The sequence below is a fragment of the Amblyraja radiata genome, chromosome 12 (assembly GCF_010909765.2).
Source record: "Amblyraja radiata isolate CabotCenter1 chromosome 12, sAmbRad1.1.pri, whole genome shotgun sequence".
NCBI classification, from domain to species: domain Eukaryota; kingdom Metazoa; phylum Chordata; class Chondrichthyes; order Rajiformes; family Rajidae; genus Amblyraja; species Amblyraja radiata.
In genome coordinates, this window is record NC_045967.1 from 20,716,288 (window position 1) to 20,823,911 (window position 107,624).

The 107,624-nt window shown below is 44.2% G+C and overlaps 1 protein-coding gene across 11 annotated transcripts; it reads left to right on the forward strand.

The window, feature by feature from the left end:
- The first annotated feature begins 19,228 nt into the window (after positions 1 to 19,228).
- LOC116978992 (ensconsin-like) lies at positions 19,229 to 97,200 on the forward strand. 11 transcript variants are annotated; one of them, XM_033030338.1, is made up of 20 exons: positions 19,246 to 19,317; positions 46,524 to 46,628; positions 48,200 to 48,280; positions 48,998 to 49,161; positions 49,746 to 49,860; positions 50,733 to 50,825; positions 51,767 to 51,877; positions 56,909 to 57,010; positions 58,967 to 59,092; positions 63,092 to 63,243; positions 66,496 to 66,695; positions 75,299 to 75,552; positions 81,248 to 81,359; positions 82,919 to 83,099; positions 85,982 to 86,086; positions 87,764 to 87,817; positions 89,638 to 89,716; positions 90,468 to 90,618; positions 94,028 to 94,290; positions 95,379 to 97,200. In XM_033030338.1, the coding sequence occupies exons 1-20, from the start codon at positions 19,248 to 19,250 to the stop codon at positions 95,384 to 95,386; spliced, it is 2,526 nt and encodes an 841-aa protein (XP_032886229.1). In that variant the 5' UTR covers positions 19,246 to 19,247; the 3' UTR covers positions 95,387 to 97,200. The 11 variants fall into 11 exon arrangements, with proteins under 11 accessions (XP_032886234.1, XP_032886229.1, XP_032886230.1 ...); XM_033030339.1 differs by having other exon boundaries at positions 63,116 to 63,243; XM_033030344.1 differs by lacking the exon at positions 19,246 to 19,317 and adding an exon at positions 20,031 to 20,052.
- Positions 97,201 to 107,624: the final 10,424 nt, after the last annotated feature.

A 107,624-nucleotide genomic window follows, 5' to 3' on the forward strand; every position in this document is an offset into this window, starting at 1 on the left:
CTCCACTGAAATCACCACCTACCCTCCCGGTCAATACCAGCTCTCCCCTGATCCCCCTGTACACTGTACCCCTCCCCACTCAACCCACCCCGAACTGACGCTTCCCTCACCAACCGTTTCATCACTCCACACCCACCTTTGCTTCAGCAGTTTCACGTCGAGCAGCACCAGCTTCGGCCGGAAGATGTTGCGCAGCTGCAGGGGGCAGAGAGAAGGTTAATAACTGCAGGCGTCTCCGACCTAGACCCGCCTCTGCGGCCCCACATCGGCTCACTGCACGCAGGGTGCCCTGCGCTCTTTAGCCCGTTCTAACGTGGGCCGGTTACTAACTGTACCCGACAATGTACCGTCGCGTTCATTGTATGTTTATTCGTGTGTCCGTGCGTTGTCGGGGCCGGTAAACAGCAGCAAGTAATGCCCCTGTCCCACTTAGGAAACCCGAACGGAAACCTCTGGAGGCTTTGCGCCCCACCCAAGGTTTCCGTTCGGTTCCCGGAGGTTGCAGGTGGTTACCGGAGATTGCGGGTAGTGGAAGCAGGTAGGGAGACTGACAAAAACCTCCGGGAACCGCGCGGAAACCTTGGGTGGGGCGCAAAGTCTCCAGAGGTTTCCATTCAGGTTTCCTAAGTGGGACAGGGGCCTAAGGATTTCACTGTCCATGTGACATTTCAACACTCTCGACCTTCTGACTGCAATGTTCCAGTTCAGTTCTGAGGGGGGAGGGGGGGGGGGGGGGGGGGGGGGGGGGGGGGGGGGGGGTTTGAAGCGGGGTTGTTTCCAGCCCGTGTCCCAGGCCGGCCTGTCTCGCCAGTGTGGTTTAGATTTAGTTACTACTGTCGCCTGCACTGAGGTGCAGAGAAAAACTTTGTTTTGCAGGTTATGTAATTAGATCAGATATATTATACGTAGGTATAACCAAGTCATACGCGAGTGGTGCGAAAGGGGGAGATAGGGTGCAGCGTATAGTTCTCACAGGAGTCCTTCTCTGGAAGTGCGGCCGCGATCCCGCTCCAACGTTAAGGGTTTGCTGTGGGTTCCGGTGGAGCCCAGGGCAGGGTTTGGGACGTAGGGATGCCCACGGCCCGGGCACCCGAGGTACTCACCCAGATTTTGGTGGCAGCCTGCACATCTGCAGCAGCCGGCGATCCAGCCCACGAACTCACGATGCTGATCATCAAGGCCCTGAAATAATTCACTGAAAAAACAATCAGGAGGTTCAGTTTCCGAGAGAAGAGATCAGGGAGACCGCGGAGAAGCGCATCTCACAACGCGGCCAGTCCCACCCTCAGCCGACAGTTAGTTCTAGCTCGGCGAGGGCACGGGAGGCCGTGGTTTGGGTGGGACGAGGGAACCAAGGAGTTGCGGAGCGAGCGGTCTCCGCGGAAGACGGAAAGGTCTAGGAATGAGAAGATGTGACTGGTGATGGGATCATGTTGGAGGTGACGGAAATGTTTGAGGAAGCGTGTTGGATGCGGAGACAGATGGAGTGAGAGGTGAGGACCAGGGGAATTCTATCCTTGTTCCGTCGGGGGGGGGGGGGGGGCAGAACTACGGGACGCAGAGGATACACGAATGAGGGATCCATCTATGACAGAAGGGGGGAAATCACGTTTACTAAAGAAATACATCTTTGATGTCCTAGAATGGGTAGCCTCATCTTCGGAGCACAAGCGGCACCAACTCGCTTCCCTCTCCCCAAGAGCCGTCTGACCCGCTGAGTTTTTACATATTTTATTTCAGGTTTTCAGCTGGCGATAGATTACCATATTTAATGACTCAAAAATCACTCTTATTGTGGGATTCTGTTCCTGAGACTTTGTTATCATTCCTGTGACAGAAGGATTGACTAGTGCACCATGTGTGTTTGTGCGTCAGTGGAGAGGGAGAATGGGAAGAACTGGAGCCTCCACACCAGCACCGTCACTCAACGCCATGTGTGTCAGCGAGAATCAGCTTTCTCAATCACACTGGGGCTGAGATAATGACTTCACAGGTGAGTTCAACACTGGTTCAATGACCAAACCTGAGAGAAGGCTTGAATTGTTGACTGCATCTGAGAACGTTGGCGATGAGGTGGTCCCATCAACGGATGATGTTGGTGACGTCCTATCAGACAACGGTCGCAAAGAGGTGGGCCTGTTAGAGGAGGTTGGTGATGAAGTCCTATCAGAGGACCAGTTCGGTGAGGTGGGCCTGTGAGAGGAGGTAGGGGAATGAGTGGTCCCTGCAGATGAAGGTGGCGGTGAGGTCGTCCCTTCAGAGGCAGTTGGTGCTGTGAACAAACCTAAGACAGCAAAAAAAGTCATGCAGTTCATTATATTATAGTGAAAAAACAATTGTATTACTTACACTTCATAAAGCATTTATTGATTATGCCATGAACGTTATACGTGTGTTTGACTATTTTGTGTGTGTGTGTGTGTGTGTGTGTGTGTGTGTCTGTGTTGGGTCTGTATGTGTGTGTGTCCGTGTGTGCTCATATGTGTGAACCTGTGCGTGTGTGTGCGTGTGTGCCTGTATGTCCCTGTGTGCATGTATGTGTGTGTGTGCCTGTATGTCCCTGTGTGCATGTGTGCATGTGTGTGTGTGCGCGTGTGTGTGTGAGTGCGTGTGTGTGCGCGTGTGTGCGTGAGTGCGTGTGTGTGCGTGCGTGTGTGCGCGTGTGTGGGTGTGTGTGCGCATGCGTGTGCGTGCGCGTGTATGTCCCTGTGTGCCTGTATGTGTGCGTGTGCGTGTGTGTGTGTGCCTGTATGTCCCTGTGTGCCTGTATGTGTGCGTGTGCGTGTGTGTGTGCGTGCCTGTACATCTCTGTGTGCATGTATGTGTGTGTGCCAATGGTTGGACTCTGGAGAGTGTTGTGGGGCAGAGGGATCGAGGAGTGACGGTCCATAGTTCCTTGAAGGTGGTGTCACAGGTTAATATGGTAATATAAAGGAGTTTGGCACTTTAGCCTTCATCAGTCAGAGTATTTAGTATAGAAGTTGCAGTGATATAAGAAGTTGGCGAGGCTACATTTAGAGTATTGTGTTCCGTTCTGGGCACCGTGGTTTAGGAAAGATGTTGTCAAGCTGGAAAGGGTACAGAGAAGATTTACGATAATGTTGCCAGGACTCGATGGTCTGCGCTTTAGGGAAAGGTTGAGCAGGCTGAGGCTCTATTTTGGAGCGCAGGAAGACCAGGGGTGATCTTATCGGGGTGTATAAAATCACGAGAGGAATAGATCGGGTAGATCTTGCACATCGTAGGGGAAACGAGAACCAGAACCAGAACCAGTCCTATCTTCGCGAACCAGAGGACATACAGTAGGTTTAAGGTGAAGGGGAAATTAGGACTCTGACGGGTAACATTTTTACACAAAAGGTGGCGAGTGTATGGAACCAGCTGTCAGAGGAGGCTGTTAAGGCAGGGGCTATCGCAATGTTTAAGAAACAATGCAGGTACATGCATAGAGGGATATGGCGCAAATACAGGCAGGTGCGACTAGAGTGAATGAGGTATGTTGGGCGGTGTGGCCAAGTTGGGCCGAAGGGCCTGGTTCCCTGCTGTATGACTCTATGACATGCTGCCTGACTCCGTATCAATAGTACTTTGCACAACGACCTTCCGAGGTTCCGCTCTCCGGCCAGGCCCAGATGTTGGTGAGGACTTGGACTGTCTCTCGATGGCTGCGAGCTACTTGTCGCCTCTGAATTATTGACCTGTCCACGCCAGGTGGTCCATATGTTGATCTTTGTCCGTGTGAACTCTGGGCAATGACACGATTGCTGAGGGAACCCTTATTCAGGCGGTAGTCCAGCCATCGCCATTGGGTGGATCCAGAGGTTGGATTGCCTGGACTAATGGGAATGTAATGATACCAGCACCCCAGCCAGGGTCAGTACATGGTCTCAATCCCTGCCAATGTTGATTAATCATTTACTCTAAGCTCGAGGTGTCCCTCCCACTCGCCCACACTCTCACATCTCCGGGGACTGCCTGTCCCCAGCCAATCTTCCTCACCAGGTGAGACTTCACGTCTGCGGAAATTAACTTTTCCCATCTGCAATACTTCCCTGACCCCGAAATGAGAAGGGTCTCGACGCGAAACGTCACCCACTCCTTCTCTCCATAGATGCTGATTGTTCCGCTTAGTTACTCCAGCATTTTATCTCTATTCACGAAATGACAGTGTTCCTTGAAACATGAGAACTATTGCTCCCAGAGTACCCGGATTCCTGGACTATCTGGACGTTTAATGCTCACTGCTCGACTCCGGAATTGTTGTGTTGAGAATGTACGCCGTGAGCAGCTTGGCTTTGGCCATAATGACAATCAGGGAAGAGTGATTATCAATGGCCACCTGCAGAGATTGCCGGTTGTGGGATAATGACTTTCTCCAGCTCACTGCAAGCTCCGGGAGAGTTCGTTCCCACTGCGCCAAACAGCCGATGGCCACGTCAACCCAGATACAGGTGGGCGAGTAAGAGTAAGAAAGATCAAGATATCTGATCTTCCACACATAGGAAAACTCAAACCAACCCTAGCACAGAGGTAACTGGAGCCTAGATTTACATGTGAGAGGAGACGGATGCGAGGTGTTTGGAGCAACAGCTGGATTCATCCTCCCTGTGGATTATGCCGCCATTAAAGAGGGAAGGGTGGTGGACATTGTATTTATGGTCTGCTGTGGTGCTTTTGACAAGGTTCGGCTGGTCAGTAAGGTTAGATCACATGGGATCCAAGGCTGGCGCCGACTTGGTGGAAGGAGTCAGAATGTGACGTTGCAGGGAGGGTATTCTGATGGAAACCAGCGACCAGTGTTGGACTCACTATTGTTTGTTATTTATATTGATAATTTGGACAGCAGTGTATCTAACATTGTTAGTACATTTGCTAGAGTCCTTATATACATCGGTTCCATACAACCATATATACCTCCACCCCCCCATCGCACACGACCTCCCCCCCCCCTCCCATCCCGTCACCTCCCCGCACGCTCCCCCGCCAACCCCACTCTCCCTCCCCCACCAACTCCACTCTCCCTCCCCACCAACTCCACCTCCCCACCAACACCACTCCCCCTCCCCACCAACACCACTCCCCCTCCCCACCACTCCCCCTCCCCACCAACACCACTCCCCCTCCCCACCAACACTACTCCCCCTCCCCCACCAACTCCACTCCCCCTCCCCACCAACTCCACTCCCCCTCCCCACCAACACCACTCCCCCTCCCCACCAACCCCACTCTCCCTCCCCACCCTTCCCCCCGACACCTACCAGCTCCTTCCCCCACGATCACCGCGTTACATCCCCCTGCCCGCTCCGCACCCTCCTCGCTCTGGCTTCACGTCCCCGGCGCCCCCACCCTTGTACTCACCGCAGCGCAGCGTTGGGTCGGGCCGCAGGGTGCCGGGGCTGAAGCTGAGGTAGTGGGCGGACCAGGAGAGGACGTTGCCGGGGGAGCAGTCTGGCGCGGCGAGCTCGGCGGCGGTACGGGCTCGGTCCCAGAGCCGCAGCAGGTATAGTTGTCCGAGGAAACTCCAGGACAGGTCAAGGCCGGGCTGCGTGGTGTTGGCGGGCCAGAGCTGGCGGCGACCGAGGGCGAGGGAGCCGCCGGCTTGGACGTCGCGGGCGGGAGGCCGGGCCTCGGCGGCCCACGACTGGTTGAGATAGAGGACGAGTAGGCGGGCCGCCGAGTCCCAGCTGAAGCATACGGTGTGCCAGGCGCGGAGCCCCAGGCGGCCCGGCAGCTCGGTGGTCGTGCCCGACAGCCAAACCCGCAGGCTGTCGCCCTGGCCGCCCAGGCCCAGCTCCAGGGAACTGCCCGCCGCCGGCAGCTGGTAGCTGAAGGCCGCCCACTTGCTCAGGCGGTGCGTCGGGTAGATGTCCAGGCAGGCGGTGAGGTTGCTCAGCGCCGGCAGCCGTAACCCGTCCCGCAGCCTCCCGCTCCTCGACAGCACGTCGAACGTGGCCTTCTGCCCCCGGAAAGACGGGCCTGTGGAGAGGGCGGACAATACCCGGTCATCGCCACCTCAGGCCCCGGGTTACCCCCACTCAGCCCCGAACTATCCCCGCCCTAGCTCCCACACACATCCCGGGTCAACCCCACCCCTGTCCCTGGTCACACCGCACCAGGCCTAAGAGAGACAGGGCTGTGGTCAGGGCGGTCAGTCCCCGGTCACCCCCGTCCCCACCCCCAGGGTTACGCCCTCTCTTCCAGCCCCACAGAGACAGCGCCACAGGACTGGGCTCATTCACGCATCCTACCACCGGCCTGTGTTTGTTCTCTTACCCACACAACCCCCCAAGATCCTCAACACCCCTCTCCTTTGCGGTTCAGTCCACCCATCGGCTGCCTGGACATCTACATGGGCCTTCCTCTACCCCATTTGCTTCTTGCTCCATCTCCCCATTCACCCTGCTGGGAAGGAGCATTGCCAGTGGAGGGACATCACCAGTGGTTGCCAGTAGAGATGCTCTGCCAGATGTGGCACTGCCAGTGGAGGGCTGCCGCCAGAGGAGCTCTGCCAGGGACGGATGCCAGTGGTGCTGTGGGGGCAGCGCCAGTGGACGGTCACCTCTGTGGGCACTGCTGGGGATGGGCACTGTCAGAGGCATTGCCAGTGTAGAGTTACTGCCAGAGGAAGGGGATTACTGGGGAGGGGTACTGCCAGAGGGATCCTACTACCAATGGAGGGAGCTGCCAGTTGAGTGGGGACTGTCAGGGAGGGGCACTGCCAGAGGAGAGGCGTTGCCAGAGGAGTGGCACTGTCGCCAGTGGAGGGGCACTGCTGCCAGAGGAGTGTAACTACCGCCAGTGGAGAGGCTGTCCCCTGCTAATGCATTATGCGGTGGGATCATTGCATCACACAGGTCGCTCACCAGCACCCCCCCCCCCCCCCCCCCCCCCCCCCCCCCCTTATCACCCCCCTCCCCCGAGCATGAACACAGAGCATCCAAAACCGATGCAACACACTTGTTCTCCATTCTGAAAAACTACCTGCTAGCGCTGGATGTGTGTGGATTAAGATGAGAATTCCAAGGATCAGATGCCAACGGAATGAGTGGCGAGTACGAAACATTTCTGGTTCTTCACCGGCCAGGAGACGCTGTTGTCAGGGAGTGAAATGTTAAACTATAGTGAAACAATGCGGCGCTCATTCAGTACCACCCCTCCTACAGCGCGGCGCTCCCTCAGAACTGCCGCCACCCCCACCCCCTCCCCCGACACACACACACCCTCACAGTGCGGCGCGCCATGCTCTGTAAACGAGTGATCTTTGCTGTCCTAACATTGGTTATAACCGGTTCAGATCAGTCAGCCTAACATTCACTCACCAGATGTACCGTGGTATCTGGGATGTGCTGGCTGTTCACTGCCACTGGCCGCAGGTCTGAAGGCGATGGGATCTCAGCTCCTCTGAGCCATCCCCTACGAATCCATTCTTCTTAAAGCCCTGTCGTGTGTCCCCGGCTGTTCGCGACTTGATTGGTATATTGTGGCGTGTGTAAATATTACAGGGTTGTCTTGGATCCCCGCACAGCGCGGAACAAACGTCTCATAAAATATCCCAAAGTCTACATTTGCTTTTCATAAAACTGCACACATGTGTAAACATAACTGTATCACCATAATTCCGTTTGAACGTTCTGAAATATACATCTGATACTCTTGCAGATTAGGTGCAATGGAATATATGTAACAATTGTGCCAATAGTTTAATTTAGACGAAAGATGGCCCTTCGGCCCACAGGGTCTGCACAGGAAACAACCATTTACCACTATTTTTACGTTTACCAAGCCAATTAACGCAAAACCTGTACGTCTTTGGAGCGTGGGAGAAAACCCATGCAGGTCACGAGGAGAACCTACAAACTCCGCACAGACAGCACCCGTAGTCGGGATTGAACCCGGGTCGATGCGCTTGCATTCGCGGCAGCAGCTCTACCGCTGCGGCACCGTGGCCGCCCAACTTTCTTCAATGTTTAAAGGGATTCAGCATCGCACCAAATATTCAACCAAACTTTGACAGATGCTCTATAGAAAGTGTGCTGAGCGGTTGCATCGTGGCTGGGTGCGGCATTTTTAACGCACAGGAACGCAAGAGGATGCAAGAGAGTGGTGGTCTCAGCCTTCCCTACCATAAAAAAGCATCTACACCAGGCTCCACAATACTCCAATTTGGGCCTGACCAAGGACTTGTAGGATGTACTACATGCGTGAAAAATTATTTTGAGTAGGCCGAGAGTTCTATGCCACAGAGGGCTGTGGAGGCCAAATCTCTGGATGGATTTAACAGAGAGTTAGATAGAGCTCCAGGGGCTAGTGGAATCAGGCTTCTCAAGTTCGCCGACGACACAATCCTGCCTACAGACAGGAAGTGACACAGCTATAATCCTGGTGCCACTACAACAACCTGGAGCACAGTGCTGTTAAGACAATGGAATTAATTGTAAACTTTAGGAGAACTCCCCCTCCCCTCCCAACTCATCATCAACATCGCCATAATCACATCTGTGGAGTCATTTAAGTTCCCTGGAGCCATCATCTCCAGGGAGGCCACCATCGACTCCCCAGTCAAAAAGGCCCAACAGAGGATGTTACTTCCTGCAGCAGCTGATAAAACATTATTTGCCACAGGCAATGATGGTCCAGTTTTATATTATACTGCCATCTTAGAGTCTGTCCCCACCTTCCCCATCATGGTCTGGTTTGGCTCAGCCACCAAGCACGACATCCAAAGGCTGCTATGCATCATTTGATCAGCCAAGAATGTTGTTGGCTACAACCTTCCTCCCATTGACGAACTTTACACTGCAAGGGCCAGGAAGCGAGCGGGTAAGATCATCTCTGACCCCTCTCACCCTAGCCACAAATTATTTGCAGCACTTACCTCTGGAAGACGACTCAGGGCTGTCAAAGCTGCCACAGCCATTCATAAAAACATTTTTTTTCCATGAGCAGTAGCTCTACTCAACAACCAAAAGTATGTAGCCTTTTGCTGTGGTATTTTATTTAATTATTCGCATTATTAAATTATGATGTTTCATTTTTAATTGTCTACTGTATATCATGTTGTTACATGCGAGCAAAGCACCAAGGCCAGTTCCTTGTATGTATACATACTTGGCTAATAATATTTATTCAATTCAATTCAATTCTTCAACCAACCTTCACAACCCTAATTCCATCTTCGCAATGGAACACTGTTGATCACCTAAAAACACACAAAGTATGTAGTAACTTAGCAGGGAAGGTAACAACTCTGGAGAACATGGATAAGTGACGTTTTGGGTTGAGACCCTTCTGTGGACTATCACTTGTACTAGCATGGACATTTTTTTCTGATTGTGTTTTGCACTAATATCTTGTTTTTGTTTTGCACAGTATTCTTTCCTTTAACTGTCTTACAGAATTTTACATACTATTTATGTTTAGTTTCTGGTTCTATTTTAGACTGGGTATTGAGTAATGAGGAAGGGTTAGTTAGCAGTCTTGTTGTACGTGCCCCCTTGGGCAAGAGTGACCATAATATGGTTGAGTTCTTCATTAGGATGGAGAGTGACATTGTTAATTCAGAAACAATGGTTCTGAACTTAAAGAAAGGTAACTTTGAGGGTATGAGACGTGAATTGGCCAAGATTGACTGGCAATTAATTCTAAAAGGGTTGACGGTGGATCTGCAATGGAAGACATTTAAAGACTGCATGGATGAACTACAAAAATTGTTCATCCCAGTTTGGCAAAAGAATAAATCAGGGAAGGTAGTGCATCCGTGGATAACAAGGGAAATCAGGGATAGTATCAAAGCGAAGGATGATGCGTACAAATTAGCCAGAAAAAGCAGCATACTAGAGGACTGGGAGAAATTCAGAGACCAGCAGAGGAGGACAAAGGGCTTAATTAGGAATGGAAAAATAGATTATGAAAGAAAACTGGCAGGGAACATAAAAACTGACTGCAAAAGTTTTTATAGATATGTGAAAAGAAAGAGATTAGTTAAAACAAATGTAGGTCCCTTGCAGTCAGAAACAGGTGAGTTGATCATGGGGAACAAGGATATGGCGGACCAATTGAATAACTACTTTGGTTCCGTCTTCACTAAGGAAGACATAAATAATCTGCCGGAAATAGCAGGGGACCGCGGGTCAAAGGAGTTGGAGGAATTGAGTGAAATCCACGTTAGTCGGGAAGTGGTGTTGGGTAAATTGAATGGATTAAAGGCCGATAAATCCCCAGGGCCAGATAGGCTGCATCCCAGAGTACGTAAGGAAGTAGCTCCAGAAATAGTGGATGCATTAGTAATAATCTTTCAAAACTCTTTAGATTCTGGAGTAGTTCCTGAGGATTGGCGGGCAGCAAACGTAACCCCACTTTTTAAGAAGGGAGGGAGAGAGAAAACGGGGAATTACAGACCAGTTAGTCTAACATCGGTAGTGGGGAAACTGCTAGAGTCAGTTATTAAAGATGGGATAGCAGCACATTTGGAAAGTGGTGAAATCATTGGACAAATTCAGCATGGATTTACGAAAGGTAAATCATGTCTGACGAATCTTATATAATTTTTCGAGGATGTAACTAGTAGCGTGGATAGGGGAGAACCAGTGGATGTGATGTATCTGGACTTCCAGGAGGCTTTCGACAAGGTCCCACATAAGAGATTTGTATACAAACTTAAAGCACACGGCATTGGGGGTTCAGTATTGATGTGGATAGAGAACTGGCTGGCAAACAGGAAGCAAAGAGTAGGAGTAAACGGGTCCTTTTCACAATGGCGGGCACAAGGCTCAGTGCTGGGACCCCAGCTATTTACAATATATATTAATGATCTGGATGAGGGAATTGAAGGCAATATCTCCAAGTTTGCGGATGACACTAAGCTGGGGGGCAGTGTTAGCTGTGAGGTGGATGCTAGGAGACTGCAAGGTGACTTGGATAGGCTGGGTGAGTGGGCAAATGTTTGGCAGATGCAGTCTAATGTGGATAAATGTGAGGTTATCCACTTTGGTGGCAAAAACAGGAAAGCAGACTATTATCTAAATGGTGGCCGATTAGGAAAAGGGGAGATGCAGCGAGACCTGGGTGTCATGGTACACCAGTCATTGAAAGTAGGCATGCAGTGAAGAAAGCGAATGGTATGTTAGCTTTCATAGCAAAAGGATTTGAGTATAGGAGCAGGGAGGTTCTACTGCAGTTGTACAGGGTCTTGGTGAGATCACACATGGAGTATTGCGTACAGTTTTGGTCTCCAAATCTGAGGAAGGACATTATTGCCATAGAGGGAGTGCAGAGAAGGTTCACCAGACTGATTCCTGGGATGTCAGGACTGTCTTATGAAGAAAGATTGGATAGACTTGGTTTATACTCTCTAGAATTTAGGAGATTGAGAAGGGATCTTATAGAAACTTACAAAATTCTTAAGGGGTTGGACAGGCTAGATGCAGGAAGATTGTTCCCGATGTTGGGGAAGTCCAGGACAAGGGGTCACAGCTTAAGGATAAGGGGGAAATCCTTTAAAACCGAGATGAGAAAAACTTTTTTCACACAGAGAGTGGTGAATCACTGGAACTCTCTGCCACAGAGGGTAGTTGAGGCCAGTTCATTGGATATATTTAAGAGGGAGTTAGATGTGGCCCTTGTGGCTAAGGGGATCAGAGGGTATGGAGAGAAGGCAGGTACAGGATACTGAGTTGAATGATCAGCCATGATCATATTGAATGGCGGTGCAGGCTCGAAGGGCCGAATGGCCTACTCCTGCACCTATTTTCTATGTTTCTATGTGCCTGTGTTGCTGCTGCAGCTGGATTCACATTGCACCGGTACCTCACCTCACTTGACAATCTGACAATAAACTCAATTACTCAAATCAGCAATATTGATCATAACCTCCCACATTTAGAGACAAAATGGCGGAAATCCCCATTCTAAATGGGGTGAGAATCCAGAAACCGGAGGAGCAAAGGGACTTGGGAGTGCTGATGCAGGATTCCCAAAATTGTTAATCTGCAAGTCGAATCAGTAGTAAAGAAAGCAAATGCAATGCTAGCATTTATTTCGAGAGGGCTTGAATACAAAAACAGGGATGTAATGCTGAAGCTCTATGAGGTGCTGGTCAGGCCACAATTGGAATATGTGAGCAATTGTGGGCACCATATCAGAGGAAGGATGTGCTGGCTCTGAAGAGGGTCCAGAGGAGGTTTACAAGAATGATCCCAGGAATGAGTAGGTTAACATATGATGAGCGTTTGACGGCACTGGGCCTCTACTAGCTAGAGTTTAAAAGAATGAGGGGGGTGGGGCTCTTTGAACCATACAGAATAGTGAAAGACTTGAATAGAGTGGACGTGAAGAGGATGTTTCATGGGTAGGACAGTCTAGGACTAGAGGTCGTAGATAGCTTCAGAATGAAAGGACATTCATTTAGGAAGGAGATGAAGGGGAATGTCGTCAGTCAGAATGTGGTGAATCTGAGGAATTATTAGCCACGGGATGCTGTGGAGGCCAAGTCAGTAGATATTTTTAAGGCAGAGATAGATAAGGCAGGAGAATGGGGTTAGGAGGGAGAGAGAGATCAGCCATGATTGAATGGCAGAGTAGACTCGATGGACCGAAGGGCCTAATTCTGCTCTTATCACTTATGACCTTGTGAAAAGACTGCAGATCATGAAATCCTGATCAAAATACTATCTGTGGAGGTAATGGGCAGACAAGATGAGAGGAAGGGATGGTGCAGAGCTGGTGTTTGTTTCCATCTGCTTGTCTCAGAGTGTCTGTGTGCATGCATGCCCCCAATGAACTGCATCTTACCATCTCCGGGTGATCTACCAATGAAAAGCAATGACAAGGAAACCAGCGGTGAATTGAGTTGCAAAGAGGGAAGCATGGTTTTGCAGTTTACATTTATAATTGATTTTCCAATTCAGTTTATGTATGACAATAGACAATAGACCATAGGTGCAGGAGTAGGCCATTTGGCCCTTCGAGCCAGCACCGCTATTCAATGTGATCATGGCTGATCATTCCCAATCAGTACCCCGTTCCTGCCTTCTCCACATATCCCCTGACTCCGCTATTTTTAAGATCCCTATCTAGCTCTCTCTTGAAAGCATCCCGAGAACCTGCCTCCACCGCCCTCTGAGGCAGAGAATTCCACAGACTCACCACTCTCTGTGAGAAAAAGTGTTTCCTCGTCTCCGTTCTAAATGGCTTACTCCTTATTCTTAAACTGTGGCCCCTGGTTCTTGACTCCCCCAACATCCGGAACATGTTTCCTGTCTCTAGCGTGTGCAAGCCCTTAGCAACCTTATATGTTTCAATGAGATCCCCTCTCATCCTTCGAAACTCTAGAGTGTACAAGCCCAGCTGCTCCATTCTCTCAGCATATGACAGTCCCTCCATCCCGGGAATTAACCTTGTAAACCTACGCTGCACTTCCTCAATAGCAAGAATGTCCTTCCTCAAATTAGGGGACCAAAACTGCACACAATACTCCGGGTGTGGTCTCACTAGGGCTCTGGACAATTTGCTCCTATATTCGATTCCTCTTGTTATATTGGAACGGGGTACTGATTTGGGATGATCAGCCATGATCACATTGAATGGCAGTGCTGCCTCGAAGGCCAAATGGCCTACTCCTGCACCTATTGTCTTTTGTCATACATAAAATGAATTGGAAAATAAACTATAAATGTAAACAGCATCTTCCAAACCTGAGAATCTCACCAAGAAGGGCAGGGGTAGCAGGTGCATGGAAACACCACCCTGAGTCGCATACCATCCCGACTGGGTAATATATCACTGGTCTCTCGTCCACAAAGGGTCTAAAGCATGAAATCTCGCTCGCCAACCTCACAGGGAAGAAAAGGATGAAAGCTGTTTGTGGCGGCAGCTCAGGAACCAAAGCAAATAGCTGGAGAAATTCAAACATCTGCAGAAGAAAAGGGTAATCGGGGCCCTATATCAGAACTGAGAGTACAGAGGAAAGATAGCTGGTGCGAATGAGTGTGGTGGAGGGTGGAGGAAGTCTTGTGGAGGTGGTTAATGCTTAAAACCATATGAAAGGGGTGATGAGGGAATCCTGTGCTGAATGCAGAAGCTGATGGGGTGACAGAGGGGACTGTCTCTCTCTCTGTGATCTGTCTGAGGATGGGGGCAAATATTTAGGAAATGGAAGGACCGTGTGATGACCACCACATCAGCTGCTGCAGAGGGGAGCCGTCCACTGGAGGGAGGAAATGTCAGCTGCTCAGTATCACATTCCAGAAGGCAATTAGACGAGAGCAATAAACGCTGACCGTGACAGCGATACCCAGCCCCAGAGACATGAATAAACACAGGAGCAAGAACATCCTACAAATATTTAATTTCTTTCACAATAAAGGTTCATGTAAACAGCAGCAAATTGGATTTTGTGGCAGATGCCGGAGTTGGCTGTGATTATGGCAGCAGGGTGCAGTCACTATGTTTGTCAGAGTTACCTTTCAGTACCTGGGTTCAGCGGCCCCTCGCCCCATTTTGTGGTGTCAGTCACTCGGGGTATGTGGTCAGTTGACTGCATCTCACAGCTTCTGCTTTTATTTAAAATTGGGAATATACAAGGAACTGCAGATGCCGGTTTACAAAAGAGACACAAAGTGCTGGTTTAACACAGCAGGTCATGCAGCATCTATGGAGAACATGGATAGACGACTTTTCGGGCCGGGACCCTTGTTCAGACATTGTGGCGGTGGGGATAGAAAAGCTGGACTAGAACGCCTTTTCTCTTGTCCACTTCCCCTTCCAGCTTTCCCAGTCCCACCACAGTCAGTCCGAAGAAGGTCGCGACCTGAAACGTCGCCTATCCATGTTCTCCTGGGATGTTGCCTGACTCGCTGAGAATCTTGCGTCTCTTTTTTTGATTAAAACTGACTTGTGAAGTTCGCATTAAATTTTCACCACTCCTCTTGTGCGAATGTTTCTCAATGTGACAGCTGAAACCGTGGTTCTAAATCAAAGACAATGCCCATGATTCAGACTCACCGATCCTGATCAGTCCCAACACACGTCCGTGAGTTCCCTCAACGTGTAACCTAGACTGTGGCCAGAGTTATAAAGGAGGTTTCAAACTATCAGGGAGGGAGTGGGGGGTAGATAAGGTTCGTGAATTTTACGAGACAAGGACAAGGTGATATTGATAATCATAAGCAGAGTATGTTGGGAGAGGACAGTAATGGTGCGGTGGACTTAAAATCAAATTAGGGAGAATGGGGAAATGTTCAAGGCTATTCTTCTATATAATGGCCGTTGAAATAGTGCCTGGATGAAACATTCATAAACTGCGCAGCTGAACTAAAGGCAAAAAAAATGCGAAATAGGTTTGTTCCAACTACGGGTGCTGTCTATACGGAGTTCGTACGTTCTCCCTGTGACCGCATGGGTTTTCTCTGGGATCTCCGTTTCCTCCCACATTCCAAAGACGTACAGGTTTGTAGATGAATTAGCTTCTGTAAAATTGTCAATTGTCCCTAGTGTGTAGGAAAGTGCTAGTGTCGTCAACGCTGACTCAGGGGGCCGAATGGCCCGTTGTCGCGCTGTATCTCTAAAGTCTAATATTCTAGGAAAAAGATATTTCGGAAGGACAGGCAGAATGGAAAAGGATAGCACTGAGGCAGGGAAGGCTGATGGTGGCACAGGAGATCAGAACGTGGAGTCGGCTTGGGTGGCTGGAGGGATGGCAGAAACCTGGTGGGGGTAGTCCGCACTACTTATAAATAGTGGCCATGGTTATGGACCCATCACTAGAAAATAACGGTGCTTTGTAACAAGGACTGTCATGTGGACTGGGAAGGTCAAATTGTCTGAGCTAATCTTGAGAATGAGTTAATGGACCATGAAGTCATCTCAACCATTATGGTTATGGAATATCACCAAAAAATTGTCATGGTCCAACCACACCACACCACTACTTCATCAAATATGGAGGAAATGTGATATCTCTCTTACCAACTTCTACAGATGCACAGTGGAAAGCATCTTATCAGGATTTTCTCCCTCTTTCATTGGGCAGAAGGTATAAATGCTTGCCAGATTTAGAAACAGCTACCCTGCTATTATCAGACTTCTGAGTGGACCTCTCATGAGCTAAGGGTGTCATCCTCATCTCCCAATCTCCCATTCGACCTCCAATCCAGGCAACATCCTTGTGAATTTTCTCTGCACCCCTTCTTGCTTAATCACATATTTCCTGTTGTGTGGTGACCAGAATGCAACTCGATACTGCAAGTGCAGTCTGACCAATGTTTTGCACAACTATAATGTGATGTACCAGCAATTGTATTCAGCACCTTGGTCGAAGAAGGCAAGCATGCTATGTAGCTGCATTTCCACTTTCAGGAATTATGTACTTGCACCCTGTTCCACCCTGGTAATTTCTTCTTCTCTCCGCTCCCATCGGGCAAAAGATACAGAAGCTTCAAAGCGCGCACCAGACTCAGGAACTGCTTCTTCTTCTGTGTTATCAGGATTCTGAACGGTCCTTCCACAAGCTAGAGTACTGTTCAATTCACCTCTACCCAATTGTGGACATTGGACGTTGTCTATGGAATGGAAGCGCTAGTATGCTGAGAACTAAATTCTGCACTCCGTATCTTCCTCTTTGCTCTATCTAATGTACTTGAGTTTGGCTAGATTTTTATTTATGTCTAGTATTATCTGATCTGATTGGATAGATCTGATTGGATGAAACAAAGTTTTTCACTGTACCTCGATACATGTGACAACTATAAACCTAAACTTACCATATGGCAGCACTATGCACTTTTCTGAGTTAAATTCCATTTGCCATTCTCTCCCCCACTTTCCCAGTTGCAACCTCAGACACCAGGAACAATGCAATTGCTCAGAACGGTGCATAGTGCATCCAATGTAGACAGGCAATTTCCGATCTGGTCATGTGTAATGAGGCAGGAATATTTTGTAGACAGAACAATTAACTTAAAATGAAGAAATTACACATCCGGTTGTCAAGTATAAAGTTCAGTCTCAGATAAGATTCTTAATCTTAACTAAAGACAATTATATACGCATGGCCCCTGTGGTTAAAGTGGATCAGAAAATTAAGTAATAAAGTAATAATCAGAATTACAACCACGCCATAACTGGGATATTGTATTCAATTATGGTTAGCATACTTTAAGTGTATCAAAGTCCAAGAGAGGATGCAGAAAGGACTCAGTAGAATGGTTCAATGGATGAGGGATTTCCGTGACAAAACCCTTCGCATCACTGTTCACAATGTGACATTGGAGTATTATATTCTGTTCTTCATTGCAGTGTACTTTGAATACATGAAGGCTGAGCTGTGAACAGTTTGGTCGACCACTTCACCATAGACCAGACATAGCACTCCTACTTCCTGTGCCCTATCCATCAACCAACTTTAAATCCATGCCAGTATATTAACAGTATATAAAATGCTGGAAGCACATAGCAGGTCAGGCAGCATCCGTGGAAGAGAAACAATTAATGCTTTTGGTCCAAAACTCTACATTAGAACTGGAAAAGAGAGAAACAAATGAGCTTAAGGATTTGGTATTGGTTTATTATTGTTACACGTACAAAGATACAGTGAACAACTTCACACGCTAACCAATCAAATAATACTATACATGAGTACAATCAAGCCATGCATTAGTACAACAGGTACTGCAAGGAGAAAAATCAAGCTGCAGAATATCATGTTATAGTGTCCAGTTACAGTGAGAGAGCAGATTTAAAAAAATGTAAGGGCGGCAATGTGTAGGTTGAAAGAACAAGACTACACCCGAGCTTATGGGAGGACCATTCAGTAGTATGTGTTTTCAAGATGGAAAGGGAGATGGGGCTGGATTACCCCGATAGGATGAGGTTTGATGACCTAACGTGGCAGTTAAGGAGCAGTTAAGATCAGAATACGCTTGTCAGTTTAACTTGTTGCTAATGTAACATTGTGTGGCATTATATGACTAAGGCCAGACTATATATAAACAAGTAACTGAGCAAAAATGATGACACAAGGAACTGAAGATGCTAGTTTACCAAAAAAGGACATAACGTGTTGGAGTAACTCAGTGGGTCAGGCTGCATCACTGGAGAACATGAAGAGATTCGGGTCGGGAAGCTTCTTTAAACTGATGAGTATGTTAAATTGTCCCGACCCGAATCTTCACCTATCCATGTTCTCCAGAGATGCTGCCTGACCCACTGAGTTACTCCAGCACTGTGGGTCTTTTTTTGGGAGCCAAAATGATCATCAGCAAACGCAGCCAGTCCTGATACAATCAGAGAGTGAATTACTTAAAGTTTGTAAACTTGATATCTAGCCATGGAGATTGGAACATGCCCAGATCGTGGATGTGGTGAGGTTCTCAAGCATGCGTTGGGACTCAGTGCAACAGTGCTTTGGGTCTCCTCTGTAACAGTGCTTTGGGACTCAGTTTAACCGTGCCGGAGGCCACAGACCAAATAACTCACCCATTCTGCGTTGAGTTTGCGCTGTGTCGAGGAGACTAGATTGTGATGGAGTACAATGGATTGGAAGAAGTGCAAATAAATCACTGCTTCAGCGGGAAAGAGTTTGTGTCCATGGCTGGTGGGAAGAGGAAAGGACAGGTGTTGTACTGTTGTTGCATGGAATAGCATCGTATTACAGGGAGTACAGTCATAATCATACAACACAGAAACAGATCCTTTGGCCCAACACATCCATTCCAACCAAGTTGAATACTGAATAGGTGTTATGTTGGAATGCATGTAGCATATGGAACAAAGTGGATGAGCTTTTGCTCAGTTAGAAATTGGAAGGTATGACATTGTGGCTAAGAGAGGATCTGAGCTGGGAGCTGAATATCCAGAGATCAGCCATGATTGAATGGCGGAGTAGACTTGATGGGCCGAATGGCCTAATTCTGCTCCTGGAACATGAACATGTTTCCCTGAGCTAATCGTATTTGCCTCTGTTTGACCTGTATTCTTCAAACCTTTCATATCTATGTAACTGTCCAAATGTCCTTTTAAACATTTTAATTGTACCCACCTCTACCAATTCCTCTGGCAGCTAGTTACATACATCCACCACCCTCTGTCTGGAAAATGTTGCCTCTCGTATTAGAATCCATGACCCTCCCCCTCCCCAGGCCCCGCCCCTCCCGGCCCTCCCCCTCCCCAGGCCCCGCCCCTCCCCAGGCCCCGCCCCTCCCCAGGCCCCGCCCCTCCCCCTCCCCCGCCCTCCGCGGCTCTAGACCCCGCGCATGCGCGAACCGGTCAGTGACAAGATGGCGGAGGGCGCGACGTCGCTGAGGGAGTTGCGGGCCCAGTACGGTGAGAGGATGTGGCGCCGACTCGCCGGTCCCCCAGCCCCCGCTCGTTTCACTACTTTCCCAGCTGGCGTCTACTCCAGCAGGATAGCCGCTGCCGGAGGCCGGAACGGGGAGGAGAAGGATGAGTGAAATGTGTCAGATTGATGGAGGGTGAACAGAGGGGTGGGAGGTGAGGGCCGGAGGCGAGGAGAGGGAGTTGGGGGCCTTATGGGGGAGGGAGGGTGCTGAAGGCCCGGGGGGAGAGGGAAGGAGAGGGAGGGAGGGCCGGGGAGGGTGGTGAGGGCCGGGGGTCAGTGGGGTTGAGGGGGGGGGGGGGGGGGGGGGGCGGTGAAAGAGGTGAGGTCGCCGGGTGGGGAGGGTACGGTTGAGGAAGAGGTGAATACTGGGTGATGTGATGTTGAGGGTGGGGGTTAAGGGTGGAAGAGAAGGGGGTGGGTGGGGTTGATGGATGGGGAGAGTGGTGAGCGCTGGATAGGGATGGAGTGGGTGGATGTGAAGGTGGGTGGAGGGAGGGAGTGTTGTGGGAAGGGCTGGTGTAGGAGAAGGTGGGGAGGGAATCTTGGAATGGGGGTTATGCTGAGCTATTTGTGCAGAAGGGTGTTCTGAGGGCTTATTGATGGGGATAAGAGGCTTGAGGGTGATGGGGTTTAAGCAGATGCCTGGCTTGTGGTTGAATGTTGCACTTTTCAACTGGTCTTCATTCCTCTTGGAATATAATTGGATTTGCCTGAAGCAGGTAGAGTTGCAGTGTTATTGTGTCAAACTGGATTTATTGTTCTCTGGCTTGCATCTGTAATTATCTGTTAGAATTTGTAAGCTTGATGTTTTCCTAGTTTCTTTAAATGATTACTCCCATTCTGAAAGTAAATTGGATGCTCCAATGGCTTGAATTTTTCAGTGATGTAAAGGATGGTGAGAGCTAACCTTGATGTCATAGGAAGCTTTAGATAAATTCTAAACGTTGCTTACAGTCATGAGAACCTGGTCTTTGCACAGGTTTTAAATATTTCATGGTTGTACTGTGCTAGTTCATAATCTGAGCTGTTGATCATGATCACGAGTGTAAAACACTATTGTACTGGCATGGGAACTTGCATTTCACCTGTTTCTTATTCGAAAGGAAATAAATTAGGATTCTGTAATCTTGGGCAAATGCCATAGATCAGATTTGCAAAAAAGATTAATAATTCAAGAAATGAAAGTGCATTGTAGCCTCATTCAAGACTCGCTTGAAATATTTTATTTAAATCATACAGCTGAGATATTTCAGGTAAATATATGCCATGCATTAGCTACACTTTAGCATACAACAGCAATGCTTGCTGCATGTCACTTAAATGTGCTCCAAAATGTTTATTCATTGTGTTAATTTCACATAAACCAACTAGTATTTATATCTGTCATAAGTAATGTACAGCATACTTGTCATTCAAATAAATATTTGTAAAAAGTATTCTCTCTTGCCCTTCATGTCATTGTCGGGATGTTCTGGAGGTCTTTGTAAGTGCTGCTGTATTGTAGGAAATGCTGCAGTCAAACTGTATCTATGAAGTTGAGTGAGGGGAAAAAAATCCAATTTGGTCCAAAGGGACTAACTCCCTGCTGTCCTCTGAGATTGTGATGGGATTTTGTATGTCCGTGAGAGAGCAGTCCTGATTTATCATCCACTGAAGGGCAGCGTGTCCAACATTGCAGTCGCACCTCTACACTGCAGTGATGCATCCACCAGGAATTTTGCATTCAAGTCTTGCAATTTGAATTTCAGTCCATACTTCCTAGTTTACTGAGCTGTTATTGATATTAAAGTTTCAGGCAACAAGTTTAGAATTGTATATTAACCACTGACCTTATAAATTCTACCAACTTGGTGATGCCCCTGTTTGTAGGAGTTACTATTATGCCAAAGACTGCTCATACTTTAATATATTCAAGTTTATTGGAAAATAATTCAAGAAATGTTAAAGTATTCATAATAAAGACAAAGACTAACTAGGAGTCAATTCCACAATTTTCCACCATCTCTTGTCTCTTCCATCCCCTTTCTTGTCCACTTTCATAATTCTTAAGGTCACTCTAGTTCAGCATCTTCCTTTCCCAATGTGTCCTGACTCACTAACAACCCCCTTTCACCACTGTTCACATTTATCTAGCTAATGTACACCCTTAGTCCCCATTTCAGCTCCTATCTGATACATTTAAGAAGCTACCAGGAGCAGCTGCAAATCATTTGTCCTTTGTTGCAGTTGGCTGCCATTCAGTAGGATTAATCTGTTCCATTTTCCTGTAAGAGTAAGAGTAAAATTGTGCATTGCTATAGTTGGTACACCAGTGCCACGTGATACGAATGGCTGTTGAATACAGGTGCCATTGAGGAAATAAGCTTGTGTAACAGTCTGGGATGTTCTATCAGAATAGTTTAGCAAGATGTGGCAGAATGGGTAGACTGGCAGACAAAATGCAGAGCTGTGAAGTGATGCACGTGGGCAGATGGAGTGATGAGCGAGAAGACTAACTAGATGACGTTATCCTAAAGGTAAACCAGGTCATGATACAATCCAATACAATATTTATTCAATGTCACTTGAACCTCAGTGAGGCTCAAACGAAACTCTGTTTCTACAGCCATACAAACAAAACAATTCCTACAAGACACACAAACAATTCAATTCACACAAACATCCATCACAGTGAATCTCCTCCTCACTGTGATGGAAGGCAAAGTATTTTCTTTTCCCTGTGCACCATTTTTCTCCCGATGTTGAAGCCCCAGGCGGGCGATGATAAGTCCCACGGCCATTAAGGCCACGCCGGGCGATGTACGGCCCCCCTCCAGGTCTAAATGTCACAAAGTTGGAGCCCCCGGCGGGCGTTGGAATGTCCCGCGGCCATTAAAGCCGCACCGGGTGATGTACGGCCCCGCTCTGGGTCGTTCCAACCCCGCGACACGGGCTGGGGAAGTTGGTCTCGAACCCGGACCCGAGAGCTCCCGATATCACAGTCCACCGGAGTTCCGGAGTCGGGCCGCAGCAGCGAGCCACCACCGCTCCCCACACTCCTAGGCCGGCCAGCCCCACGATGGTAAGTCCGCAGCTCCGCAGGCGCCGCGACTGGAGCCCCCACGTCAGTCCGGTTGGAGGCCGCTCCACGGTGCTAGGCCCCAACGACAACGGAGACCCGACAGGGAAAAGGTCGGGTCTCCCGTGCAGGGAAGAGATTTTAAAAGTTTCCCCCTCCCCCCCCCGCCCCCCACATATACACAGTTAAAAACAGTATTTAAAAAACACGATAACTACATTTGACTAGATCAAAAAAAAAAAAAGAAAGACAGACAGACTGAAGGGGCCGCTGCAACGCGAGTCGCGCCGCCAACCGGATGGGTTTGGTTAGGATTAAGGATAGCAATATACAAGAAACTCTCTTTAGTGGTTGGTACCAGAAGCAAGAGGGAGGTTGAAAGAAATGGATGAATGATGTGAGGAACATATCACAGAGAGGGGTTATGATTCTGGAACTTGCTCTCTCAATGGGTGTTGGAAACAGTCAGTGTCTTATGCAGGGCTATGAGTGGAAGAGTGAAACTGTAACAATTAGCATGGAGTTAATACGTTGAATGCTCTTGTGCTGTTGGCGATGCAGACCCATCAGCCCACTGAGTTGTTCCAGCCATCTATTTGTGCTGAACTAGGGGGACCTGGCGGGGGGCTGCCTGCTGCCACGTATGGCGGCAGGCCTGGTTCACAGCGGCGATAAGACGGCTCGATTAACATTTGTAACTTTGTCGGCATCAGCAATGTGACGACTCTTTGTGTGCTGCTGAGGTGAGGTCTGCTGTGTTTTTTACTGGTTTATATGGAAAACAAAGAATTTCACTGTACCTAGATACATGTGACTATAAAGTATAATTAAATCATTGAAGTTGATGTTTCAGAAGGTGAAATGTTCAGTAAGGTGAAGGTTTGAGCAGGTTAACGTTAGACCAGACATGATCTCCCAGGAGTAATACACTGATGTGGACATGAATGACTAATGAACAGAAAACAGTAGAATAAGGGTAATTTTTAGCTGAGTGCATCACATGGGGGGCCACAGTGATTGGTGCTGGGCCTTGAGCATTCACTATCTATAATCAGCACTTTGTTAAAAGCACCCAGTGTAATCTTACAATGCTTTCTGATGAAATAAAACTGGAGTAATTGTGAATTGAGAAGAATGCACTGAGTCATTGAGGAGGATAGAGACAGAATTAATGAGGGCAAGGCAGATGGAATTTATGTGGAAAAGCAGTGATGTCGTTCAAAATAAGTGGTTGCCGTTTAGGACAAAGATGAGGAGAAATTAACCCCAAGGGCAGTGAGTATTTGGAAATGTGTACCAGTAGGCTGTCCAGCATTGAATGCTGAGTGCACTGAGGCAGAGCTTCAGTTTGGATGTTTGGTTACATAGTGAATCAAAAAACATGCGGCTAATGAAGGAAAATATTGAGTAAAAGGTTTAAGCATGATCTTTTGAAATGTCAGCGCATGCATAAAAGGCTGAAGGGCCTAGCCAAGCTGGGAGAGAGAGAGAGAGAGAGAGAGAGAGAGGAGCAAACAAAACATTGAACCAGGTTGTTTGGGTTTGGAGCCGTGGCATGGCCCTAAAACCCTTCACTACATCACAGTAGTCACCAGCAGAGAGAAGTGGCAGAGCCTGATTGACAAAGTATTGTAAGCAAAGCTACATCTCTCCTGCTAGCCGCCTCCTATTCTGGTCTATCGACCCTATGCCGGTTTTGGTAGAGCTGCTGCCTCGCAGCGCCCGAGACCTGGGTTCAATCTTGACCTTGGGTGCTGTACGTGAGTTTGCTCGTTCCCCAGTGAAGGCATATGTTTCCTCTGTGTGCTCCAGTTTCCTCCCAAGAAAGTGGAATAACATAGAACTAGTACAAATGGGTGATCTATGGTTGACATAAACTTGGTGGACCAAAGGGCCTGTTTCCATGCTGTATGTCTAAATTCTAAATCTGTTCCCTTTGACTATGATTCCCCTTTAATCCCTTTGATTATTAAATTCAACTGCTTTTCTGGACTTCTGATATTCTGCCTGGGCAGGTGGTAGAAGCAAACACGATAGCATAGTTTAAGAGGCATTTAGACGTGCATATGAATAGACAGGGAATGGAAGGATAGACCATGGGAGCCAGGCAGATGGGATAGTTTAAGTGATCAATGGGGGCTGAAGGATCTTAACAATGCTGTTCTCTGAAGATTTGGAAAGGGCTGTTTTGAACACTTTCTCAACATTGGCAGATAATTCCGAAGCCATAGCAGTTGTTATCGCTCTCAAGATTTAGAAAGTTATTGTATTTTATTGTAAACATTTTGATTAAGGGACTCTGAGAGACAAAAACTGGAAAACCGAGGTGATAATTCAGATCATGCATAAGAATACTTTTGTCTAGGCTAGATCTATTTACTTTTTTCTGCCAATTTGTCTGAAGAAGGGTTTCGGCCCGAAACGTCGCCTATTTCCTTCGCTCCATAGATGCTGCTGCACCCGCTGAGTTTCTCCACCATTTTTGTGTACCTTCGATCTTGAATACTTTTTTCTGCTGTCAGTATGAGGTCTCTGCTGCATTTCTACTGTCTCCCCCATTTCTGTTGTGCAGCAGGGATCTTCGGCTGTTGGAATCATGCAGGCTGGACATATCCTAGTGTTTACCCTAGGAAATGCAGATGCTGGTTTACAAAAAAGACGCCAAGTCCTGGAGTAACTCAATGGGTCAGGAAGCATCTCTGGAAAACATGGACAGATGTCTTGGGTTGGGACAATGCCTGGCAGGTGATAGGTGGATAAAGATGAAGGGCGGTTTTGACAGATTGGTAGACAAGGGCCAGAGATGAAAAGACAAAATGTATAAGAGAAGGATAGAAGATGTGAAGCAAGAGGAAGGAATATGGAAGGGGAGGAGGCGAGAAATGGGTGCGCACCAGCCAGAGCGAAGGGAAGGGGTGGGGGGTGGGGGTGGGGGGGAAGGGAGATAGAAAAGGGGATGTTGGTAAAATTGGAGAATTCAATGTTATTGAATACTAGCTGTTCCTCCATTTTGTGCATGGCCTCAGTCTGGCAAAAGAGGTGGCCCAGGGTAGTCAGTATGGAAAAGGAAGGGGAGTTAAAATTGTATTGCTGTGTCTGCGAGATACAACTTGGATTAAGGAGCATCTTGAAAACAGGACATGTGGGACAAGTTTAGATGGGGCATCTTGGTTGGCATGGGCAGGTTGGGTTGAAGGGCCTGCTTCCATGCTGTGTGACTCTATTACATTGAGAAGCCTATTAAAGATAGAATGGTGGAAATATTTGAATGTCATCATTGCTGAGGAGAGCAACCAGAGTTAATGTTTCAGGTCAATAACCTGTCATCAAGGTATACTGGATTCCTAGCATAATTAATAAAGAAGTTATGCTCAATTGTTACTGTTTTAACCTTCTTTCAAGTCGAGCACCATACCTCAGAAAGGATGTCAGTGGAGTGAATGCAGAGGTTTAATTGAGTGGTCCCAGGAACAAGAAACTTGAAAGAAATTTAAGGAGCATGGCGCAATGGACCAAATAGCTGCTTTGTGTTGAGTGATTCTAATGATTGCCCGGAGATTCATTAGAGCTCCCAGGTAGTTCTTTGCATTGAAGATAGAAGGGTTTTTTTAATCAAATAAAGTTAATAGATTCCTGCAGCAATCCAGTGTGTCCAGGCATCCTGTTGCCAGCTGAAGTTCTATTTTTACATCTATTTGCCTTGGGTTGATTATATCTCTTCATATATTCAAAGCGAGAGCTCTTACGGCGAAATGAATCAAGGGATATGGGGAAAAAGCAGGAGCGGGGAACTGATTTTAGATGATCAGTCATGATCATATTGAATGGCAGTGCTAGCTTGTAGTGCCAAATGGCCTACTCCTGCACCTATTTCTCCATGTTTCTATCTTTCATCATGGCAAACAGCTGGAATGCAGCCCTCAATAAGCTGCTAATTGAAGAATTTGTTAGGTAATATCAAGATTAGGTTGTTATATTGAGCATATTTCAAATCATATCTAAATAGTATTTCAGTAACATTCAGTAGGAATGGGATCTACATTTTGACATTTTGAAATATGCCTACAGGGTTGAATTGTTAATGTGGCTTTTGTTGATGTGCGTGATTAGTGAGTGTAGAAATAGACTGTTTTTGTAAATTCAAATTCTGACATGGGTTCACATGCTTTACCACAGTAATCAAATGTACTGCCACAGTTAAAGGGCATTTCTTGTTTGATTTCCAATCTAATATAAATACTTCTTGTGCTTTTTTTCCTGGGTTCCTTTATAACTCATGCATTATAGCTAATTAACAGCAATACAAATCATCGTCCCCCAGCCTCCCTGTCATATACTCATCTCTCAAGGGTCAAACAAAATCCCGAATTCCACTACTCTGGGTGAAGAGAACAGCCAGATATCCAACACAGGACAAATGATGGATCCAGTGGAGACATGGGGAGATGGTGGGCTGTGAAGCATGGTAAAGCTGCGGGGAGGAAAATAGTAGGGAGGTGGTGGTGGAGGACGTCATTTGGAGTCCATGTGTTGGGGGGGGGGGGGGGGGGGGGGGGGGGTTGCTTCGTATGAGGTTACCTCAAATTGAAGAATTCAGTTTTCATAACTGTTGGGTTGTAAGCTACCCAAGTGGAATATGAGGTGCTGTTCCTCCAGTTTGCGTGTGGCAATGGTGGAGGCCCTGGACAGAGGGGTCAGAATGGAATGGGGAATTAAAATGGTTAGCAACCGGGAGATGAAAGGCTGCCTGTCGTTCCCTTGTTTCTGAAGCACCGTGCTGCTCTGTACAGTGGATGATTGTTGTAATCTGAATGAGTTTCCAAGCAGTCTGCCTGTTGTGACGGGAGTGGAGCTGAATGTTTGTAAAGTTTCAGATTAGGTAAGCAAGTCTTCCACTGAGGCAAGTCTGAGCGGTTCAATAAGGCTTGAAAGGAAGAATTAATTGGAGATGCAAGGCAATTCAGATGCAGGAAGGGCCATGACTCTAAGCAACCTCTGTCCATTTCCCTCCTATAGCACTTCACTTTTTTTGACTATAAAGTATAGCTTGCAATTTATATCCTAACTGCTTTGAAGTGCTACTTGGGAGTCCTTGAAGATTGATGAGCTGAATGAATGCACTTTTTTTGCTGATTCACAGCATTGCAACTAGTCCCATACTGATCCTTACTTATTCTCTTGCAACCTAACTACATTAGGAATAATTTTGCAATGGGCGATTAACTCGCACTTCTTTCAAAGGTGGGAGGAAACCAGAGCACCTGGAGTAAGCTTGCTTGATCATAGGGAGATCTTTTACACATTTCACACAGCTAGCACTAGAGTTCACACACTGAACCCAGAAAAATTATGCAATCATCAGCAAACAGCCCACTGTCGAACTTGCCATAGCAGGAGGTCCATCAATAAGAAGATGGTAGTTGGGCATAGAGCAGTGTCCTTTGGAATTTATGCAACAATCCAACTCAGTATCCTGTACCTGCCTTCTCTCCATACCCCCTGATCCCTTTAGCCACAAGGGCCACATCTAACTCCCTCTAAATATAGCCAATGAACTGGCCTCAACTTTGACCCCCTTGTTCTGGACTTCCCCAACATCAGGAACAATCTTCCTGCATCTAGCTTGTTCAACCCCTTAAGAATTTTGTAAGTTTCTTTAAGATCCCCCCTCAATTTTCTAAATTCTAGCGAGTACAAGCCGAGTCTATCCAGTCTTTCTTCATATGAAAGTCCTGACATCCCAGGAATCAGTCTGGTGAACCTTCTCTGTACTCCCTCTATGGCAAGAATGTATTTCCTCAGATTAGGAGACTAAAACTGTACGCAATACTCCAGGTGTGGTCTCACCAAGACCACACAACTGCAGTAGAACCTCCCTGCTCCTATACTGAAATCCTTTTGTTATGAATGCTAACATGCCATTAGCTTTCTTCACTGCCTGCTGCACCTGCATGCCTACTTTCAATGACTGGTGTACCATGACACCCAGGTCTCGTTGCATCTCCCCTTTTCCTAATCGGCCACCATTCAAATAAAAGTCTACTTTCCTGTTTTTGCCACCAAAGTGGATAACCTCACATTTATCCACATTATACTGCATCTGCCATGCATTTGCCCACTCACCCAAATCATCTTGCAGCCTCCCAGCATCCTCCTCACAGCTAACACTGCCCCCCAGCTTCGTGTCATCCGCAAACTTGGAGATGTTGCATTCAATTCCCTCGTCCAGATCATTAATATATATATTGTAAATAGCTGGGGTCCCAGCACTGAGCCTTGCGGTACCCCACTAGTCACTGCCTGCCATTGTGAAAAGGACCCGTTTACTCCTACTCTTTGCTTCCTAATCAATGGAATCCGGAGCAAAGAAAATTGCTAAAGAAATCTGCAGTCAAGCAGCATATGTGGAGCAAAGGGATGGTCAATACTTCGGGCCAAGACCATGCATCAGGATCCTGGTTCAGGCAACAAACTGAATCTGTCCTGCTTTTTATGGACAGGGCTACCTTGGCATAGTCTCTCATCTAAACAGATTGTCCTCCTTCAAGGTTGCTATCATTTAACTGTGCGACTCCCATTCTGCCTTTGTAGTTCCCTCTGACTGGGGGCGTTCCCAACCGCCACGGGTACCATGTAATCCCATGCTACCGGCTCCATGGTCGGGTAGTTGGTGACTAAACAGTCTTCCCCCACCTGATTTGCCAGGTGAGTAGGGGGCTGTGGACCCCCAGCAGGACCAAAAACAAGACGTGTCAAAGGGCGGATGAGCTTCTAGTTAGCCAATGGCCATCTACACTTCAGTAGAAGTTGCGTTCACTGTCATACATAGCATTGTAAGGAATGATGATAAAGCACATACACCAAAATCCTATACTTCCAGCGGTGGAAGTCCGCAGGAACTGGAGGACAGAGATGTGTGGTGCGTCCGTCAACTTTCCCGTTTGAAACCAACACCACTGCGTCGCTAATGTTTTCCATGATGATGATAATGACTTTGATAACTCCACAGGTGAATGTGTCTACAATTGCCTGGATCCTGAATTTGTTTACAAGGGCTATTCATAAATTGTTTTATCACTACTGCCCAGCTTTCGCAAAACTTTACTGAATTGACCATGAATCTTTTGCTATTCGCCTGCATTAAGACTGTTATTTGAAGGAATGGGAGAAATGTTTTTTTTAGATTTAGCTCTTTGGAACGTTAATCTTAGTGAAGAAAAGATGAGCCTGGGAGGCTATGGAAGCGAATGGCATGTTGGCCTTTATAACAAGAGGAGTCGAGTATAGGAGCAAAGAGGTCCTTCTGCAGTTGTGCAGGTCCCTAGTGAGACCACACCTGGAGTATTGTGTGCAGTTTTAGTTCCCTAATTTGAGGAAGGACATTCTTGCTATTGAGGGAGTGCAGCATAGGTTTACAAGGTTAATTCCCGGGATGGCGGGACTGTCATATGCTGAGATAATGGAGCGGCTGGGCTTGTACACTCTGGAGTTTAGAAGGATGAGAGGGTATCTTATTGAAACATATAAGATTGTTAAGGGTTTGGACACGCTAGAGGCAGGAAACATGTTCCTGATGTTGGGGGAGTCCAGAGCCAGGGGCCACAGTTTAAGAATAAGGGGTAAGCCATTTAGAACGGAGATGAGGAAACACTTTTTCTCACAGAGTTATGAGTCTTTGGAATTCTCCGCCTCAGAGGGCGGTGGAGGCCGGTTCTCTTGTTACTTTCAAGAGAGAGCTAGATAGGGCTCTTAAAAATAGCGGAGTCAGGGGATATGGGGAGAAGGTAGGAACGGGGTACTGATTGGGGATCAGCCATGATCACATTGAATGGCAGTGCTGGCTCGAAGGGCCGAATGGCCTACTCCTGCACCTATTGTCTATTGTCTATTGCTGCTTCAAATTAAGGAACGGTGTTTAGATTTACTAGGTTTATTGCATTTGTGGAGTGAGATTCTTGGTGGGCCAATGGAGACGGATACGTTACATTCATTTAAAAAAAATCCTGATTTGTTAAGGTAGAATTGTGCTTCTGAATGAACAGTAGAATGTTTCTTAATGGTTGAGCTGAGATGAACCCGAATGGCCCCTCTCATCTGTATCAACCTTGGTGGTTGCCAGATATGGAGCACTAATCTGTTTGTGAAGGTAAAGCCTGGAGCCTTGGTGTGAATAAAACTTACCAAAAGACAGCTGTGTAAATCAATGTGAAATTGTTAGCTAATGCACAGACTAAAAGCCGCAATAGTGTACTTGCAGATCCATTATTTAAATTATTCTTCTCCTTCCTGCAGCTGATATGTTGGTTTTTAAAAAGGTGGGTCTGTAATCGGTATTGGCAGCTGAAAGCGGCTTTTCATGCAGAGGGATTTGGATTTGTTTACGGAGCTTTCCATGAGCTATTAATGTTTTGGCAGCAAGGCATTTTTAAGAAGGCTAATAAGTCTGTTATATGCAGCCCATCATATTTACCAGACACCTGTTGAAGGAAAGCTCCCTGCACACTTTTCTCATGGATTTCCACAGATAACTGTATCACATCTTTGCTCATTCCAATACATATTAACACTATTTGCTATTATGTTAAAAAATGTAGCTATTCTGTGTACATGCAACGATACTAATCAGATTGGTTTGAAATAACTTTTTGTTGGTTTCTGCTTCCACACATTGTTTTTAAATAAAACGGCAAACTATGGAGTTTGTGCTTCAGAAACTGGCTTGGGTAATTCAATGCAAAGGGTTTGGTAATGGGGACTTGGCATGCTGGAAACAACTTTTCCTGAGACGTACAGTGCTGTTGTAAACTCCTTCCTATTAATGCAAATTATTTTTATATTGGTTCAAGTGTGTTTAGTTGCTTGCACATCTAATCTTGCAGATCAGCCATTGATAGAGCCTAAAATGACGACTAGTGTAGAGGAATTGCTCCGGTCAGTTTGGTGATCTGCAGAGATGAAAGGGGTTTACCAGAGGTGGGGATGTTTTTGCTTGCACAACTACTGTATGACATGGATGGGAATGTAGTACAGCAGTGAATGTTGCTACCTCATGGCAACAGGGGCTGGATTCAATCCTGACCTTGGGCGTGGTCTGTGTGGAATTTGCATTTCTCCCAATGAGGGAGAATTGCAACCCTATAAGGTGCTCCTGTTTCCTCCCACATATCAAAAGCAAGGCGATATGTTAATTGGATACTGTAAATTACCCTTGGTGTAGTTATATGGCAACGGGGAGTTGATAAATATGACGTGAGACTGCAGATGCTGGAATCTTGATCAAAAAAACAAAATGCTGGAGGAATTCTGTATTCCCTCCACAGATGCTGCCTGGGCCTGCTGGATTCCTACAGCACTTTTAAAAAATATAAATATGATCATTAGTTGTTGAGTCATTCACCATAGAAACAGGCCCTTTGGCCCTCCCTTATATATGTCTTCATCAAGTACTTATTTATACTATTCCTACTTACACACCTGGTCCGTAGTTTACTATACCTTAGCCATTCTGGTATTCGTCTAGACAGATGCTCCTCAAATGTCATGAGTACATGTCTCCTTCACCTTATCAGTCTGTGCATTAGACCGAAACACCTCGCTGTATGAAAATCATCTTGCTCTGATCTCCTTGGAGCCTCATACTCCTTATGCTCCTGTCCCACTTAGGAAACCTGAACGGAAACCTCTGGAGACTTTGTGCCCCACCCAAGGTTTCTGTGCGGTTCCCGGAGGTTGCTGGTAGTGGAAGCAGGTAGGGAGACTGACAAAAACCTCCGGGAACCGCACGGACACCTTGGGTGGAGTGCAAAGTCTCCAGAGGTTTCCGTTCAGGTTTCCTAAGTGGGACAGGGGCATTACTTCATAACTTTAACGTTCTTGATTAGATCACCTTGCGGTCATTCTTTCTGAAGAAGAAGGTGCAGTCTGTTTGTCTGTCCTGATGCATACAATTGTGCTATTGTGTGTGTAAATGCTCGTTCCTACCACAGTATTGTCTCTGCAATGTTACAAACAGCACCCCTAGACCATATCCGGTATTCTGAGTGGTTTTACAAAGGCTTGATGAAGGTTTACCGTAGGACTCACTGTATCGTGGGGATACAGTGAGTCCTACGGGTGGGTCAATATGATTCAAGATTAGAAGCACGAGTAGACTATTCAATCCCTTGTGTCCTATCAGCATTGATCATGGCTGATCTTTTACTCTGTGTGACATGGGGTCTGTCCAAGGCTCCACATAATGTTACTGAATTATCTTGGCCTATTATTGTCACATGTACTGTGATACAGTAAAAATCTTTGATTTGCATGCCAGCCAGTCAAATTATGCCCTCCATGAGTACATCAGAAAATGCAAGAGAGAAACATAATGCAGAAAAGGAACATAACGTAGAATATAGTGTTGCAGTGACAAAGTTCAGGTAAACAGTGCAAGGGCTGAAATCATTTTTTTGGCAGATCAGGAATTCATCCTTAATATATGAGAGATCCATTCAAAAATCTGATAACAACGGGATAGAAGCTATTCTTAAATCTGGTGGAATGTGCTTTATACTTTTACTTTCTGCCTGATGGGCAAATGAAGAAGAGGGAATGACCAGAGTGTAAGTGCTCCTTGATTATGTTGGCCGCTTTCCTAAAGCAGCGTGAAGTACAAATGGAGTTGTCAGTTGGGTGGGGAAAGTTAGTTTGTGTGATGGACTGGGCTGTGTTTACAACTCAGAAACGTCCATATCAAGTGTAGGAAAGAACTGCAGATGCTGGTTTAAATAGAAGGTAAAGACAAAATGCTGGAGTAACTCAGCGGGTCAGGCAGCATCTCTGGAGAGAAGGAATGGGTGACGTTTAGGCTCGAGACCCTTCATTTTGAACAAGTTAGAGCCATTGGCATTTACACCTAGCTCTATCTCCACTTCAACACCATTGACAGTTGGGGGAGTGTTTTCCTCTGCAGTTTCTGAAGTTGATGACTAGCTACTTTGTTTTACTGACTGAGGGAGTAAATTGAAATTCGTATATTAAGGCAAGCAGATCTTTTATTATCAAAACTTGTATCAGACCAGTCGGATTTTTGAGTGCTTTGTTATTTAGGATTATAGCTAATTTTTATTGCCACTTTCCTCCTTTTTCTTCATATCTCATGATGTGTTTTCATGTAGAAATCGATCTATTTCCTTCTTAAATCTACTCAACTGCAAGGCCACGGCAGCCTTCCATGTGGACTACCCTCTGAAACCGTTTTACCTTACCTCAGACCTAAATGTTTTGCCCCATATCCTGAGACATGTCTCATCATTGAAATAATGCAGTATATTTCTATTTTTTTTAAGCACAACTTGCATTGTCCGCATTGTATTCCATTTACCATTCATGAGTCTGTCCACTATTGCAATCGTATTGTAATCTCTGCATCATCCTCACTTTCCTTGCTACCCTTCATATCTTCAGTAGATCTTGACTGGATATATTATTCTTGATTCCCTCAACAAAATTACTAAGCCCTGCACCTCCAAGATTTAAATCCTCTGAACACATAAATCACTTATTTATTCCAATCCTCATAGTCTGCATTCCCATGTTTTAATTTTACTGAATGGCTTCCAGTGGTGTCGAAAACATTCAGATGCGCAGGTCCACTGGTTCACCCGTAGCTATTCTACTTGGAACAATCTCGGAACCCCGTCAATAGATCCTAAAACTTAAAATGAAAGAATAAAGGAAGAATTGAGACATGAAAGTAGGGGATACTGTAAGGAATATTGATGATGAATTTACTGCAGTAATATGATCTGAATTAGAATTGTAAATTTATCTTTGTTCTCAGTTTACTGTCATCTGAAGCACATGATTGGATTGCATTTCCATTATTCATTAAAGGAATCTAATTTTATCATGTATGCCTGTTATTAACAGGACTTGTAAGAGTGATTTTGTGCTGGGATGTTGTATGATTGGGCTTGGGTGGGGTGGGAGGGGGTGTGCTGTTTAAACTAGTGGGAATTTTAAATGGACAAACATTTGCAGAGGCTAGAGCTAATGAACAACTGGGCAAGTGAAAGACAGGATAGAATTGACAGCATTTAGGGTAAACTGGAGTTTAGTAGGTAATAAGAAGCCAGCAGGAGGACACCAGAATAGACTTTAGAGATACTGTGTGCCAACAGGCCCTTCGGCCCACCGAATCCCAACTGATGAGCAATCGCCCCGAACACTCGCACTATCTTACACACTAGGGCCAATTTACAGAAGCCAATTAACCTACAAACCTGTACGTCTTTGGAGTGTGGGAGGGAACCGGAACACCCGAGAAAAAACCTACGTGATCACATGGCGAACACACAGATTCCTTGCAGACTACACCAGTAGTCAGGATGGAACCCGGATCTCTGGTGTTGTATGGCAGCAACTCTATCATTACGTCTCTGTGCCGTCCTTAGCTTGAAGATGGCAATGCAGAAATTAAGAGTTTCAGCAGTATTCCATTATGTACAAAATGGGTTCATCTACTGTTTACCCTCTGAAACAAAAAGTTGCCCCTGGGGTCGCTCATTAATATTTCTCCTCTCATCTTAAGGCTGGCTGTTCACTTGATCCATGTCCCTCATAATCTTGTACACTTCAATAAGGCGGTACCTCAGCCTTCTATGCTGCAACCAAAAAAGGCCCCAGCCTATTCAACCTTGCCGCAAAACTCAAGCCTGTCAAGCCCAGGTGACATCCTGGTGAATCAAAGGTTCTGCACCCTTTGCCACCTAATGATGTCCTTCCTATAGCTGGGTGACCAGAACTGCACACAGTACTCACCAATGACTTGTACAGCTGCATCGTGATGCCCAACTTTTGTACTCTACCCTTCCCAATGCAGGCAATCGTGCCAAAGGCCTCCAGCATACTGTCTATTTTACTCTCCAGGTTTAGGGAACCATGCACATGTACTCCCAGATCTCTGTTCTGCAACATTCTCCAGGCTCCACCTTTTACTGTGTCAAGTCCTGTCCTGGTTTGACATACCTCTCACTTTGCAGAATTAAATTCCATTTACCATTCCTTGGCCCACCATCCCAATTGATCTCAATCCTGTGGTAAGCTTGAATTATAGATTGTACAAGTCAAGGCTTTTTTTTTTTTAATGCACAGCATATGTAGTGCAAAGTTAAGTTCCACTAAATATGAACTCTGAAAGCTATGAAACTCAGGATTTTGGTATGTGAAGCCATGAAATATGTTGGAGGGAAGAGGAGCCATATCTATATTTTGGAGAACAATCAGAGTTGAATTAGTACGAATCACCAGTAGCAGAAACCGGAATCGGGTTACAAATTGGGAAGTAATCAAAATGTTACATCACAGGAAGTCAAGAATTAATTGGCTGGTGATTACAGTAATTATTATTTCTTCTAGGAGGATTCATACTAATATCATGAGGAATCTGTGCAAATAAAATTAGTTTTTTTAATTTAATGATAATTAGATGGAATTATTAATTAATTGGAAAACTTGTTGAAGTTATGATAGACGCAACAGGGCACGGCTTGTGTTTTGGTAGCATGTGGAACCTGGTGGTGATCACAATGATCTTCATGGGCCATGTCTACATGAGGTTTCCACTATTTGAGGAAATTAACTTCGAATTGATGCGATGGAGCTCAAACTACGAACATGAATGTATTAGGGAGTAAAAGGGTCACCTGGTTACTTTGTTCCAGAATGAAGTCACGCTCCTTGGATAAAGTACTGTGGGTTTAGTGAGTGCAAGGGTTTGATTATGTATGAGCTGGAATTGGAGGAGCCTTTGCCTTTGTACTTGTCAAACAAATATGAGGTTCTTGCAGACCGTGTAAATTAGAGACTTCAGAGAGAGTGAGCATACTGGCCTCACACATAGTACTGGGCATATCAAAAGCTGGGTTGGGGGAAAGAATGTAATGGTAATAAGGGGAAGTATAGTTCAGGGAACTGTATTCATGTAAAGCCAAGCAAGAGTCCAAAAGTTGTGCTCCCTCCAGGTGTCCTTGGGCTTAAGAAGAAGTTGGATTGGAAAGGGAAGGGGTCCATGTAGGTACTGATGTCAGATGTTCAGTTGAGGGAGTGTGAACAACTATGTTGTAAATTATAGTGCAGAACCACAGAGCTAATAATTAAAAATTTCAAATGTTTCAATTGTGCGACATTGCCATCAGTACAGAGGGAAGGAGGAACTGTTCTGTGGCACAATTTGTATCAGACTGTGACTAGTTTATTTTCAAATGACCAGGACTGCACCTGGTGCTTTAAATAGTTGGAGAGTGGATTCAGGTGAGTGAAAATTTAGAGAGTTAATGGAATTGGTAACAATAATGAAATGTATCATTAGGAAGGTCAAAAAATCAGACTGCATATAAAAACAGGCATTGAATGACTGAAAGATTAATTAAAACATTACTTTAGTAAATCTATCAAAAATATAAAAAACAGTAAGTGTTATAGGTATTAAAAGAAACGATATAAACAAAGAATTCCATCTGCCGCTCCTTTGCCCATCGGCCCAGCTGTGTGTAGAAAGTGAGCATTATAGAAGGCGAGTCTTGTTAACAATGGAAAATGAGAAAGTGGCATATAAATTAAAAGTGTATTTTTCACCAATCTTTAGTCTTAATGCAAGTAACATCCCAGAATTACCTGTAAATTGGGTAGAGAGGGAGGAATGTGAAAATTATACTGATCATTGTAGTGATCACTGGTACTAATCAAATTGTGAGGTAGATTTGGAGGAAACATGGAAAGAGTTTATTTTTTTGAAGAGGTAACCAAGATGATAGATGAGGGAAGTGTGATAGATGTTGTCTCCATGGACTTTTACGGGGCGTCAAAGGTTACGAATAGTAGGTTGGTCAACAAGGTTATTGTAAATGACCCAGTCGTTCTCACAAACATGGTACAGCAGTATTTCTTGAAAAGCACTTACAATACACTACAGCATGTTGCTTCAGCTGTGTAGCGGCAATAGACTGACAGTACAAATTGGGTTAGGATAATATAAACAGTGTAGTAGGTGGAGCTTATAGTAATATAGTAATAATTGGTTAGTGTGAAGTAACCAATCTAAATCTTTCCTTGTAGAAATAAAAGTGAAGTACATCTAAATGCAAGTGACCTAAAAGAATAAACACGCTAATATGTGATGGCTGAATAATACATTACCCAAAACGCTAATAGCGCATACAGGGACGTACAGATGGTTTAAACAAAATCCCGTACCTGAGGGGTGGCCTACAAACCCATCCCGCGCGCGTGCGGTATAGATCCGCGTCTCCTCCCTTCACCTGTGAAGTAACCGGGGACTCATGCGGGAAGAGCACCGGAGACCAGGGGGTTGAACACGGCGAAGCCAGCGAACGGGGCGCCGAACGTTGTGGTGAGGGCGCAGGGGGCATGGCCAGTGGCTGATCTGCAGCAGCAGAGCACGAGGGAAGAAACAGTAGGAGGGTAAATCAGACGCGTGGCTTCTGGATATGATACCGCAGGACGTGGCTGCAGCAGCTGCTGGCGCATGGGCAGGGCAGCACGGGTCTGCTGAGACATCAGGTGTTGGGCTGGAGACCCCAGTATTGGGTCATGGGCGATGTTCCTTAAGTTAAGCAGGTCCAAGAATACATCGGATTTAGCAAGGTGTGAGCGCTCCATTAATTAGAGCACCGTTCGATAGATCTCTGTGGCAGTCGAGGTGGTGCGTGGGGTTGTGAACGGCGGTTACGATAGGTGGTGTCGGTAGCATTGACACGGTACGAGGAATGTGGCCCAGGGCCCAAAGACTTTGTGTAAGAAAGTTAGTTCAGCAATCCTGCAAGCATGCTCAGCTCGGGCTAAGGTCAGTTCAGTATCGCGGAGTAGTTCGTCTCATACCGTATCACTAAGCAGACCTCCCACCAGTCTGTCGCGGATGAGATCTTCACACAGAGCCCCAAAACGGCAGCGTTCAGCCATGTGTTTCAGATCACTAATGTAATTTTCTACAGGTTCTCCTTGCCTTTAGTAGCGGGCAAAAAAATTAGTACTTTCAAGTATGGAGTTGGCACGAAGGTCACACAGCTGTCTGAACTTAGTGAGTAGGACTAGTGTCATCAATAGTTTCACAGGTACCACGATCTGGTTGTTGTGATCGAGAACTGCGGGCGCGTAGTTGAAACGCTCGGCGCGCTTCATTGCTTCAGGGCCAGCGACGTTGAGTAGTATAGAGGCACACACGTCTGGTGCAACGTTGTGATGAGCAGCACGAATGTAATGGTTGCAGTCGCGCTCAAATGCGCCAACGTTCAGCGATGGCCGAGTCAAAGATAAGAGTGTCTGGATGGCGAAGTGAGCTGGCCATGGTAGCGCGAGTGAATAGATGAAAACAAAACTCGGTGGACAAAATAAAAAACGATATACTTAAACATGGAGTGGGTTACCAACCACTTCTGACACCATGTAAATGACCCAGTCATTCTCACAAACATGGTACCACAGTATTTATTGAAAAGCACATTACAATGCACTACAGCATGTTGCTTCAGCTGTGTAACGGCAATAGACTGACAAGTCAAGTTGGGTTACGATAATATGAACAGGAGCTTCTAGTAATAAAGCACTACATTGAAGTAACCAATCTACAATTATATCACATGGGATCCAGAGCAAGCTAGCCATTCGGATACGAAATTGGCTTAAAAGTAGGAGAGAGGTTGCTTTTCAGACTGGAGCCCTATAGCAAGTGATGTGCCACAGGGATCAGTGCTGGATCCACTATTTTTTCTTTTTCATATTGCCGATTTGGTAATGAATGTAGATGGTGTGGTTTGGTAAGTTTGCGAATGACACCAAAACTGGTGGTATGGTGGGCAGTGAAGAAAGTTATCTAGGATAACATCTGGATCTTGAACAGCTGGGCTAGTGGGCTAAGAAATGGCAGAAGGAGCTTAATTCAGATAAATGCAATTTATCTTGGTGAATTGTAGAACAGGGAGACCAAGGAGTGCAAGTGCATACGTCCATGAAGGTGTTTGGTATGCCTGCCTTCATTGGTCAGGATATTGAGTACAGGAGTTGGGACATGTTATAGTGGTACAAGATGTTGGTACGGTCACATTTGGAATACTGTGTATGGTTCTGGCTGCCCTGCTATAGGAAGGATGTCATTAAGTTGTAAAGGGGGCAGAAAATATTCAAGGATGTTACTGGAACTGGAGGACTTGCGTTATAAGGAGATACTGGATAGGCTTCGAACACGTGTGCAGGAGGTTGAGGGGTAAAATTGGAGCCATTTCAAATCATGAGTCATGTAGATAAGGTACAATTACCAAAGGCAGGATAAGCAGATTGGGTAGCGTTGATTGCTCAGATTAAGAGGGTGCCTTTGAAAATTTTAATTATGGGTAGATTAAGGGAATGATGGTTTCTTTCTGAAACACAAGGTTCTGAGGACATGGAGGATATTTCTCCTTGTGAGACAATCTAGAAATCTGGTCATAATTTCTGTATCAAAGGTTGGCCTTATGAGATGGTGACGAGGAAGAGATTCCTCTCTCAATGGATTATACATCTTTGAAATCTACCCCAAAATGATCTGGATGCTGTCATTGACTATATTTAGGCCAAGACAGACAGATGCTTGGTCTCTAAGGAAACAAAATGTTTTGGGGATAGACACAAAGCTAGAGTAACTCAGTGGGTCAGACAACATCTCTGGAGAAAAGGAATGGGTAATGTTTTTGGTCGTGACTCTTCAGAAGTGTATTGGGGAACAGATAGGAAAATGGAATTGTGGCCGAGATGAGGCATGTTCTTATTGAGTGGCGGAGCAGGTTTGTAGGGCCATATATCCTCTTTCTTTGGTTCACAAGGAATTGGTAAAAAATAATCAGAATTATTATTTTTTTGCCAGTACTTCATCGATTTATGTGCTCAAGTGTGAAGCAAGGCGTTTTCAAGAGATTGGAGTTTATAGAAATCACTAAACTGTTGGCCGATGCAACAAATGCAATAGCTTCCTGGAATGTTGGTTATTTTCTCTGGGGAGCTGGAACACAAAGAAGGAAGTTGTGCTTTAGCTGTTGAAAGCTTTGTCTGGAATGTATGTGTTCAAAAATGGGCTCTGCATCTTGGGAACGATTGGCCTTAAATAATTTAAACTGGGGTTGAAATGGATAAATTACAGGAGTAGGCTACGCAGATGAGATTTGTAATGGCTTAGAATTTAGATTATGGGCTGCAGAGGTTATACAAATGCTGGAATTTGAAGCACAAAATAAAACTGCTGGAGGAACTCAGTGGGTTGAGCAGTATCTGTGGGTGGCGGGGGGGGCTGGGGGGAGGTAGGAATTGTCGACATTTCCGATCAAGACGGCATCAAATGCCATGTGTGATGGAAATAAACTACTACCTCCAGTTGTGAAAATCGAGAAAAAGGGTATCCTTGAAGTCAGAGCTGGTGGATGCAGTTCTTCAAACAAATGGTGGAAATTGGAATTTTCTTCAGAGGAGCAAGCATTTTGAGGATATTGCATTATTGAAGTCGCTGAGTGAATGTTTTTCCTTCCATTACAAATTGTTAACAACGCAGCACTGGATTGTTTTAGGTACACAAAATTGCTGGAGGAACTCAGCGGGTGCAGCAGCAGCAGCACTCCCATAGATGCTGCTGCACCCGCTGAGTTCCTCCAGCAATTTTGTGTACCTTCGATATTCCAGCATCTGCAGTTCCCTTTTGAACACTGGATTGTTTTAACTGGTTGAAGTATTGCTCAGTTGATACTACAATGGTTAATGTTGTTGGATTTCCTCCCAGCCTTTCCAAAGCTCACCATTCAGTTTAATTACAATGCTATATTGTGCTGGTGGCCCAGTGTTTTGTGTAAGCAGCTCTCATTCTGTGTAATGCATGGATATGTGTAGTTGGTGTGGTCAGTCATCATGTCTGTTTGTTTACCTAGGATAATAAAGGAGTTAATTAGAACTCATTGGGGCTTAATTTTAAGTATTTTTGGTTCATTGGCTTGTACCTACAGTGCCCTCCATGATGTTTGGGACAAAGACCTATCTTTTATTTATTTGCTTCTGTACTCCACAATTTGAGATGTGTAATAGAAAAAAAATCACATGTGGTTAAAGTGCACACTGGCAGATTTTATTAAAGGGTATTTTTTATACATTTTAGTTTCGCCTGTTAGAAATTACAGCTGTGTTTATACATAGCCCCTCGCATTTCAGGGCACCTTAATGTTTGGGGCACATGACAATTGCTCAGGTGTGTTTAATTGCCTCCTTAATGCAGGTATAACAGCTCTCAGCACCTAAAATAACTGCAAAAATAGGATTGTGAGGTTACAGTTTGCCAAGAAGTACTTAAAAGAGCAACCACAAGTTCTGGAAAAAGGTCTTGTGGACAGATGAGATGAAGATTAACTTATATCAGAGTGAAGGAAAGAGCAAAGTATGGAGGAGAGAAGGAACTGCCCAAGATCCAAAGCACACCACCTCATAGGCTGTGGGCCGAGCATCAAAAATGTGTCTAGAAATGGGATTTTGTGACCCAAGCCACCAAACTACATGAAATTTTCACATATTGTGTAAAAAAAATTATATAAATCACCCCTGAAACTCGATATGAAGAAGACTTGCACATTTTTTATTAAATTAGAGCAAAACCTGAAAATTTTCGGGTAATTTTTAGTCCAATCAAAGCACGTTTAACATTGAGTTGTCTGCCAGTTGGCCAATCACGCGTTTTGTTTCAGGCTAGCACACAAAATGGCTAAGGGGGCTTCACAGATGCCTGTTTTACTGGAGATTCCGATTTGTTGTTCTGTGGAATAAATGTCGTGGAAACTTGCAGCAGGTAATTGTATTTAGTGGGAAAAGCATTAAAAAGGCTGAAGTAAGTGCTGCGAAGTGGATTAAAGTGCAAGAAAGCCTTGAAAGCAAAGTCCCTGCTGAGGTCCTGGAACACAAAGATTTAGACAGCCAGGGACCAACTCTAACTAAAAGGTAAGATCTAAAGTCTGAATTTATGAAAATCTATCTGTATGGAGTTTAATTAATTTAATTGCACCATTTTATAATGTGAATAAATTCATTCATTCACTTACTTCATTCATTCATGAAATTGAGGGCCTAAACTATATGTATCCATAAGACAGTCAATTAAACATTGTCACTAATACCTGCCAAAACAAGCTTAAGCTAAAGATGGCTGCAATGCAGACCTGGCAGAGCATCACCAGAGAAGACACCCAGCAACTGGTGATGTCCATGAATCGCCATGAATGTCCATGACTTCAAGCAGTCATTTCATACAAAGGATATGCAACAAAATACTAAACTTTCATTTACATGCCATTGCTGTGTCCCAAAGATTATGGTGCCCTGAAATGGGGGGGGGACTAAGTATAAACACGGCTGTAATTTCTACATGGTGAAACAAAAATGTATAAAAATTGCCTTTATTAAAGTCTGACAATGCACTTTAACCACATGTGATTTTTTTTCTTATAACAAATCTCAAATTGTGGAGCACAGAGGCAAATAAATAAATGATGGGTCTTTGTCCCAAACATTATGGAGGGCACGGTATTTTCTTCTATCCTTTTAGACTTAGTCATTCAACACAACAGTCTTCCCACTACATCCAAACACCCATTTTCACTAATGTTAATTTACTCTCCCCACATTCCCTCAACATCTCTGATTCTACCACTCTTCTGACCAAAATATAACACTTCACATCACTCTGCCTAAATTTCATGTGCCACCCATCCACTCATTCCACCAACTTGAATCTATGGCTATCATATGCTCTTCCACATTTCGGAAATGTGCTGTGCACTCAGGACCAAGTCGTCATAATAATATAGACAGGCAGATGACATCCTCAAACAGACGATGCTATCTGCAAACGCAAACATTAAGGAAAGCAGTCAACAAAATTCGGAGCCCCAAGTCAGATTTGGGTTCCTGCATTTTTTTGAACGTTCACAAGAAGCAAACTCTGCTAAACACTGGCAATGCCTGTTGCATGGATTGTGAAGTATGAATTGTACAAATGAAGTGACAAAGCCTGGAAAAGCACAGCTTAATTCGTAACCATGCCTGATAATTCACCATGGCCAAATGTTTTGACAGATCAAAATGAATGCAAACAACTTTTATTATTATTTATGCTAAGAGAACAGCGGTAATTACAGGCCCTTCCAAGCCTACAGATGCCCGACATGTACAGCTTGCACATACAAGCTGTTGAGAGACCGCCAGCTGCCTCTAGGCTGTAGGCATCTTCTGCTATGTGGGAACTCTATTCATGGCTACATTTACAACTTAGGAACTGTTCAGGTAACAAACAATATTGAGGAACAGAACCCTGCCCTAACTTGGGGAGGATCTGTACAGGGAAAGAAGGCTATGAGGAAAGCAACGGAAAGTAGTGCTGATGGAACATTTGGACCATGCTGACACTGTGCAGCCCATCAAAATGTTGCATAATGTACTTCTCTAGACTGCAATTACTGCAACTGGTCATAAAAGAATTACATTGAAACATCAGTGATAACTAACATCCATGGGGTATTCAGGGTTCCTAACTTCTCCCTCTGTGAAGTGCTTCTTGTCATCATCGCAGAACTCTTGCCCCTTTAAAAAGAGGAATTTTATTTTCTGTATTTAATCTATTAAATTCTTCAAACATTTCACTATATACCAATCCATGGCTTCCCTTCTGCCCATGCAGTCTAGATAATGGACTCTGCTCCTCCTGTGGTGAAGTTCAAACCAGAACTTCCTGCTTCAGGTGAAAGCTGTATCATAGATATCATAGACCAAGTTAACACTTGCCTGCAAGAATTGGCGGCATCAGCTGAACATGCATGTCCCCCAAGGATCGAGGGACAATGCGTAACATTTTGACGAAAACATTCTGAAATGGTGAACTGACCACGGGTACGCCATAAAGTTCACAAACATTCTGTGTGTTGCTTTGTGAAAATGAATAATATCTAAACACGTCTTGAAGTGAAATTCCAACATAATTTCCCTTTGAAAAATAAAGTACACATTTTAATCTTTTCCTTAAACAGAAGGAAGAAGTCCATCCATCTTTTCTTAACTATTCGTCCCTACGTTGCGTCGACTGGTTGATAAGTATGGGACATTCCAAGATTGTTTACGATAACAAGAAAACCTCAGGGGGTTAATAGCATCTGTACCATGTATTTCCAGCAGTTCTGCTTTGATTCCAGATGTCCTGCATCTGCAGCTTTTTGCAAGCCAAGATTGGGAAGAATGCTATAGAATTGTAATAAGGGAATACAATGCCCTCCATAATGTTTGGGACAAAGACGCATTTATTTATTTGCCTCTGTACTCCACAATTTGAGATTTGTAATAGAAAAAAAATCACATGTGGTTAAAGTATATCGTCAGATTTTGATAAAGGCCATTTTTATACATTTTGGTTTCACCATGTAGAAATTACAGCAGCGTTTATGCATAGTCCCCCTCCATTTCAGGGCACCATAATGTTTGGGACACAGCAATGTCATGTAAATGAAAGTAGTTATGTTTAGTATTTTGTTGCATATCCTTTGCATGCAATGACTGCTTGAAATCTGCAACACATGGACACCATCAGTTGCTGGTTGTCTTCTGTGGTGATGCACTGCCATGCCTGTATTGCAGCCATCTTTAGCTTATGCGTGTTTTGGGAGTGCTTGCTTTGGGAGCTAGTCCCCTTCAGTTTTCTCTTCAGCATATAAAAGGTATACTCGATTGGGTTCAGATCGGATGATTCACTTGGCCACCCAAGAATTTACTTTGTTGCTTTAGTAGTATGTTTGGGATCATTGTCTTGCTGTAGAATGAACCGCTGGCCAATGAGTTTTGAGGCATTTGTTTGAACTTGAGCAGATAGGATGTGTCTGTACACTTCAGAATTCATTATGCTACTATCATCAATGAAGATAAGTGAGCCAGTACCTTCAGCAGTCGTACATGCCCAGGCCACAACACCCCCACCACCTTGTTTCACAGAAGAGGTGGTATGCTTTGGACATTGGGAGTTCCTTCTCTCCTCCATACATTGCTCTTGCCATTACTCTAATATGTTAATCTTCATCTCATCTGTCCACAAGACGATTTTCCAGAACTGTGGTTATTCTTTTAAGTACTTCTTGGCAAACGGTAACCTGGCCATCCTATTTTTGCAGCTAACCAGTGGTTTGCATCTTGCAGTGAAGCCTTTGTATTTCTGTTCATGAAGTCTTCTGCGGACAGTGGCCATTGACATCCACACCTCACTCCTGAAGAGTGTTTCTGATCTGTCGGACAGGTGTTTGGGGATTTTTCTTTATTATCGAGAGAATTCTTCTCTCATCAGCTGTGGAGGTCTTCCTTGGCCTGCCAGTCTCTTTGCGATTAGTAAGCTCACCAGTGTTCTCTTTCTTCTAAATGATGTTCCAAACAGTTGATTTTGGTAAACCTAAGGTTTGTCTGTAACAGTTTTATTCTTGTTTCTCAGTCTCATTATGACTTCTTTGACTTACATTGGACGACTTTGGTCCTTACGTTGATAAACAGCAATGAAGTTTCCAAAGGTGATGGAAAGACTGGAGGAAAGACTAGGTGCTGAGAAGCATTTGTGGAAGCAAAAAATGGAAGTCAACATTTTTGGGTTGTGATGCTGCATCAGGACTACTGCTGCTTGACCTGTTCATTTGCCTTCAGAAGAATTTGAAGAATTGGGATTGTGTGTGTACTTTGAAAGTGGCATTTGCGGAAGTGCTTGTAAAATCAAATGGTAACCTGGGCCACTATGAATTCTCAGAGCAGACTCAAGGGGCCAATTGGCCTAATTTTGCTCCCATGTCTTTTGTATTTCCTTCTCAGCTGCTGGATCTTCGAAATGTTGGCAGTCCTGGCTCGCTAAGTTATTCTAGTAGATTGTTTGTTGCTCCAGATTCCAGCATCTGCATTTGCTTTTGGCTCTAGAAGTTTCAAGTTCTAATTTGTGGCCTGGTACTAGAAAGTAGCTAGATTGTATTTCAAGGAGGTACTTCAAATGGCCTTGCTGCTGTATGATTGATTTTTCTTTTCTCTTTCTCTTACCCTTCCCTTCCTCTTATTCTGATACAGTTGCTGCAGCCCAAGCACAAGCAGATGAAAGAAGAAGCCAAAGTGTAAATAGTCCAGTACTTGCTGATCCACCACCAGTCATTGTGAAGGCACCAACCAAACCAGGTACCTACAGCACTGCTGAACACCGATGGCTACATTCCTGAGATGGCAATGTCAAACTGTGGGACAATGTACCCTCTGTGGCACTTTCATCCCATGTTTGTAATCCCCTTTGTAGTTGGGGAAATTTGAAAAACATGTATTTATTAATTTACATCATTTTTGTTTTAAACGTACATATTTCTGGGCTCTTGGCTTCGCAAGCAAGGCCAGCGATTATATCCTATCCCTAACTGCCCTTGAGATGGTGGTGGTGAGCTGCCTCTTAAACCCCCGCAGTCCTTCAGAGGAAGCTGCTCCTAAATGGCTCCTAAATGGGTTGATTTTGAGAAGTTGCATTGATGCACAGTGGCACAGCTGGTAGACCTTCTGCCTGACAGCGTCAGAGACCTGGGTTTGATCCTAACCTTGGGTGCTGTCAGTGTGTGTGTGTGTGTGTGTGTGGAGTTTGCATGCTCGCCTTGTGACCACGTGGGTTTCCTCCGGGTACTCCAGTTTCCTCCCACATCCCAAAGATTTGCGGGTTTGTAGGTTAATTTGCCCTCTGTAAAATTGTTGCTAGTGTCTAAGGAGCAGATATGAAAGTGGGATAATATAGAAATAGTGTGAAAGGGTAGGAAAGAACTGCAGATGTTGGCTTAAATCGAAGGTAGACACAAAAAGCTGGAGTATCTCAGCGGGTCAGCCAGCATCTCTGGAGAGAAGGAATGGGTGACGTTTTGGGTCGAGACCCTTCTTCAGTCTGACCCAAAACGTCACTGCGGGTCAGCCAGCATCTCTGGAGAGAAGGAATGGGTGACGTTTTGGGTCGAGACCCTTCTTCAGACTGAAGAAGGGTCTCGACCCTGAAAGTCACTCATTCCTTCTCTCCAGAGATGCTGCCTGACCCGCTGAGATACTCCACCTTTTTGTGTCTAGTGTGAACAGGTGATTGGTTGTTGGCATGGACTCGGTGGGTTGAAGGGTCTGTTTCCATGCTGTATCTTGAAACTGAACTAAATACAAGAGGAACTAGTAACAAAGGATCTTAGTTAGAACTGAGGTGCATTGGAGTTCTTTCTCAGCTGCCGGGTCTCTGGAATTCTCTATACTGGTGGGTAGTGGAGGTTTTTAAAGAGGTTACTGATGAATATTTGAAAGATTGGGGAATTCTAGGCTAAGGGAAATTGGCGCAGAAGAGAGCAGGGACAGATTGGCATGATCATATTGAATGGCGGGGCAGGCTTGAAGGGCCAGGTAGTCTTCTTATTTTCTTGTCTGAGATGCCATCCATGACATTGTACCTTTGATCTGATTGCTCCTTGGAAAGCACAAACATCTATCGGTTATTTAAAATAAGTAAATATACATCCTCCATCCAACTCCATGCATTGTCTGATCAACTATTGTCCCAATTGGATTTCTCACCAGAGTTTCATTCACCACACCCACTCTGATAGCCCAGTGATTTCTAATGACATGAAGGCATGTCCAATAATGCAAATATTGTGCGTACATTTCTACTGTTAAGACTAAATCAAATCTTAATTGAACAGATTATTCTTTCTGTATAACACACTGTCTTCTCTTAACAGTAATAGATGGCTCAATGTTAAAGACTGTTGAGAGACAGAGATTAGCCAAGGCACGGAGAGAAGAAAAGGAAAAGGAGATAGGTAAGTGATAGTTCAAATTCTCATCAGGGGAATCTTTGGCTGATCTCCCACATCTTTCAGGAGGAGCATACCACTGCCCTAACTGCTATCCTGACAACAATCAGGACAACAGTCCTGAAGTTATTTAGATCGACTTTGCCTTGTCTTAAACTGCTCGGCCTTATCGAAAGCTCTCGGTATAAAGCCTCAGCACTTACCACTCAAACACTGCACTTGTAACTCCAGTGTTTTCTCCCAAGGATGTTAAGAGTCTGAGCACACTGCCCAAGAGAGTGGTGAAAGCAGAGACCCTCAGAACAGTTGAGGAGTATCTGAGCAAGAACTTGAATTGCAAGGCCACAGACCAAGTGCTGGTAACTGGAATCTTTATAGATGGCTGCCCGATGGCCTGTCTGGAGAGGATGTCCCAATGAGTCTTTTCCTATGCTGTATGATTCTCAAAAGATTTCTTCCATCAGCTTCCTCAAAAGATCTCTTCCATCAGCTTTTAGTAAGCTGTCCTTGAATGACTCTGTCCCGGTTTGTTTTGATGACGCCCTGTGAAGCCCTTGAGATGTTTGACTAAAAGGCAATATAAATAATATTAGTAATAATAGTTGTGGAATGTCTGTTATGCACTGATCTTAGAAGTGTGGAATGTATCATTTTAGCATTTATGCTTCCTTAATATACTTAGTGACTTGTACAGTAATGAATTCCTTACTCCTATGTCATCAGCTGTGAAAGAATATCAACTGCTAGAGAAAGAGAAGAAAGCACGACTTCAGTACGAGAAGCAAGTGGAAGAACGACAGAAGAAATTGGATGAACAAAGGCAAAAGGAGCAACAGAAGAGAGTTGCAGTGGAAGAGAAGAGGAAACAAAAGCAGGAGGAGGAAAAGGTGAGTCACAAAGCTGTAGGTTGAATGTGAGGTGGTCCACCAATGGTCAGGGACCACACCTCATACTGCACCCACCCTCCGTCTCGCCCAGTGTCCTCAATCGGTGAGTGCCAGTGATGTCAGAGGCAGAGGGGTGACCTGATAGAAGTATATAAAATTGAGAGGAATAGATAAGGTATATATTCAAACTTTTTCTCATGCTGGGAATGTCAAATATTTGAGTGCACAAGATTAAGATAGGGATGGAAGTTTAAAGACGGGTTCTAGAGTGTTTGGTGCTTAGAATTCGCTGTCTGGGAGGTTGTGGAAATGGATATAATAACAAATGTTAAGAGATATTCAGATGGACACATGAACGGGTGGACACAGGACACAGAGAGAAACAGACCTCGCATAGGCAGATGGGATTAGTTTACATTGGCATCATGGTCGACACGAACATTGTGTACTGTGCTTTCTTGTATGTGTTCAATTTAAAAACCTATTTCCGCCGTGCATTTCTGTAAGTGGATTCCCATCAAAGTAACTCAGAAGTATGTAGTTTGTCAGCTTGTGCATTTTCACCCTCTTCTTGAAACTTATAGGAACGCTATGAAGCTGTGTTGCGACGCACATTAGAACGGAGCCAGCGCTTGGAGCAGAGACAAAAAAGGTGGTCCTGGGGAGGAGCTATGTCAACTGAGATGGAAACCTCAAATGGTAAATGCCCCTTTTACATGGAGAAACCTCTGGAGAAATACTTTCCAGTATTTTTTGCCAGATGTACAAATAACCTCAAGTACTGTATAATATTTGCTTGAACTAACTAATAGCCAGTAATATGAATTTTATTTGCAGGATGTGTTTAGTTCTCAAATACACTTGAATTTATATGGGAAGATTAGCTTGTCCTTGGCCGAAGTGAAGGCAGAATCCATAATTGAGAAAGGGGGAATGCTGGCAGTTTGTTTTCCCTGGAAGGTCCATCAGTCTGACCAGTTGCAGGTGAATCTTACTGTCCCAGAAGTGGAAAAATCCTGGGAAAGCTGGAAAAAATATTCATTTGCTAGTCATCGATAAGTTTTTTTGTTTATCACTTTATCAAAATAAAGTATTGCACTGTTGTTTATAAAATCAGCCCAAACTCTTCCGTGACAATTGACACTTGCACAAAACAATTTGGTTTATTTTTCACTCGTGTCTGTTTCAGCAGGCCGAGAGCTTTGCTTCTCTACGTGCAACACAAACTTATCTCTGTACAACTTCTGTCAAGTACAAGAAAGCATGTGCGTGAAGTTTGGGATTGTATTTATAGGGAGGAGGAGAACAATCAAGTAAAGCCGGAAACCATGACTTTGTCTGTGGGGGCTGGGGAGGAGTAGGGAAGCCGTCCTCTGTAACATGGGATAGGGTTGTTGAGCAATGCGGAAAGAAGCTAGGTTCTCGGGGTCAGAAACGGCCATCTTGCTCCCAATCCTGTTTCCCTTGTTCAGTTCTTCCCATCACTAATCACCTCATTCCCAGTTTTTATGCCACTGATATTTGTTTGTCTTGGTTACCTTTTCTTAAATTATGAATTCTCTTTTGTTTAGGTGTTCCTACCAGTTCCTTAACTCCATTTCTCAGTCTGTCCGACTGCCCCCCTCCTTCCTCAGACTCTCAGACTTCCACTGAAGATGGTTCTGGTATCAGAAGTTTGAACCAACTTTCTGAAAAATTATATTAATCTTTAATGTGCTAATGGATGTTGCAAACTAACGTTTTTAGTGGTGGCTGTAAGGGGAGGCCTATCTCGATCACTGCTGGCATGTGGTGCTTGCTTCATTCCTTTGACATATTTGGGCATGGATGTGTACCTGGTGTGTAGGAATTGTAAAGTGAGATGTTATCCTGGAAGTATTGACTTGGATTTGCATGCAGCTGTTGGCAAAAATGTACAGCACAGAGGAAGGCCATTCAGCCCCTCTTGTCCATGCCAACTTAAAAATGGTTAGAAAACCTCCCCCATTTCCAATAAAATCAGATAATACTATTGGGTTGAGGGTTATAGTGAACAGGAAAGTGGTGTGGACAAGATCAGCCACTGAAAATCAGAAAAGTTGCTGATGCTGGAAATATGAAGAAAAATGTTCAGGAAAATACTCAGCTGTCTGGCAGCATCTGAGGAGAGAGAAACAGTTAACATTTCGGGTCCGTGATCCTGGTCTCCACCCCATTACCAGCATTCCCCTTCACTCCATACCTACTCCATCTACAATGTAAACAATTATTATTATTTTGCCATTGTGATTAAGTGTCCTTGATGGATTGTCAACTGCTTTTCTCAGATGTTGCCTGGCCTGCTGAACATTTCCGGCATTGTTTTATGTACAATCAGCCATTAACTTATTGAACAGCGGTGCAAACTACAGAGGCCATCAGTTGACTCCTGCTCCTTTTTCCTCTGTTCTAAAACCATAAACTGCACTTCACAAATCAACTAAATTAGTTTGGAGAAATTTACCTGTTGCAAGCTGCTTCATCAAGAGTGTGCTTTCAGGATAAGATTAATCTCTTGCATGCATGGTCTGTTTTAAAATTCCAGAAACATTTTTTCTTGACTCAGTTGGACTCTTCTTTCCTGTAGCTATAGACAAACACTCCACTTCCAGTGGGAATCTCATGAAGCAAGCAGGGCCAGTAATGAGTAAGCGATTGTCTTCCTCCTCAACAGCTCTCCCAAGTTCTCCTGACAAAGGTGAGTGCCCTGTGCCTGTCTAGCAAGTGCAGATATTCCAAATGTGTCACAACCTAGCTTTAAAGCATGGTATTGATTTTCAACAGATGGGCGTCATGAGTTTGGAATATGTGCCTTTGACACTGGGTGGCACCGATGAACAACGGTAAACTGCGTCCTCTCAAAGTCAGGCTGAATCGTTAAATCAGTGATTGCAAAAATTGATCTGGTTGCTTGGGATGAGTGGGCCAACATTAAGGACTTGCACTGGGCTCCTCCATCCATATAAATGGGTGAAACGTTCTAGTTTTTGGGACGATGAGGGCTGACTGGAATTAGCTTCTGCTGATGTTTTAAAAGGCAAATATCTTTAAACTGTTTCCCTAACTGATACTAAATGTGCAAGTCACTAATGATGGACCTATTTGCCTTTACCTTAGGGGATGAATCAGTTCCCATATACTGTTGACCATTTTCTGAAAGTATCGACTGCTGTGACATTGAGTAGTTTATATTGGCTATAACCCCAACATTCTTGCTATTAAGGGATGCAGTGTAGGTTTACAAGGTTAATTCCCAGGATGGCGGGACTGTCATATGCTGAGAGAATGGAGCGGCTGGGCTTGTATACTCTGGAGTTTAGAAGGATGAGAGGGGATCTTATTGAGCCACATAAGATTATCAAGGGTTTGGACACGCTAGAGGCAGGAAACGTGTTCCCGATGTTGGGGGAGGCCAGAACCAGGGGCCACAGTTTAAGAATAAGGGATAAGCCATTTAGGAAGGAGACGAGGAAACACTTTTTCTCACAGAGTTGTGAGTCTGAGTCTGCGAGTCCGTGGAATACCCTGCCTCAGAGGATGGTGGAGGCCAGTTCGCTGGATACTTTCAAGAGAGAGCTAGATGAGGCTCTTAAAGATAGCGGAGTCAGGGGATATGGGGAGAAGGCAGGAACGGGATACTGATTGGGGATGATCAGCCATGATCACATTGAATGGCGGTGCTGGCTCGAAGGGCCGAATGACCTACTCCTGCACCTATTGACTATTGTCCATATAGTTTGACCCATAGACTTTCCTAAATCTTGAATTGTTTAATTTTCCAAGCGTTGCTAAATGTGCCCTTAAATTAGGACAATGATCAGTGCAGTTGTGCTGATTTCAGTAAAATGGTTCAAGTATTTGTCCTTGCTGCTGTGGTGTAAAGCTGTTTCTTTTCAATCTTTCAGATTTACAGGCGCTCGCTTGGAAAAAAAATACTAATTGACTTTAAAAATCTTTAGCACATCTGATTACCAACCATGAGTTTTCTTTTTATCTAACAATCTAATTAACTTGGAATGAGCACTTTGTTTTAAAGTTATTGCCTTATTGTATTCAAACTAATTCAATCAATTTTTCTTTGCATTTAGAACTTTCTATTTGAATACAATTTACTTTAATTTTTTTAATCTTATTAAAAACACACCTAATACTCTAATCACACCAATGTGTACCTCAAACAGATGATCGATATTGGGCATCATTGTACTGATTAGACAGAAGCATGTTCATTAGGATTGTGATTGGGTTTACGTGGTGGTTGTGGGAGCCTGTACTGATGTGCCTGCAGAAAACTAAAATCACTTGGTTAACCCCTACTGTTCAAAATGTTGCATGAAAGTCAGAGATGAGCATTTCTCTGGCTCTTTATATATCCCTTTCATAATGTTCCAAAGTATTTCACACCTAATTGTGCTTTTAAGATGGAGGCACAAGGGCCGACAGATGCTGGAGTCGGGCAGCAGCCATGAAAGCAAAGGAATGGGTGACAGTTTGGGTAAAGACCCGGCATCAGGTCTTCAGTTCCTCTGGTAGTAAATCATCTATAAGATGATTTACTACCCTCACATTCTTATGTTGCAGGGAACCAGTCCCACCTTATCCAGACAATATTCCTGTGAATTGTTTCTATATTGTCTCTCGCTCAATCACATCCTTCCTTTCACATGGCAAGCAAAACAGCACATACTCCACGTGCAGCTTAATCGAAGATTTGTACAAATGTAGCATGACGTCCCAATTCTACACTCAATGTCATGGCAGATAAAACCAAGTGTACAATAGGCCTTCGTCAACACTATCTACCAGCATTGCCATCTCCAGGGAGCTATGTACTTGTCGTGCAAGGTCTCGCTGTTCAATAACACATCCCAGGGCTTGACATTTTGTGAAGGGAAACCGGTTAAACTTCCCAGTTGATTTAGATCTTGTAGCTTCAGCCCACCACCACCTTCACTGTCCATCACACACCTGTTTTGATGTCTTCTGTTAGCTGTGCTAATTATTGATAGTACCTGTATTCCAGGTTTTTGTGAGTCATGTGCCGGGCACCCTGATCCCTCTGCATCTCATAGCTCTGCAAAATCTTACCATTCCGTTTAGAGATACAGCATGGAAACAGGCCCTCTGACCCACCAAGTCCACGCTGATCACTGATCACTCATTTACATTAGTTGCATGTTATCCCACTTATCAAATCCTTACATACTAGGGGCAATTTTATAGAGGCCAATTAACCTACGAACCTGCATGTCTTTGGTCTGTGGAAGGAAACCAGAGCACCCGGAGGAAATTAATGCAGTCACATGGAAACTCACATGGCAAACTGTGCAGAATCCAGCCATTCAAAGAGCTTCACTTACCATGTCCCCATTCACTGAACCTATCTGTTTTCTTCTGCAGCATCCTCATGTTCTTTTCACAATTGGCTTTGTTATTAGCAAATTCACAGCCACACCTCTGGTGCCGCCTTCCAACTCATTTAATAAATTGTGAAAAGTTGAGATGACAGCACTGATCCCTTTGACACACCCCTCATTGCTCTTTACCAACCTGTGGAGTACTAGCTTGTGCCAGCTGTCTTCTGTTCAACCAGTCTTACATAAACATCGAACAGTCTTTCCACCCACAATTCCATTCTGTACACGATTACAAGTTAAACTAAGCTCCCCTGTCTCTGAGTTTTATCCACTGTTGCCTCCTGCACCACGGCATTTGAAGAGCTTCAATAAATTGACCAAGTATGATTTTCCTTTCTCAAACTTTGACCTTGCCCAATTATCTTGATACTTTTGCTAACTGCTGCTATAGCATCATTAATACTAACTCACCCCACCAGGTGGCTCTGGCCCCATCTATATCCGAGTCTACAGTTCCCACAATGACCTCATTGGTCACCTGAGAATGCACAAACTGAAATGCACACGTCGCCCTCTATCATGAGGTTATGTCTAAGATGGAGAAGAAGAGCTTCTAATGCTTCTGCAGGGCAGATGCTAATTGAACTGGCCTGAAGTCAGTCATGGAGCCAAGCAGCACGGAAACGGGCCCTTTGGCCCATTAAGTCCATATCAACCATCATTCCCACCAACAGGTTCCAAGAGTTCTGCATCCCTCCCTATTTCTGAATCCATATGCACAAGATGTGGAACAGTGCTATACAGCTGTAGGTAGTAGCTACAGTGAACTTCAAGCGTAAACAGGATGAACCAAGATCATTGGGCTCCTGATCTCAAATGCAGGGATGTGCAGAATTCAGCTGTTTAGGAAGTGAGCTTCAGGTACTCACCAAGGCACATGAAGTAAACCTTGGTGAACACTGCTTTTGTCAGTTTGTCATTTGTGTTTTAGTGCTGACATACCCTGGCCTGCATGGACGAGATGGGCAGAAGGGCCTGTTTCCGTGCCTATGAGTGGTTTGCATTTACCCTAGGCCGTGGTCTGAATGCTGAACTAGCAAAGCTCCTGTAGTCATCCTGACCTCTGGCATAGTGTGGAGTATACTCCTCTTTATGACTCCATGTGGTTCAGTTTCCTCCCACATCCCAAAGACACTCGGGTTGATAGGTTAATTGACCACTGTAAATTGTCCTGGTGCGTTGGTGAGTAATGGAATCTGGGGTGATTTGAAGGGAACGTGAAAAGACTAAAGTGGTATAAGTGTGGACATGATGCAGATGGGTGCGTATTGATCAGTGTGGACTGGGTGAGTCAAGAGAAACTTTCAAAAAGTTTGCTTCCATAAATCTATAAACTAACCCGATTTTGGGGATACATGGGGTTTATGGTAGACAAACAATGTACTTTATCACCTGTTGCTGTTTGAGCTGTTGCTGGACTATTGGGTGCAATCTTCGGACTGCCCCATTAGCGCATTCCCTTGGTGCATCATGAGTGTGTCGCTATCTCTGCACTACCCCTCCTACATTGTGGATCTCACAGCACATTACTGCCTGCAGCATAGCACAGCGCTCCCTCTACATATTGCTCCTCCGACAGTGTGGCACTCACTGCATTGTCCCTGTGACAGTATGGTGCTCTCCCAGTCCTGCCCCCATGCCAGATTGTACAATCCTGCACAGTCCTACGGCATGTGTGTGTAACTCCTCCTGCACTGGAGCGTCAGACCAGATCTCTGGAGTCACTTAAACATCCCATGTCCTCACTCAATGCTGACAGTTTGGCATCTTAGGCTAACAGCCGAACTGCGATTCCACAGGAGATTGATGGTTCTTTCCTGATAACAAAGTTTTCACTGTATCTTAATATGCATGACAATAATGAACCAAAACCAGTGCCAAGATGTGTTTTCATTCGGTGCATACATTATTCCACTTCAGCATTATCTTCAGCAAATTTTCAGGAATCGCACTTGATTTGATGTTTATTTGAGAGGTGCAGTGCTGTATTAAAACAATGTGTCGTTAAGCTTCTCGGCTGCCACAAGAAGTGCCAGTCGGGGCCAGCAGGTGCAGAAAATGCTTTCTTGCCTTGTTTAATATGCAAATGTGTTATGTCCAGCCTTCAATAGTCCTTTAAAGAAAAAACATGTTGCCTGGAAGGCAATTCATCGTTGGGCGGATGTTTCAATCGAGCTTTTATGTGCTTTTCATCAAAATTAAATCAAAATCCGGCAAGTTTTAAGTTTTGGACATGAGCCCAGAACATTTGGATGCAATCTTTGTTGGTTGGGATGTTTCAATAAATAATGGACAATGCCCTTGATTCTTAGGAGATTCAGCGGAGAAGAAGAGGAGTTCCTCGTTGACTAGATTGGCCAGTAACCCTCGATCGTCTACGCAAGTAGACAAACTCCCAAGAGAAGATCATCAAGGTGGCTGATGATTTGCATCAGGCGTTTCCCCCTGTTTTGTGTCCTAAATGTGAAACATGTCCATGAGCCTAACATTTAATTAATCCAGTATTAATCCCTTATTGACTTGTGTGTCTGTGATGAAACATTGCACCTGCTGAAGTACATAACATCTCCCATTTCACCAACTATTGCATCTGCTCCAGTGATGAGACTTTCCTTTCCAGGGCCTGAAAATGTTTTCCATTTTCATTCACCATAACGTTCCTTTCACATAATTAATGGAGCACTCAGTGTCCCCTCGATTTCCTCACACCTCAGCACACACATCACCTCAGCCAGAGCGTAGAGTTATGGTTTTCTTCTCGTGTCGCCTCGAGTCCATATTCATTGGATCAAGCTCCATTAGTTCCGTCACTACCAGTAGAATTGCAGCAAGATACACATCTTCCCTTTTCAATCGGGCCATTCCCTCCTGGTCCATTCTTCTATCTCCATTAGCCATTCCCCTTCTCATGCCACTTTCCCATGCAACTGGGAGAAAGATAGCACACATTACTTTCTCCATCCACGGACCCCGTCGCTCCAAAAGCATACTTTTGCTTGCCTTTCATCCATTTTACATATTGCACTCCATTTTCCATCACTGGAGTAACCAAAAGCCGATTGGAGATTTATTTGCAGGATTTCTATGGTCAGTATATAGAAATACCCCAGAGCTTCCAGTCTCCTGTCACTGAATGCTCTGCTCCATTCCCCAGACTTGTCTTCAGCCACCTCCTACAGTGTTCCACCGATGCCAGGTGTGAGCTTGAACAGCACCTTATCATGTGTTATTGACATTGGGACTCAGTGGTCACCTGAAATTGTTAAATTTACCATTGTTCTTTTTCTTTCGCCTTCAAGTGCTGGTCTTTTTTAAAGTAATTGTTATCTTAACAGCTTTGGTCTTCATTAAATTGCAGGCATTCCCTTTATTTTCTCCCAGTCCACATACTGCCACACACCCCCTCCCACTTCCAAAATTCAACATTACGCTTGTTTTTCTCAATTTCTTGTTGTGTGAACAGTCTTCGACCTGAAACATCCACCGTTTCTCACCCCAAGGTGCTGCCTGACCTGTTGAGTGTATCCAGCATTCACTGTTTTTGTTTAGTAAAACCTAAAATTCACTTTCTACTGGAGAACCTTAAAAAATGTTCAATTGTTGATCATAATGGCAATGAAGGCCATAGCATTGCCAACAATCTGGCCAGAAACCACGATATAGCTTTGCAAGTGAAAATTAACCACCTTGAGTTTGAGATGTAATTGCACACCACCCTGTTCAAATGTTAAATATTAAATTCTCTAACGGAATGTACTTGCTAATTGATACAGGAAACGGTCCTTAATCAGAGTAATTCTCCTTTAGCTTGTTGAGATCATTTCCAATTTCACATGCAGACTTGTCTGTTGCTGCTTTCTCTAACTGCGTTTTACCATTTGATCACAGGAGGCTGTGGCAAGGTTGTGCTTACTGCAGAGTCTCTTGGATTCTGATTGTTGGAGTTGGTCATATCTCCACCCACTGACCCGCAGGTTAACATCATGCATCCACCCCCCTCACGCACACAATGAAGTGTTTGGTAGTGTATGTACCCCGTGTGGCTCTTGCTGTCATATTAATGAGATGCTGACTTAATCACCTTCAGTTTGAACATGTTTAGCTAGCAGTCATGCTTTTGTTTATTAATGACCAGGCTAGTGTATTGTGTTTGGGCTCACTGCACCCAATTAATTACCATTTCTTGGCCCATTATTTGCTTAGACTTGTATTGCTTCAGGCGGTAACTTTTTATAACCCTCTCTAGGTTTTGTTTTCAATTAGCATTCACTAACCTACTTAACACATTTTGTCACTTGCATTAACTCTTCTCCCATCTAGCTTCTTTAGCTAAACCATGTTGACTATTTTGATTAATTCCTATCCCTCAGCTCGACGTTCCCAGAACAGTCCCGTGGAGAGTAGTATAATCAGCCGACTGCTGACGCCCACGCAGGCCTCCTTAGCTAGGAGCAAGAGTGCCACTGCTTTACAAGAAACTGGACAAGGTTTTGCAGGTAATTCTCTTCAACTAAAGACTACATCCCTAATATCCAGGAACTTGCTTCAGGTGACTGATTAACTTGCTTGCCCTCTGACCTTTTGTGCACTTTAGTGCGGGCCAGGCATGAACGACACTGGCATGCACTCGTACTGATGATGACTCTCCCATAAACTGAGATGTCACTTATGCCAAATTGGGATGGAAGGAAAGGGGAAGTGTAGGGCAGAGCAAAGGTGACAGCAGAGGCATAGGCTGCTGAGAGGTGGGGTAGAGGGGAGTGAATGGGTAGATAGGGCACTGCGGCAGAGAGGAAGCAGCTAGGAGGGAAATGCGGCGGATGGGGGCCGGTATTCTTTTGATACTTGATAGCTGACGAGATAGGGAGGTGGTACCTGAGAATTATGTTTAAAAGTCTATAAAATCATTGTGTTATTGTCTTTAACCAATTGAAGGTTCATTTTAAATTTGTTGACTGTTCCTTTTCTCATCCTACCACTGTTTAATATGGTAAACTTAGAATGTAGCAGGCGTAGGTCATTTCTTCCCCCCTCTGAGGCTGTGCTCCAGTTAGTGCTGCCATCCCAGAGGTCAGGCTTGTGCAGCTTTCCTTTCATGAGCCTATCCTTTCTTGAGTAAGGAGATGAACATGGTACATAATAATCTAGAAGTGGTCTTGCCTAAACTCCGTATAATTGTTTTACGACATCCTCACTGCAGCACTCAAACATCTTGCAATGAAGTTCAACACGCTTCTTGCCTTCCTAACATCTTGCTTCACCATTTGCTTTTAGTGCTTGGTATCCAAGAACTCCTGTCCCTTTGATATTAACTTTTGCCAGTAGGTCCTCCCGTTATCTGACTAAAGTAGATGATTCGCATATATCCCCATTAGACTGCAGCCATCATCTATTTGCCCACTCACTCAATTTGTTGAAATTGCATCCTTGTTATAACTCTCCATCCCACTCAAATTTGTGTCTGTGGCAAACTCATTCAAATTATTGATTGGTATTGTGAATATCTGTGGTGCAAGCACTGTTCCTTGACGTACCCAACTAGTGCGACCAGAGAAAGCAGAGCAATTTTCGGTTCATTACAGGATATTTTCAGTAAACAGATGAGCTGTTAAAATACTGAAAATCCCAATGCAACCTGTTCAGTTATTCGAGCAGTTAAACCGTCATAAAGAACTCTGATAGGTTTGTCAAAGATGATTTCCATTTCATAAATCTGTTGACTGTAATCTTTGCTTTTGTTTTAAGTGTCCTGTTCTCACATCCTTCATAATATGCTCTAATGTTTTTCCTACTCCATAATTTTCTGTTTCCCTTTTAAACCACGGGGTTACTTTGCCGCACTCTAAGCTGCACGGAACGTTCTGTAACCAGCTGAAATTTGGAAGGTGACGACAGAGGTATCCACAGTTTCCATGCCTGCTGCTTCAGATACCTTGGATGCAGATCATCAGGCGCTTGGGGGTTATCAGTTTTCTCACCATGCAGTATTTTAAAATTTAATTTCCCCTTTTCGTTTAACCAACATGTTTTCATACTTATTTCCAGTTATTCATATGATGGAATATTTGAGAAGATAATTAAGTAAATGTGGACGCAGCTAATAAAGGAAATGTTATTGGTAACTGTTAGAACTGATCAGTGAGCTGCAGTTTGCAGCATCTGCCCGAGTCATTACCTGCTCCTGTGGACTGCATCCCCGGCACATAAATCTTGTATTTTCCCTCTTACAGATGCGGAAAGACTCTACCTTCTCCATTCCCTGCTTATGTTTCATAATTGCAGTATTTACTTTTCTTTCAGATGATACGAATTATTAGTTAAATGTGAAAATTGGAGAGGAAAAACATGTTTTGAATTGTGAATCTCTGCTTTGTTTTATAGTTTCATGCTGGTATGGCGTTAATGCATTCCCAGAGACATTTGGTTCCAATATGTTTTACTGCATGTTATATGGGCTCAAACCTGAGTAACTGAGTTGCCGTCAGTGCTTCCTTAGGCCCAGCTGTATGGAATGAGCATATGGCTTTCTTATGCACAAAGGTTTTCAGTGTATCTGCCATCTGTCTGAATATGGATGGTAGACACAAAATGCTGGAGCAACTCAACGGGACAGGCAGCATCTCTGGAGAAAAGGAATGGGTGACGTTTTAGGTCGAGACCTCCCTTCAGACCCTTCTTCAGACTTCAGTTCAGTCTGAAGAAGGGTCTCGACCCGAAACGTCACCCTTTCCTACTCCAGAGATTCTGCCTGTCCCGCTGAGTTACTCCAGCATTTTGTGTCTCCTTCAATTTAAACCAACATCTGCAATTCTTTCCTACACATCTTTCTGAATATTCTGATCTGATATGCCACCCCTCTTTTTAAAAATCGTTTTGCTTCTTTTTTCATTTCGGATAGAAGACAGATCGCCTTAATGCGTGTTTAGTCCAAGCTCTGTTACTTTGTTAAAATGGCTTCCCCCCCTCCCACCTGGCATTCTGTAGTTTGTAGCAGGAGGTAAATGCATGTGCCTTTGGAACTCAGCCTGATAGTAATCTGATCCAGCCTGATGTAGTCACTTTCTCCCCTGAGTCTTCATCTCTGTCTGGCCTGTAATCTGATCCTCGGCAGGCTAATGGCGTTCCTTCAGAATGTTTAAAAATATTCCTTTCAAATAGTTTCATTACAGGAAATAACATTTGCAAAAAAACCCGTTTAAGCTGGAAAAGGCATTTATCAGTCTATGTTCACTGATGTTCCACCGTTAGCTGCCATTCTTTATTTTTATTTCATATTTTTAAGATCCAAAACTAATGCATGAAAATTAATCAGATTTACCTGCATAGATTCCATTTCTCTCTGACTTCTTGTTCAAATACCTGTCCAGATACCTTTTAAATATTGTTACTGTTCCTGCCTCTGTCACCATCTCCGGCGGTTCATTCCAGATGCCAATTACTCTGTGTATGAAATAATTGCCTCTCAGATCCTGTTTAAACCACCTCCCTCTCACCTTAAACCTATTCCCTCTAGCTTTGGACACCCATATCATGCGCAGCACACTTTGGCCATCTATTCAATCTATGCCTCTTAATTTTATATACTTCTGCCGTGTCACCTCTCAGCATACCCTGCAGAGAAAACGCACCCAACCTAACTATCCAGTCTTTCTTTATACCTCAATCTCTCCAATCCATGCAAGATCCTTGTGAATTGTTACCATGAACTGTAACTTAATCACATCCTTCCTATTGTGTGTATCTGACTCTTCTAAATTGCAACCTAGTAGAAATATTAGTTAAGGAGATTGGAGTAGATCTGCCAAGATCTTTGCTCTACAGTGCACTCATCTTGGAGGTTAATTTGATTTGTTATTCTGATCTGTGTTTGATGTCTTTTTGATGTTTGGATGCTTTAGTTTTTATTGATCGGAGATCTTCCTTGTTTTTTTTAATGTCTTCAGCATAATTTTAAACCTTTTTTCCAGCTTGGATTTTTAAATTGCTTTACCTATACTGCATGTGACTTTGGCTGTAACATGGAGCCCAACTCTTATACAAACAGTTCAGCTGCTTATTTCTTCCTTGGGGTAGAACTTCTTGAACTGGAATGATTAGAAGCTGTCTTGGGAGGAGTGCATGGTAATGCGCACAAAGGGCTACATCAGTTGCATGTCCTCAGTGAGAGCTTCAATGGTTATTCACTCATTGTGAAGTTAGCATTGAGCTTTTCATTCAACTATATGGCGATCCTGCAATTTAACATTTAAATATCACTACTCGCTGTTCACAGGGTGACATGGATCACTTTAGTTCTTGAAAGCAAGTTCTCTAATTGCACTTTAATGTCCTGTTTCTTATCTGAATTACTAATCATAGCTTGGTATTTCTGCTGATATTAAAATGTGGCGGTGTACACTTGGCATTTCATTTGTCCTAATGTACGCAATTTCTTTCTCTTCTCCACTTTTTCTTGGACTTTTCTTGCTTTCATGCTTCATATTCTAACTTTTTAGAGTCTCATCTCTGTCCTCGTTCAGCTTCAGCTGGCCCTGTGAGTTCCCCCATCAATCCAGCCAACAAGCCTTTGCGTAGCCGCAGTTCTGATCGGCAGAAGTCGATGCCAGGCGCCGATGCTGGAGTACTAACATCGGGCGAGACCACACAGGTACGTCTGTGGGGAAGTGTCGCGCTGCCGTAACTCAAAGCATTTCTATGTGGCCGATGTTCATGCTGTTCATAAACTTCATTAAACTTTGAGTTACTGAGGAAGTTCAGCCAATATCAGACTTTATGGGTCAGCAAGTAAATATGAATATGAATTTCTGTAGCCACTTTATAAATTCCCACTGTTCCAAATTAACTTTGAGAGTATTACAGCCAGTGCAGTGCTTGTGAAATGTAGCCATTGTTATGGCCCTGTCTCACGGTGCGAGTCCACCCACAAGTGATCCTGAGTTTAAAACAAATCAAACTTGTGGTAATCACGTAGAATTAACGTAGCGGGAACGTCGGAACTCGTAACGCTAACGTCAGGTACTCGGGAAACGTATTAACTAGTGAAAATCTTTCAACATGATGAAAGATTTCCACAAGTCAAATTTACTCTTGAAGTAAACATTTTTAACTTTTAAACTCGTTGTAAGAACGTAGTAGCCTGTGAGTTTACCGTAGTGACTCGTGAGTCTACCGTGGGCACTCTTTAACTCAGCAGGCCAGGCAGCATCTCTGGCGAGAAGGAATGGGTGACGGGATGACGTTTATAAAATTCTGCTGCGTCTTTGTGTTACTCCAGCACTGTGTTCACTTTTTGTCAACTAGCATCTGCCCTTTCTTGTGTATGACATTATTTGTATCCGTGGCAGTTGATTGTCGCTCCCTTCAGTTTCCCAGGGGGTCGGGACGGGACTGGAGTTGGGCGGGAAAGGTGGGGTGGGGGGGGGGGGAAGAAAAAATATATGAAACACCTAAAACGGACAGCAGAGATGTCTTTGCTATACCGCTACAATAATTTTCACTTCAAGAGTAAATTTGACTCGTGGAAATCGTCCATCATGTTGAAAGATTTTCACGAGTTAACAGGTTTCCAGAGTACCTGCCGTTAGCGTTACGAGTTCCGACATTCCCGCTACGTTAATTCTACGTGATCACCACGAGTTTGATTTGTTTTAATCTCGGGATCACTCGTGGGTGGACTCGCACCGTGAGACAGGGGTTTTAGTTTAGGCAGAAAAGTCTCTGAGGGAGAAATTAACGAGCAGACAATTGCTTTGTTAATATTGGTTGTGGAATAAATATTGATTGGCAAGTGGAAGAGCTCCTCTGCTCTACGAAGGGTGTCATAGCATATATGGCATCTATTGGAGAAGGTATACAGGATTTTATCTGAAGGACAATTCAGTACAGTGCTTCCATTGATGGGATATAAATCAAAGGCTAGAACATAGCTGAAGGTTGGCATAGGCACTGTGTGTGGGCTTTAAAGATCTGTTCCTGTACCATATGATTCCGTGAAATTTTACCTTTGTACGATAATATAAGCTCAGAAATAAGGTTAGTGCTGGGTGGCAATGTGAACTGTGAAGAGGATGTTAGGAGGTTGCAGGGTGACCTGGACAGGTTGAGTGAGTGGGCAGATGCGTGGCAGATGCAGTATAATATAGATACTGGCCCTGCTGAGTGCCCCCCATCCCCCCTGGACTGTCTCCCTCAGATGGTCACGTCGCAGTTTATTATTATATATTTTTTTTTTACATCGGTTGGAAGCTGCATACCAAATCTCGTTGCACTGATATGCAATGACAATAAAATATATTATTATTATTATTATAAATGTGAGGTTATCCACTTTGGTGGGAAATACAAGGGGGCAGATTATCTCAATGGGGTTAGGTTAGGTAAGGGGGAGGTGCAGCGAGACCTGGGTGTCCTTGTACACCGGTCACTGAAAGTTGGCGTGCAGGTACAGCAGGCAGTGAAGAAAGCTAATGGAATGTTGGCCTTCATAACAAGAGGATTTCAGTATAGGAGTAGAGAGGTTCGTCTGCAGTTGTATAGGGCTCTGGTAAGACCACATCTGGAGTATTGCATACACCTTTGGTCTCCTAATTTGGGGAAGGACATCCTTGTGATTGAGGCAGTGCAGCGTAGGTTCATGAGATTGATCCCTGGGATGGTGGGACTGTCATATGATGAAAGATTGAAAAGACTAGGCTTGTATTCACTGGAGTTTAGAAGGATGAGGGGGATTCTTATAGAAACTTATAAAAGGACTGGACAACCTAGATGCAGGAAAAATGTTCCCAATGTTGGGTGAATCCAGAACCAGGGGCCACAGTCTTAAAATAAAGAGGAGGCCATTTAAGACCAAGGTGAGAAAATACTTTTTCACCCAGAGAGTTGTGAATTTGTGGAATTCCCTGCCACAGAGGGCAGTGGAGGACAAATCACTGGATGGATTTAATAGAGAGTTACAATTACAATACCGTTTATTGTCATTTGAACCTCAAATGAAGTTCAAACAAAATTTTGTTTCTGTAGTCATACAACAAGAAAAAACAATTTTACAAGACACACAACAAACTCAATTCACACAAACATCCATCACAATGAATCTCCTCCTCACTGTGATGGAAGGCAAAGTCTTGTCTCTCCCCTGCTCTCCATCCTCTCCCGATGTTAAAGCTCTAGGGGCTAGTGGAATCAAGGGATATGGGGAGAAGGCAGTCACGGGTTATTGATTGGGGACGGTCAGCCATGATCACAATGAATGGTCGAAGGGCCGAATGGCCTCCTCCTGCACCTATTTCTTATGTTTCTATTAAAAGGGAAGTTGAGGTGGGTAGGTGACGAGCAGAAGGAGGAGGTCAAAGTCAAGAATGCAACATTTACCAGAGAGTAGATATTCTAGATTTAGAATGTCTGGAGTGAGGCTGATGGGTGTCAAAAGTCAAGTCAAGAATGTTTCATAATCATATATATACTGACAGCAGAACAATAAAATTCTTGCTATGACATAACAGGCCTGTAATTGCAAACAATAACACACAGATAATATATAATCAAAATAAAATAAATCAATAACTATAATACTAGGTGTACATAATTGTGCAAAAACTAGTCCATAATCTACACAGTCTGACACAGACCACATAAGTCATATTTGCTGAGGTTAGTGTTATGTAGTGTTCAAGAGCCTGATGGTTACTGAGAAGAATGTGTTGTTGAACCTGATGGTTATGGTTTTCAGACTCTACCACATTTCCGTTGATAGTAATGAGATGAGAGCAGGGCCAAGGTAGTGTAGGTATTTGATGTTGTCTGTGTTTTTGAGGCAGTACCTCCTTTAGTTCCCTTCATTGGTGGAAGGAGAGTTTATTACATGACATAATGGTAAATGATTTTTGTTTAAAATTAACAGAACCAAGTCAAAGAAAAGCGCCCTTCATCTCCTGGTTCTACATCAAGCCGTAGACGTTCTCCCTCTCCAAATATAGCAAAGAGACCTGTGTCACCTTCGACTACAGGAACCCAGAGACCCCCTTCACCATCGACCACAGGAGTAGGAAGATCCCCATCACCGACAACAGTCAAGAGATCAAGTTCGCCGTCAACAGTCAAGTAAATATTCTACATATTAAGAAATTAATTTCTAATGTATAAATATTGCTCTGCTCTCCAGGTATCTTATAATTCAATGAGCAGATGGAGCTAGTGGGTTTGGAATGTCAGGGGTAATGGCTGGACTTTATCAGTTAATCCCTTTAACATGCAAGGAACAGTACAACATGGGAACAGGCCCTCAGCCCACAAGGTCTGTGCCAACCATGATGACAATTTAGAGTAATAGCATAAACGGGCACATTGGCCCCACCAATGGTTCAATCATACTTTATTGTCACATGTACCAAATAACCTATTGAAATTAATTTTTGCATACAGCTTAGTACGTATAACTATATAGGCACATCTTGGATGTTGTACATGTATAAAAATAGCACACTGAGACAGAATACAAGAGTAGACAGATTTTATGCCATTTTCAAGTCCCAGTTGTAAGTGCAGAGGTTGTTAACTTGACCGTGAAGGCCCTTTGTCCTGGCTGTGCTGCAGGGTTGGTCTGGTCAAACCTGGCATTTCTGATCCTCCCCTGCTGCTACTCCGCTTCGTGCAGCTGCAGGTTATGTCCTGTCTGTGCACCTGGCCTCTTGGTGTGACGCCTAGTCCAGTCAAGCCTCTGGCTGCTGTAGGCCCTCCAGCGGCCCACACCACCGTCAAGGTGCACTGCACTGCCTCCCTCAGCCGGTCCACTTACTGAACCTTTGTTCGGACTCCCTCCTCTCAGGGCGAGCAGGGACCGAACTCAGCGGCTTCCCTCTCCGTCGGGTTCTCAGTTCCAGGGCGGGCGAGTCAGGACTCCTGTCAGTGTTTGGCTGCGGCACGCCAGGATCCTTCTCGCAGAGTCCTCACCGACCACCAATCACACGTTCATACCAGTTCTATATTATCCCACTTTGTCATCTGCTTCCTACACACTAAGGGCAATTTACAGAGAGCAGTTGGCCTACAAACCCACACATCTTTGGGATGTAGGGAGGAAACCGGAATGCCCGGAGGAACAAACACAGACAGCACCCGAGATCAGGATTGAACCAGGGTGTCGGAAGCTGTGACGAAGCAGCTACACCACTCCACGGCCCTCAAAGGAATGGGGTTTTTTTTTCTCTCCAATGTGGCCCAACTAATGTTTTTTTATAACTGCAACATTCATTCCTGACTCTTTGGTCCATTCCCTGGCTCATGAAGGCAAGCAAACCAACTTCAGCAAACTATGGACTTGCATCCAAAGATCCCTCTGTACATCTCTGCTCTTAAGGGTGGTCCTGCCATTCACTGTGAACTTTCCTCTTGCATTTGATCTCCCAAAGTGTAACCCCTCACTCGTCTGGATTAAACTGCACCTGCCATTCCTTCACTTGTTTCTAATTGAACTATCCCGTTGCATTCTTTGACTACCTTCCTGACTATCCACAACTCCACCAATGGTTGTGTCGTGTGAAAACTTACACTTTAATTTTCGGCCAGATTATTTGTATCAAAAACAGATCCCAGTATTGATTCTTGTGGAACGCCACTGGTCACAGACTTCTGATCATACCGACACCTTCAGTCTGGTATGGCCAAGACAATTTTGCATCTGATATATCAACTCGCCATGGATCACATGTGAGTTATTCGTCTGGATTAGCCTAAGATAGGGGACCTTGTCAAATGTTTTATTAAAGTCCATAGAGATGACATCCACTGCACTCCCCTTAGCAGTCATCTCGACCACTTCCTCAAATGTTCCCTCATCTCCATCTGCTCGAACTTGAACTTATTAGCTTGCTTTGAAAGCTCTGTTGAAGGGTTATCCATTTGAAACACTTGCTTTCCTATCCAAGGATGCTGTGCCCTGCTCAGCATTTCCTGCACTTTCTCATTTTATTTAACTTTTACAATATCTATGTTTTTTAGTTTCCAGAAAATGGCATTAGATTTACAATTAAAACACAAAATACTTATGCTATAACACCAGGATAAGCTCTCAACTAAAAAAACCAAGCCCAAAGCCAAAGTATTATCTAACTATCTAACTAAATATACCAACTTGCAATAAATAACTCTGTATGCAAAAAACAGCTGCCTACATATTAACTACAGTGCCCTCCATAATGTTTGAGATAAAGACCCATCATTTATTTATTTGCCTCTGTACTCCACAATTTGAGATTTGCAATAGAAAAAATCACGTGGTTAAAGTGCACATTGTCAGATTTTAATAAAGGCTATTTTTACACATTTTGATTTCACCATGTAGAAATTACAGCAGTATTTATATAGTCCCCCCATTTCAGGCACCATAATGTTTGGGACACATAAATGTCATGTAAATGAAAGTAGTCATGTTTAGTATTTTTTTGCATATCCTTTGCATGCAATGACTGCTTGAAGTCTGATTCATGGACATCACTCTGGTGATGCTTTGCCAGGCCTGTTTTGCAGCCATCATTAGCTTATGCTTGTTTTGGAGCTTGTTTTGGAGGGGCTAATCCTCTTCAGTTTTCTCTTCAGCATATAAAAGGCTCTCAGCACCTAGTCTTTCCTCCAATCTTTCCATTACCTTTGCAAACTTTTATTGCTGTTTATCAACCTGAGGACTAAAGTTGTGCCTATGAAAGTCAAATAAGCCATTATGAGAACTGTTATACATTATACTGTTATACATTAACCAAACCTTTCGCTTACCAAAATCAACTGTTTGGATCTAATTAAGAAGAAAGAAAGCACTGGTGAGCTTATTATCGCAAAGGGACACTAGCAGGCCAAGGAAGACCTCCACAACTGATGACAGAAGAATTCTCTCTAAAATAAAGAAAAATCCCCAAACACCTGTCCGACAGATCAGAAACACTGTTCAGGAGTCGGGTGTGGATTTGTTAATGACCACTGTCCGCAGAAGACTTCATGAACAGAAATACAGAGGCTACACTACAAGATGCAAACCACTGGTTATCCGCAAAAATAGGATGGCCAGTTTACAGTTTGCCAAGAAGTACTGTATTTCGCGGCAATGAAGACGCACATGCGTCGAAGAAGCACCCCCACTTTGAGTTGCTAACTTTTGAATAAAGGCTGGCGGGACAGGATCAAGGGCTTGATTTAGTCCAGGGGTTAGTAACCTTTTTAGCATAGGGGCCAGGACCCATGTATGTGAGCAGATGGAGGGCCACATCTATTGCCAGAGTTAATAAATGGAGGTAATAATACATACTAACTAAATTAGTAATTGGTAATAATACATACTCGTAATACATAAATAATCGCCTGATCTGAACCCAATTGAGATGGCTGCAATACAGGCCTGGCAGAGCATCACCAGAGAAGACACTCAGCAACTGGTGATGTCCATGAATCGCAGACTTCAAGCAATCATTGCATGCAAAAGATATGCAAAAAAATACTAAACATGACTACTTTCATTTACATGGCATTGATGTGTCCCAAACATTATGGTGCCCTGAAATGGGGGAACTATGCATTATAGCTGTAATTTCTACATGGTGAAACCAAAATGTATAAAAATGGCCTTGAATAAAATCTGACAATGTGCACTTTAACCACATGATTTTGTTTTAATATTACAAATCTGAAATTGTAGATTACAGAGGCAATTTTGGAGGGCACTGTACATGACCCGCCTCCATGCACCACAGGTCCCTCCAGCTAAGCCTTCACTTTTCTACACTTTCTCAGTTCATCCACTGTCCCTGCTTAACCTGAGTTACTGCCCTTGTACATCTAACTGCTTCCTGCTGACGAAATACCTGCTCGACAACCAATTTCCTCCTCGCTGTTGGACCTGCCTTACACCACACTGCCTTCCCTATGCTGAGCCTAAAGCTTTCTTTCCCTCGCTGCACCCTACCTACAATGTCTGTCTACCTCAGTGCTGCTTGTGCTTCTACTGCCTGCTTTCAATTCCACTTCCTCCCTCTAGTTACACTTGGCACCAGATTACTAACAAAGGTATCCTTGCTCCCTGATAATTGCAACCTCACTTTAGCACATTTTAACTCCTCTGTTAGGCTAGACAATGGTAAATGGAGAATACCTTTCCCAATTAAAGCCACATTACTGAGTCACTGAGGAACTCTTAACCATTTCCAAATATATGAACTATCCAATCTCTCTAACTTTTTTCCACCTTAGAAACTGGCACCTAATATACTGTCAATGGACACATCAATCTAGGAAATAGCCCAAACTGTAAACACCACAACTTCAACTTAGCTAGAAGCCCTGACTTCTCTATCCTTTACTGAAAGGATAAAGTTACTGAACCTGTTCAGTGTCATCCAACTTCCTGTTATACCACCTCTCCAAACTTTTAACTGGTTTCTCCATTATAGACGAGATTTCTTCTTCATCTGCATAAAACATTTTCTCTACTGCCTTTCCTCTTGCCAAATTAATACTCTGTGATTTACTAGGTTTAATCTTCAATCAAGCCCATTTAAGATTATAATGTATCTTCTCTAATAACCTTCTTGTACAAGCTTATGGCCACCAAGGTCATATCATCCATATAGGCCCTGATTGGAGGGAGGTGCAGTCCGTCCTGCCGTCTCTCCGCATTGATAACCCACCGTGATGCTCGAATCACATAGAAACAGAAGAAACATAGAAACATAGAAATTAGGTGCAGGAGTAGGCCATTCGGCCCTTCGAGCCTGCACCGCCATTCAATATGATCATGGCTGATCATCCAACTCAGTATCCCGTACCTGCCTTCTCTCCATACCCTCTGATCCCCTTAGCCACAAGGGCCACATCTAACTCCCTCTTAAATATAGCCAATGAACTGGCCTCGACTACCCTCTGTGGCAGGGAGTTCCAGAGATTCACCACTCTCTGTGTGAAAAAAGTTCTTCTCATCTCGGTTTTAAAGGATTTCCCCCTTATCCTTAAGCTGTGACCCCTTGTCCTGGACTTCCCCAACATCGGGAGCAATCTTCCTGCATCTAGCCTGTCCAACCCCTTAAGAATTTTGTAAGTTTCTATAAGATCCCCTCTCAATCTCCTAAATTATAGAGAGTATAAACCAAGTCTATCCAGTCTTTCTTCATAAGACAGTCCTGACATCCCAGGAATCAGTCTGGTGAACCTTCTCTGCACTCCCTCTATGGCAATAATGTCCTTCCTCAGATTTGGAGACCAAAACTGTACGCAATACTCCAGGTGTGGTCTCACCAAGACCCTGTACAACTGCAGTAGAACCTCCCTGTTCCTATACTCAAATCCTTTTGCTATGAAAGCTAACATACCATTCGCTTTCTTCACTGCCTGCTGCACCTGCATGCCCACTTTCAATGACTGGTGTACCATGACACCCAGGTCTCGCTGCATCTCCCCTTTTCCTAGTCGGCCACCATTTAGATAATAGTCTGCTTTCCTGTTTTTGCCACCAAAATGGATAACCTCACATTTATCCACATTATACTGCATCTGCCAAACATTTGCCCACTCACCCAGCCTATCCAAGTCACCTTGCAGTCTCCTAGCATCCTCCTCACAGCTAACACTGCCCCCCAGCTTAGTGTCATCCGCAAACTTGGAGATATTGCCTTCAATTCCCTCATCCAGATCATTAATATATATTGTAAATAGCTGGGGTCCCAGCACTGAGCCTTGCGGTACCCCACTAGTCACTGCCTGCCATTGTGAAAAGGACCCGTTTACTCCTACTCTTTGCTTCCTGTTTGCCAGCCAGTTCTCTATCCACATCAATACTGAACCCCCAATGCCGTGTGCTTTAAGTTTGTAAACTAATCTCTTATGTGGGACCTTGTCGAAAGCCTTCTGGAAGTCCAGATACACCACATCCACTGGTTCTCCCCTATCAACGCTACTAGTTACATCCTCGAAAAATTCTATAAGATTCGTCAGACATGATTTACCTTTTGTAAATCCATGCTGACTTTGTCCAATGATTTCACCACTTTCCAAATGTGCTGCTATCCCATCTTTAATAACCGACTCTAGCAGTTTCCCCACTACCGATGTTAGACTAACTGGTCTGTAATTCCCCGTTTTTTCTTTCCCTCCCTTCTTAAAAAGTGGGGTTACGTTTGCTACCCGCCAATCCTCAGGAACTACTCCAGAATCTAAAGAGTTTTGAATCACGAGCTCCATCACCATTGGAAACGCTAACGGGGAAATAGTACACCCTGCCATCATGCCCATCTCTAGTCCCTGCCATGCTGTTGTAAAGTCTGCTGTATTAATACATTCGGACATCTTGGAAATATGCTTTCACTAAATTTATTATTGATCCTGGAACTCTAAAGAAATCAAAAGCACTCCAAATAAGACTATGTGGCACAGATCCAAACGCATTTGCCAGGTCCAAAAACAATACATGCGAATCTCTTCTCTCGAGCTTGGCTGTCTGAATCTGGTGTCATATTACACTAATATGTTCTAAGCAACCTGGGATTCCTGCTTTCTGCAGTGTGGTATCTATTAACCTGTTCCTTTCTAAATAACGTGCCAGCCTCTGTGCCAATATACTAAAGAAAATATTGCCTTCTATATTTAGGAGACATATGGGCCTAAACTAACTTAACTGAAGACTCCCTGCTTCCCCCAAACTATTCGCAAGAGCCTCCACAAGAATCTAAGCACATTGGGTGCACTTTTATATAACCGGTAATGGACTCCATTCGGCAGTACTTCTATTGTGAGAGATAACAAACCATTTCTCTCCAATGAACTCGAACACTTTTTTTGAATCGAACATTTCTCTCTAATCGAACTCGAACAGATTTGAATCCCTAGATAATTCTACCAAGTGCACCGACATCCTTAAATCTGTTATCCGTGCTGTCTCCGACAAAATTGTCATCACTGTTGAAGATGTCAGGAAAACATTTCAGCGTACAAATACAAGGAAAGCTGCTGGATTGAGCACTTTCCTCTTGTGGAACTTTGCAACACAGCTGTCTCCAGTGTGGCAACAAATCTTTCAGGCCTCTGTTATGGGAAACTTCGCATATAAAACCTTTGCCCAAGAATACATGTCCCAAAGAATATAAGGATTTCAGACCCATAGCCCTTACATCGGTGATTATGAAATCTCTAAATTTTGCTCCGACATTTCATCAGCACAACAAAAAATAAACTCAACCCATATCAATTTGCCTATAAGCAGGGCTGTTGCACAGAAGATGCTGTTGCCTCCTTAGTTCATATTATCTCTAAACACTTAGACAAACCCGACACCTATGCAAAAGCCTTTTTTCTAGATTTTTCGTCAGCTTTCAACACAATACAAGCAGACATTTTGGTGTCAAAAATGGTTCAGCATGAACTAAATCCCTATCTGATTCACTGGTATGCTTCCTTTCTCACTAACAGAGTACAGATCGTAAAGGTGAATAAAACCCTTTCAACTGCCATCACAACCAATGTCGGGGCCCCCCAGGGTTGTTTGAGTTCAGCTATGCTGTTTACCTTTTATACTGATTTTCGTACAGATACACCGAATCAATATATTCTAAAGTACTCAGATGATAGTTCTATTATCTCTGTTAAGTAACTTAGACAACCCCGGGCTGCACCAACTTGGCGTGAACAAATTGGTCAAGAGGACTGAAAATATTGTCCTTGAGATTAACACAAAGAAAACAGAAGAGATTGTATTTGGCTCACCATCTGACTCATAAAGTTTCACTTGTTACCAATAATGAAAAAATCAAGCAGGTGTCTTCATTTAAATACTTGGGGGTGATGATAGACTATCAGTTATCATGGAATAACCACAATGATAAGATTTGCAATAAGACAAAACAAAGAATCTTGTTTCTCCGCTGACTAAGATCATCGGAGCAAGTAAACAAATCCTTTTATTATTTTTTACTGCCCTGATAATGAGTGTTTTGCAGTATTGTAACACTCCATGGTACAAGAGTCTGTCTACTTCTAAATCAAAACTGCTCCAACAAATAAAAAATGCTCAAAGATTGTAGGTCAACCACTACAAAAATTGTATCTATCATCCTACCTTAAAAACATACTAAGGATGGCCATTAACATTTCCTCTGACACCAACCATTTTCTGAATAGTGAGTACAATTTGTTACCATCAAACCGGAGATGTAGGGTTCCAAAATGTAATAAGGTTAGAATGAGGAGCTCTTTTGTGCACCAGTCAATCCTTGAACTAAACACGGCGCTTAATCCCAGATCAAACGTACGCTAACGGGCCATAAATGTGGTCTTCTGTTATTGTAATGTCTTGTCGAATGTGGGTATTTTGGGATCCTGTCTTGATATCTTGATGCGTGTCTTCTCTCACCCCTCTTGTCTTTTTTGTGATGCTGTAAATGGAGCTTCTGTGATGCAAAACAAATTTCCCCCATTTCTTCCCCTAGTGGATTTTAACAAAAAGGTTTTTGCTACAAGTTTGTTGTTACTGCGAGCTAAATATACTGAAAGCTGTATAATTATATAATTATAATCACATATCTTATTTGCATTATAGCAGAACTACCTTTCAATCTCACTGTTTTGGAAATGCCATTGTTAAATTGTAATTTTGCTCTGTGGTATAATAGTGACACTTTTTCAATATTAAGTATGTGTTTCTGATGTTTATTGATATTTGATTTTATTTGACTTAGATCAAGTCCAAAGAGCCGTCCTCCTTCTCCCAGCACGTTTAGGCAGCACCCTCCGTCCCCGACATCTGTCCGTAAGCCTCTGCAGCGACTCCCTACTGCTGTGCACCGACTCCCTACTGCTGCCACTGGAGCAACTTTAACCAAAAAGAAAACGGAGAAAGAGGAAAAACCAAAGCAGAAATCAGAAGTTACCGGTGCAGAGAAAGATTCCTCCGTAACATCCAGCAAATCCAAAGATTCTGAGCAGAAACCAGGTACTGTCTACTCAGAGGAGATGCAACAGAAGGAGCCTCGGAGAACAATCAGGCAATGTCTTGTCCACTCCTGAGTCTGACCTTGGGAACCGCAGCACTCCCCTTGGGAATGCCCAAGTAATCGAGTAGCTAGTTATGCTGAGTGGCAGAGTGGGCTGTGAGGGTGCTCCAGAGACATTGGGGATGTGCGAGAGTTTGATGTGATGTTTGGAGGAATATAGCCCTCACTCTCTACCCCCGCCACCCCCACCCCCCTAGGTATATATATACACTAGACCAAGTGCAGACCCGTTGGGTCTGTTCCCCCAACGTGCGGTTGTGGGGGGGGATGCGGCATGCAGCGTCACACACACTATCCCCCCCCCCCGCACTCACGCTAATCACCCTCTTGATATTATATTTATATTATTAATTTGCTTCTTTTACCCCATAACCACCCTATCTACTGACGCATAGCCCCCAACTTGCAGTCACACCTGGGGGGGTGGGGGTAGAGAGTGAGGGCAGACAGAGAAGGGGCAGAGACAGAGAGAGGGGCAAGAGGGAGAGGTGAAGAGAGAGGGTGGGTGAGGGGGGAAAGGAGGGGAGGAGAGAGAGAGGGTGAGGGGGAGAGAGATGGGGTGCTGAGGGGGGTGAGGTGGGGAGCAGGGAGGAGGAGGTAGAGGGGAGGGAAGAGGGTAGGGTGTGTGGAGAGGAGGGGGTTTAGGGGAGGGGGAGGGAGGGGGAGGAGAGAGAGAGAGGGGGAAGGGGGAGAGAGAGGGTGTGCTGAGGGGAGGGGGAGAGGTGGGGAGCAGGGAGAGGGAGGGAACGGGGGAGGGAGGGCCTTTTTACTTCAACCCAAACCCAAACAACCATTTGCAGGCAGTGCTTTTTTACCTCTAACCATATTTTCATTTTCAAACCAAATTAGGGGTTCTCACAGTGCTGTAGACATTTGTCAGTGTCATTCAAAGCTCTGATTGAGGCACACCACTTGCAGAGACTGATTGAGGCACACCACTTGCAGAGACTGATTGAGGCACACCACAAAACTTCCTGGTTTTATAGTCCCTCCAGCGGGGGCAGCAGAGAGAATGGGGAATGTTGTAAAAACATTAATATCTCTGTCAATTTTCACCGACGGGAAAAATCCTCGGCACACATGCAGCGGAGGGGGGCTCTGAGCGAGGTGGCCAAAAATGACGGCCGTAGGTGGCGGCGTACTCTCGGAAACCGCAGCACAGAAAGCCAAAAGCGGTCAAGAACAGAGTTTTAGTAATATAGATATAGTTGAAAGTTAATGTGCAATAAGAGCAAACAATTATGAATTAAAACTCAAAACAAAGTGCTTGTGTACCTCAACTGGTCAGGGGGAGTCGGAGTATGGAGGGTTAGGAGATGAGCAGAGGGGTGGAGTGAAACAGCGTGGCAGGGAGAGTTGGGAGAAGGGTCTTTGCACGGGGGTGTGAGAAGACCTAATAGGGAGGGGAGGGTCAGAGGGGGTTTCTCTGGTTGAGGATTTAATGTTTACAGAAGGCTATGGAAGCCAAGTCAGTGGATATTTTTACGGCAGAGATAGATAATTGATTAGTACAGGTGTCGGAGATTATGGGGAGATGGCAGAATGGGGTGAAGAGGGAGATAGATCAGCCATGATTAAATGGTGGAGTAGACTTGATGGGCCGGATGGTTTAATTTTCCTTCTATTCCTTATGACCATTGGTTTGTAAGCTACCCAAGCGGAATATAAGATGCCGTTCCACCTGTTTGTGTGTGGCCTTACTCTGGCAATAGAGAAGGCCAAGGACAAAAGAGCTCCTGTGGATTTGGAAGCAACAGCAACAAAGAGCAGCAGGTGAAAACACTGATTGGCTCTAGCCCAAGTGGGAGGAGAGTTAGAAGTGAGTCAGAGGTGCAGCAGGCAGTGAAGAAAGCGAATGGTATGTTAGCATTCATAGCAAAAGGATTTGAGTATAGGAGCAGGGAGGTTCTACTGCAGTTGTACAGGGTCTTGGTGAGACCACACCTAGTGTATTGTGTACAGTTTTGGTCTCCTAATCTGAGGAAAGACATTCTTGCCATAGAGGGAGTACAGAGAAGGTTCACCAGACTGATTCCTGGGATGTCAGGACTTTCAAATGAAGAAAGACTGGATAGACTTGGCTTGTACTCACTAGAATTTAGAAGATTGAGTGGGGATCTTATAGTAACTTATATAATCTGTCTCTTGTGATGGAGACACAACAAGAAAGGGGAGAGAGGTGTCTGAGATAGTCCAGGTGGTAAAGTTGATGAAATCAGCAAGGTCTGCATTGACGACCGTTCGCGACTCCTCAGCCTGCTCGTCCTTTCCTGTAAAATAATTCTTGTATTTCATTGGGGTCCCCACTTTTCTAAAGTCTGGAGAATACAGGACCATTTGACAATCTTCAGTATGGAAATCCCTCAGAAATCGATCTGAACCTTTCTCGAGTATATTCCTCCTTTGGAAAGGAGGCCAAACCTGTACATAATATTCCAGCTTTTAACTCACAAGCATCTTGTGTAATTTCTGCATATGCTTTGTAATTATGCATTTTTGCACAGACCTTTTCACTATCTTATATTTGTATATAATTAAACTGCAGCCATAGTGGTGGAGGGAATGAATGCTCAGTGTGAGGGACGGGTGTTGATCAAACATGCTGCTGTGTCCTGGGTGGCATTAAGTTTCTTGAGAGCTGCTGGTCCTGCACTCTGACTAAATGGCAAAGCAGGGACATTCATTGTCTGCCACATAACCGTGAGTGTAGAAGTCCCGATGGATGCTATTAGGGGTGATGTTCCTGTGGTCATGACCCGCGGTGAATCTCAGAATGTTTGGCCAGATGATAAATAATCTGTTTAGAGATTGGGCAAAATGGTTCTAAAATTAAATTAATCTTCTGGGTGAGTCTATGTGCCAAATTCAGATTACAGAACTGTTGCATTGTTAAAGAGGGTGTAGAGATGGTTCATTAGGCTGTTACCAAGGCTGGAAAATTACAGTAATAGTGAGAGATTGATCAGGCTGGGGTTGTTTTTGGAAGTGAAGACTGATTTTCAATTTAACTGATGTGTAAGACCCGGCCTGAATGAACAGGAAGGCCCAATTTCTTTGATCAAAGTTCAATAGCTGAGGTCCGTTGAGGAGCATGATAGATTATGCCTGGATTGGGGTCTGCAACATACTGTCAGAAAGGTTAATGTTCATCATATTTGAAAGATACCTGGACAAATCATATCCTGCGAGACTGAGCAGGAAGTAGGATTAGCCTGAAAGTTTTCCTTTCATTGGCACAAACGCGACAGCACATGACTACTGCATCCTGTGCCATAAATATCTACGGTCTTATCAAACCATTGCTTATTCGTGGTTTGTGTATTCGGTGTAACAATTATAAAGCTGGTAAATTTCCCAACACCACCAAGCAGTCAACTGAAATGTTAATAAAGCTATAGAAAGAACCTGTAGATCACTGGGGCAGTCCTTGGTTCCCAAGGAGTGGACAGGTGGCCTTCCTGTAACTTGAGTTGCCCAGGCTGAAGGCAAACTTGGGCCATGATTCATTTGCCGGCTTCTACCTGGCAAGCTGTGAGCTGGAGCAGTGAGGTTTGCAGATGCTAATGTGTCTATGATCAAAGAACACCTCTCCCCCCGGGCTTTCCTTATTGTACAAGCTGCAGAGAAAGGAATTGAAAACCGTCACTCGTCGGGGCCTTCTTCTCTTCAGTTTGCCACTTAAGTAGCCTGCCATGTCTGGCTCTATTTGGAGCATCTTTCAGTCAAAACCTTGTGGATTTGAGGATGGCATTATCGATCCAGATGTTGCCATTTGTTTGATGCAGTTTTGAATAAAGGATGCGATTATTCAAAGTAGAGTTTCTTATATCAGAATCCTACTTGTTGCAAAATAGCCCTTCTCCACCTAAGTGTTGGAAACATTTTTAATCAAGAGGTAACACAACAAAAGGGCTTGTGCAGAAAAGTACACCTGCTATTGTACTGATTATTGAGTGGTGTATATTCATAAATCTAGCATAAGACCTACGTTGACGATATTTGTCATGCCGTAGGTATTCTGAATAAGTTTACTAGGAGTTACTCTATGGAGCTGGGAACATTGCAAAACAGCAGCAGGCATCAATCTACCAGCTCTTGGGCTCAAATGGAAATTTCTCTTCCCAAGACATTTGGACAGGTACATGGCTAGGAAAGGTTTGGAGGAATATGGACTAAATGAGGGCAGGTGGGACTGGCATAGATCAGGCAACTTGGTTGGCATGGGCAAGTTGGGCCAAAGGGCCTGTTTCTGTGCTGATTATGATTCTGTTAATGTAAATAAAAATTGGGAAGTAGGCTAAAGAGGTTAGTATAAAGTCATGCAGAACAGAAGAGAGCCATTCAGCTCCTTCCACCTCGGGTAGTAAGGTACGCATCGCTTATCCAGTTGGTCTTGCTCACCACCCGGTTCCCAGTGCTATTCATTTTTCTGTTCTAGTATTTATCCAAATTCCTTTGGAAAGTTCCCATTGAATCTGCCTCCACTGCCTTTGCAGGTAATGCACTGCCAGTCACAGCTTGCTATGGTGAAATAAAACTAAGGTGATTCTCTCTTCCCAAGTCTGCTCAGCTTTCAATGCGGCGAATCAGTGAAACACATTTAAAATACTAGACTTGTATTCACTAGAGTTTAGAAGGATGGGGGGGGATTTATAGTAACATATCAAATTATAAAAGGACTGGAGAAGCTAGATGCAGGAAAAATGTTCCCAATGGTGGGCGAGTCCAGAACCAGGGGCCACAGTCTTAGAATAAAGGGGAGGTCATTTAAGACTGAGGTGAGAAAAAACTTTTTCACCCAGAGAGTTGTGAATTTATGGAATTCCCTGCCACAGAGGGCAGTGGAGGCCAAGTCACTGGATGGATTTAAGAGAGAGTTAGATAGAGCTCTAGGGGCTAGTGGAGTCAAGGGATATGGGGAGAAGGCAGGCACGGGTTATTGATAGGGGACGATCAGCCATGATCACAATGAATGGCGGTGCTGGCTCGAAGGGCCGAATGGCCTCCTGCACCAATTTTCTATGCTTCTATGCAACTCCCTATACTCACATCTCTAATTAACACTCATTTTTGTTTCCCGTTCCTCCCCACAACCCAGTAATGCCTGCTGTGTGCAACCAGCAGGGGCCTAGTTGTTAATGTGGGGGATCATTGCAAGGAAAGCAAACGCCATGCACATTGACTCAACATTAGTCAATCTGCTCAAAGCATATACTTTCCCAGCTCCACATACAGCTCCAAACCTAAACCCTGTTGTTCCATTTGCCAGACCAACCAACTTCGCTTGGTTAACAACCACATAGTAAATTTGCTCATATCCAGAAGAAGCAAATCTCCCTTCCAGGATATTGGTTCCCTCTCCCGATTGGTTGCAGCCTGTCACGGTTGTGCAGGTCACTCCTATCTGAATGATCCAACAATGTGAATCCCTGCTCCCTGCACGTGCTCCATTGCCACTCATTCATCTGGCTAATCCTTCTATTTCAGTCTTCACAACCAAAGTTGAAGATTGTTCATCAGAAATGCGATTTAGCATGAAGTTTTTGTATTATTCATATGATTTTGGGGCCTACAAATATTTAATTTGTAACTGCTGTGTCCCCTATTATTCACCTTGCTTTGGTGATATTGCAGGGACCACATCTGCTGAAGAAGCTGCTAAAATCCTGGCTGAGAACAGGCGTTTAGCTCGTGAACTGAAGGAGCGTGAAGAGCTGGAGAAACTGCAGTTAGCGGAAGCTGAGAAGTAAGTGTACACAGACATGGCCTGAGGGTTATCACCATTTGTTTGTAAGTTCAGGCTTTCTTGCATTGGCAGATGTGTTTTGGATTCAAGTTCCAGAGTCTGACAATGAGAGCCATTTTGTTAGCCTCCATAGTTTTAGCTTTGCATACCTAAAATGATGACACCAATTTCCACTGCAATACGTTACAGGAAACAGCTGGAAATGAAATTGCTGCAAGAACCAGGGAACAGTTGGAAGCAAGCATTTCCTGGTTCTGCAGTGCTTTGCACTGAGTGGTGCTTAATCCCGAGAAATGCTCTACAAAGGGCACTTTTGATATATTTAAGACCAGAAAGCGGATTGTGTCGTTCTGTTTGTTTATCAGTGCTGTTATCTAATTTGGATTTTAGCAAAAGTATGTGCTTGGTTTCTCGGTTCACTGTGTGGGCATTAAATTGAAGTGCTACCAAATCCCTCCTTCGCTGTGGATAGGAGGGTTTAGAGTGATACCTCAAACGCAGGCAAATAGGATTAGCTTAGATGCGCATGTCAGTCAGCACGTGCGAGTTAGGCTGAAGGGTCACTATCCACTGTATGACACTGACCTGTTTGGTCCCTGGACGGAGGGAAGGGAAGAGTTAAAGTGGCAGTTATTGGTGAATTGTGCAGAAGGTTGGGGAGGTGCAGAAGTCGGAGTGGTTTGAGGGGCCAACATAAATTAGAATGTGTTAAATGAGTATTTCATGTTTGGTGGAGACTCGATGGGCCAAACATTGAGCTGTACCCCTCTAACTCATAACAGTGATGCAGGGAGTCAGGGAAGAAATAGTGCTTCTCCAGCCAGACTCTGCGAATGATTGCGCTGGTGAATAATCTTCCAGCTTGCCTCCCAGCTACATACTAGACCTCCTTCACACATGATATGCACATCGTGAAACAGGAACAATGTTCTGTTTTGGGAGTGTTGCTCTCTCCCTGCCCCATTTGTTGTTTCCACAGCACCCATGATTATTCAATACTCAGTCTGGCTGGTGTGGGGACTGTCTCTGGAAGCTGATGTTCTGCTGTTCTTGCTGTGTAGCCAGGTTGTGAACTGCAGAACCCAGAGCTGTCAGGGGACACACAGCTCCTCTTTTAGTGCCTCGTTCTGGGTATTTGTTTGTGTGTGTTGTCTGAGTATATGTGCCTGTGATGCTACTCCAAGTGATCTGTATCTCGACATACCTGTGCATATGGCAATAAGCTCAACTTGAATATCGCTTCAGTCATTTACTTGTTTTTTCTTTGCTTTTGAGGGGTGATGGGTTCTGATTAAAGCAGTAATTTTTTAGCACATCATAAATCCAAGCTCTGGGTACGGGGAGAATGAATTGGAAGGCAGCATGTGGGTGCGTCATGCACTGTGCCACTTGGTGGTTCTGCAATTCACAGACCTAGAGAATACATGTGTTTTATTGGCCCCTGTTTGTATTTGGGTGTGGTGACAATCAAGACTGATCGCTGCAGAGATTTAGTTTTTAGTTTACTTTATTGTCATGTGTACTGAGGTACGGTGAAAAGCTTTTGCAATTCTTTTAAGGCACAAGAAAGAAGAGTTACAGCAGAAGGAGGCAGAAGAGAATGTTCGCAGGGAAGAAGCAGCCTGTGTGCAGAGAGAAGAGAGAAAGCTTGCAGAAGAGGAGGATCAAAGAAAGACGGAAGAGGAGAGGCTTTTCCAGGAGCTTGAAGAGCAGGACCGCCTTGCTGACATAAAGCTCCAGGTCAGAGTTCACCATTGGTAGCAAAGAAAATATGCAATCTAATTTAAACTTTGAAACACTAAGAATATGTATAAACAAAGCTTTTTATGCCTTGTCCCTAAATATGTGATGAATTGGTTTTCTGGTGTGTACATTTAGTTGCACAATGCTTGGTCATTAGTTCTATGAAACTGGGCTAAATCACCTTTCATACTACAAATGTTGCTTCATTTGGTCCACAGTCACTTTCCTCTTTGTAATCCAAAGTCATCCTGATCAACCAAACCCGTGTTCTTTTGAAGACCATACTTACTTAGCCAATCAGCTTATTGAATCAACCTATAATAATTAAGATCTGTGCAATCTGTATATTTATTACTCTGCAAATTATAGTACTTTGTTCTGCTGGATCTTTCCAGCAGTAACTAAATATTATCAGTCACCTTCTGCTCAGTCCAGTTGTCTGCGGATTGAAATTCTCTTTAGTCACTAGGTCAAGATAAATACGAAATAAAAGACCAGATGGGGAGGTCAATGTCTTAAACATTTGAGTTATTTGAAGAGGAGAGGATGATGATATGTGGGTAGGGCAATGGATGTTGGCCACATTGGAAAAACTTTCAAGGGTCCTTGTTGAAACCCGAGCCAATTTTTGATCAACTCTACCACAGGCAGGAACGGGGTACTGATTGGGGATGATGATCAGTCATGATCACATTGAATGGCGGTGCTGGCTCTAAGGGCCGAATGGCCTACTCCTGCACCTATTGTCTATCTCCATGGATCCATAGCTGATACAGAAAATTAAGGCACATGGAATCCATGGAGATGTGGTAGAGTTGATTCAAAATTGGCCTGGCCATAGAAGACAGAATGTAGAGGTGAAGAAGTATTATTGTGACTGGAAATCTGTGACCAGTGGTGTTATGCAGCGATCAGTATCAGGGCTTCTGTGATTGTGTTTAAATGACTTGGACAAGATGTAGATGGGATGATTTGTATATTTACAGTCAACATAAAATTTAAGAGTTGTGGATAGTGAGGACGGTTGTCAAAGGATTCAGCGGGATATGGAGCAGTTATAAATATGGTCAGAGAAATGACAGATGGAGTTTAATCTGACAAAGTATGCACTTTGGGAGGTCAAATGTAAGGGGATGGTATATAATTTAATGGAATTACCCTTTACAGCATTGATGTGCAGAGAGATCTTGGGGTTCACGTCCATAACTCCCTGAAAGTGACACAAGTAGCTGGAGTGGTAAAGAATGCAAATGAAATGGTTGCTTTCGTAGGTGGGTGCATTGAGTATGTGTCTTTATAGGACTTTGGTATGGATGCATTTGGAGTATTGGAATAATGTGAAGGTTTTTAGTTGGGGCTTTGAGTATAAGAGTCATAAGTCATGATGCAGCTCTGCAAGACATGTTAGGCTGTATTTGCAGTATTGTGTGCAGGGCTTTATAGTGCGTGCTGAGGAGATCCACCAAGAAATTGCCTGAACAAGAGAATTTTAGCTAGAAGGAGAGGTTGGAATAACTTAATTCATTTTCTCTTGAACGACAGAAGCGATGGGGAGACCTGTCAGAGGTGCATACAGAGTGGGTAGTCGACCTTTTTCCCAGAGTGGAAGTATCAAATACCAGGTGAAGGGGAGAAAGTTTAAAGAAGATTATGTGGTAGTCTTTCTTTAGAGTGTGATGGGTGCTTGGAACACACTTCCAGGGGAGGTGGCAGAAACTGTTATGATAGGGTAGTTTGAGGCATTTGAACAGACACATGAGCGAGTAGGGAGCAGAGGGATATAAACCATGTGTTGACAGATATACACTTTAAATCGGCATCATGTTTGACACAGATATTGTGATCTGAAGGGCTTGGTCCTGTACTGTTCTGTTCTATGTCCAGCACCGATCCCAATGGAACACCGCTTGTTACAAACCTCCCGTCTGAAAAGCAGTCCTCTACTGCCACCATCAGTCTCCTACCTTCAAGCCAATGTTGCATCCAATTGGCTAGCTCAACCAGGATCTTCCAAACCAGCCTAACGTGTAGTACCTTGACAAAGGCCTTCCTAAAATCAGTGCAGATAATGTATACCACACCACCCTCATCACAACCAATCATCGTGATCACTTCTTCAAAAAACGCAATTAAATTTGAGACACGATTTCCCATGCTCAAGGCCATGTGGACTATCCCTAATCAATTCTTGCCTTTCCAACTGAAGATAAATCCTGTCTCTCAGAATTCCAGCCCACCTTTTCTCTCCTCCCCCCCCCCCTCCCCCTTCCCAACTCATGTTAAACTCACCAGTCTGCAGTTCCCAGTCTTTTCCTTGCAGCCTTTCTTCTCAACATAGCAGTTGTTTTGCTGTGGAGAGGAGGATCTGCATGCTTCCAGGTATCCAGCACATTTTCATCAGGCAGATCACCAAGCTCATTAAGATCTTGGTGCTGCACCTCTGCACTATACCCATGCCCATTCACTTAATCTCTGTAAGTCCACTCAGAACTCAGTTTACGCACTTACGCAGTTTACAGAGGATACTTAAAATTGCTCCTCATTATCTCTCGGGAAGTAATTTGTTTGATAGATTGTATTTGCCACCTGATAACTAAGTCTCCTGTACAGTTTCTGCAATGGGATAGCTTCCCAAGGATTGGCAGAATATTACTGTTGTTTGCTCGTATCCCATAAATACCCTGAAGTTCAGCTCTCAGCAGAAATTCATGTTAATAAGTCTGGCATTTGGATCTATCCACATTTAATTCCATGGTTACCCCTTTAATGGATCATAAAAGAGAAATTAAATCACACAAAGTCTGGTGGGAAGACCATTAGCCAAACTCTGTGCGGTTTCATTTTCTGAGTTGCATCTCTATTTCTCGCCTGTGTTTCAGCGAGAGGAGGCAGAGGCGAAAGCTGTGGAAGAAGCTGAGCGGCAGAGACTGGAGCGGGAGCGAATTATGCAGCAGAACCAGCAAGAACGTCTCGAGAGGAAGAAGGTGGGGTCCTGACTCTTAATTGTTGATGGGCCCATTGCAGGAAAACGCAACAGAGATGAGGCGAGGAGTGACTGATTGGCTAACATTGAATTAGGATTCTGAAGAGCTCCAGTTTATGGATAAGGGCTAAAGGGTGGAGAATCATGAAGTACTTGGGAAATATAGGGAGTGCAGTCAGTGTGGTCTCAACAGATAGAGCCATGAATGTGTCTGAGGTGCAGATCTGGTCTCAGTTTATGTCTGACTCATGGCCTTGCTGAACTTTAACTTTAGTGTCCTGGATGGGTTTCAGCTGAAAGTAAATAGACACACCCACACTGAGAAGATGTAAGCTTCCCTTACCCCACACCATCTGACAGTAGTCATGTAGAGCAAACATGAGATCAAACAGAGCTACATCTCTCTGGTCTTTAACCCAAAGTGGGGCATGATCCCTCAACCTGGACATTAAGGTGGGATACTATCAGACGCCTGAGACTTTCTGGAGAAGGCTGTTAAAGTTGGCGTGATTGAATCGTGAGGCAAGCTGGAAGCGCTGCTCTGTAATGTTAATAAAGACAGATGTAAATAAATTCTATTGTTAATGTTCAGAGATCTGAGATTGTCCTGCCCAGGTACCAGGATGAGATTTTGAGTGCTGGACAGATTTCACCAGGTGCTGAGGTAGTGTCGCAGATGTTTGCCAGATTTGGTCAGCCTTCCCCTTGAGTGTTCTGCAGTTGCTCTGAGACATCCTGGACATCATGGAGGGAACACACCATCCTGCCGTCTTGTTTGCTGCCATAGAATCTCCTGCCAATTGCCCTAACTTGTGTTTCCTATCTCTGTCGCTCCATCTGACTCCATCCTTCCCTGATTACTGCCTTTACTTTTCCTGGTGGTCACCAACTACCTGAACGTTTCATGTGACCACCTCACAAACGCCAGTCAATGATGCTGTTGCATGCCCGGTCGGTGATCAGCATGCTCGCAGTGCGTCCAACTCCAATTCCTTGATGCGGTAAAGACGTTGACTTGCTGGTGAATTCTGTTGATACCAGATTGTTTGTCAAACCTGCTGGGGAATTTCCAAGCCCGAGGGCAGAGAAATCTGCAGGTGACTCTCGCCGAGCCCATGACGGTGAGTGGAGAGTTGTGCCACAACTCTGCTCTTGACTGCACAGTTACGCAAGATGGCTCCAGAGTTTGCGGACACTTTAGCCTACACAAAGGAGTCTCTGGATGGGTGACTCAAATGAGACTCTCATCAAACTAACCATTTTTTGGCTGCTTCAATGCTGCAGGCAGGCCTGGTGCACTCTTGGACCTACCAAGCGAAGGTGAGGTGTGTGCCTCAACCTGGCTGCAGATGGCTGTCAGTTTTAACAAACCGCACAGCTACAAGTTACTTGGTTTTAATCTGGGCCCCTCCAGCTGCATTATTGCCTTTTCTTTTGATCGTGGTGTGACAGACCATGTGCCTGGGTCACAGATCCCCTCCCCTGACCATGTGTCTGTACTGAGGCTTTACCTCTAGGTTGGCTGGTACAAGAGGAAGGGGATTGGATTCTTAGCTGGAATTAGTCTTGCTTGCATACTGGCAGCAAGTTCACATTATTTACATATTTACACTGTGGCTTGAATATTTTTCAAATTCCCGATGCCCCAGGCAAGTAAATGTTTTCCTGTAATTAACAGAGAATTAAAGAAATTATGAAGAGAACCAGGAAGGAGGGTCAAGAACAATCAAAGGTAAATTAAATTAATTGGAATTGGTTTTGTTTCTACTCTCTAGTTTTGTTTCTCCTGCTCCCCCACTTGCTATCTCCAGGATAAAGGCTAGCACCAAGGGAAGGGAGATGGTTTAACAGGAGCACACCTGATAGAGTTCTTGTCTCACAGCACCAGACAACCACGTTTGATCCTGACCTCGGGTGCTGTCTGCGTGGAGTTTGTGCATTCGCCCTGTGCTTCTTCCAGGTGCTCTGGTTTCCTCCCACGTCCCAAACATGTGTGGGTTTGTGTAAGGAGTGAACGAGAAAGTGGAAGAATGCAGCACTGGTGTGAACAGGTGATTGGTGGTTGGCATGGACTCGGTGGGCCGAACGGCCTGTTTCAAACTTTTAAACTTGTTCCCTTTGATATTATCATTGACAACTTTCCCACCATTGAACAGGAAGCAAACTGGGGTAGCCATATCAATAGCTACATGAACAGGTCAGAGGCCTTGTGACACATCATCATATAGTTTCTATAAGTTCCAATGACTAAAAGCTCAACAGCATCCAGGCCAGAGCAACCCGTGATTAACACCCCTTGTACCCCCCCCTTGTACCACCCCCTTGTACCCCCCCCTTGTACCCCCCCTTGTACCCCCCCCTTGTACCCCCCCCTTGTACCCCCCCCTTGTACCCCCCCCCTTGTACCCCCCCTTGTACCGCCCCCTTGTACCGCCCCCTTGTACCGCCCCCTTGTACCGCCCCCTTGTACCGCCCCCTTGTACCGCCCCCTTGTACCGCCCCCTTGTACCGCCCCCTTGTACCGCCCCCTTGTACCGCCCCCTTGTACCGCCCCCTTGTACCGCCCCCTTGTACCGCCCCCTTGTACCGCCCCCTTGTACCGCCCCCTTGTACCGCCCCCTTGTACCGCCCCCTTGTACCGCCCCCTAGACAGTCATTGCACAACATCATGGTTACGTTTGTAACGGCTACAAAATACACAGCAGTTACTCGTCTAACCTACTTCAACAGCACCTTCAAATCTGACTTCTTCCGCCAATGACAAGGGCATCAGGCACAGCCCCACCTGCAGGTTCCCTTCCTGCCCACATACCCCTGTCTGGGAATGTATCATCATTTCTTCATCGTTCTGGAACTCCACACTCAACGGCAGTGTGGAAGGACCTGTTTTGGAAGAACTTCAGGAAAATGACTCACCATCTTTAGGACAATTAGAAATGAGCACTCAATGCTGGCCTTACCTGCAACATGCAGATCTGAGGAATGTATACACGAGAATGCAGTACCGTGTACACACTGAAGCACTGCAAACATGGTCAAACACTAGTCAAAGTCGCAGCTCAGCCATGGCTGTGATTTACAAACCTCCATTCACACAGTAATCCCATCAAGCCTACACACTGGGGGTAATTTATGCTGGCCAATTAACTTTGAAACTTGGGGGGAGGAACCAGGCCATCTGGGGGAAACCACACTGGCAGAGGGAGAATGTGCAAACTCCACATAGACAGCACCCTGCCAGAGAGCAGTTTCTCTGCCAGCTGTGCCATTGTGGTAGCCTGCACATCAGGAGAGATTTGATTCTAGTTCCAGACCGAATGCCGCACAAGATCCACGCGAAGGTGGTCACAAAGCCCAAGGAGTCACATGGCTGAAATCCTGGAGTAAGAATCATGGTTGCAGATTCTGTGTCTCCAAACTACAGCCAAGGTCGGGGTGCCGTTGATAATTCCATTTGTATGAATAATAAATTCTTGTTGGGTGAAAGTTGATTAGCGTGTTGCATGGCTCGGATGAGATGTGAATGATCATCAGTAAACATCCTTTACACAGAAGGATGATATGACACTTGACGCAGCAGCAGAGGAAAGCAGTGAGGATGAACCCAGGAATGAGGATGCAGATGACATGGGTGAGTGATTCAGCACAGATTCTAAATTGTACAAAGCTCAGAAATAGGAGCATCCTGAGCCCACCCACCCGCCCTCCCTCCCTCCCTTCCCTTCTGATCAGCTGGTAATGGATTCAACATATGTGTCTCAGCAAGTGGAAGTCAGTGCAGCTCGTACACCTGATGCCAATGCCAGCATGTGCCTGGTACCCTGTGGAGGTGGCGGCTACAGAACGAACGTCAGTACCCTGCACTCGGCTCTCTCCAGCTACAGCTACGCCTTGCTGTTGCAATCATCCCCACCAAGAACAAAGGGTAGCAGGTCTGTCAGTTCATCCTGGGTGAATACTCCCTCCCACGGCCGCTGCAAGTCACGGTCTGGGGAGGGGTGGGGGGGGGGGGGGTGAGAGAGGGAGAGAAAAACAAGCTCTCTCTCGTCCCACCCATAGCCCCATGTCACAGCCGCCACCAGCAACCCCATGGCATTGCCCCCAACCGCACTCCTGCGTCAGACCACCCTCTGTGCAGTCCAGCCAGTCCTTTGTAACTGCTCCCTGTCCCCCACGTTACTCTTATCAGCCAGCGTCTGCTGCAGCCCCATGTACGTTGGTGCACATAGAGGTATCTGCCTAATTACTGTTTTCTGCCCTGGTACTAATGCTGCCACACAGGAAGAGCAGCTTCCCGGCTCTGTCTGTTTAAATCCGGATCAAGGAGTCTGCAACAGTCATAGCACTTGCTCAAGTTCTTCTTGCACCTATTGTATTTTCAGATAGTACTAATGGAATTGATGAACTACAAGACCTAGCACAAGATGAAGTGGACTTGTCTGATGAAGCTATGGGAGATACAACAGGGTTAAATGCTGTCAACCAGACCAATAACATCACAGTGCATTTGAATGAGTCAGTGATGGGTGTAAGGTAGGTTTCTGTACCTTGTAAAGGGTTTGTGCAGTATCCAGCTCGATCTGAAGGGGGGAGAGAGATGACTTTCTGCAGGGAGATCTCAGCACTAGATGTTATCTTACATGTGTATTTCCACCATTTTTTGTTTTGTGTTGCCAGTATTTCTTATTTTGATTAGATTTTGTGTACTTCCACCCATGTATAAATGTGTCTGGCTGTTGGTTGCAAGGAAGGATTTGCTTATTGAAGCTTTCTTTACTGTTTGTTGTAATAAACCTCTTCATTTTGCAGCCTTGGATTTTCCTCTGGGATTCCATTCCGACTGTCCAGCACTTTGGTGCTGCCATGTTTAGCCCATCCATCGCTCTGCTTCTCTTGTCAACACTAAGATTTTAATATTTGTGTCCCAGCCCTTCGATCAATAACTGAATATGTACAGAGCCTTTAACATTAAAGCTACCACAAGTTGCCTCCACCCCGGCTTCATCAGACATTATTTGATTCAAAGATAAATGAGATGTGGTAGATGATGAAAAGCAGTGCCAAAGGACTGGTTTACAGATATTCAGTCATTGCAGGAGGAGGTTAGCCTGGCCTATCCCCACTGGTTCTGCCAACATTCCATGCAATTCTGGTCCCTAACCCTCTCCTTACTGATCTGCAAACTCCTGCCTTCAGATCCTTATCCAGCTTCCTTCCCAACCCACAATTAGCTGAGCCATCTTTGGTTTGGACGGCTATGGCGATAGAAGAGACAGTTGGCTGTGAGCGCTCTGGTCCCCAGCTATGTGTACCGGCCCATTCCATGATCCAGAGTTAATGTTGCCGAAGATAGACACACAAAGCTCAACAAGACAGGCAGCATCTCTGAAGAGAAGGAATGGGTGACGTTTCGGGTCGCGACCCTTCTTCAGACTAGTTAGGTATAGGGGAAACGAGAGATATAGACGATGATGTAGAGATATAAAGAACAATGAATGAAAAGTATGCAAAAAAAGTAACGATGATAAAGGAAAAAGGGGCCATTGTTGGCTGTTTGTTGGATGAAACGTAAAGCTGGTGCGACTGGGTGGAGGAGGGACAGAGAGGGGGAATGCCAGAGTTACTTGAAGTTAGAGAAATCAATATTCGTGCCACTGGGCTGTAAGCTGCCCAAGCAAAATACGAGATGCTGTTCCTCCAATTTGCATTTAGCCTTTACAATGGAGGAGACGGAGGTCTGTGTAGGAATGGGAAGGAGAGTTAGTGTTTAACAACCAGGAGATCAGGTAGGTTCAGCGAAATGATCGCGCAGTCTACATTTGACCTCGCCGATGTATAAGAGTCTTGAACAACAGATACAGTAGATGAGGTTGGAGGAAGTGCAAGTGAACCTCTGCCTAACCGGAAAGGACAGTCGGGGTCCCTGGACAGAGTCGAAGGAGGAGGTATAGGGACAGGTGCTGCATCTTCTGCATTTGCAGGGGAAGGTACCTGGGGAGGGGTGATTTGGGTGGGAAGGGAGTTAACTAGGGAGTGTCGGAGGGAACGGTCTCTGCGGAAGGGGTGGAGATGGGAAAGATGTGACTAGTGTTGGCATTCCGTTGGAGGAGGCAAAACCTTCGTGGGATTATTTGTTGTATGCGATGGCTGATGGGGTGAAAGGTAAGGACTAGGGGGACTATGTCTGTTCCAACTAGGGGGAGGGGGAGCAAGGGCAGAGCTGCGGGGTACCGAGGAGACACGAGTGACAACTCATCTATGATGGGAGAGGGAAAACCCCGTTCACTAAAGAAAGAGGACATCTCGGATGTCTATGGAACACCTCATGGACAAAGATGCAACTTAGACAAAGGAATTAGGAGTAGGTGAGAGAGTCTTTGCAGGAAGCAGGGTGGGAAGATATGTAGTCGGGATAGTAGTGGGAGTCAGTGGGGTTTGTAATAGACGTCATATAGTCTATTTCCTGTGATCAAGGAAGGGGAAGGTGTTGGAGATGGTCCAAGTAAATTTGAGTGCAGGATGGAAATTGGCGGTGAAGTCCATGAGTTCTGCACGGGTGCAGGAGGTAGCACCAATGCAGTCATCAATGTAACAGATAGAGTTCGGGGATAGCGCCAATGTACGCCTGGAACAGGGATTGTTCAACATGCCCTACAAAGAGGCTGACATAGCTGGGGCCCATGCTACGCCTTGGAGTTGGAGGAAGTGGGAGGATTCGAAGATGTTACGGGTGAGGACCAGCTCCGCTAGGCGTTGTAGAGTTTTAGAGGGAAATTGGATGGTTCTGCGGTCTAGGGAGAAACAGAGCTTAAAGATCTTCCTGGTGGGGGATGGAGGAGTAGAGTGACTGAATGTCCATAGTAAAGATGAGGGAGTGGGGGCTCGGAAAGCGGAAATCATTAAAGAGATGAAGGGCATGTGAGGTATCTTGGACATAGGTCGGGAGAGATTGGACCAGGGGGGATAGGATGGAGTCGAGGTATGTGGAAATCATTTCAGTAGGACAGGAGCAGGCAGAAACAATGGGTCTGCCAGGGAAGTTGTATTTATGGATTTTGGTGAGAAGGTAAAGCTGGGCTGGGAAATGATAAGGTTGGAGGCTGTGGACGGCAGACAGCCAGAAGTGATAAAATGTAAAGTTGCCCATCAACATCGGAATGTCATCTTGCTTTTTAAGTGTTGGGTCGCTGTGGTAGAAGTATGGAACTTTTCAACAAACGGCATTAACAATTTGATTGTTAATTTAAACTCTGGTTTTCTAACTCCGTTGTGGGGAAGGTCAAGGATTGGTTGCAACTTCATCGGATAACGGAAGAAGCTCAAAGACCAAGTAACCTTGCCTCCTGTTCCCATTCTTTGTCTCACACATGTTGAAGCGGGGTTTCTGAGCATAAAATGACTTGTTCCAAGGACATCTGTAACAGGCAACATCTTCGGAACGCAAAACAGTTAATATTTCAAGTCTAGGTCCCTTTGTCAAAGCTTGGGAGAGAAACACGTTGAGTGGATCTTCTTGCTATGATAAGCCACAAACATGTTTTCTTCCTTAACTCATAAATACTTACCTGAGGCAGATTAATTGATTAAATGATTATCGGATAGAGAAACAGAAAAAATTGGGAAGTGAGCAAATGCTAGATATCTGAAATCAAAACAGAAAATGCTGGAAATAGTCAGTAGCTCAAGCGGGATCTGTTGTGCACGAAACTGAATCAATGTTTCAAGTGACTTTATATTAGAATTGGTTATAGGACTGTTTAACAGGAGGCGAACCACTTACATGGATGTCAATGGGAAATCCTAATGGTAGCTACAACTATGGATTATATAGTTAGAGTTGTGTTTATTGAGTGAAAGACCTGTGTTATAATATTAAGAACAGGTGTTAATCATCCTTTTGGTTTCTCACATATTAATATTGTTTATTGTTCTTTTATTTAAGTGTGGTACCAAAGGACAACTGTGTTGTATCGGAACTTTTACATGTAAATGATGTTGGTGACGGTATTGTACATCAGAATGGAAAGTCAAGTACATGGATCATTGATGAGTTTATTGAGCTTGGTGTTTGTTCAAAGACCAAGTTAGTTGTGGCTGCCTGCGATGCTGAGGGCTGCAACCAAAGCAATCCGGAGAGTCACAGTATTGGATGTGAAGAGAATGGAGGAATCGCGTCTTTGACCACACCTATAATGGGAGCGACAGGTACAGTCTGATTCTAGTCTTTCCAATGTTGGGTCTGCGTCCTGTTACTAACTTTAGGTACGGGTTGATGGGGAATGGGGTGAAGTCATATCGTGCATTGTTTCTGAGCTAATAATATAGGGGAACATAAGCTCAAACCATGCAGTGCAGATTCAGCATTTAAAGTATTTTAAAGCGCTTACTTGCTGTAGAAGTGGCCGCCTTTACAATTGGAGGGAGACTGCACGGCAGTGGGTCAGGCCAACCAACTGGGAAACACATTGACATAAGTGCGAACATGCTGGGAGCTAGGAGCCGTATCAGGTTCAACCTGTTTGGATTTAGACCCCAATTAGAATATTGTGCACAGTTCTATCATATGAAAAGTACCACATGGCAATGACATAAAAGCAAACTAACACAAGAATTGAATGGACATAATTATTAGTAAACAAAAAACACAAATAGCCTCAAGGCATAGTGATTGTGGCCATTTCTCCAACAGTTTGTGCTTTGCTAAAAGGGTCCTGTGGATGGTCAGTTGTTTAAATCTACGAAGCAGAGATCAACTGAGTCCATGGGAATTATCAGTTCTGAGGTCTGGCGAGAGTGGGCTTAATGTATAAAATCTGTTCCTTACGATCCGCATGGTGAGGGAATGTAGGTATATAGTTGGCAATTAATCTGAATGTAGGTTAGTCTGTACCTGGATGGGTGCAAAAAACACGTAACTTGAATGAGCTGAAAAACTTGCCTCCTGCTGTGCATTGTGTAGAACCGCTGCCTCAGAACCAGAGACCTGGGCTCAATCCTGACCACTAGTGCTGTCTGTGTTTAGTTTGCATGTTCTCTCTGTGACCTGTGGGTTTCCTCAGGATCTCCACTTTCTCCTCTCACCCCCAAAGGTGCCTAGGTTGGTAGATGGATTGGGCACTGTAAATTGCCCCCAGCATGTGGGTGAGGAGTAGAATCTGGGGGGGGGGGGGGGGGGGGGGGGGGGGGGGGGGGGGGGGGGGAGGGGACGGTGCAGACTCATTGGGCCAAAGCGGCTGTTTACATGCTGTATCTCTGACTAACTTTGTAATGTGAAATTTGTACTATTTTCCCAGGACTCTGAATGTCTTGATTGAAGTTGCACATACATATTCAGTATTTTACCAAGTGCTGAGGGCCTTGTTACACAAAGCTGCTTATAGAGGACTTCTCCTTTTGCGCAGAAGAATTACGAGTCCATTACCAAGGTGAAGTGTCGCACAGGATGCTGGTTTACACCGTTCCGTATTTCTGGAGCTCGCTTCTTCACTGTGTTGTACTTTCTCTCACTAGATTTTTCTAACCTGTTTTTTGGGTTATTCTGTAAATTTAATTCCCTCACTTGTCAAACGAGTTACTTGGATCCACCTTTATTTTCATATTGGTTAAGGTTACCTCTGGTATGTCACTTTAGGCACATGGTCAGGTTACATGAATGTTGCTATATTCTGGTCTCTAACTGCAGGGTGAATAGTGCCTACATTCTGTAGTTGCAACTAATCCCCTTCATTAAATTTCTTTTTTTAAATAAAATGACATAAAGCAATCAACTGTGGTTCACAGACTGATGAAGCTAAAAGAAACTGTTGTGATTCACATATGAATCTGTTTGACTTGAATTGCACAGTTAATTTTGCAATTGTCAATGGGTGATTGCCAATACAAAACCAGTAAGTACTGTACCGGAAACATTAGTCTCGGTAGTTATGATGGAATGCAGGAGTGAGTGACACACTCGCTCTCCTCATTCTCATTCACCCTCCTGGACTGAGATCTTTCAATGGATTTGTCTCCATAAGGACAGTGTAGGAAGGAATGGGAAGAGCCAGCAATGAATCGTGTGTGGTTTTGAAGGGATATGGTACAGTTATAATGGAGTTCACTGATATGAAAGCATTGGTTGATGTTACATTGCATTTACAGTATGTTTAATGTTGTACTGGAATAGGAATTGTGAATTAACCCATTATTTAACAGGATCCCTGTTTCCATTTTGTCCTTCTAGAATATTGTATTTCAATAAACCTGCACTAATGTACATTAAATTTCAGTCAGTAAACTTAGTTTTTTTTTGTTGGTAGGATCTTAGGATTAACATATTTAGCTCATTTGAAGGCAAATTTTCTTTCGCTTAATGTATTTAAGTTTCTCTGTATACATCATAGTGTTATTTTGTTGTACATTCAAAACAGTATTGGGCCAGAGGGCCGTTTCTTGATCTTTTTGTCATATTCTTCCTAGCATCTTATTATTAATGTGATATTACTAAAACATCCCAAGGTGATCTGTGAAGAGTTGTTATCTTTAGACAGCCGCTTCACCGCAGCCTTTAACCTAGCAGGTGACATCATGCACTCCTGATTGATCTGGGGAAACTGTTGCATGCATCCTCAGCTTCCAGACTGAATTAGCCGCTGCCATCCATAGGAAGCTGTATCTTTTTACAGCACTCACTCCATCTGTTAAGTTTTATGTAATATTTTCTCCTTATGTTATGCAACTGTTCCTTATTAATTTGATTGGGGCTCCCGGCTACAATGAACATCTTTCTCAGCCATGTCCACTCTTAAAGGGAAGCCATTACTTGGCGCTTTTACTGTCTTTAACTGTTGTTGCCAGTGCAGTTTACAGAAATGGGAATTTTCTGGCCTGTAACATCTGCTAAAGGCAGTCCAGCTCACCTCACAATGACAGTTGGTTAGCCTAGAACAGTGCCTTAGGTCGATCGTCTTGTGTATTTTGTAAGATAATTAACTTGAAATCTTTGCAAGAAATGACAATCTTTAGCTGAACTGCCCCTTGCTCTGTGCAGATGTTGCTTTTGCTCAGTGCTCTGTTCACAACTGTATGTAAATAGCAATATGTCTCATTTAAATAAATTTTACAGGTTTAAAATAACACAGGCTTATCTTGATTTTAACCAGTTTTCAGCATGCTGCAACTAACTACTCGCAGTTGTTCAGTGAACTCGGTAAGGGTTTCCTCTGATGCAGTGGAAGAAACAGAGGGGGACATGGTCACACATCACAAGCACTTTAGCTCACCATGTCCACATCAACCATCGCAGCCCTCTTTGAAGCTGGCAGGTTGCCACATGGAGGGGCAGAGGGTAGGAAGCTTTTCCCCAGGCAAAGGTTCCTAAAACTAGAGTGTAGGGTGGGAGCAAGAAGGGATCTGTGGAAGAGCTTTTCCTGTGACACTTTGGCAGCTACCAGTCCCTGCCCTGAGGTGGTGGTGGAAGCAGAAAGTGTTTCTGATGATTTCAATGGATCAAAGGCGTGGATAACTATAGATCATATGTTGACAAATTCGGTTGGTATAGATGGGTCCTTGATGGCCAGCATGGACATGGTGGGCAGAAGGGCCTGTTTCTGTGTGACTTGAAATACAGGTGGGCAAGTGTAGGTTTTGGTTTTAATACATTGAGCAATGGTTTAATACCTTTGGACCATTTTCAACAACATTGTACAGTTGGTTATTTTAGATCTTGTGTGATAAATCATCGCAAGAACCAAAATGCATCTTCCTGGATGCTGGCGAATCCTAGAGGGTTAAGCCTGTCTGTTTTACTAGAGTCTGATGTCAGATCGCAGTGTGTCCTCAATCCTCCACTCGTACCTTCATCAATCTTCCAGCAAATGTGTACTGGATTACAGTGAAGAAGCTTCATGCTCCGTTGAGCCAGTTGTCCAAGCTACTGGTCTGTGCCAGCTCGCGGCATGGCAGCTCCCAATGCACCAGCCATCCCCCACCACATCAGGCCAATCGCTGGGAGCGGCAGGTAAAATCTGAGCCATTCAGAGGCGGAGGGTCCAGTTTGGGGGAAATACAGATGAACTTTTATTAAAAGCTAATAATATTTCCAGATAATTCCGTTCATTGAACTCTGACTCTGCAGACCACCAGGTCATGATCCCTATATATAATTAACATCAGATTTGTGCATTTCCCGATAAGTGTTATGTCAATTTAGGTGTAATCTCAAACGTTAGTTTAGAAACCCCACATGCTAGCACACAATTAAATATAAGCAAAAACTGTTGTGAAATTCAAATAGGCTGAATATTGGTATGTTTAAATGTTCAATCCCTTATAGCGGAGCTCCGACTCTGCACCCTGACACTAGCGAGTAACTCTCTAACACTGGCTCACACCTCTCCAGCACTGGCCGCAGCATTCGAACACTGACAGCAAGAGTCAGAAAAGTTTAGGGCTGGTGGGCATGGTTACAAGTTAGTTTACAAAATGCTATTACTAACTTTATTTTAGTTAGAGGCTGATATATGGAAAATAAATCTACAGCTTAGAAGCACTGAATTGGTCTGTGTGCAGCAAGCAGCATTCACTTCCATGAATCTTGCTATAACTGTTCAGGGCAAGGTACCCTGATTAAATTGTTGCAATCAATTCAGCTTCATGAGATAAATCAGAAAAGTTTGTTTAAAACACATTATTACTAACTGCAAGTTAGTTAGAGGCCGATATGACTTTACAGCTTTGGAAACACTAAATTTGCCTTTTGGCATCAAGTAGAAATCACTACCATGAATTTAGTTTAGTTTAGAGAAACAGCGCGGAAACAGGCCCTTCGGACCACCAGGCCTGCGCTGACCAGCGATCCCCACACATTAACACTATCCTGCCAATTTTTACATTTACCTACATATCTGTATGTCTTTGGATTGTGGGAGGAAACCAAAGATCTTGGAGAAACCCACTGGGAGAATGTACAAACTTCATACAGACATCACCCTTAGTCGGGATCGAACCCGGGTGTCCGGCGCTGTAAGGCAGCAACACTACCGCTGCGCCACCGTGCTGTTTTTACAATCTTGCAATATCTTTACAGAGCAAGGTGCTACAATCAAATAAATGACTCCAATCGGTTCAGCTTCATGAGATACACCAGAACAATTACTTTATGACACGTTATTACTAACTACATTTTGGTTTGAGGCCAATATACAGTGTCCTCCATAATGTTTGGGGCCAAGACCCATCATTTATTTAGTTGTGTATTTACTCCACAATTTGAGATTTGTAATTGAAAAATTCACAGTTAAAGTGCACATTGTCAGATTTTATTAAAGGCCATTTTTATACAATTTGGTTTCCTCTGGTGCAGTGGAGGAAACAGATTTTTCATTTCAGTTCACCACAAAGTTTGAAACACATGGTTTCGCAGGTGTTTGTAATTGCTCGGGTATGTTTAATTGCCTCCTTAATGCAGGTATAAGAGAGCTCTCAGCACCTAATCTTCAGTCCATCACCTTTGGAAACTTTTATTGCTGTTTATCAACATGAGGACCAAAGTTGTGCCAATGAAAGTCAAAGAAGCCATTATGAGACTGAGAAACAAGAATAAAACTGTTAGAGACATCAGCCAAACCTTAGGCTTACCAAACTCAATTGTTTGGAACATCATTAAGAAGAAATAGAGCACTGGTGAGCTCACTTATCGCAAAGGGACTGGCAGGCTAAGGAAGACCTCCACAGCTGATGACAGAAGAATTCTCTTTATAATAAAGAAAAATCCCCAAACACCTGTCCGAGAGATCAGAAGCACTCTTCAGGAGTGAGGTGTGGATTTGTCAATGGCCACTGTCTGCAGAAGACTTCATGAACAGAAATACAGAGGCTACACTGCAAGATGCAAACCAATGGTTAGCCTCAAAAATAGGATGGCCAGGTCACAGCTTGCCAAGAAGTACTTAAAAGAGCAACCACAGTTCTGGAAAAAGGTCTTGTGGACAGATGAGATGAAGATTGACTTATATCAGAGTGATGGCAAGAGCAAAGTATAGAAGAGAGAAGGAGCTTCCCAAGATCCAAAGCATACCACATCTGTGAAACAGTGGTGGGGGAGTTCGTGTGGCCTCACTCTGTCAATGCAGGAGGCCCACGAAAAACATCAGTATCGAATTGGGGAAGGGGAGTTAAAATGCTTAGCAACAGGGAGATCCAGTAGGTCTTGATGGACCGAGCACAAGTGTTTTGCTAAAAGGTTGCCTCGTCTACACTGATGTAGCATCCCAGGTACAGGGTTTCATTCTACTGTTAGCCATCCACCAAGTCCCCAATTGGAAGTTGACTCATAACGAAAACCACTGACTGCCACTTACAATCACTGACTATAGTCAGTCAGTTGGATCAGTCGTGTCTTGATGCTTGAGGACCATATACTGTATAAACAGCTATGTATAAAAATTGCTGTAATTTCTACATGGTGAAATGAAAATGTATTAAAATGGCCTTTATTAAAATCTGACAATGTGCACTTTAACTACAAGTGATTTTTTCTATTACAAATCTCAAATTGTGGCGTGCAGAGGCAAATGAACACATGATGGGTCTTTGTCCCAAACATTATGGAGGGCGCTGTATGGAAAATCACTCTGCCGCTTTGGAAGCACTGAATTGGTCAGTTTGCAGCAAGCAATATGGACTTCCATGAATCTTGCAATAACTTTTCAGGGCAAGGTTGTCCAATCAAATAAATGACTATCTTCATGAGATACATCAAAAAAGTTAGTTTGTAATACGTTATTACTAACTACATTTTAGTTAGAGGCTGAGGTACTGAAAATCACTCTACAGCTTTGGGAACGCTGACTTGGTCTGTAGCAAGTAGCATTCACTTCCATGAATCTGGCAATAACCTTTCAGGGCAAGGTGCTACAGTCAAATAAATGACTCCAAATGCTTCAGCTTCATGTGATACATCAGAAAAGGTAGTTTACAGCACATTATTAACTACATTTTAGTTAGAGGCCGATAAATGGAAAATAAATCTTCAGATTGAAAACACTGAAATGGTCTGTTTGCACCAAGCAGTGTTCACTTCCATGAATCTTGCAATAACTTCAGGGTAAGGTGCTACAATCAAATAGATTGTTCCAATTGATTCAGGTTCATTAGATACATCAGAAAGGTTAGTTTACAGTAACAGGGCTGTCAACTCTCACGTATTTCACAAAATTCTCACGCTGATCACAGAATTTCTCAAGCTCAATTTAAAATAAATAAATAAATGGATAAATAAAGTCACTTCTCCACACTCACCAAATGAGAATAGTTTTCTGTTGGCGGGTTCCCCGTAAAGAACAAGCAATTTGATTGGCTTAAGCCCATCGCACACTATTTAAAATGGCAATGTGGACAAAAATGCTGGAGAAACTCAGCGGGTGAAGCAGCATCTATGGAGCGAAGGAACAGGTGACGTTTCGGGTCTCTTCGGACTCAAACATTTCTCCAGCAGTTTTGTCTACCTTTGATTTTTCCAGCATCTACAGTTCTTTCTTATACATTTAAAATGGTAATGTAACTGCAGTACGAATGATACCATTTGATATTCATGGAACCAAAATCTGCAGATGTTGGAAATTCAAAATAAAGCAAAAATTGTTTTAGAGGCGAGTAAAAACCACGAGGAGAATATATAAGGTGAATGCATTGTCTTTTTCCTGGGAAATGTGATTCAAGAACTAGAGGGCATTGGTTTAAAGCAGGGGTCAAACTACCGGCCCGCGAAGGGATTCAATCCAGCCCGCGGGATGATTTGGGGGAAAAAAATAGTTTAGTTTAGCTTAGAGTCTAAACTAAATATGTAGTTTAGAGTCTAAACTAAACTACATATTCCCCTGCAGATGGCGTGATAGGTGAGGCCAGCACCGACCCCTGAGGCACTGCTCACCAAAGATCTTTGGCTCTGTTCACACCCTATGCAGTTTTAACCCTGGATACTTTCAAGAGAGAGCTACACAGGGCTCTTAAAAATAGCGGAGTCAGGGGATATGGGGAGAAGGCAGGAACGGGGTACTGATTGGGGATGATCAGCCATGATCACATTGAATGGCGGTACCGGCTCGAAGGGCCAAATGGCCTACTCTGCACCTATTGCCCGGAGCCAGGAGTGGACCGGGTGAGTGGGGGCGTCGGTGCCTCCTCCAGCGCCGCGGGGATAAATCTCGGGCTAAGGCTCCGCTCCGATGCCCGACCCCCGGGGCACTGACCCTCACCTCCCCCTGTCCCCAGCTGGGCACAGAGCACCTGGGCCGGCCGCATTCTGGGGGGGCCGGGGGTGAGGGAAATGCTCCCCAGACATCGCCAAGTCTCCGCTCATTCCGGGTGTTGTCGCCGCTTCATTGACACACACTCTCACACACAACACACACGCACACACTGGGACACACAAGGTTTAAGGGGATATGGGCCAAATGCAGATACATGGGACTAGTTTAGATGGGGCATCTTGATCTGCATGGACAAGGTGGGATGAAGGGCGTTTCCATGTTGTAAGAATATGACAAATTGTGAAAGGGTGCAATTGCGCTGGAGAGGAGCCAGGGGCGATTTATGAAGATATTGGCAGGGCTGGTTTACAACACGTATTACTAACTACATTTTAGTTAGAGGCCGATGGATGGAAAATCACTCAACAGCTTAGGATACACTGAATTGGTTTGTTGAACATTTCTAACGTGTTTCATAAAGCTGCGCCTTACCCTGAAAATGTATTGCTGCTGCTTGCTGCAAACACACTAATTCAGTGTTTCCAAAACTAGTTATTATCAGTAAATCGGCCTCTAACTAAAATGTGGTTAGTAATAGGGTTTTGTAAACTACCTTTATGATGCATCCCATGCTGAATTGATTGGAGTGATTTGTTTTCTTACAGCGCCATCTACTGCTAAGTTACTGCAAATATTATGGAAGAGAATGTACACAAAAATGCTGGAGAAACTCAGCGGGTGCAGCAGCATCTATGGAGCAAAGGAAATAGGCAACGTAGATGCTGCTGCACCCGCTGAGTTTCTCCAGCATTATTGTGTACCTTATGGAAGAGAATGCTTGTTGGAGTTATTTTCGTTACATAAGTCTGGTTAGTAAAAATATGTTGTAAGCTTACTTTTGAAACTGGGAACGGGGGGGGGGGGGGGGGGACCCACCGAGCGGCTGCAGAGAGCAGCGGTGGTGAGGGGGAATGGCGCCACATGCAGCATTGCAGCAGCAGGCCTGGTTTGCCGCTGCGAGCAGATAGGACTGTTTGGTGGACTTTTTTTAATTGTCAGCGCCAGTAAAGTTGCGACTCTTGTGTACAGCCTAGATGAGGTTTGGTGTATGATTTTACAGGGTTGTATGCAAAACAACTAATTTCACTATGACAATAAAGTATGGCAATAACATTTCCTAGGAAGGTTGTACAATTGAAGAAATGTTTCCAATCAATTCACCACCATGGAATACATCGTAAACTAGTTTACAACATGTTATTGTGAAGGCCTGCTACAATGGCAATTGAATGTAACATAGCTGCTCTGTATAAGCATCAAACGAAAGTAGTTTACATGATGTAATTCATGGTGCTGATAAAACTGGACACGATTATTTGGTTGTACAAACCTTCCTAGATTAACCCGACTAGACTGCTTTCTGTAAGTAGATCACTTTTTCATGTGGTTGGCAATAACTTTTCCTAGGAAGGTTGTACAACCAAATAAACTAGTCCAATCGTATCAGCACCATGAAAAGTTATTGCCCAATGCAAGCAGGCTGACTGGCGCATCAGAGTAGCTATGATACATTCAATTGCCATTATTTATGATCAGAGGGTTTCAGCTACAGGGAGAGGTCAGATAGACCTGAATTGTTTTCTTTAGTTTTAGTTGAGATATAGTGTGGAAACGGGCCCTTCGGCTCAACGAGTCTGCACCGACCAGAGATCCCTGTACACTAACACTATCCTACACACTAGGGTCAATTTACAATTATATGGAATGTCGGAGGTACATGGGGAGACTTGATAATGGAATGGGCCCTGTGGCCCACAATGTTTGTGCTGAATACAATGCCATGTTAAACTGATCTCATCTGCCTATACATGATCCACACCCCTCTGTTCCCTGCACATCCATGTGCCTATCCAATTAAATGCCACAATCGTACCTGCCTCCACCACCATCCCTGCCAGTGGGTTCCAGGCCACAAAAAATTCTGTGTGTAATAAAACTTGCCCTGCACATCTCCAGTAAACTTTCCCCCTCTAACCTTATAGCTATGCCCTCTAGTGTTGGATATTTCCACCCTGGGAAAAATGTTCTTTCTATCTCTCGCACAATTTCATATACTTCTATCGTGTAGCCTCAACCTCCAACATTCCAATGAAAACAGTCCAAGTCTATCTGACCGCTCTCTGTAGCTGAAATCCTCTAATCCAGGCAGCATTCTGGTAAACCTCCTCTGCACCCACTCCATAAACTCCACTTTTCCTGTAATGGGCCGATCAGAACTGTACACAATACTCCAACTGTAGTCTAACTAAAGTCCCATAGTGCTGCATCAAAGCCTAACCAACATTTTATAGAGCTGCATCATGTGAAAGGCTAGAGGGCATAACTGCATGCTAACATGGGGAAAATTTAAAGAGGATGGGTGGGACAAGATGTTTTATAGAGTGGTGGGAACCTGGGACGTGATGCTGGGAATGAAGTGATGCAGATAACATGGAGCGAGAGATTAGTTTAACTTGGCCTCATATTGGACAAGGACATTGTGGGCTGAAGGTCCTGTTCATCTGCTGCACTGTTTGTCCAATCTTATTAATGTTTGTTGCCACCTGTGGGGATATATGGATGGGCACAAAGGTCACTCTGTTCCTGAATATTCAGTGTCCAGTCATTCACAATGTATGTCCTACCCTTGTTTGACCTCCCTAACCACTTCATCTCACAACATCATTTCACGTCATCTGCAAATTTACTAATCATTCCTACTATATTCATATCCAAATCATTAAAAAAAAAGCACAAAGGCTCCATCATCAATTATCATGGTCCACGACTGTTCACAGGCTTTCAGTCTCAAAATGGTTGTTGGCTCAAAATTACTCAACCAAAATTAATCAGTTCAACTGGTAAACAGAAATTATTTATCCTTGACTCAATGTTAACTGACGTCGCTAAACTGTTGATAAATGATTTCTTAAAAATATATCAAAAAATCAATACAATCAATGTGGGCTTTAAAATTAACATCCTTACAGGCACTGACTCGTTAACACACATTCAAATTTAAAAAACTACCACATAAAATAAGAGATGATAATTTCAAGTTACCAAACCCTAACCTCTGCGCATTTAATGTATATTTTGGATTTTCAAATTGCTGTGCAGAATCTTGAACACCGTAATACCGAGAAGTTGTTCAAACTGACCTATAAAAACTTTACAATTGTTTCATTTCAACCAGTGCCAAATTATAAAATAACATAGACTGTGAAAGTGAAGGAAGCTCACAAGATGCAGAGGAAAAAAGAGCATTGAACATCAATAAATATCAAATATTTGTTTATTATTTTAAATTACATGTTTACATATATATGACCATAGCTTCAATAAATGTATTTTATACTGTACACCTCAATCATGCATGAGTTCAAAATTGTACTTGTACATTTAAATTATCACCTCAAATTCAAAATTTAAGAAAAAAAGTTCAAAATAGAATGAAATACCATCAAACAGCAGGGATATGATTCTGGCCTTTCACCATTTCAGCCTGAAGTTGATAATACTTCTGGATAAGAAAGGTAATTGTTCTCAGACCAGACTATCTAGCTATATAAACGCAAATATTACTCCATCGCTGGAAATTTTAGATTATATGCTAGTCGATAATGTTATTCTCAGTATTGTTCTACTTTTCACTAAAATATAAACCAAATTCAGATTTATCTTTGAATCAGCATACTTTTCCACACATAATTAGAGCATTAAAAATTAATGAATGTAGCTTAATGTGCCTTTTAAGTGTTTCTTTCAAAGGTAAAATAACATTTAGAAATTCACAGCTATGATTAAGTAATCTTAATTTTGTTATTCTTCTGTAATGAAACAACTTGATACTTAAATTACATCAAATTACTTCTGTATTAAATTGCTGGAATTTAAGACAGAGAAACGTAATGTGTGGGATTTTGGAAAGTCTAATGGTAGGGCTCCAGGAAGTGGAGAGCAAAGGGATTTAGGAGTGCAGATACACAGTTCCTTGAAGGTGGCGTCACAGGTAGATGGGGTGGTCATAAATGCTTTTGGCATGTTGGTGCTCATCAGTCAGAGTATTGAGTTGTTACATATAAGACATTGTTGAGGATGCATTTAGAATATCGTGTTCACTTCTGGGCACTATATTATAGGAAAGATGTTGTTAAGTTGAAAAGGGTGCAGAGTAGATTTACAAGGATGTTGCTAGGACTCGAGGGTCTGAGCTGTAGGGAGCGTTTTGGGACTCTATTCCCTGGAGCGCAGGAGGAGGGGGTTAAAGTCACGAGAGGAATAGATTCGATAGACACAGAGTCGCTTGCCCAGAATAGGGGAATCGAGAACCAGAGTGCATAGGTTTAAGGTGAAGGGGGAAAGATTTTATAGAAATCTGAGGGGTAACATTTTCATACAAAGGGTGGTGGAGTTGAGGCAGGGACTATGGCGATGTTTAAAAAGCCATTAGACAGGTACATGGATAGGACAGGTTTAGAAGGATATGGGCCAAACACAGACAAATGGGACGATTATAGATGGGACATGTTGGTCAGTATGTGCAAGTTGAGCTGAAGGGCCTGGTTCCACTATTACTCTGCTTCCATTGAAGACTGGTAGGGTGACAATGAAATATTTCTACTAATCATAGGCACACACGCCCTACTTGCAGTTAAGTGCAATCAGACAATATGACATATACATTCATTCTGAGCATAGTTCATTTCAATTGCATAGTTCTCAATGAATGAAAGAGATACAATTCAATGAGAATATGAACAAACAAAGTGTTAACAAAAATCTGCCTGGTCAGAAATGCTCCACCCAGAAACGCAAATTTACATCCCACAGTGCTGAAATCCACATTCTTCATATTATCTTTTTGTTGAATTATTCATAAAGATTTGTAATAATGGACTCGTACGGACAAAGCTTCACATCACCTGATATCTCACCGAACAAAAATTGTTGGATTTGTCTTGATATTTCTCACCATTCTTGCACTGACAGCCTTTAAAAACATTTCATACTGTAATCATGTTTATGCTGAATGGGAATTATTTTGAGCAGCGTCTTAACAGTCTAAAAAAAGTGGCACGATAAAGTGTATTTTTAATACAGAAACAATTAAAATCCTATGCAACATACACATTTATGTATACGCTTATTAAGTAGACATGTTATTGATGCTTTATTATTGATGTTGTTAAAATTATTTATGGATAACATGAAATTATAAAAATTGCTTATATCATAATTATCTGTGCGAGGTGAAGGAATATGTGGGAA

Excerpts from the sequence above, each read along its gene's own strand:
- LOC116978992 (XM_033030338.1), top strand. The coding sequence starts at position 19,248 with ATGCGCGAACCGGTCAGTGACAAGATGGCGGAGGGCGCGACGTCGCTG. Across the intron at positions 57,011-58,966 it reads CCCAAGAGAAGATCATCAAG|CTCGACGTTCCCAGAACAGT; the intron begins GTGGCTGATGAT and ends CCTATCCCTCAG. Across the intron at positions 87,818-89,637 it reads AGGGTCAAGAACAATCAAAG|AAGGATGATATGACACTTGA; the intron begins GTAAATTAAATT and ends TCCTTTACACAG.